Below are 144,179 nucleotides of genomic sequence, written 5' to 3'. Positions count from 1 at the left end.
GACACAATTCATTGAAGAGAACGCCGTCCTCGACCCATCCCAATCCGGATTCTGAAGCAACCACAGCACAGAGACCGCCCTTCTTGCCGTCACAGACAACATCTGCACCCTCCTGGACCAAGGCCACTCCGCAGCCCTAATCCTACTCGACCTATCAGTGGCCTTTGACACCGTCTCCCACCGCACACTAGTCGCCAGACTACACGACGCAGGCATATGAGAAACAGCCCGGGACTGGATCCGATCATTCCTCACAGGAAGAAGAAAAAAGGATCAGACTCCCACCCTTCCTCTCCGACTCCACGAAAATCATCTGTGAAGTCCCACAGGGTTCATCACTGAGCCCCACCCTCTTCAACTTCTACATGGCCCCCCTTGCAGCCATCGTCCAACAACACGGCCTCAAGATCGTATCCTATGCTGACGGCACCCAGCTCATCCTCTCCTTCACCAAAGACCCCACCACTGCCAAACTCAACTTCCAGAAAGGAATGCAAGACATCGCAGTCTGGCTGACCAACAGCTGCCTGCAGGTCAACGCAGAGAAGACAGAAGTCCTTGTCCTCTGTACCACCCCTTCTGCATGGGACAGCACCTGGTGGCCGACCGCTCTCAGAAGCCCACCTACCCCCTTAGACCATGCCAAGAACCTCAGCATCGTACTCGACTCATCACTCACCATGAACCGGCAGGTCAACGCCATCACCTCCAGCTGCTTCAACACCCTCTGCATCCTCCGCAAGACCTTCAAGCGAATCCCCCCGGAGTAAGGGAAGACAGTCATCCACGCACTCATCACCAGAAGACTGGACTATGAAAACGCACTCTATGCCGGAATCAACAAGTCCCTACTCCGCAAACACATCAGCCAACATCTACAAAGTCTCCACTGGCTCCCCGTGGAGAAAAGAGTCACTTTCAAAATCCTCACACCTTCAAATGCCTACACAACAACGGACCCAAATACCTCAACGACAGAATCAACTTCCACGTACCCAAAAGAAACCTCTGATCGTCCTGCTTCGCACTGGCCGAAACCCCATGCATCCACAGAGCCAGAACAGGCAGAAGATCCTTCTCTCACATTGCAGCCAAGACCTGGATCGAGCTACTGGCAGACATCAGATGCACCCCCTCCCTGAACACCTTCAGGAAGACCCTCAAGACCTGGCTCTTTAACTAAACAGATCTGCGGACCCCCCCTCAGCACCCTGAGACCCTCATGGGTGAGTAGCACGCTTACAATTCCCTGATTGATTGATTGATTGATTGAATTCTGATCTTTGATGCATTTGCACTTTATAATTATTAATGACTGACAATTCACCCTGTTTATATTTGTTCTGCTAATTAACCTCTTTTCTTTTTCAGGTTTTATGTTGTATATTGTATTACCATATATTATATTGTTTGATCAAGCTCTGTCATTGATGCGTTTTACTCCCTTGCTGTGCCATCTTCACCCTGTGCTGTCATCAACCCCACCCTAGTGATCGATCTTATAAGGTATGTGTTCTGAGTCTTCATTAGTTGCCATGTACTGTCTCCTTTACTTATACCTCACTCTCTTCCTTCTGCTCTACTTTTTTGTTTTCTCTTCTTTCTTAAAGCTTTTTGTTACTATCCCTTTATCCTTATCTCCTCTATGTTCTCTCGGTTTCTTACTTGTGCTATGTTAACAGATTTTGTTGCCATTGAAGACCATATACACATATATTTGTTCTTCATAACATCAGATTTATTTCCTGAAATGTAAAAGGTTTTGTTAGTCCTATAAAAAGGCAGAGAATGCTATCTGACTTGGTCAACTATGATCCAGATTTAGTGCTTCTCCAAGAAACTCACTTAACCAAAATTGAGCCCTTAAAGCTTAAACGTAGTTGGGTGGGCTCAGTATTTGTATCATCGTCTGATAAAAGAAATGGAGGCATTCTCTTATGTAACGCATCATAGCCCTGCAGCTCCCCGGAATCACCACTGCACAATACATCCTAAACACAGTACCGCGCATTATAGCCCGCAGCTCATCTGAACTGCTGCTGCATGATGCATCCTCAATGCGGGATCTCGCAATGCTTTGCAACCAGGATTTAAGGTACTTTGTTCAGCTGGCCTAACTTGGTCCCTGTATCCGGCCCACGCTCCATCATAGTGACCTGAACATGTGACTTTCTCCCAGCCTGGCGCAACTAGATAACCACAGTAGGCACTTTGTGCTTTTAAGCACTATTTTCATTTAAATCTTTAAAATTGCATATCTCTGGTTTTACTAATTGGATTTTGTCATTTTGGTATCAAATAATGTATTATATTTTTTTATTGTTTCTAAATTGGTGTGGCATTTATCCTGTGTACTGTTTTCACTTTATTATTGTTTGAAATGCTGCATAAATACTTTACCTATTAACTCTAAGTTAAGCCTGCCTGCTTTTGAGCAAAGGTACCAGAGGGTTAAAGACAGGTTAAATTGGGTTTTCCTTGTTTTTACACTAACAAGAATTGTGGTTGCTGCTTGAGTAGGGTTTCGTCCCCTGTCACCCAGTAAGCCAATTTCCTACATTGGTGTTCAGCTGTGAGATCTAGGACTTGTGTTTGTGCGGTGCCATACATTGATTTTTGTAACACTAAAATCCCAGACAAATAATTTGATACCATTTTAACTGTTTTGTACATTCTTCTTGATTCGCTCTTTTTCCGTTTTCAAATTCACCCTTATTCTACCTGACTGTCTGTGTCTATGTGTACACCTGCAATGATGGAGTCTGAGGCTTTATAAATCTGGATAACTACATTGTGGTTGAGCTCAATGAGTCCCTTAAGGGACGGGCACTTTCAGCCAGACAGAACACCGGGAAGATGGAGCTCCAGAAAACCTCAAGTGCCTAGAAGCAGCAGAGGATGACAAGGAGGGGGAAGATGATGCTGAGGAGCAAGTGAAGGACCTAGATACAGGTCTTGAAGTGCAGCACTCAAAGGAGGCGGGTAACTTGTCTCCTGAATTGGGAATCCCTCCCAAAGCAGAAAGAAAGGAATCCTTCCAAGGCTAGTCCCAAGAGAAGCTGGCGGACCGAAAGGAGAATGAGGAGTTTAAGCTGCAGATGACCAAACTCAAGATGAGGGAAAAGAACGCTGAGAGTTAGAGATCCTTGGCTGAAAATAACCTGGCCTTGGAGTAAAGGAGAATGCCCATGAACTAAGTCTCAGAGAGCTGCACATCGTGAGCCAGGCAGGCAGAGTCCAGCAATGATGGTGGCATCATACTTGAGGTGTCCTCTGGGGACTAGATGATCCATATTCCCTAGTATATGGTGGCTAACTTTGCAGTGGGGGGTGACGTTGATAAGTGATTTGAAGCCTATGAGGTTGTTTTTGAGATGCACAGGGTCCCTGAGGAAAATTGGGGACCAGTCTCTGTAGAGACAAACCAAATGAGGGATGCCCTGCTGGCCCTGGGAAAGTGAGGCAGGATGATGTACCCAATGAAGGACAGCCTGATCAGGAAATATGGCCTCATCCTGAAAAATTACAGGAAGATGTTTAGGGGCAGCCAGAAGCTGCCCCATCAGTCCTGGGTGGATTCCTTTTGCAAGGCAATAGGTGGTTGGGTGAAGGGCAGTGAAGTAAACGATTAGCAAGGGCTGTACAGTGTGATGGCAACAAAGGGCATGTTCAGTCTTTGTTTTACAGAGCTGCACCAACAATGATTGATAGTAAGCCCACTGACCCCAGGGAACTTGCTAAGGTGGTGGGTGGTGGACCACTGGCTCAGCATCACATATGTGCCTGGGGTGACCCCCAGAAGGGGTGTTCAGGTCCCCTTAGTAGAGAGAGGAGGAGGTCAACGGTGACCCTGAAAAGTTCCAGACCAAGGTGGGGGAAAGGGTTCACAAGCCCCTTCTGAGAAACATGGGGGTGGTTCTGGCTGTCAGAGGCACAGGGCTCCTCGTATCCAACCCAGCTGCTTTGAGTGTTCTCAGTTAGGGCACAAGCAGGGAGACTGTGTGTTCCAAGAAACCCCTCACTGGTGGGAATTTACCCCCCAGGGGCAGGGCATAGACTATGCCATGATCTCTCTTAATTGGGAGATAGACTAAGATGGTTAGCTTGTGATCCCTGAGGGTGGAAGTCGTCACTTCCGCCAGGTGAAGGTGAATGGGATCCCTGTCACAGTACAGGATTCCAGATGAAGTGGCAGTGTGAAGGAGGACTTTCCCCTGACCCCTGTTCAGACCTAGGGTACAGACTCTGGCCTGAAAAGCTGGCCTCCGTATACCACCCCAGGACTGATGGAAGGTAGAGTAGAAGTAGGGTGCCTAAAACCCTGGGCTGTTGCCCCCACTCTGAGAAACCCCAGAGGTCAGAGAACAAGCAGGAGCCTATATGGAACTCCTTGCCAGCCCAACGCTGGAAGAGAGGGCTACCCAATGGCCCTGCTTTGTGCTTCCACCTGGCAGTGAATGGTCCGAGACCTGGCTCTTTCAGTGGTTTCCGCTGGCTGCTGTTCTTTTGGGAAGGCTTTTTTTTGGGTTGGAAACAGAAGTCTGATCCAAGGAGCGGAATGAGCCACATCACCTTATTGGACATGATGGTACTGTCTCCCTACTGGGAAGCATCTGTGAACAAGTTAAGGATAGGAGCTGCAAAGATAGGGCCCACATGTGAGGAGAAGGGTTGTGCATGGGTCAGTCTAGTGTCTCAGGAGAGTGTAGACAGAGGTATCTAGCTTAATTCAGAGGAGCTGCAACAGACAAGTACCACTCCATAAGAGGGCCTTTGCCAATGTTCTATTGCCTAAGCAGAGAAGCCCATCAAGGTATTAATTAGTCTACCCTGGCATTTGGCTGCAGGGGAGACATGTTAGACTTGGTCATCTCAGCAGGGTCATCCTCAAACTTTTTGCCTTCACCCTCCTGTGTTCCGAACCCGTTTGTGTTGTCTTTTAGGACTCTGCTCACTATAGAGTGTTAATGTGCTTTTGCTCTCTCCTCTAAACATGGTAAGATTGACTTACACCCAATAGTCACATTTAATTTACTTGTACGACCCTAGTAACGTGGTACTAACTGTACCTCGGAGCCTGTAAATTCAATGCGTCTAGTGGGTCTGCAGCACTTATTGTGCCACCCACTTAAGTAACCTTTTAAATGTATTATGGCTGTCATTGCAACCAGTTTAAACTGCCACTTCGAACATTTTGCCAGGCCTAAGCCTTCCTTTTTAATACATATCAATCATCTATTGGTTAGGCTCTACACAGCCCAGAGGGTAAGGTGCAGTGTATTTAAATAGTTGGACATGTGCTTTTAAGCTTTACAAGTCCTAGTATTGAAAACCCCTTATATTTATTGTTCAGATAACTTTTAATTGGAAGTAGGTGAGAATTTTGAATTTGGTGTCTAAAGAATTGTAATTATATACCCTCTTTAATGGTAAAGTTGAATTTTAAGTTACACTTCTGAAAATGCTGCTTTTAGAAAATTGGTATTTTCATGTTCCAACTATTTGGTGCCTACAGTCTGTATCCTGGCCCATATGACTAGGTGTAGCTGGCAGCTCATCTTTGTGTGTTTCTCCTAGACAGTGAAACAGAGGGGAAATAGGTGTTGGCAGGATAGGCCATCTTTGACTTGATAGAGGGGTGGAGCTGTCACCTACCACACTTGAACATCACAAAGGCTCTGATTTAGGAGGCTCATAAAGGGTTTATTTTGTGCTCTCAGGCAAGTTGAGGCCAGGGCAGGGAGGAAGGAAATTTCAAGTACCTCTGGGTGTGAAACTTTCTAGAAACTTCTACTTCAAATCTGGCACCAAGGATAAATAGTCAATAGACAGACCCAACACTTTAATACACAAGACTAATGGAAAACTCAGAAAGAAGGATTGCTGTGCTGTTCTGCTGCAAGAAGGACTGTTACTCTGCTGCCCTGTTACCCTGCTGCCTGAGTGAGAAGAAATGGATCTGCATCTTGAACACAGGACTACTAGATTGACTTCAAGGGCTAGTTGGCTGGCCTCCTGGAGCCTCATGGACAGAGAAGGCACCAAGCACCTTGAATCATGCACCGGGAATCTACCTGCTGTGAATCTTAACCCCCAAGTGGTATCTACCCCAGTCCTGGACTACAGGAAGTGGGCCTGGATGTGCTCTGTTAGCCCAGCTGTGGTTTTTTGGGCAGTGCTGATGCAGTGTGAGGCATCTCCTCGCAGCTTCACATTGGAACTGCTGCTGCGCAACATATCCCCGATTTAGGACTTTGCAGCTCTCATGAACCAATGCTGCACGTTGCCTCCTTGCCGCAACCCCTAGCATCACAGCCCCACAGTTCCTTGGAACCGCTGTTGTGCGATGAATCCTTGACAGAGCACTTGCATCAGAGACCTGCAGCTTCCTGTCCCAGGCTGACATGACCAGATCACCACAGTTAGTGCTGAGTGCTTTTAAGCACTATTTTTACTTAAATCTTTAAAATTGCATATCTCCTGTTTTACTAATTGTATTTTTGTCTTTTTGGTGTCAAATAATTTATTCATTTTACTTTATTTTTCTAAATTGGTGTGGGATTTTTCTTGTGTTGTGTGTTCCCTTCATTATTGTTCGGAGAGCTGCATAAACACTTTACACATTGCCTCTAAGTTAAGCCTGACTGCTTTTGTGCCAAGCTACCAGAGGATAAAGCACTGGTTAAATTGGGGTGTGCTTATTTTTCACCCTGACAAGAATTGTGGTTACTGCTTTAACTCCCCTCAACCAGTAACCCAATTTCCTACACCACCTATCTTACTTCAGATCTAACTCTATTTGTCTTTGGTGCTAGTTTTGCAATTTTCTACCACAAGAAATCATGTAGTTAACATGAGTTGCCTTTTTGTGCATTATTTAGCATACATATTTAAGTGCTATTATCCAGCTATTTACATTATACCCGCACCTAAATCAGGCCCCATAGTGAAAAAAAACATATTTCCTAAAATTCCCCATATGTTAAATTGTAGAGGAAGCCTAACAGCATAATAAACAGGTGTGCATGTATACACTATTACATTTACAATTTTGTTGCCTATTAATTCATCAAGTTTACGGACAGCAATTAAGTTTTGATGTGGTAAACTACACAACAAACACCACACAGGTGCGACAAGATAAAAGTTATTAGTCCTAATACAATTGTTAAACAATTATTAAACTAATGGGAGGCAAATTAAAGAAAATGAACCTATAAATATATGTGTTTTTGAAATTAGTAATTGGATTTTGTGATGATCTTTGGCTTGACATTGATAAGCTGCTTCTCATAACAGTCTAATTAGGCAATATGTAAACTTTGGCATCCAGTTCAGTCCTAGTGGCTTTTTCAAATGATGTTTGTAAAATTTGCAATTTCATATTACAGATTAAAAATTAAAAACTGCAGGAGGCTAACATTAAAATGAGAATTCATTTCAGGGAAAGCCCTGTAGACAAAATTCGCCCTAATAGAATTGTGCATAAGGGGCCGCAAATCATGATCCCTCCTTACACAGGGGAGGACTTGTCAAACCCAGCATTGTTGGCCTGTAGCTCCATTCACAGTATTAAACCCATCAGTGAAGCCACTTCGGGGAAAATGTGAACATTATCAAAGAACAGTAAATTAGCAAGAAATTAAAGCATATACCCTTGCTTTTCCAAAACAAAAGATCCCTTCATTAAAAACCTTTCATCAGTGGTTTAATATTCATAGCAGTAATTTGCATAACGAAATCAGTTTTCACTGATGAGAGACGACCAAAGTTTTTCTTCTTATTTCTTTTTTGAATGAGCCCTCGCTTTTTTGATTACAATTTCACACCAGTAGTTGAATACAATTGAATACACGGCTAACCCATATTTGCAAGAAACATCTTTGCCCATAATTGCTTTAAAAGATTTTTTTTTATCTCCTTTGTTTTGTCTCGACTGGTTGTCATTTCCGTGATTTCTGAAACCGGGATTTATTTTGAGAAAGCATAAACTGCAACGTGTTTCACTTGTCTATCTTACTTTGTAGGTCCACATCCAACCGTGTGCCTAGAAGCCCTACAGCTCCAAAGAGTGCACCTTTGCCGGCGTAGACTTCCTACAATAACCACCTGCGAATTTGCGAACACCCCCTACGTGTTAACATCAGTGAGCTACATTTCATGTCTAGACTTAAATACACACAGAAACAAGTATACTGTCAGTGAAAGTTCAGCTGTTTTTTTCAGCCCTCTGGAGAAATCAATTCCCTGGCGGTTAGTAAATTAGGCGATGTTTGTAAAGCTCTCTGGAGAGGGCAGGCAAATGAGAGAAAAAATGATTGTTTAATGGGTTTGCACTATTTGTATTCCACCCGCTCTTGAGCAGACAATTGCCGCCGATGGGGGCCCTCTTTTCAAGGGATATCGCTTGAAAAGCATCCGTGATGAGTACATGCTTCCTTCGGTAATCTGTCTCAGTGACTGAAGCAGATAAAGCTTTTAACCGGCTTTCTGCAGAGAGCCGCGTTTCTGTGTGTCTGTAATAACCAGATAAATTGAAGCAATTGTAAATACAAATGCCTATTCTCCGACTGATTTAGTGAATGAGAGTCCTGCTTTTATTAAAGGCACGGGGTTCAATGTTTTGCAGTCTTTCCTTGCTGTTTTTTTTAATTAGTAAGCAGTGAAAGACAAAAACTACATATCCCATAATACTTCCTACCTTGTGCAGACGCCAGAAAAACAAATAACGCCTCGTCTTAGTTCATATATAGAGCTCTGCCAAACTTACTGTCTCTTTTTGTGATGCTCGAAATCACAGGATAATAGGAATAACAGACGAAAACCAAACAGAAACTAAAGAAGTTCGACTTTCTCATACCCTTCTACTAGTTCAAAGTCCATATTCTTGGCAACAAGATGAACTTCTCTTGGGTTGTTCTGTGATAATTGAAGGTACTCCTGGTCAGGCGAGACCCAGATTAAGAGAAGAAAAAAAAGGTTTTCGAACCTTCAGTCTGGGAGGGTTTCCCATCAAGTGATGGGACATTTACCTCCATGTCTTTGATAAAATCACGACTCTCCTTCACTAATCAGATAGGAGAATTTGCATTTTGCCAAGACCAGAGGATCTACTATGTATGTTCCATCCGCTATTGACAACGATCAGCTAAGGCAGAGGAGCGTCGCCCCACTGCTGCAAAGCAGTGAAAGAAAGAGCAGATACAATGATAATAACTGGAGGTTATTAATCATTGTGGGGCAGATCAGCAATAGCGCTAGGATAATTATCGCCAGCTAGCGTGGATTTTTATCGCTGAGATAGCGTGCTATTAGCAATGCTTATCTCAAAAGCGATAAAAATACTAGCGCTAACTGCCTAACGTGAGATTATCGTTGAAAAACCAGCGATAATCCCTCGAAGTTTGGCGATAGCTTGCTGATAGTGCCTCACATACTTAGCCATGATATCCACCTTCCATAGGATATCATGGCTACGTCAGTTTCAAAGCAGGCGAAAGGAAAGTAGCGATAACAGAGGTTATCGCTACTTTTCTTGTCGCTATCCTGCTTTGCATGAGGCTTGATAATAGGAGAAATGTCGCTTAGCGACATTTCTCCCGTTATCCTGGGGAGGAACGCCCACTGTGCATCTCATTAGAGATGCAAAGATGGGCGTTGGGAATTCAGCGCTAAGGCAAGGTTTCACGCGATAGCGTGACCTTGCTGATATAGCGATAAAATTATTGCCGCTTTTCGGCCGAAAACGGCCGCAAAAGCGGAGATAATTTTTGATCGCTGCCTTGTAGATATGCCCCTGTGTTTGTTCCTGCTGCGCAGCTTTGCGTGGCCAACGGGTCTACTCTGCTCTCAGAGTAGGAGAGGAGTGGTTTGCCCACTCCAAGGGCCATATTCTTAAGGAGCTATCGCCAAGTTAACGGCACTTTATCGCAGCCAAAGTTGCGATAAATTTATCACCCCATTCACAAGCTCGTGCCAACAGCCCAAAACACCAGTTTACCCGCGATAGCAGCCGCTAAAAACATTGCCACAGATGGCCCCGGCAACTATCGCTCATATGATGCCGAGTAGGGGTACCCGTGCAAAAAGCTGCGACAACACCACTCCTCAACATTCTCAGCGACCAGCCACATCTGCAAAAAGCCCACGAAACATGCGATAAGGCGCGTTAGCAGCAGGAAACTAACACCTGCTCTGACCTGGTGTAAAGTCAGACAGCAACCGGCAGCAGCCAAGGGAGCATAGCCCAAAGCCAAACATGAAGAACAACAAATGCCCCTGAGCAACTGAACATGCAGGCCGGAGCCCCAATAGGGCAACAACAACCACCTCCACCACCCCCAGGACCACAACACCCCCCCCGGAACCCCTCCCCTCTGGACCACCACAGAGGCAGCACGGACAAAGACAGCGGACCAACAGGAAACACACCAGCCTCACAGACTTAACACCAGAGGATGTCATTGCCCACTACAGGCACGAGATCGTCGCACCCCCTCCGTTGACCATGAAGCACATTGTTGCTATTACTAAATTAATTGCGGACGTACATTACGTATGTATCCCATAACGCATGCCTTATAGTTGCGGCATCACACTTATTGCACCTTATTTAGGCTAACTAGGAGTGGCAAGTTTCTCAGGACTGGGCTGATCCCAGTGCAGTCCTGATGAAGAGCTGGGGAAGCTCGAAACTAGTTGACCAGATCATATGCTAGGCACACCTTTCCATTATAGTGAGGTTCTCTAGCATATCACCCCGTTTTAATTTTTCAGCTTAGAGCATCAATAAAGTTTATTTTTGGCCCATTAGCTGATCATTTTAAATCATCCCACTCCACCACTTCCTTCACTTGCACTACACATACCCTATTTTTTCAGTGCTCCTACGTAATCTCGCAAGTTGTAGCACGCCTCAGTCCGTAGAGGACTGGGAGGACCCCTATGATGAAGCATGTCACCGTGGGGAAACCCTGGTGAGTGAGGGGACTCAAGAAAGAGATAATTTCTTCCTTTCTTTTCATTTGGTGTTCCTCAGGATCAAGTTTGGTTTCTGACACCACCTTCTTTACCCTGGTCAGGTTCTTTTTACTTGACGTGTTCAAGTTTTTTGTTTCGAGATATACCAGTGGAGGGTGAACCTGACCGTTAACCTCTTCTTCCCCCTTTTTTTGAAATCGTATGTGAGGTTGTACCCGTGGATATGCATCTCACAGTTCCCTGCTCTGCTATGTGATTGGCCTGTTTCTGTGCATGAGCGGACCTAGTTGTGTCCCCTGTTCTGCAGTGTCGGTGTTGCACTTTGTGCCACATTGACATGGGATGTGCTGTGATTGCTATGTGTGTGTGCTGCAGTGTGCCACGGGGATGAGGGACATGATCCTGGGTCATTGTGGGTGTGCAGTGTGCTATGCTTGATTATGCATGTGTGCCATTGTGCCCATCTCCCCCGTCCCCCCAGTCCCTGGTCGTAACTCACCCTGTTGTTGTTTTGTCAGGTCCTCTCAAGCTGTGTGCGTACTCCTACCTCCTTGCACCGTCTCCACACTGATGACTGGCCTCCATTTCCTCCTGCTTCTCCTGTGGCGCAGGACTCCCACCTCCTGTCGCCGTTGCTGCCTTCCTGTTGGCAGCGAGTTTGTGCCTGGTTTAGGTTTTCAGGTCATGCCTGCGCCTCTTGGTCTCATCCAGTGTCCTCCTCAACACTCCGGCTGAATTCCATGTAGTCTGATTGTGGGACAGTTACTGTAGTGTTCTGTCACCTTTGTGACGCTGTTCTTGTGTTGCTGCGGACTGCACCCCGTCTTCCTCTACCTCTTCTCCCTGGCCTTCCCCGACCCTGTTGTACCTTGCTGGTGGTCTGTGGGGCTTGTGGGGTTCGCGATGGCCTCTGCGCTCGGTCAGGGTGCATCCATGGTGCTACGCACTTTTGATTGTTTCTGGTGTGTTTTACTTGTTCTGCTTTAATAGTGCATTTTCCGGCCAGACACGTGGGATTTGCAGGCCTGTGGCTTGTTTTCGTAGCTTTTTGTATCGTGCTTGGCCTCATCGCAGCTTTTTTTGCGTTCGTGTTTTGCATTTTTGCGTCATGGTGTTGATTTTAATGCGGCCATTTGACGGGTTATCTGATGACTATCGCATGGTACCGCCGTGTTGTGAATACTTGGTTAACAAGGCGTACATTTCCCACAATAGACTGCGATGTTGTAGGTTGCGTTAAGTTACTTTTGCGAAGATTATCACACATTCTTGAGAATATGCCCCCAAGTGTGCAATGACTGTTTGGCTGGACCTCTTGGGCCGTCCAAAACAGTCATGTGCACTTCGCATGTTCTCCATGCAGACTGCACTACAGCCTGCGTGGAGAACATGCCCAGGCCCCGATGCCCTGACTGAGCGCCGATCCATGGCGCTCAGATCAATCATAACACTGCATTGCACCATTGTGATTGGCTTAGGGGAGGGAGCCTGGCTGGTTCCTGTTCTGGCCCCGGAGAGGAGAGACTGAGACGACGTGTGGGAGAGCGGCGAGAAGGTACGTTTTGTAACTTTTTTTTTTACATCGCCCCCTCTCCCCCTGCAATCCCACCACACCGCCCGCCCCGCCCCGCCACTCCTGATCCATGCTGGCCACTACTGACAATGATGCATGTAGTATCAGTTTGCAGTCATACATTTTGAACGTAGAAACCCTGGACCTGCCAACAAAGTGCAAGTGCACCCTATTGTAAATAGTTGTAATTAATTAGTGACTCCATGATTGGCCTATTTGATTTACTTGTCAGACCCTAGTACAGTGCACCATGAGTGCCCAGGGCCTGTAAATCAAATGCTGCAGGTGGGCTTGCAGCACTAATTGTGCTACCCACCCACAGAAGCAGCTTGTAAAGTGTGGCTCATGCCTTCCATTGCAGAGCCTGTGTGCAGTCTGGGACTGCCATGTTGACCTGGCAAGTGCACCCACTTGTCAGTCCCTAAACCTTCCCTTTTCTACATGTTAGTCATCCCTAAGGTAGGCCCAAGGTACACCTATGGGCAGGGTGAATTGTATGTGAAAGGTAGACCGTACCCTGGTGTGTGTGGCATGTCCTGATAGTGAATTACAGACAATTTTGTTTTTCACTATTGCAAGGCTATCTGTTCCCATAGACCAGAATCGACAGTTTGATTATAACATCTGATAATCCTAACTGACCCTAGGAACAAGATAGGAAAATAAAGTTTAGTATGGCTGAACTCAGAATGTTAAAAGACATCTTTTAGTGTGGGTGATTTTTACATTCTGTGTTTGGAAATACCACTTTTAGTAAGTAGGTATTTTCTTGCATAACCATCCAGTATGCCTCTGATAGGTTTGCGTATTCCATGTTTGGTTTGTGATGACAGTAGGCTGGAGAGGGCCTTGGCTCCAGCACTCTGATGAGTCAGGGCTGGGCTGAATAGGACCTGGGTTGAATATGGAGTAGGGGGAGATTTCCTTTCACATGCCTGAGCCTACATAGAATAGAGAGTAGGGGGAGGAGATTTATTTTCAGCTACCTGGGCCAGGTCAGCTTTCAACAATGCTGTCTCCACCTCCTGCCAGGAAGCTGCACCAGGGAGGACAGAACAGGTTTTGGCTGGGCACAGACATTCTCTGCCTTCAGAGAACAAAGCATTTAGTAGTATAAATATTGGGGCCCAGACCCCAGAACTTTAGGTCACTTCTGTGAATCAAGATGAACCTTTGCCAAGGAGAGAAACCAAGAAAGCTGAAGGAGGAGATTACCCCTATGCTGTGTGCTGTTTGGGGTTGGCCTGCAATGGTTACTTATTGCCAAGGAAAGGAGAAAAGGAACTTTGTGTGTACTTCATCTTCTTGAGGAAGATCTCCAAGGGCTTGAAGCTGAGCTTGCCTCCTGTTCTGAAGTCTCAGGGACACAAAGACTTCACCACCAGCTCCCCTGAATTTCCTTGCTGGGAATTCTACCTGCAGAGAGGTGCCTGCTGCTGTTTTTGGGACCTCCAGAGACTGCGTGTCGCTGGGAGCTGGAAGGGCGACGCAACGAGGAAGAAGCGTGTCGCCACCGCAGCTGTTGCCATCGCATCGCCAAAGAAACGTGCCGCAGCTGTTTGTCGATGCATCGCTGAAGAAGTGTGTCGCATCACCGGAGAAGCGTGTCGCCGCCGCAGAGGTTGCAGTCGCATCACCGGAGAAGCCTGTCGCAGGTCCTGTCGCGGCTCAAGAGTTCACTGAGTTCGCCGCACGACCGCCGGGCGTGCACCCATACCATCCAAGTAATTGCATCGCATCAAAGACGCCATTTTGTCGCATCGCACAGGATCGTCGCATCGCGTTGCCATCTTATCGCATCGTAAGCAGAACGCAGTAAGAAACCGATGCATCACCTTCTCTCCGGTAAGGAACCAACGCATCACCTCCCCTGCGCTGCAGTAAGGAACCGTCGCATCACCTCGCCCGAAACAAGAAACTGACGCATCACCTTCCCTGCGTCCCTTTTGTTTAGATTGCGTTATGCATCCAAGGTACTTTAAGAGTAAAGTGTTGCATTTACCATCTACATTGAACTAAGCTAGTTCTACCATTTGAAAGTCATATTCTTGATATTGTATTGTGGATTTTTGTCATTTGGTCTTGTGTTAAGTCTAGTAAAGATCACTTATTTTTCTAAACTGGTATGGTGTCCATTTGTAGTGTTTTCACTGTATTACTGTATGTGTTCACAAATGCTTTACACACTGCCTCTGAGATAAGCCTGTTTGCTCGTGCCAAGCTACCAAGGGGGTGAGCAGGGGTTATTTTAGGAGTGTATCCCCCTTTCCCTAACTAGAAGCAAGGGTCCCTATTTGGACAAAGGTGCAAACCATTGCCAAATAGTGACCCCCATTTCTAACAGACCCCCAGATGGAGAAAAACTGCATTGAAGTAATACCTAAGGATCTAACATCAGACACTCTCCTAACGGATACTAGACATAGTAACATAACCAGGTCTGGGGAGAATTGCAATAACGCCTGAGTAATCAGAGTAATTTAGGCAATTCCACGTAACTCTTTGATGGGGAATGACTGATAATAAAGTCATTACGCCACTTGCGTAATTAAGAGTAATTTGGAGAAAAAAGTCCTACTGCCAGAACACATTTAGCCAGCTTGAATGGCTGCTCGCGCTGGTGTTTATATTCTTTTGCATTAAATGCTATTTTCTTAGTGCAAAATGCATCCTGCCATCCATTTTGTACGTGAGGTTGCATTTTGCATTAAGAAACCAGCACTAAATGCCTGCAGTAAGTTGGGGGAAAATCCTACCCCAAACCCAAAGACACATTTAGAGAGCACACGTGGCATCTCACGATTGCTATTAATGTTCTGTTGCATTTAGCACTATTTTGTAGAGCAAACTGCATCCTTGCGTCAATTTTAGACACAAAGAGGCATTTTTACACTAAGAAAATATTGCTACATGCAGAGTTACTCTTCTTGCATAGTTCTGCGTAATCTTCTCAGAATTTATTGGTAATACTGCATGATTATGCTACACAATTACGTGAGTTATGCCCACCCCTAAACATAGCCAACTAAGCCAACTACATTTTTAATGAAAGAGCATCATTGTGACTATGACTGAAATAATTGAAGCTCCAGAATCACATCCCACAATGAAGAATAACACGGTTTTGGAGGGTTGAATACCTAATACTTTTAACAACCTACATACCTGTGAGCTTTCCCTCACCACTTTATTACCTACCTTTTTGGTGCCCTGCAGATATAGCTGAACTGTATCTATTGACAGTACGATGCGACTTCTGCTGAGCCTCCAAGGAGGCTAGGAAGTTGAAAACAGATGTGACATCTGATGGAATGTGATCGATGCCCCTTCCCAGACAGCTACTGGAGCTAGTACCCAGTAGAATAACCAGTGTGTCAGGGACCCAAGGGCAAGGAAGGAAATGCACTCCTGACTGCTGTTTAAATGATAAATTACAGCAATATTTAGGGTTCAGTGAGTCCCTCAGGCCTATTGGCTATGGTGTCACAGCACCTGCTGCACCAATGGAACCTACATTCCTGCAAGTGCCCCGGGCTAATATATAAGCCTTGGTTGTTTCCTGAGCCCAACAGTCCCTGATGAGGTCAGAATCTAGTTCCTAAAAGCTTGGGATACCCCAGAATCCCAGAAAGGTTCCAAGACACAAGAAAGAGACTACCCTCTAGAAGCAGATCATGGAGGTGCCCCTCGGCCTCATCAATAGATGTGCAAAGCATTGCAAGGGTATAAAAAGATTATCTGATAACTCTAGGATAGAGGGATACCACGTTTGCACCACTCACAGAGGTGTTATTATAACAATTCAAGCTGCCTAAATGCAGATTTCTACAAGACATATAGTTATAATCGCAAAAGGACAGGACTGGTTAAGAAAGCCATGGTTGCTAATCCTTCCGGATATGATTTCAAACTGAAAAATTGATGTACATGAGTTGTTAGGTGGGAGGCATCTACATGATCCAGCTACCAAACGATGTCTTCTTGAAAGCAAAATGAATTCTATTCGAATACCACAGACACCTCTGCAAATGCCTCTTTTTTTAATGTTGAAACGGTCTTTCATTCTCTCAAAAGATAATGTTGAGGTAATGTTCCCCAAGAAACAGAGGGATCTTTGGGCCCAATTGAAAACTATTTCCTGGTCCAATGACTTCCCCAAGCCCCTTGCCTGCTCCACAAAACAGAGCCTTTTTGTCAGAGGCCCAAGGTATCCAGAAGCTTAACTTGGCACAATGCCCAAGCTTTATCATATCCCTTCTGGGATCACCACCCCCCTGCCCAGAAAGGTCACTATCTTTAGGTCTGGAACATGGGTTGAAGCCGTTTTATTAGAAATTAATAGTTGTTGACTGTCTGCCCTCCTCTTAGACCTGGAGGTCAGTCCGGGAAGACATCAAACTGGACCTAATCCTCCACATGGGAGCGGAAAGGACCGCTCAGAAGAGTTGGGCTGCCCAATAAGATCCATATTGAACACGAGCAAACCCCCTGCATCCAGAATAATGGTACTATCTTTTTCAGTTTTTATCTTTTAAGTTGTAGCCTCTTAGAAGCATCATCATTAGCAATATCATCATTGCAATATTCATTATCAGTAGATAGATCGTCCTTGTCTTGAACAAATACATTAACCGTTGCATCAAATTATATTTTATTTCTTCCAGATGTCACCTCCAAGTAGAAGACTTAGATTGAGACCCCGTTTCATCATCAAAGCGCAGATTCGAACCCCCACAGTCAAATACATTATCAATATTTAAAGGTTCATTAAAGGACATCAAATGTTTAGACTTTAATGCTTTTTTCCAAACTTGGTTCTGCACCCCACTACCAGAAATTAAACCAACAGATATTGGCTCTGGTTGTTGGGGTTGCAACCTGCAACCATGAGCGGCTGGGTCAAGTTATCTGTTCGTGCATTGCCAAGATGAAGGGCCTATATTGGACGCCATAAGCATTATGGATGATGATAAGATCTTCTGAATGAAATGAAATACAGAAACATTTTAAAAATCACATAAACCATTTTTGTTTATTCATCCTCACCTCGACTCATGTCATTTACCGCCTTATTCATGATGAAATCTAAATATAAGATATTTATCAGGGAAAAATAATTTTTTCATGAATACATTAACAGGAGAATTGAACCCTCTCCCTCCCTCAGTCAACCCCGCCCCACCTCCAATACGTAAAAGTGCTACATGCTCAGCCAGGAACGTTCAATTTAAAATATCACTAAGAGAAGACGTCACACAGGAAAAGGAAGTTAAGTATTGAGGCTCGCAACAAGCCAAACGGCTGGGGACGCCAGCACAGACACAGGAGCCGAGCCAAGGCTTGCCGAGACGTGCGGAAGCTGGTGTTAAACCAGCAGAATGCTGAGAGTCAGGAAACGCTCCCTCTTTATAAACATTGTATCAGGAAGCTTCCAAATGAAGTGCATGCAGGCTGGAGGGAAACTTAACAAATAAAAAGATAACACTTTTCTTTCTTTTAGCAGCAAGAAAAGAAGCAGCCCTGCCAATTGATTTTGCTAGTGAGAAAGTGTCACTCGTAGACGTTGAAATGTCACACATAGCAATCTGAAACCTTGGCAGCTGTGAAGAAGCGAGATGCTTGAAAGAGTGTCTACTCCTCATGAACTAAGGGTAGCCTTTCTTTGTGGTTCTAGTTTCTGCCAGGTGGCCAGTATAGAGCCTCCAGTCTTGTAATAATAATAGAATCCCTGAAATTTCTCTGCTGGGTTTTCAATCAAGTTATATTTTACAAAGAGAAACACTCTATAGTGAGACACATGACTGCCCAGGACTGTAGACTAGTAGACTAATCTAAACATTAATTCTACTACTAAGGATAAAAAAGTGAGTTTGGAATCATGCATTTTTTTGTATTAATCATTTTCATAGTGCTCAAAATTTCCTGTGTGGCACTGTGTTCAACAGTGCCGGTAGAGTATAGTGCTGTGTATCCATTAGTTTGGTCTCGTAGCTCTGCTCGATTTGGGTACTCTGCACTCGAGGATTCTGTCAGAAACCCTGAGGGGGATATTATCAAGAACATGTGATAACTACCGCAAAAGTAGCTTAACGCAACTACTCACATCGCAGTCCATCGCGGGAAAATAACATCTTGTCAACGTGGTATTCTCAACACTGCGGCACCATGCGATAGGCCCACGATAACGTGTCAAATGTCCGTGATAAAGTCAACGCGACGCTGCAAAAACGTGAAACACCAATGCCAAAAAAGTTGCGATGATGCCAATAGCGACACTAAAACCAGCGAAAAACAGCCACAGGCCTGCAATTCCCACGCCCTATTGGTAGAGATTTTAGAATTAGAGGAAACCCTGAAGAAAGACACTACGATTGCAGATACCAAAGAGCAATTATTACACATCCAAGAAGATCTGGCTGATTATAAACTTTATATGGTAAATCAAAAAATTAAGGGTTTGAAGAGGAATCTCGAGAGATACACTCATGAATGGGCTTTCCCCTATGTAGACGATAAGCACTACCAACAGGGAAGTGAAACAGCACCACAGGCTAGTTACCGTGGGAGGGGTGGTAAACAATATCAGAGAAGGACCCCCCACAATTGGACTTTTGAGAACACCTCTAGTGAAGAGGAATAGAGTGCACCATCATCTAATCAAGGGGGAGTAAGTTTTGATCCACAGATTAAATCCAACGAGGATTTGGGGGCTTTGGTACGTTCTTTTTTAGGACATACCAACAGGGGCAACAGAGGGGGCGGACAGAGAGGCAGAGGCCGTGCAAGGCAGGGTCACAATCGAGGACAGCAATGGCCCGCATTCTCCCCACGGATAACCCGCAGTCGGGGCAGGAACCCGTTGTGAATAACATAGTGATGAACTTATCTAACTGTGTATTAGCACCTAATGAATTTGGAGTCCTTAATAAAGGGCTCGGATATGTTCCCACCTCACGCCATGATGCCTTTAAATGTAGAACAGAGTTCTTTGAGACAATGAGAAAAATCAAACTGAAAAAGTTCTTTGCCAACAGAGAATTAGAACCTCAATCTATGTTCTCTACTAATTTACGACGTCCATCTCATTTTTGCCCTCCTAGCTCGATGGCTGGCCCTGAGGTCTTAGTATTTGAACAAAAGGTATTGGAGGAAATCTCCAACCTGGAACAACTTGAACAGCAAGGACGGGCTTTTAGTAATATGAGCCAGGATGACTGGGAGGCTTTGAGGTCCCTTCAGAATAATGCATCTATAACCATAAAGAGTGCCGACAAGGGTGGGGCGATTGTGGTTATGAACACTTCAGATTACGATCTTGAAGTACGGAGACTGCTGAATGAGCGGAAGAACTATCATCCCCTCTCCAGAGATCCCACTTATGAGTTAAAGAACGTAATCACTAAAATGGTGGCGGATGCCAGGAGTAAGAATTGGATCACGAGCAAAGAGGCTGAATTTCTTGTGAACACCAAACCCAGAATACCGGCTTTCTATATACTCCCGAAAGTGCATAAAGCTCAACGGCCTCCCCCGGGTCGCCCGATAGTTTCGGGTATATCTTCCATTCTTGAGCCACTTTCCCAATTTGAAGACTTTTTCTTACGGGAGTCAGTCCTCAAACAACAATCATACGTGCAGGACACGACAGATATATTGAATATCTTGAGCACTTTGGAATTTGATGCTTCACAACAATTCTTGCTCACTATTGACATCGAGTCTCTGTACACTAACATCCCCCAGGAAGCCACGCTGGTGGCAGCAGCGAGGGCCCTGGGGGAACAGGACTGGTTCTATGACACACCCCAGTCGTTTGTGCTCCAATGTATCGAACTTGCCCTCACTCGCAATTATTTTTGTACAAGGACGAGCTATTTTTACAGGTGTCTGGTACATCTATGGCCCCAACTTTTGCGCCGAGCTTGGCTTGCATTTATGTAGGCCAGTTCGAGGAACATTTCTTGTACCAGTCGTCTAATCCTTTCCAGAGACATATTTGTCTCTGGAAAAGATATATTGACGATGTGATATGCATCTGGGAGGGTACTGAGAAGATCCTTCTGCAATTTTTGAATTGGCTTAAATCAATCAATCAATCAATCATGGAACTTATATCGCGCACTACTCACCCGTAAGGGTCTCAAGGCGCTTGGGGAAGGGGGTCTGCTACTGCTCGAACAGCCAGGTCTTGAGCTGTTTCCTGAAGGCCAGGTGGTCCTGGGTCATCCGCAGGTGGACGGGTAGGGAGTTCCAAGTCTTAGCTGCCAGGTAGGAGAATGACCTTCCTCCAGCGGTGGCTCTCTGGATGCGAGGGACGACGGCGAGGGCGAGGTTAGCGGAACGTAGCCGGCGGGTGGGCGTGTAGAAGGTGAGGCGGCTGTTGAGGTACCCTGGGCCTAGGTCGTGGAGGGACTTGTGTGCGTGGGTGAGGAGTCTGAACGTGATCCTCTTGTTGACCGGGAGCCAGTGCAGGTCTCTCAGGTGGCACGAGATGTGGCTGCGTCGGGGGACGTCCAGGATGAGTCGGGCGGAGGCGTTCTGAATTCGCTGAAGTCTTTTCTGAAGCTTGGCCGTAGTACCGGCGTAGAGGGTGTTTCCGTAGTCTAGTCTGCTGGTGACGAGAGCGTGGGTGACCGTCTTCCTGGTCTCGGTTGGGATCCATCGGAAGATCTTTCGGAGCATGCGGAGGTTGTGGAAGCAGGCTGAGGAGACGGCGTTGACTTGTCTGGTCATCGATAGGGAGGAGTCCAGTATGACGCCCAAGTTGCGTGCGTGGTCCGTCGGTTCAGGTGCGGTGCCTAGTGCCGGAGGCCACCAGGAGTCGTCCCATGCGGAGGGTGATGGTCCCAGGATGAGGACTTCTGTCTTGTCCGTGTTCAGTTTCAGGCGGCTGATGTTCATCCATTCAGCGACGTCTGTCATCCCTTCGTGCAGGCTGGCTTTGGCGGTGTCGGGGTCTCTGGTGAGGGAGAGAATTAGCTGGGTGTCATCGGCGTAGGAAATGATGTTGAGGTTGTGTTGGCGTGCGATGGCAGCGAGGGGTTTCATGTAGATGTTGAAGAGAGTGGGGCTGAGCGACGATCCTTGCGGGACGCCGCAGATGACTTCGGTGGCCTCGGAGCGGAACGGAGGGAGGCGTACTCTCTGTGTTCTGCCTGAGAGGTATGAGATGATCCATTCCAGAGCCTTCCCTTGGATGCCGGTGTCGTTGAGGCGTTGGACTAGTGTGCGGTGGCAGACAGTGTCAAATGCTGCGGAGAGGTCTAGGAGGATGAGTGCCGCTGTTTCGCCGTTGTCGAGCAGGGCTCGGATGTCGTCGGTGGCTGCGATGAGGGCGGTCTCGGTGCTGTGGTTGGCTCTGAATCCGGACTGTGATGGGTCGAGGGATCCGTTCGTCTCGAGGAAGGCGGCCAGTTGCTTGTTGACGACCTTCTCGATGACTTTGGCGGGGAAAGGAAGGAGCGAGATGGGGCGGAAGTTCTTGAGGTCGGTCGGGTCCGCTGTTGGTTTCTTCAGCAAAGCGCTGAGTTCGGCGTGCTTCCAGCTCTCCGGGAAAGTTGCTGTGTTGAAGGAGGTGTTGATGATGTCTCGGAGGTGGGGTGCGATGGTAGAGGCTGCCTTGTTGAAAACATGATGGGGGCACGGGTCGGTCGGAGATCCGGAGTGGATGGTGTTCATCATGCGTGACGTGTCTTCGGGGGTCACCTCGGTCCATGTCTGGAGGGTGGCGGCGGGGTGCGAAGGTACGACCGATGGGTGCGGGGGTGAAATGTCGAAGCTGTTGTGGATGTTGGCGATCTTGCGGTGGAAGTACGAGGCGAGGGAGTCGCAGAGGTCCTGTGAGGGAGTGATGTCGTTGTTGCCGGTGCTGGGGTTGGAGAACTCCTTGACGATGTTGAAGAGCTCCTTGCTGTCATGGGCGTTCTTGTCCAGTCGTTCCCGCAGAGATTTCTTCTTGGTGGTGCGGATGAGCTGGTGATGTCTGCGAGTGGCGAGTTTCAGTGCTGTTCTGTTGTCGGCGGTCTTGTTGAGGAGCCAGGCCTTCTCGAGGGTGCGGCAGGCCTTCTTGGAGTCCTTAAGTTCGTCGGTGAACCAGGGGGCCTTCTTGCTTCTGGGCCTGGTGAGGGGGTTCTTCAGTGGCGCGAGGTCGTCGGCACAGAAGGTCAGCCACTGCGTGAGGTCGAGGGCAGCTGTGTTAGGGTCCGTGGTCCTGACAGGTGGGCTCTGGCTGAGGGAGGTGGCGAGCTGGTCGGCGGTGATCTTGCTCCAGTTTCTGTGGGGAGCCTGCTTCGGGTGATGGTGGACCGTGTTCTTTCTGAAGCTGAAATGGACGCAGCTGTGGTCGGTCCAGTGAAGTCCGGTGGAGTGGCTGAAGGTGACGTGCTTGCTGGACGAGAAGAGTGGGTCGAGCGTGTGGCCGGCGAAGTGGGTGGGGGTGTTGACCAGTTGCTGAAGTCCGAGGTTGGCGAGGTTATCCAGCAGGGCGGTGGTGTTGCGGTCATTGTTGCTCTCCAGGTGGAAGTTGAGGTCCCCGAGGAGGATGTAGTCGGCGGAGGGGAGGGCGTGAGGGCTGATGAAGTCGGCGATGTCTTCGCAGAACTGTGCGCGTGGTCCCGGGGGTCTGTAGATGAGGGTGCCTCTGAGGGTAGTCTTGGGGTCGGTGTGGATCTGGAAGTGCAGGTATTCGGCGGCGTTGAATACGTCGATGGAGTCAGTCGAGATGCGAATGGTGCTCTTGTGTACGATGGCGATGCCTCCTCCGGTCTGGTTGACGCGATCCTTCCTGATGATCTTGTAGCCGTCCGGGATGGCAATGGCGATGTCGGGGGCTGAAGAGTCGTTCATCCAGGTTTCCGTGAGGAAGGCGACGTCTGGAGATGCAGTGTCGAGGAGGTTCCAGAGTTCCACGGCGTGTCTGTGGACGGAGCGGGTGTTGAGCAGGATGCACTTGAGGTGGTTGCTGTTGTCCGTCTTGGTGGGCGTGGTGCTTGTTTGGAGGCAGGAGAAGTTGCAGGATCTGCAGGCGAAGGGTCCATGGGTGCGTTGCGGGGACGCTCGGTAGCATCCGGTGGCTCGGGCGGTTTTGAGTGCGATGAGCGTAGCGAAGTCGTAGGTCCTGCGGGGGGGCTGGCGGGCGCGGGGACCAGGGGGTCTGGCGCTGGGCGCGGTCCAGGCGCGGACGGGCGCAGACGGGCTTACCTTTGGCGCACCTTCTGCGCTCAGTCGGCGCTCCCGCTGCGCGCGTCCGCTGCGCGGTCGCTGAGGGGGCGTCATAAATAAGGAGCCGGGAGGGAGGGTCAGCGGGAGGCGGGAGCGGGGTGGCCAATGGGCAGGGAGGGGGGGCGGGACAGAAGGAGGAGGCGGGAGTGGGAGTGTGCGCCTGGGGCAGCGGCGCCGAGAAAACGGCGGGAAAATCGGCGGGAAGCGACGGAGCCCAAGGAGTGACCAGGTAAGTGGCGGTGGTCAGCGGGCGTGGGGAGTGAAGGTAGCGGCGTGGGTGGCGACCAAGAAGCAGCAGGCGGTACCTGGGAGGCGGCGGAGGCGAGATGCAGGCAGCGGCGTCAGGTAGGTGGTCAGCGGAGGCAGGTAGGTAGCAGCAGTGGGAGGGAGCGTCCGTCTGTGCAGGCACAGGGGGTCGCACTGACCAGCACGCGGGGTCCCCTTAAATAAGGAGCCGGGAGGGAGGGTCAGCGGGAGGCGGGAGCGGGGTGGCCAATGGGCAGGGAGGGGGGGCGGGACAGAAGGAGGAGGCGGGAGTGGGAGTGTGCGCCTGGGGCAGCGGCGCCGAGAAAACGGCGGGAAAATCGGCGGGAAGCGACGGAGCCCAAGGAGTGACCAGGTAAGTGGCGGTGGTCAGCGGGCGTGGGGAGTGAAGGTAGCGGCGTGGGTGGCGACCAGGAAGCAGCAGGCGGTACCTGGGAGGCGGCGGAGGCGAGATGCAGGCAGCGGCGTCAGGAAGGTGGTCAGCGGAGGCAGGTAGGTAGCAGCAGTGGGAGGGAGCGTCCGTCTGTGCAGGCACAGGGGGTCGCACTGGTCGCTTAACAATCTTGACCCCTGTCTTAAATTCACCTGGACAGTGAGTAATGATCATGCGGTGTACCTAGACCTTGACATCAAGGTGCAGGGTAACAAGCTGTTCACGATGGTCCACCAAAAAGGGTCTGATAGGAATTCTCTGTTACACTATCAGTCAAATCACCCCAGGGCTCTACGGGACAATTTGCCGGTAGGCCAATTTTTCAGATATCGCCGCAACTGTTCTACTGTAGAGAGTTTTTCCCAACAGGCAGAGGAACTCTCGGGCAAGTTGATCCAGAGAGCTTACCCCAAGAAGATCGTCAGTAGGGCACGCAAAAGGGCCCTTAATACACCACGGGAGGCTCTTTTAGAAAGGAATAAAAGAGAAACAAGTGACTGCCTTACTGTGGTGATGACGTATGACCTCTTGGCAACCAAGATAAGACAGTTGATCAGGAGGCATTGGCCATTATTGTCCACTGCTAATTTTAAAATGCCCCAACCCAGATTCGCGTTCAAGCGTGCTACCAACTTAAAAGATAAAGTGGTACACTCACGTTCACAGGTGACACAAAGGAGTTCCTCGGTACCGGCCGGACATTACCCTTGTTGGTAGCTGCTCGGTCTGTAACCTGACGGACAAAACTAAGTCTGTAATTCTTAACAGCGGCAAAATTTGGCATTTGAGTACCTTTTCAAACTGTAACACCACAAACGTCATCTACAGACTCACATGTCAGCGTGGGTTACAGTATGTGGGCCTAACAACAAGGAAAATAAAAATCCGGGTCCAGGAACATCTAAGCACTATCAAAGCTGGGAAACTTACCACACGCCTGGTACAACATTTTTGCGAATCCAAACATGATATACAGGCTTTAAAATGGGTGGTCCTGGAAAAGGTAGTGGCCGGTAATGACTGTATTGAGCAAGTCCTAGCAACCAGAGAAGCGCGCGGGATTTTTTCTGAGAAAGTGGACCAAGTGGGGCTAAACGATCACATAGAGTGGAACAAAATCAGTAGGTAATGGAACCCTTGATAGCAATGCGAAGAACTGTGTGGGTTCCATTGCAGGAAATCCCAGGTTGTAGGCACCCCGCTAGTTGGGTTGTAAAGATGGTTGGACTAATTCACTATAACCCCACCGTGCAGTCTCCTGATCTAAGCTGCGTAGAGATGTCTCGATCCCGGGGGCTCTGAGACCCCTGTTTTGATAATGTATGACTACACATTTCAAGATGGCCGCCGCATTGAGTCATCGATTGAGGGCCATACGGCTGGATTGACTGAGGGGTTATATAGTGGTTATGTGGAGAGCTAGCGCATTATCCGTGTCAAACTTGAGTCACTGCGGACTATATATGCTGATATACCGCTGTCCTGTCTCCACTGGGTATCCTTAGATCAGGGTATCTTTAGATCATGTTTAAATCCTGTAAACACTCTAAAATGGCCGCCATGGAAGGGCTACAGATCCAAAGTGTTGTGAGTGTGTCCGTGTCAAACTTGAGCCACTGCGGACTACATACGCTGAGATGATCTGTGTCTAGTTTCTACTGGGTATCTTTAGATCAGGGTATCTTTAGATTAGGTTCAGATGATGTTCCATTGAATCCCGCAGACACTCTAAGATGGCCGCCATGGAAGGGCTACAGATCCAAAGTATTGTGAGCTTGTTCCACGAGATGTGGGTTGGTCATGGAGGGGCGGGGCCCTAGCTCGAAAATATGAGTAGCCGCCGCACACCGGAAAAGTGAAGCGGGGACGAGATACGGCTCTTCCAGATAGCGGTTGCGGTGAGAGAAGTGTGTCAGCGGTTGAGTGCTTCTAGTGATGCTCTGTGCAATGTCGACCTTGCACATGGGTGGGGTCGATATGTGGACATGGTGGACTGGCTTTAGACATAGCTGCCTGGGGTACAACTTGAAATTAGAAACACCCCGTTACTTTTAAATGAATGGCGGATGCACTGAGCGTGTGAGCGTGGAATTACTTGTGGTTCGCGCTACTTGTAATATAATATACATAGTGCTACACCGTGCGACACGTAGCCTGATTGACGCCTTCTTTCCACAGGTGATTAACGAGCTAGCAATAGTGCAGCCATAAAAACCGGGGAAAGAGTATTCAATACAACCCCGTGCGGCATAGTGGAGGCAGGTACGAATGCCCTCCGCCTCTACATGGTAAATACCCCCATTTTTAATAAGAAACTTATGTGTAAAATTATGTGACTACAAACACATTTGGTTGGTGTGTTTCAATTGACAATGGAACAGAAATTGGCTATTCTGTTTTGTCTCCTTTTAAACAGCCCTCCCGCAACATAAAAACATACGTCCAGTGAGGTGCTTGATTGAAACCCTTGCCCTGATGAATTTGCCAGAACAAAGTTGAGTGGCAATGAAACATGTTGGCCTTCTTTACAAAGGTTAGCAACATCGAGTGCTTTTAGTTTGAGTAAGACTCACCGGTTTGAATAAAGAGGGTTATTGCAAGTGAGTCTTTAACTCAATTTTAATATTGCTTGGGACATCTGGTTCTTCGCAATACACGGGTTTCTTTTTCTTTGTTGGGAACAGTAAATATTTCTCTTTCTTGATCTGTTCCCTCTTTTTCTTTACTGGACTCTAATTTCTTGACTCTTGTGAGTGGGTAACCGATGATGAGAAAATGTGGGCATACTGGCGAGAAACGGCTGGTAGCCTCCCTGGTGTTGCGTACGTGAGTACCCACTCACTTTTCACCTTCATTTTTTTTCGAGTATTCTTTATTTCTTTCTGTGAAGGTGTTGGATAACGGTGGGCTGTTATTTAGTTTGTTTTCAACATTTGAGGGGATTAGGACTACATTTATCTGGATACAATACCAGTAGCCGAAGAGGAATAAAAATTTCCATGAGCTGTGCAGGTCCTAAAGCAACAATAAAAGTCATATCCCTCCCTAGTGCTAAGCCTTGTTTGATTTAACTGCAATTCCCACGCGTCATGCGGGAAAATGCACCATAAAAGCCACAGAAATAAAAGGGAGATAAAAAGCGTAGCACCATGGATGCACCCGGACTGAGTGCAGAGGCCAACGCGAACCCCACAAGCCCCACAAGCCACCAGCAAGGAACAACGGGGTCGGGAAGGCCAATGAGAAGAGTGAGAGGAAGATGGGGTGCAGTCCGCAGGAAAAGCAGATCAGCGTCACGGAGGTAACAGAACACTACCATCAACTGACACACAATTATACCACCGTGAATGCAGTCGGAGTGTAGAGGATGGTCAATGGAGGAGGACAAGAGGCGCTGGCACGATGTGAAAAGCCAAACCAAGCACAAACCCGCTGCCAACAGGAAGGCAGCAACGGCGACAGGAGGTTGGAGTCTTGCGCCATAGGAGGAGCTGGAGGAAATGGAGGCCACAGTCATCAGCGTAGAGATGCTGCAAGGAGGTGGGAGTCAGGATGCAGCCCGAGAGGACCTGACACAACATCAACAGGGTGCGTAACAACCAGGGGCTGGGGGAACAGGGTAGATGGGCACAATGGCACACATGCACAACGATGTATAGCACACTGCACACCCACAATGACCCTGGGACATGTCTCTCCTCCCTGTGGCACACAGCAGCACACAAACATAGCAATAACAGCACATCCACATTGACAACAATGTGGCACAAAGTGCAACACCGACACTGCAGAACAGAGGACACTACTGGCTACACCTATGCGCTGAAACAGGCCAACCACATCTAACAGAGCAGGAAACTGTGAGAAGGAAATGTACGCGTACAAACCCACATCCCTCATGTAGTCCAAATGTCTACTGTCCCGCATCAAAATCCAGCACCTCCCAAACAGTCACAATGTACACAGTCATACAGTCTGCATGTAAACAAGGACAATGCGCCAACATACTTGTCAACACAATGACAACATGCATCTCTCCTTCACATTGCAGAGGGACAAACAACACCTCCAGCAGAGCAGACCAGAGTACCCATCAGTGATGCTGGAGAGGACCACCCCACCATCGGCACCGACGCCCTACAACAGCCCATGGACATCTTAGGCAACCCACTCCCAGGAGCAGGGCAGCCAAGCCACACAGAGGAGATCCCACCCCTGCACAGACCACACAGCAGGAAGCACCCGCCACCACGGCTGGCTCCCAGCACGTTATCTAGGCACACATCGCATTCCAATGCCAGGTGTCAGAATGACAAAAAAGGAGGTGGCTAAACAGGTGCGGGTGGGGCCTAAACCCATTGGACACAAACTAGACCACATGCGTGGTTGTCTAATTCCCCTCAGGGACCACCTACACCACACCAAGGAGACCCACACTGCGACAGAGACACATGCATGTGCACATTTACAGTACTGAGCCATGCCCAGAGGCACGCAATTATCATTCACACACCCATGCTGGACCTGCAAACGACGGCCCAGTACACTTCTCTAACGTATTGAGTGTGTGACGATAAAGCTACATGTCCAAGGTCTAACACGCTGCCTGCGGTGACATGTTGGCATCCGCTGTACACAATACAATGTAATGTTGTCGGGCCCGGGGCCCTCATGCATACATTATGAACACAAGGACACACCCAGATAGTTTGTGGAACTGGCCAAGGGCACGTGCGCCCTGCCCCTTTATTGGCAGGGCCACATGTACAGTGACGTCTATGCTGGATGTGTGTGTAGGGTGAGTGTAAGCCAGCCTGCAAGGAGTTGTTGGTGCTGGCAAAAACTTGAACAGTGAACAGCAGTAAAATGGAAACAGAAATCACCAGCATAACAGAGACAACTGCGGAGCATCATGGAGGTAGACCGAGCAAGTACAGAGGTCACCCAATATGCATACAGAAGTGTCCGTGAGTTGCAGTGCACTGAGATTGGGGCACCTGGAGTGCCAAGCAGGGTATCAGGCAGATGATGGCATCCACCATAGGTGTGAGCAACTTAGTTAGTCTGCCAGTACGACTGTTTCGACTCTTGCAGTAGGCAGTTGGAGGTGGACCTGGCAGTGGTGGTGTGTGCCTCCTGCAGTGATGCATCGTCCGGGCCGCTCAGGACTCGATTTGATGTACGAGGCCTGGTGTAATGCAGTTAAGGCTGGAGCCAGGGGACAGCGAAGGGCCACAGACACATGGCGTCGATGATCCCAAGGCCATCGTCTCAGAGGCCATCCAATATCTCAGAAGACAGGGTCCCTGACTTGAGCTGCACAGAGTTAGTGGCCCAGGATGCACTGCAGCCGGCACAGGCACCCCGCCGCAGGACGGTGACTTGCGGTGCAGTGAGATGGGCCATGCGAGCTGAGCGGGTCCTCATCGATGTCCGAGGTGAATGTGGCGGAGGGTTGCGAGGGACAGTGGAAGGTGTTCTCCAGGGCATGATGCATAGGGTGGAAACTGTCCGGAAGCAGCAAATGGAGGAGTGGAATGCCACGGCATCGTTTTTGCTGCAAAGTCAGTATCACCGACATGATGGTGTCGACAACCCCAAGTCCATGGGCTCAGTCGCCACCAAAGTTCAACCAGAAAGTGTCCATGGGTCTCGGGGAACAGACTTAGTGGCACCGGGCCTGAAAGGGAATGCAGTCTGCGATGAGGCCTGTACAATGACATCAAGTCAGCCATACATAAATCAAGACTGAGTTCAAAATGTGTGGCCTACTAGACCGCAGTTTAGGCCTGAGGCAGCGGTCAGCGCGTGCCAGATCTGGTTCAGCAAGCTCCTCCTGGAACATGGCATTTGGGTGTGACTTGTGGTTGACAGAGGCAAAAGCACCAGAGCCAAGCAGGTGTTCAGTCAGCGACGATGACGTGTCCTGCCTGGTACGGACTGGATTGGATTGGCGTGAGGCCTGCTGGTCTGCAGTGGAGGCCGATGGCGTAGTCATCAAGGGCCCACAGACACGTGTGGTTGGGATGCCAGGCTCAGACTTGGTGTCACCACATCGAAGGGAGTACAGTGATGTAAACGCTGCATTAATGTGTGTACTCAGACAATATATGATCAAGACTCAGTCCCAAATGTGTGACCAACTCACCCACAGTGTAGGCCCGAGGCAGCGGTTAGCAAGGGCCCACAGCCACTTGTCGTTGTCTTGCGATGCACAGAGTTAGTGACACCAGGGCAGTTGTCGGTAGTGTTCGATCACCTTCGTAACGATGATCCTTTTTTCCTCCTGACTGACCCGCGTCTTCCTCTCACACCGCACCTTGCGTGCAATTAAATGTACTCTGCCATTGACAAATCAAGACTCAGTCCCACAGGCGTGACCGACTCGAACGCAGCGTGCCCTGAGGGCAGTAGTCCGCGTGGGCCCACGGACATGTGTGGATGGAATGCTATGCACAGACTTTGTGGCACCACATTGAAGGGAGTATAGTGACATAAAATCAGCCATAATTGATGTTCTCTGGCATAGTGTAATCAAGACTCAGTTCCAAATGTGTGACCTACTTGTCCGCTGAGCATGCAGGTGGAGTACGTCAACGAGAAGGGAGTACTGCGGGCCTGTGTCGTGGAGGCCGTGATGGTCTGAAGAGGCTGCCAGGTTCGCGGCACTCGGGCTTGGAGCTTTCACCGGCACTTGGTGTGCCCTCTTCGACACACGCCGGTGTCGACAGGTGTGCATTGAGTCCTGGGTGCGCAGGGCCTGGCAGGACTGGTACGAGGACCTGCGGCCCAGGGTGCAGCAGGCGCACAGGAACGCAGGCAACACCGCTCACGGCGGCAACGTCGGCCTCGTAGCGGGGTGAGGGGTGCCACCCTGGCAGAGACGTTGGGTATTCCGGAAGAGGACCACGCCCAGAGCTACAGGCTTTTTATTCGCACCCCTACACTGGCCTGGCGTGTGCCGGGCCAGCACACTCCGCTCACGCTTGCAGGGGGGGACGTAACAAGCTACATTTCCAATATCTTCCCCACTGGCTGGGGTGACATGGTTGCGTCCACTGTCCACTGCACTCCATACACCAGCGGTGTATGTCGACATGGATATGTGTGTGGTCTGCATACTGCAGTCTGGCCATTTCTTCCACGCCACACTTGGCATTGTGTACATTCTCATTCATCGGTCACTTGCCTCCTTTGCACATGCCTGGTCCCCACCTCTTCCCACAATCTGCTATTGTGTGGCTGAGGTGGCATGCAGTTGATGGCTTATGTGCATGGCTAACCCAGGTTGCCAGAGTAAGTTGTGCTGTCGTGTCTGGTGGGTGGGAATGTTGTTTGGCATGTTTTATGTGAGTTTGTGACGTGTGCATTCCCAGTGTTGTGAGATGCATGATTGTGGAGTTGAGGTGTGTGGTGTGTTTATTTAGTACTTGCCAACGAGCAGAACATTTCCGTAGGTGCCAGCCAGGAAGCGCCGGGTGATGATGGACTGTCGGAAGATGTAGGACTCATGCACTCGGAATGGGTAGTTGGCGTCGACGTTGGTGGAGATTCCCAGGTGGTCCACTATTGCCTGCACATTGATGGTATGCGTGTGCTTTCGGTAGCGGATATTGTGTGCAGAGTCACCAGGGGGCACAAGTAGGACATGTGTGCATTCAATTGCCGCCTGACACGTGAGGGAAGCCAGCTATGGCGTTGACGCCTTGCTTGGTCTCCAGCTGTTCCTGCGCAGTGTGGGGGAAGGATAGGTAGTGTGGTACCAAGCTGATATTTGCATCCAAGACAGTTGTGGGGGGCTTGGATTGGGCTGGCTGTGAGACTCCTCCGACTCTGGCGGTTGTTGGTTGGCAGGTCCCAGAGGACAACAGGTGCAGCACAGCCAGCAGCTTTGTCTGCAGAGGGATGTTAGTTGTCCTCTGTGTTGGTACCGTCGCCCTGTGGGCAATGGTGGTCAGGATGCGTAGAATGGTTGTCCTTTTGAGCCTGTGGTGGGCAATGACATTCCCTGGTGTTGGGTCTATGAGGTTGGTGCGTTTTCAGCAGGTCGATGTCTTTGTCTGCGCTGCCTCAGTGTTGGTCCGAGCGGGGGTCCTGGGGTGGTGGCGGTGGGTGTTGTTGCCCTATTGGGGGTACGGGCTGCACGTTCAGTTGCCCGGGGGCATCTGTTGTTCTTCATGTTTGGCTCTGGGCTGTGGTCCCTTGGCTGCTGCCGGTTGTCGTCCGACTTTGCACCAGGTCAGAGCAGGTGTTAATTTCCTGCGCTAACACGCCTTATCGCATGTTTTGTGATCTTATCGCCAATCTGGCTGGTCGTTGAAAATATTGAGGAGTGGTATTGTCGCGGCTTTCTGCACGGGAACGCCTGCTCTGCATCTCATTAGCAATAGTTGCTGGGGTCATCTGTGGCAATGTTTTTTGAGGATGCTATCGCCAGAAAACTGGTGATATGGGCCGTTAGCTCCGGCTTGTGAATGTGGTGGTAACTTTATCGTGAGTTTGGCTGCGATAAAGTGCCGTTAACTCGTCGATAGCTCCTTGAGAATATGCCCCTGAGTGTTTTTTGGTTGCCTTACTAGGTAGTGAGTAGTGTGGATGCGATAATAGTTCATGTAAAAAATGTTGTTTGGTGTGTGTAGCTGGAGATTTTTCTAGTTTGGATACTTGTTATATATCCAAGGTCCAATTTCTTCTTCTGACAATTCTGTTTTTGATGATTGCCTATGAAGTATGTTGTCTTTACTCACGGTTACTAGTTAAAAGATTTGGTTAAGGACTCAGAAACTTGGTGAGGTTTGGTTATTCTTGGATGAGGAGTGGGGGAAACGTCCAATAAATAGCCTGCACCCTGCTAGCCCTAGTAGTTCACTTTATAAGTTGTAGTTGATAGAGTGCCATGTCATTCTGAAATTTGTAGGGGTGTATTATAATCATTGGTAGTCCACACCCATATACTTAGTGGGAAATTATTAACGTGTGGTTTAGAAATGTAGTACTAAAAGCAGCATATATTAGTGCGAATAGAAATGTAATCAAGTCATTTATGAAGTTCGATGTAATGTCTAATCGAAAATGTATGTTAGATAATGCATAACGAATTAGTTCACGTATATGTGATGCATTAGGTTAAACGTGCACCATATTAAAGTCTGCACGTTTAGATTTGCTTATTCATGTATGCAAATTAATGAATGTCAATGCTTATGGTATGACTTTAGAAATGTGTGTTTAAAATGTGTAAAGGCCTGATCGCATATACGTTTTAGAAGAAGGCCTATTTGTTCTTATGTTAGCTGAATATTGTAGGCCGAAAATTGTTTCCCTTGGAAAGGCTCTGGGTTTTGTGAGAATCAGCAGATCTTAGAGAGTGGAAAGTTTCTCGTTCTGATGTTTCTGTTGCAGGTGCAAGGACACCTAGCTCGTTAGGAAGACTAACCCTTTGTTTTAGGAGTTAGGATGGTAGGAGAAGCCAACATGGAAGTATACTGGAATGCAGGGATGATACTTTCAGCGGAGAAGGTGCCTGGGACCCAAGGTCAAATTAACCGTCTTTGGATGAAGTACGAGTTTCAGTTGAAAAGTACAGGAGGAAGACCTGACTGAAGAGGTGTGACGGAGGGCGTGTTCTACAATTTTGGGATTTTGAATTAGGGACAGTGCCCGTGGGTTGAGCAGTTGAGGATTAGATGGGAAGCTAGAAGGAGCATCTTAGAACGAGCTCTGTAGTTTGGGCTACGGATTGAGCAAAGTGAGTGCACTTCTAATGAAGTCTTCACTTCTGACACCTTTTTACTCTCTTGCCTGAGGGAAAAATGCTAAGTAGGGATGTCACCTTAGAGAAAGAGTGGGGATACACTAATTGATTTTTCTTTTTAGGTTGATGACTTCTAACATAGAGATTGGAGCAGTTATTGGTTGCCTAATACTTCTGGAGCTAACTATTCTTCTTATTCTGAGTCGGATGAGACTCCTGCGTAGGATATTCTTTGTATTATTGCCCATTTATTTCCTTAACCTCGTGATGAGGTGCTTGCATGTGCAATTATTTTTGGCTTTGTAATAAACCCCTAAAATTTTACTTCGGAGTCAGTGATCCTTTAGGGTTTACAATTTGATTAATCTTGATTATGTGATAGAATTGTTTTTTCTCCCTTTTAAACTATTTAGCAGATAGAAAGATCCTGGCAAACTGATAGGATTCTTGATGATGGTAAGATAGATAAGAATCCGGCTTTATCACAGTTATCACCTTGTGTTGTCAAGGGTACATAATGGACTGTATGGTTGATTTTTTTCATGGATGTCTTAGTTAGTTTGACCAAGCATGTTTTCTGAATATTGCCTACTTTTTGGAACTTCATATGTGACTCAGTGTGTGACTGAGGATCAGAGATGTAGGAGCCAAATTCCAGGGCTCCTTATAGCCTTGGCATCAACATTTCAAACCTTGGTTTCAGTGTGGGGAAATATACTCTACCCACATCCCGTTTCTGTGAAGAAATCAGCAAACACCTTGGCCCACATTCCCTGTGGCAGTCTCCTACAGTGTACAGCTTTTGCCGAACCCGTCATTCTCCTACTTGATTTCAAATGACCTTTAAATAGTCAGTCCCAACATGATGTAAGGTGTGGAAAAGAAAACTGAGACCACACTTTTCTGCAGGGCATAGTTATCATTGGTGCAGCAGGTGCAGTAGCAGAGGCACCGAGGCCCAGGGGCATCACGGAGCCCTGTGCCCAAATTATGGCTGTCTTTTGCTCAGTGGTGGCCGGCAAAGGTAAGAGCAGGAAGCCGACAGACAACAGGATAGGTAAAATTAAATAAAAATAACTAAAACAACTTACCTTGCGCTTGCTGCATCGCTGAATCTGCGATGTAGTGAGCACAAGGTAACTGTTTAAAAAAAAAATATATTTTTTTTTTACCTATCCCGTTGTCTGTAGATTCCAATTTCTTTCCTTACATTAGGGTCCCAGGGAACCCTTACTATGCCATTATGTTTCTGTTAATCAGACAAACCCAGTGTATATCAGACTATAATAATTTCAAAAGTTGAGTCATATACACACTAGCGCCTACCATGCACCTGGAAGTTCTATTTGAACCCTTCTCACCGGCATAAACTGTATTGCAGCCATGAAATCTATTAGATTTAAAAAACAAAGTCAGAGCCCCGATAATCCCACAACCATACAACAGTGATAAGGCCACTCTCGGGTTTCTTTGTTCAAATAGTTGAGTAAGGGGGCAAAGAGCCTCCCGAACACCCAGGTTGGAATCAGCAGAGGCATACCCACCTGATCTGTGGCAATTATACCCATGACAGCTAGGGGGCGACCAGATCAGAACATGACTGCAATGCCAAGTTTTTCTTTTAGAGTTTTTCCTCAACAACATATTCCTTGTGCTCTAGTTAACTTTCACTACGGTGATCGGTGGCTAGTTCTCATCATTTGGATTTGAATATAATAAGCTTTAAACATATAATTTGAAAGGCAATTATTGAGAAAACAAATAGTAAGGTGGATGATAGTACCTTATTTGAGCTAGTGGTTCAGGTGTGGCCCAGCAGCTTTCGTTTCTGGGGACTTACACCTATTTGTCTTCATCAGACTTTGACCTTGAGAGATAGAAAGAGAGAGGACAACACAAGAGAGTGAAAAAGGACCAGAAACATGGAATACGGATTACAAAGAAAAATAATAAGGACGAAAAGGAATCTGAGAGAGTGCGATAAAGGAGCAGAAAGTCACTGGTTGTGGATGAAAGAGGCTTGAGGTGGACTCAAGACTACGCTGCCTTTGGTATTCGGCAACTCGACTTTTGATAATGTCAGACAAGGCTCTTGAGCAAAGCTTTGGGCTCTGGCACTTACTCTTTCGTAAATTAAGCAGTGGAGATAGATTAAAAAAGGTTTGGGGTAGAGTTAGTGTGATAGGATTAATGTAAAGGTTACAGCTCCATTTTCCGCTAGGTTTAGAGTTAGGGTGGGGGCCAAGGTGCTAATGATGGTAGTGAAAAATTCAATTCAAACTAAATACAGAATTGAACCACATGAGTCAAACCATTTGTATTCAAACCATTTGATTCCAACTATACAATAGTCAAACTAACTGCTTCAAAAATCCACATAGTATCAAAGTCAAAGAAAGTAGGATGAGTCATACGACAATCACTTGACTAGCAGACAGTGCTTAATTTGTAAAATATGAAGTGCAGGTGCTCAAATCTTTCTCGGAGGCCACACCTACTTTTCTATGGCCCCATCCACTTCCTCCATTGGCCCCACCCACTTCCTCCATTGGCTCCACCCACTTCCTCTATTAGCTCCACCCACTTCCTCAACCGGCACTGCGAAAAGACAGATGAATTTCAGCAAGGGAGCCTTCCTCATAGTAAGGTTTTGATAGGAGTTTCCCCTGCCCTGTGAAAATGTTGCATACAAAACGTAAGCAGTATAGTAAAAAGACCACATCCCTGGACCCAGAGCCGCAGTACACATTTTGTTTTCCAATCCACACTTTGCAGTACCTCCAGGATTGGTGCACTAGTTGCAAGCCCAGGGAAAACAAAGACAAGAAAACAAAAATAGCGCTTCACTGGCAAACTCTGTAAAAGTGGCGCTAATGTGTTTGGGTGTGAATAAAATCAATCCGGCCAGTTTGCTACCACCCTGTCATACTTTAGTTAGTTTTCATACTTGTAACCTTTTATTCCAGATGCTGCACTTTGGAATTAAAAAACGACATTTCCAGCAAAAATGTTGGTTTTTTTGGCTCCATTTCACAGGGGAGCAAAGAAAAGAAAGGAGAGGAAACAGAGAGAGAACCTCGTCTTGAAATCACAGTTTTCAGTAAGAGAAGAACTGCTAGACAGAAAGAGAGGGAAAAGGGAAAAGGGGGGGACAGCTGAAACGGCGGAGCAGAAGTGGTCATTGTATGTTTCTTCTCTGGGCAAGAAAAGACAGAGTCCTGTTACCTCTCTGCCGCCCGTCCTCCAACGAACACCAGGAACGCTGAGGCTGAGCTTTCTTTATAGGCAATGGTGATTTCTTGCGTCCTGGGACGCATTTTCAAAATAAAAAAGTAGGGTAACGGAATCTTTAGAATTAACAAAGTAGGGGCGCGCCGTGCCCTGCTGATCCCGCCCACTTCGACCACTGGTCTTGAACATAACACGCAAGCCAGCCATAGCCAAGTAAACACTAGAGTAAAGCTGAAATAAAGCTGAAATATTGAACAGATCGATTACTGCACCAATAAGAACACCTCAGTTGATTGAAACTTTGCATTAACAAAAATAAGAGGTTAGATAAATAACGGTGACCTGAAAGAAGACATTTACAACTTGGTGCGGATTGGCACGGAAATGGCTTTCAAAATTACCATATTGACTGATGTCACTGTCACATTACTTTGATACCATTTTGATTTTTGTATTGTGCGATGTTATACATGATTCTCAGTTCAGTCGCTTCTGAAGTCTCTAGTCTGGCCCTAGTGCTTGGCAAGGAATCACCGATAACCAGCTCAGCATTTAGAGTTTGCATTTCTCTTTTCAATGTCCTTTTAACGATTCCCATGAGAAAGCCGTTCAGCTGCTGATCGAAATTTGTGTCGGTCACGTGTGCTTGTTCTAAGCAGTGTGGGTAAACATTTGGTAGGGGTTAGCATTATATGGTTACTACTGTGGGGAGGTGAGGTGGGGGGGAATTTTGCTTTGCACAACAATGTACTATTCATACCCAACAGGCTGTGCACTCAGATGTCGACAACAACTAAAACATACCAACAAATATAATACAAGAACAATGAGACCTGAACCCCCGGGAATCACTTTAAAAAGTAATATTATATATTGCATCACTATCCATTGCGACAACGCCACACCACACCCGAGAAAGAAAGTGAAACCATTACCATAGGCATCGGGATCCGCTGCGCGCACCAGCCGCCATCTTTGGACAACAAGTCAGCAAGCGGCTGGGTGGGTAGGCTAGGGCAGCAGGGCCTAGTAGTTTTACTTAAACCCGCAGCCTGCGCAGCGCAGGTCAGTACAGTACTGCGGCGCCAGCACGACTATATGGTATACCGCAATGGCCTGTGAGCCTTTAGTGAATCTGAATTTCAGGCAGCATTTGCATCCTATTTTTATTCCTAATAAATAATCAGTATTATAGAGCTGCCCCTTTCCCCCCCGCCCCACGCTGGTGATCTTACAATGCAACCGGAATCCAGACCCTCACTCACACACTACCCAAAATAAAAATATAGCGTTTTTACACGGTATTCAGTACTGACGCCTGACGGTATTGGAATGGCAATTAACTTCAATCTTATTCTTACCGTTACTCGTGGTACGGTCCGGCTCAGTGAATAACTTTTTACAAGATTAGGCGGCCCAGTGCACTGCTGCTGCTGTTTGCTCTACCCAGTAGTAGTAGCCAACAATGCTACCAGAACCACCAGCAGTAATGTCCTGGTTTAGGTTAGCACTGCAGTGATACTGGCTGCGGTGGTTATGCAGGGGCGTGGCGCGCGCGAGCGAGTGGTCATGTGACTAAAATCCGCGCACGCTGCTGCGCGTACAGCGGTCCCTACCCCCCCCATCAGAACAGTTAGAAGTTAGAGAACCAAAATCCAGCCCGCCCCTGGTGCCCCAATAAATCAGTGTGTGTGCCAGACACACAGTACTACTGCCACCAGTGTGTTTCATCCTGGTCCCGACTCCCGACTCCCGCGCCCGCTCACCTTCAAAGCACAACGCACGCACATTCAACTGTGCAGTGCACGCGTCACGCACGGCCCACTCACTGTGTGAATGTAAGTGACCAAGAAGGGTTGCGGCCGCGGCTTGGCCTCAAGGTCGCCGGGATTGACAGCTGCCATGAAATATATCTATTTCTGCCGCTACCGTCCCTTTATGGTGAAAGCAATTTGCAGTGTTTTGTTTTAGTACCTAAGAACATAAAACAGGGGCTCCTCAACCAGCAGGAACCGCCGTCTATGGACAGGAAGGCTGCGCAGACCAGAGCACTACTTCCGGCCTAGTGGTACTTCCTACACCGTGCAAATCACATGATGTGGTTATGATTTACAGAAATATTATCACATCTTTTTTAATTCCGCTGGCGCTTTGGCTTTTATGATCGATTTAATTTCTTTTGAGCAAGCAGGTCAGAGTCAGACACTTTAGACAGATATGGGTTAAAATAAATTAAGCAAAGGCCATGACCTTCCGGCAGCCTTGGAGCATTGCACTGCACACAGTGCCCCACCCGACTCCGGTGGCATGACTGCTGGGGCCTTATTGCTGGGGCCTCTGAGACTCTGAGTCAGTTCTGGTGACAGTCAACACGCGCCAGTAAAAGCAGCATTTTCTTTTATTACTCACTGCGTGGTGGCACTGCCAGGACTGCAGCCCTGCTGCTGCTTCACATCTTACTAACTGGTGCTGCCCTGATGGTGACTCGTGCTCAAGTGCGTGTGTGTTGGGGATGGGCGTGGTCCACCGTCCCTGGAATCATAGAAGGTTACGCACGGCACGCTGCCGCAGCCCTCTACCCCCCATAGTAGAATCAATTACATCCTAATGTTCGGCCCGCCCACCAGCAACACTGATACCAAATAGATTCGCGGTGGCAGAGATTGATTTATTATCGGGCTTATGGGCTCGCTCTCTGAACACTGCACAAAACACTCTTCTTCACCGACGGACTCGCTCCGGAGACTCTGTCAGAGTGTGAAATGAGCACTGCAGTAAGGCAAATATATTTAATTTACTGTTTGACACGTATAGATTGCAGTGCAGTCGTGCAGTTGTAAATTGTAGACCCAGCCCTGAGAAAAAGGTGTCGGTGCTAAGCACCGGAAAGCTCCGGCCCAAATTAAGCACTGCTAGCATATCACCCTGGCATCCATCTCATGGTTTTTCTCATTTGATGTGGATAGCAGACAGTAATCTGTAATAACTATCTTCAGTTACCAGCTTTACAGGCATTACCTTTATCTGATTATTTAACCTGTATTCTGCGCATACAAACATGCATGGTTAGGGCTGCACCAGGAACGAAAACAATAAATTAAAAGGGGTCAACTTTGCCTGGTGCCATGTCCAATCTTAACAACAAACTGGAGCAGGGTTATGCTGGAGCAGGGTTTTTACTTTAAAACCAAATACCTGTTTCATTTTCGTATGTCATTATTAAAAGTACTACTGATTAATTAGTAATTACTAAAGATTTGTCGAGTCTTGTCTAACCAACCTTATTAACAGAAGAATTACACGTGGGAATGCAATTGCATGGCTAAAATAATAAGTGAATTAAGTTGGTGAGCAAATTGACAGTAATAGATGTTGCTTATGTGATGTTTTTGTGTTTTGCGCTTATAATAAATATGCATTATTGGCTTTTGATGTCGCAAATGGCTAGATAAATACATACACATAAGGGTATTAGCAGGGGAATAACACTGTATAATCATTTCCATGTAGTAATTATGATTTTGTGTTTTCTTCGCTTAAGTTGATCATTGTGGCCTGCTGTAAAATGGCCACCACCCGCAGCCTGCATTCGAGTAGATGAAAAAAAATGAAAAGAGGCTTTTGCGCTGACTGTGACCCTGTCCTCTGATTGAACTGAAAAGCCATGTACATGACGACAGATCTGGGAGTGTTGCCAGATGCCCCTGAACGTGAAGAAATGTTGCAACCCAAAATCCGACCTGATGAACTTATAATGGTCCCATGGATGAGATACATTTTATCCTGAAGAGACATCCGTAGAAGTAACGAATTAGCTATGGACTTCTAATTTCTATTTAGAATTTGAAACTATCAATACATGAGAAAATTTAATGGTGTAGCTTAATGTACCAAGACGACATATTTTCCGCCAATCGAATGTTTTGAAAGTTATATTTGCAACATTTGGAATGTAAATTTTAGTATAAATATTAGTAGACTAGAGAGGTCTAGCGCCACTTCTTCCCGAACCAATGATCAGAGGTCCCGACGCTGACGGAGAGGACGGCGACTCTACATGACGGCTAGAAAACTTAAACTTTTTGCTGAGGACCAGTTCTGACTTAGAAAACGACTTTTAGCCAGAATAGGTAAATATGGAGAAAAATGATCTTGCAATTAATTGGCTTTTCTTACAATTTGATTTTAGATAAACAATATTCTGTTTGAATTACTGTGTCGGGTGGTTATTTTATTGTTATGTTTATTGAATATTTAGAGTGTTAAGTTGTATCACCAAGTCAATAGCAACTAGTTGATCTCATTGACCTCAGGGTACATGCAGATTGGTTGAGTAAAGAAAAGTGTTTCCCTTATACATGGCACGGATAGAGTGGTAGGATGAATGTCGGTGTTATGGGCCCCACCAGCGTGTGATGTGTGTGTGTGCGTGTGACTGAGAAATCACTCCGTCTGTGGAAGTAGAGGGGATTCGGAAGCTCCGATCTGCACCACCATGTCCAATCTTAACAACAAATGAAATCCAGACATTGGTAATGGGGTTGTTCATAGAGCTTTCTCACCCACCCCAGTATAGGGAAAAAGGTCCCAGAGTATATATAATAGAAAGCACAGTGAATAGGCCAAATTAAGAAATTAGAACGACAATATAGGAAGCAAGAGTGTTATTTAATCACACTCCGCAAAAGTATCATCTCATTTTAGATACAACAACACATTCAATTATGCAAAATTAGGTGCAAGAAAGTGCCCAGGGGAGGGGGGATGGGAATCGTGTTGGTAGTGATAATTAGGAGGGGGGAGGCAAGTGACAAAAAAATTCAAACAGTATCACAAATTAATTGTTTTGGCAAAGTATTTCATGCCACATATTCAGACAGACATATATTCATTGAGACATGTAATCATTTGAAAGAACCATGCACATAGAAGAAAACACAGTGTAAATTACACTATTGAGGTACTGGTGTAGATGATAAGTCGACGTTTCGACCCCTTAAACCCAGGTGGGTGGATAGGTATTTTAAGTCCTTATTGCCGGGGTCTTTATCAGGACAGGGTCGCGGGGGTGAGGGGGGGAGGGGCACCCTTGAAAGGAAACCTCGATAAATCCTGGCTCAATCTCAAAAAAGGGGGCGGGGCTGATGGGCTCCCAAGGTGGAGGAGAACAAAGACACTGAATGAAGATATTTCATGAAGGCACAATTGGAACAGAGTCAAAGCCGTGGAAATTAAACCATCGGTGAGAAGCATGAGATAAATCGCAATAGATTGTGCCTTCGAACCACACCAAGGGAGCGTTGCGTCAACCCGAATCCACTTCCTTTCAAGGGTGCCCCTCCCCCCTCACCCCCGCGACCCTGTCCTGATGAAGACCCCGGCAATAAGGACTTAAAATACCTATCCACCCACCTGGGTTTAAGGGGTCGAAACGTCGACTTATCATCTACACCAGTACCTCAATAGTGTAATTTACACTGTGTTTTCTTCTATGTACATGGTTCTTTCAAATGATTACATGTCTCAATGAATATATGTCTGTCTGAATATGTGGCATGAAATACTTTGCCAAAACAATTAATTTGTGATACTGTTTGAATTTTTTTGTCACTTGCCTCCCCCCTCCTAATTATCACTACCAACACGATTCCCATCCCCCCTCCCCTGGGCACTTTCTTGCACCTAATTTTGCATAATTGAATGTGTTGTTGTATCTAAAATGAGATGATACTTTTGCGGAGTGTGATTAAATAACACTCTTGCTTCCTATATTGTCGTTATAATTTCTTAATTTGGCCTATTCACTGTGCTTTCTATTATATGTACTCTGGGACCTTTTTCCCTATACTGTTCTACACCCAGGTCCCAGTGATTTTTGGGTATACCCTTTTTTCTAATTCTCACCCACCCCAGCATATGGTGAAGGATGGCCAGGTGCTCCAGTGTTGAGTACATAAATTCGTGAAACAACTAAATTGCATATTTTTTCAGCATTAATTAATACTCGGAATGGTATAATCACCTGGTGCCGGATTATAAGAACTGCTCATGGGAAGCAAAGGTCATTGTATCTGCTTTTGAAACCCCTGGTGCTAAAAAAAAAAAAATGTGTAATTGCATTTTCGATAATCATGCAGTACCATTGTAAACTATGGGCAATGGTAGTATATCAGCATTACAGTGTTCATCATATAGTTTGTTTAATATCTAGTAGAAGAGTGAACAAATGCCTTCTCATCTGTCTGATGCGGCTTAAGTATAGGCTTGCATACTACCATTTGTGCCTGGCCAACTGGGCTGGATAAGTAAAGGGGAAAAACATGCAAACCCCCAAAATCTAAGAGGAATCTCAATATTGTAACATGAATGACTTCTGTACATGTTCTATCCGCTAAAACCTGGCGCCGCCAAGGATGTAGTCTCGAAAGCGAAGACTTGAAAAGAGACAGGACAAAATACTGGGGACTGGGATATCTCAGCACTGGTGTTTGGAGGGGAAGGGATTCAAGTGTTTGGAGATCCTTTAGATCAGGCGTGCAACACCCATTGGACTCAAAGGGCTTCAACCACTCCCCCCCCCCGGCGTGTGTGGTAGCCCGGGATGAGACAGCTTCCCGGGCACACACACAGCCGCACCCGAGCACTTCACAGGTCGTTAAAAGACCATTTGCATGTTAATGAGGCCTTGCTGTTGTTTCACCCCTTCTAAAAACCCCTGCAGCTCCACTCTGCCAAACAACTAAATTGCATATTTTTTCAGCATTAATTAATACTCGGAATGGTATAATCACCTGGTGCCGGATTTTAAGAACTGCTCATGGGAAGCAAAGGTCATTGTATCTGCTTTTGAAACCCCTGGTGCTAAAAAAAAAAAAAATGTGTAATTGCATTTTCGATAATCATGCAGTACCATTGTAAACTATGGGCAATGGTAGTATATCAGCATTGCAGTGTTCATCATAGAGTTTGTTTAATATCTAGTAGAAGAGTGAACAAATGCCTTCTCATCTGTCTGGTGCGGCTTAAGTATAGGCTTGCATACTACCATTTGTGCCTGGCCAACTGGGCTGGATAAGTAAAGGGGAAAAAGATGCAAACCCCCAAAATCTAAGAGGAATCTCAATATTGTAACATGAATGACTTCTGTACATGTTCTATCCGCTAAAATCTGGCGCCGCCAAGGATGTAGTCTCGAAAGCGAAGACTTGAAAAGAGACAGGACAAAATACTGGGGACTGGGATATCTCAGCACTGGTGTTTGGAGGGGAAGGGATTCAAGTGTTTGGAGATCCTCTAGATCAGGCGTGCAACACCCATTGGACTCAAAGGGCTTCAACCACTCCCCCCCCCCGGCGTGTGTGGCAGCCCGGGATGAGACAGCTTCCCGGGCACACACACAGCCGCACCCGAGCACTTCACAGGTCTTTAAAAGACCATTTGCATGTTAATGAGGCCTTGCTGTTGTTTCACCCCTTCTAAAGACCCCTGCAGCTCCACTCTGCCTATTGCTTAAAGATTCAGCCCCCCCCCCCGAAGTTTTTTCTTAGCCCCCCTCCGAAATTTGGCTCTAGTTGCCCCTCTGCTTTAGATTACCCCCCCTGCACAGGAACGCCTACTTCTGGTGCAGGCCTTTACAACGTGACGCATCTCCCAGATGCGTCACGTTGTAAATACCCCGCAGCATGGCGCTGGTTTTGCGCCGCCGCTGCGTCACAAAAGTGACGCAACGGCGGCGTAAAAGAGGCGCAAGGGGCTTGTAAATCTGCCCCCAGATGTTTACTAATCTGGCGCATGCTTTAAGTGCGTGCTACATGCCTCCGAATAGAGTGGACACTGCCTCATGTCACAGAGCTGTGGTCAGGGAAGAACAGCAGTTTTATACAATTATCAACATTCCCACCAATATTTATGCCGGCAGAGAACATGCCTAGTTTGTCTTCGTATTTTAGCTGCTTGAATGTAAGCAAGTGGGACAGACCAGTGAGACTTGTCTTAGTAAGGGAACAGTGAGCTGGATCCATGATTCTTTCTTGCAGATGAAGTGTCCCGAAGCAAAGTGGGAATGAGGTCATGCCAAAACCACTCCACTGGGGCTGCTCTGAATCCACTGTGAGACTCACGGTCCAGTAGCATGGCTCACAAAACCCATCAGCTCTCATTTTACTTTGTTGTATTTTTTATTTGATTTCTTACAGCAAACATCCTTGTTTCCGCAAGCAAGGTGTCCTCAATAGTTCTTCCACTTTATTCCGCTTCAGTCTCTCTTTCACTAATCCTTTTCGACTCATGACATAGTATATTGATGCTTCTTGCCAAGGCATTGAATAAACAGGCACTCAACTTTTCTGATGTTTTTATGAGGGGCCCTGCTTCTCCTTCGCAGGTTCACCAGGAGTCCCATTGCTGTTCACCAAGTTGTTCAATTTAAGCAGGCTCTCTCGAAAAAATGTTGTGCTTAGTACGTTTGAGCTCATGCTGAAATCCTTTCTTTCTTTCTTTCTTTCTTTCTTTCTTTCTTTCTTTCTTTCTTTCTTTCTTTCTTTCTTTCTCTCTCTTTCTTTCTTTCTTTCTTTCTTTCTCAGAAAACAAGGTTACAGTGGTTCCTTGTTTGGTGGTCAGTGAAGATGGGCTCTTGGACAATCTAGACTGATTGCTGTGGTCATGTTAGCTATGCACTTGCGGTGTCTGTGTGAGCACTCAGTGATTACAGTGGCATTAGCTTCCGGGTGCTCCCAAATGCTGCATGTTCTCTCTGTGGAGCAGTCATTCAAAGTACACCTTTATTCTGTATGCTTTCACTGTGACTAGGTCATTCAAGAAACACTTGCAGTTTATGCAGAACAAAGGTGACCTCATTCAGGAGAAGACTTTAGAATTTACCAAGAAGAGAACAAGGTAAGCGTTAAGTACAGAGGCTCGGAAACCAGGTCTGATACTATGTGCGTTCAAAGCCAGGTGTCCTGAAGTTTCAAATACCGCTGATACAACCCCAACAGCTTGCTGCCTTGGTCTGCCCAATTGGTCAGTAGTTCTGTATTACGGGCCCAAAATCACAGTTAAAGGAAGACCTGAACTCACCATCCTTTCTTTTGCACAGATCTGATATTGACTGGGCCTCTGTGGTTTTGGCAGGTGTAAATGGACAATACTCTGATACCACCAGTCTGACTTGAACTTGCCAATTATTGTTTGGTCGTCATGAACAGCATTGGGTGTTTGCGTCTTGAAGCCATCAGCTTACCTTTGTCAGCTATGGCAGTGTTGGTGCATAGTGTAAATGGGTCTTGTGCTCTTCCAAACTACCTAATTGGCTTTCTAGTGCAATGCTTCTGGTCTCTCTCATGCTTTGTTTCTGATGTCCTTCCGTGCAACATCCCAGTGTTTTTGTGCCCTATGTGTCGCAGTTCCTGCCCCAGAGTTGTCTGTGAGGCTCTCTTTCCTACCGTCAGGACCTTCATGACCAGTTCTCATGTGTTGGGTTGAGTCTCCTGCTCCTGTTAGACAATCACAAACCAGACCCAGAGCCAGGGCACATCATTTGTGGGCCCCTGACCGATGACCCATTGTAGACTTCAGTGACTCTGTCTGATTGGGAAAGAGTCGAAGGTGCATCTCAGCAAAGTTTGAGGACATTGTTCCCTTTTTCCTTGCCAGGTCTGTCATGCCTTGTATGGCGGTCCTTAGTTGGAAAAATGTTTTGGAAGCCCTACCCTAATTATGCTAGTTTTTCTGATGCCTTAAAGACGGTGGCCTTGTAGTGGTCTGCTGCCACAAAGGGGTTTCAGACAAGAGAGTAGTTCATTGCTTTATCATGAAAAATTAATCAGTTGCCCTTGCATCTAAATGTGGTCAGGCAATCATCAGGGTGAAGGCATCAGCTGATTTGTGACAAGACCACCTTTATCCAAGATCGTTTGCACCATTAAAAAGACGTGTTGTACTCAACTTGCTATCAAAAGCTTAACAGGGTGCCCTTGCTGGGGCTTTGCACTAATGGTGATAACATTGCATTAGTGGGTAAAATGTCCCTTATTCAACAATGACATGCGATGAAAATCTTTGTGTTGCTAGTGCACTTGACTATAAGATTTTGAAGAAGCAATGAAAAGTAAGAAAAGTGGTCAACTCTGTCATTCTTGATGCAAAGCTCTAAATGTTAACTTTGGAGGCCCTCCCTATGAAATTACTTTATTGTGGCAGGAGATGCTCGAGAGATCAAGGTCAGCCACCCTTTTCATGTACATTGTTGTCATCAACTATGTCATTTCAGATATCATCAGAGATGTTCTAAATGATGTCAAAGAACACGTCATGAGTGATGTAATATGTGAGGTCATAAGCAGTGCCTGATGAGGACGTGAGTCAAAGTTACCTAAGTTAATTATAAATATGCAAATGTTAGTCTTTTTTTTAAAAAAATGTTACTTTTAAACTGACATTTTCACATAACTGTAACGTCACTTTAACCTTTTTTTACAATGAGATAGATAGATAGATAATGAACTTTATTCGATATGTACAAAAACAATATCATAAAAGTGCATACACTTGAATATAAAAAAACCATTTAAAACAAATTAAAATTTCAGTTATTTTGTAACGTAGTTAAGATCAGATAAAAAGTACAGATACACAATCAAAGCATCAAGATATATATCAACTTAGGTCTGCATTGATGTCCGCTGCCTCAAGGTCATTTTCAGGTAAGATGAAATGGCTGCCAGGGCTAAAGGAGTTTCCAGGGTTTTTAGTTTTTGGTAAGCCATTTGACATGAACGTAATCCCCATGATTTAAGCAACGGTTTTAAAAAAATAGTCCTTGGCAATTGATAAAATCTACAGAATAGAATACAATGAATGTTAGATTGGGTTGAAAGGTCATCGCAAGGACACTTCGGTAAGTCACTGGACCAACAATTTGGATTGGGAAAAGTTAGAAGTCTAAAAAAAGTGTTAGTACGAAAGCGGGTCAGGAGCATACGGGTAAACAGAGATGGTTCTAAGAGTAAATATTGCTGGGTACCACTCATAATGGTCGATTCTTAGTAATCCGCAATAGTGCTCTTTTGTTTTTCTGTGTTTAAAAAAAATGTAAAGTAAGATATTATTACAATACCTAACTGTAGAGTCACTTTAACCTTGTTTTTCTAGAGTTTTTATATAGCGTGAACTAGACCCGAGACATCCGGTATCAGAGTGCTTTACATGAGCACCAGTTTCGTTACAGATGGACACATACATTTTTGTTAGGCACAGGGAGATTAAATGATTTGCCTAGAATCATAAGATGTTCAGCGTCGTTGCCGAAACTCGAATTTCTAGGTTTTTTTAAGCGCAAAGTAAGATTTTATTACCATACGTAACTATGCCAACCCCCTGCTGTGCACGGTCTTTGGCTGTGAGCAGGGTGGGGGTGGCTGCCGGACCTGGCCTGTGGACAGACCCTGCATCCAACCCCCCGAAAGCAGCCAACATTCCCCACAGACACCCTTGCCCCCTATTATTTTTTTTTTTAAATGTTTTTCTGATTCAGCAGGAATTATGCAGGAGTAAACGTGGTCCCAAGTGCTTCTGTGAGATTCTGCCCCCCACAAAGTCCGGGTGGGGCCGGCTATCCATAGCCTGCCCCATTAAACCTTTTTTGATTTTCAGGACAGGGGGACCCAGTCCGCATTTCCTGTAATTGCAGTCATAACGTTTCCCTTGAGGTTGCGGCCAGCCAATTAGAGCACAAGCTCCTGCAGGAATTGCAGGAGTGAGGTGGCTGACGGGAAAAAAAAGTCCACTGGCCAATCAGAACGATCTATTATTTGAAGTTGTGTGCCTGAGGAACTCCCATGAGAGTCCTGAGAACCTAACCATCCAGATATTTATACATTCTACACCCTTAATTTCTCATAAACTACTGGACGGATTTACACTAAACCCAACAAAATATGCTTTCTGGGTAATTATCTAGCTTTCTGCCAACATGGTGTAGTTCCAGTCAGCCGTTTTGGCTGTAGTGGTGGCTAAAATTCCCTATGGAAATTGCATGGGAAATTGAGTTTTGGGACCCCACTTTATGCTCCCGCTTGATGGATCACCCCAAAACTTTCAAGGAAGGAGCTGAGGTGGATGAACAGTTTTTGGGAAAGTTTTGTGATGATGCGTCAAACGGGCTCACAGTTATTAAAACTATAAAATCGATCTCCTATGGTAACTAGGTCCTAACTATAGCTACACAGTGGCAAACACCATTGTGTAATATGTATGTGTGTGTGTGTATGTTCACTGAAAAACAACAAAGGTTAAAGGGATTATATAGTTAAGTGAAAATGTCAGTTAAGACATAACATTTAAGACAAAAAAACATAGAAATTCACCATTTATAGTTTACTGAGCTAGCTAAAATTGTGCCCCCACCATGTCCAGTGTTGTCAACAAAGAGGTCATTTGAGATGTAATCAGTGATGTCATCAATGATACCAATGAACATGTTATTAGAAATGCGATCTGTGAGATTATAAGCGGAGCATGGTGGGGGCGCATGTTCTAGTTAGCTCAGTATTCCATAACTGATGAATTTCAGTGGTTTATAACCTTTGTTATCTTACCTTGCTATAACGTCACTATAACCTTTGGTTATATTAGTGAATTTCTGGTGTTTCTTTAACATAAAATAAGAATGTATTACCATACCCAGGCCCCAGCGGGTGGCTAAAACTCCCACAAACCCCTACCCTACATTTTTTTGCAATTCATTTTCCCACTTCCTTGGGATTCACGAGGGGTATGTGATGCAACCAGGCTCCAGTTGGCTTACCAGGCAGAACTTCAGCCAGCTAAAGCCTGGAAATCCTCTCCTTCCCCCTTACATTATATAATTTCTTTAATGTCCCCCATGATCCACAACATCTCCCCCAATACATTCAAAAAGTCTGTAACCTCCTGCTATGATGCTTTCTGATTCTACTGAGGGAGAATGAAGGCATGCATCAGTTGTGTGGTTGTGGACCCACCTTCATGGTGTGGATGGTGTGGCTCGGGGTGGACATATGTCATTTTTTGCTTTAATGTTAATTAAATAGGTGTCCCAACCAATCTTACCTCTAATTTTCTTTCTCTGTGTGCGGTAATAAAGGTGCTTCGTTCACTGCAGCAAAGGCTGCGTGCACTGAAGATAAGCAACAACTTAATACACAAGCATGTGCGGTGTGCAAGGATCCAAAATCAGTGGCATAGTAAGAGTGCCATGGGCCCTAATGCAAACCTGTAAAAGAAAGAACACCCCCTAAAACTCACACACTCCTCTGGATGGGTATTACAAGACACCCATTGCTGGGGTGCAAAGGGCTCCTTGCACCCCTGGGAATAGGTGCCTCTGCATCTTGAGTCCTAATCATTCTACCTATAAATCCTCTCTATTTGCTATCTCCATGCAACTACTATCTCCTCCTTGCACCCTTTCTTATGTCTGTCCACTTCCACTTGATCTTCTAGCTTGTCCTTATCGTCTTACTCCCTTTTTTAGCTTTTTTTCTCTCCTTGCTCTTCCTTACAATCCCACTTTTCTTTTTCTATTTCTGCTCTGCTCCACTTTTACCTTATTCTTTCTCCTCTCTTCAATCTATGTCTATGTCCTACTCTTCTCTCTCCCATAAAGTCTCGCTAATCTCCCTGTTATCGCTCATTCCACCCTTACTCTGTCAAATCTATATCTTGACTATGCTTCTCTCTCTTCTTGTTCCTCTCCTTGGCTCCGACCTCTTTGTATGCCACCTCTTGGTCTACTGATCCCCTTTAGTTTGTTTTATCCTTTCCACACCATTTTCCGTTCCTTTCTATGATTCACCCCCTTTCTTTCTTTTCCTCTCCCTTTCTTTCTTTCTATCTCAATTCCATATCTCATCCTCTTCATACATGTTTCCTTTTCTCTCTACACTCAAATCTCCCCTCTTCCTCACACTCTCAAATTGTCTTTCCATTCCATCTCTCTATTATTTCTGTCCTTCCTGCTTTTCTTACTTTCCAATCCCCATTCTCTGCCAATCCAAAACCGGTCTATAGAAATTTGCCATGCTCAATGCCAGACGCAAATCATTTTCTCTCATGCCTCAGTGGCCCCTTCTCTGTGGCACCTTCATTGCCTTCTAATTTTGCACAGTAATGCAACATTTGCTCTGCATTGGTCATTTGGTTACCTTATATTAGATTTAGCTTCCAGTAAGAACACAAATCGTCCTCATAATATTGACAAGTACCTGTTTAGAGATTCTGATCCAGATCTATTAACTCTGCGATTTGTTTGCATCACAAAAGTGACACAAATCCAGCACCTAGTGTTGTGGTTGGATTTAGTTTCCAAAGCACATCATGATTTGTGTAGGTAAGTTGCCCACAGTAATGCAAAGTAGCGCTGTGCACTAAATTGTTCTACTTTGCATCGGGGGCATATCATAGGCGCTACATGGGCATTCCCATGCAACCACCCATGGATTTTGAGGCAAATCCCTATTTAATAACATTTATAGATGGGGGAATAGAGCCAAAAAATGATGACCCCTCAAGGCAGGCGTAACAGTGGAGTAACTTTTAAAAGGCTCTATAATTTTCAAACTTTGAAAGTGTGATGCACTTTACAGCACAGATACAGTGAGAGATGTCTTAATGGATATTTTTTGTAATAGAAGGATCCCAATCCCATGATGCGAATACCTCCTTGTGCCTCAGGATCTGATCGATAACAGAGTGATTTATCCAGGTGGCTATTGTTATTTCGGGCCCAGTTTGGTTGGGGTTAGGTTTAAATTCAATTCTTTCCAAGTCCCTAGATGTAATATTTCTCAGGGCAGGAAGAGATTTGAGTAGCCTTATTATGGCGGTTCAATTCAGTATGTCGTGAGCTCCCCTTGATTTATAATGTGGACCAATTCAAGGTGGCCTTGAGCGGTGAACGGTTGTGTGCTTGTGCAGTCATGCGAGATACCTTTTGATGCTTCTATTGGGTCTTGATGATATGTTTTGACGTGATGGATGTGTTTGGCTTGGTCTTGTTGTATACTTTCGATGAGCTCCCTCGACCTCCGGAACTGTGGGTTAATTTTGAATTCGTTATTGACAGTACGCACCTGCATAGATCCTTTCCCACTTGGTGCTGCATCCTGCGTACTTGTCTTTATCTTTAAATCCTGTGGTATTTGGATTGTGTCTGTTTTTACCGTTTCTTTGCTTATTACTATATTTTGTTCCTTCTTGATCGAAGGTTTAAATATATCATATAGTTTGCTTATTGACGAGTTTTCCTTTTTTTGAACTTCGTGGTTTGTTGAGGTGTCAGCCTCTTTTATTGTCAGGTTATTGTGGTCCAGTGTGCTAACTATGTAGCTGTTGCTTTCATCGTCTTTGTCTTGTGTTATCTGAATGGGTATCAGCAATGCATGTGGTGTGGCTTTGTTTGATTTACTTTTCCTTGCTTTCCTCATGCGTTTCCGTTCCTGCTTTGTAAGGGATGTTTTCGAGCTTATTTGTGCCTTAATTTCTACTACTTCCTTTGATAAATTGCTTAGATTGAGTGTTGGTGGTGGACTTGCTAAAGGTGGCTGTTCTTCTGGTTGTTCGGACCTTAAAGCGTCGAGTAGATTACTGCATTCGCCTTTTTGGTTATTCATTTCTTCTTTATTTGGTAATTTGTTGTTAGTATTGGGTGTGTTCCCACTAATTCTGTCTGCTTCCTGGGGATCTCTTTCCATGGGTGTTATGAAATTGGGTTGTGTTCCTCTGACTACTCCCAGTAGCTTTGACATTATATTTGGGACAGTTGCAAGCTTATCAATTATTTGGGGACAATGGCATGTGTGGTATGCGATATTCTCTGCATGTTGAACCTTTGTTATCATGGCATTTAAATCTTGCAGTTTTTGTTCCATCCCCTGAACGTATAATGCTAAGACGTTTAATAGCTCAACTTGAGTATCCAGCTTGTCGGCGTGATAAGTCATAGCTGATCCAATCGTTTTCATGATGCCTAATAACTGATTCCAAAATGGTCCTATTGGTGTCCCTTCTTGTTGTTCCGTTGAGTGTTGTCCATCTTGGTTATTAATGCTTCGTTGTTGCGCGAATTCGTTTTGTGTTTCTAGATGACTAAGTAGGTTGAATTGTTGGGCCTCGTAAGAGTCGTAGGTCACTAGTCCCTTTTCCTTTTGTTGAGGTGGTCCCTGCTCCGACTGACGCGCAATTTGAAATTGGTTGATTGGTGTTTTCAGATTGATGGAGGGTTGATCGTGCCCGTGGGCTGTTTGTCTCCCGAACTGGTCAGAAAGTTCAGGGTCTGCCGATGAGTATGGTGATGCGCTGGAGCTTTCGATGCTGTCCTGCCAGAGTGCAAAATAGTCCTCCGGGCTCCTCACTTCGGGGCACTGCTGGGCAATTTGTGGTTGCTGATGTCGTTGAACCTGGCATTGTTTCGAGGTGGTCTCCCGGATTAATCCCGGGTCGTTGTGGACTTCTTCCTGAACAGTCTGTAGATGAGGTCCTTGATGGGCTGTGAGCAGGTCCTGTATAGGACTAGCACAGCTTAAATCTTCTTGTGAGGTAAAATTGAGGTCTATTTGCTCTTTACCTTCCTTGTTTGCTGTTTTACTGATGCGGTCTTTATGTATCTCATTACCTGTGGTGCCTAGACTACCCCCCTTGATCTTCTTAGCTTCTGTTCCTTCCTTGAGTGCTTTATGAGCCTTTAGCTTCCCCGGGGATAAACTCCGACATACTTTTGAGAAGTCTGTTATAAGAGCCCGCTTCTTGGTTTTGTTGCTATGTTTGATAGGGGAGCAAGTGGCAATAACAGGGGTGTGATTGTTTCCTTGGGTGTTATCTATTTTACTCTCCCTGACTATTTCTTGAGCTTTTTCTTGAACTTGCTTAGCTTCCAAGTCCGCCTCCGATTCCAATGCCTGTTCCTTTTCCTGTGAGTTGCTGATGTTTTCCATTACTGTTTGGTCCTCTCCCTCCTTTTGGGATTTCAGTTGCTGGGTGCCTATCGCCCCCCTGGCTTTTCCAGATCTCATGGTGGGTTATTAGCACAGGTTTTTTTATTTTTTTTATTTTTTTTTAATTTCCGGTTGAGGCTCACCAATGCAACTTATTTGAACGTAGCTGCCCTGCACGTGTTGGTTTACTTATGGGTTTGCTTGGTACCACCTTGCGCCTCTATGTCCTGAGGTGTGGCGATCTTGAAGTTTTTGCTTTAATTGCTTAAGTTAGTTTGGTCTTGATTTTGAGCTCCCCCTGGGGGTCTTGTCGTCATGCTAGACTTTTACTCTGTCTTGCTTTACCTTTTGCCTTTTAGTAGTTGAGTGATTGAGTGTTTGGGTGGTTGGGTGATCTGCTTTTCCTCTGTCTTACTTTGACTTTTGATGGTTGTCTTTTAATAGTTGAATTGTCTGGTATTTGTTTTTGCAGTCAGAGCACCAGGAGGGGGAGCAAAGGAATAGGACTGAGTGGAGCAGGAGTGAAAGCGAGGCACACAGCGGAGGACACAGAGCACGCTGAGCACACACAGCAAAACTGCTGGCAATACCACGAGCTGATAGCGCTGAGCGCGCCGCCCCTGCCGAAGGCTCACTCTCACTGCGGCCGCCTTGCTAATGGCGGCCGCGCTTGCCACTTACCGCGGACGCCCCTCTAATCTCTTCCGCCCTTTGTCCTCTGCCGGTTGTAACGGCTGCGTCGGGTACTGCTGCTGCCGCGGCCGCTGCCGCTTGCTCACCGCGGGAACCACAGAGCCCCAGAGCTGCGTTTGTGGACGCTGCAGCGTGCTGCTCACGACTCGCGGTTAGCGGCTCAGACAACAACGGGACTTGCGGAGCAATGGAGAGGCAGGTAAGGCTGGGCGCAGTGGAGGGGTGATAATGCTGTTTCTTTCTTTCTCCCCCCAGCTGTATCGCATCAATGAAGGCTGGGCACTGGGGCTAGGAGCTGGGGCCTCGCTAGACAACTGACTCGCTCGCTCGCTACCAATCAGGATCCGAATGCAGTACAAAACCTATGCTTGACAGAATGCTCACATCCTTGTTCTAAAGTCAGGGACTGGAATTATAATATTTTGCGTTCGTGGTCTTTTCTGCATGAGAATGAATTTGCTACATGTACCACATAATCCATCATCTGCTGTATAGTGTGCAGATTTTAACCCCCAAAAATTGTTTCTAGCTTGAATGGATACAAAGTTACTAAAACCGGGTCTGCTTGTATTGCTGTGAAGTGGAAGACCCTTCGCAAAGGTTGACTGGTCACCTTTCTGTTTGTTATTGTTATATTTGGATGTTAAATTGGTACTAATAAGGTGAAACATTTGCCCAGTTAGTGTTAGCATGTGATAAATGTCGAAAAAATAAAGTAATGCTATCACAAAATGTGCACCATTACGCTTCACAACTTTCCTTTTCTTGCAGCATAATTCAACACTGCTGCATAATTTGGTCCCCTCCTGATGCATAATTCCAGTGGCCCGGACAATGGCAAAAGGCAAAGGTGGGTGAGACCACAAATTAACAGGAACAGCTGAGCCAATGGTCTGCTCTGGCTCTTAAGAACCCATACACAAGCGAAGCCTTGAAAATATGTGTTGTGTCAATCATGCAGCACAGATTATGTTAGACTATGGTAAACTATCGTAAGCACCTCATCTTAGTTTATCAGATTATGTGCAAAGAATTTATTAAACATGAACTGAGCATCATTCCTTCTCCCCACCACCTCCCCCCATAAGACAGTGCTATTAGTGAACTAAAAGACAAGTCAGGGGTCATGTGTACCCATATGTAGCCTACGTTAAAATTATAGATGGAGCAACTTTCTTTCGTACAGTGCAAAGCCTGAATTCAAGTATTTGACGGTGCATTCTTTGTGATGATGAATACAAAAGTGGATCCGTTTATAAAGTATTGGCTATTCTTTAAGATTAAAGTTTAATGGTTTTTTTTTTTACAGTTTTTTGAGGAACCAGGACTGGAAATTATTGGAGCTCTTTGCTTGAGCATCAAGACTGGAACCTGTTTCCAGGGCCGGCTATAGCGTAAGTGGCGCCCAGTGTGACACTCTTTGTGGCGCCCCCCAATGACCACCTCCACCACAGATTCCCTCCCTACCACCCTTTAACAGTGCTCCTCAAGTCTCCATAACCACCCACTCTCTGATGCATTTGATAGTTTTATAGCGCCACTCATATCAGTGAAGGGTGGCAGAGCACTTTACATAACACACACATTGCACAGAGACAAACAATCATACTTGTGTATATCAGTGTATAGGAAATGTTACATAAGGCAGAAGATTACGAGGTGTACCAGTTACAAGTCATCCATACTGGAAGGCAGCATAATATAAGAGTGCTTGGTGTGGAGAAGTGCAAATTCAGGATTTGAAACGTAACACCATGGTTGGGGTTCTCTTAAATAATTACAGTTGTTTTCTACCCAAACAAATCTTTTTACAACATTACAAAAATGAATGACTGGGGAAAAAATCATAACTCCCTTAAATATATCTTGCAGTTTGCATGCAGATCTTTGCTAACAGTTAATAGCACGCTGTTCTATTTTAGGATTTTAACTTATAAACTGCAAGTAACTAAAGGTCTCTCCAACAAAAGCAGTAACTCACTGAGCTATCTTCAAAAATACCGTTCTGTGATTTGCATGGTACATGTCTTTCGCATCAGGCATATTGACCCTCTGGGCTGCCCTACAATGAGTTACAACTTCCACTAGACAAAACTCCGATCTCACTCTAGGAAGAACATTAATCACTGGAGATATCTTAACATTTTAATTGTGGCCAGGAATGAGGGAGCAGGTGCTCTTTAACCTTTAATATACTTGCCCTAGAGCCGGCCCTGCAATCTTCCCCCAGTTCCAATGTCAGCAGCACTGGCGTAATGACACATCCTCACCCTCTCATTGCAGTGTGAAACACATCCACATATGTTTTGTTTCATACTGCCTGCGAGAGGCCTCTTTGAACACTGGAAGCAGCCCCTTCGTCATTTAATTGATTTACTTGGCTTCCTGGTGCGCCGCCTGCCTTGAAAAGGGACGTTCTCATGCTGCCCTTTTTAGGTCTCGCCTGGCGTAGGCTGCGCGCATGTGCAGTCTCGCTGGCGAGATTTAATGAGATGTGGGTATTTTCTGTAAGGGGCATTAAGCCCCGCCCCTCTTTTCCATTGGCTGGCGTCACCGTTTATGCTAAACGGTGGCCAGCCATTGGAAAAGAGGTGTTGGTGACGTCTTTGCTTGGCTTTCTGATCCGTCCCATTTGGACGGCCTGGTCTGCTTTGCGTTCGTCGCAAAAGGTTTCTTATCTTTATGGGGCCAAACACATGGCCCCATAAAGACAAGAAACCCTTTAACAGGCGAGGCCGTCCAAGTGGCTCGGCAGAAAAAGCCGAGCAAATACGTCATGGCGATCTGCTCCGTGCTCGCGGTCGACACCCACCACTGCACTGTATGGCCATTTGAACACCTTTACTACTACCCATATGGGACAATTTACTGGCGTTCTGATTACCCAGGACCCATTCTAACCCCTAGTTTCCCACACATCTCTTGCACCTGAGCTAATGAAGCATCATGCGCTTCAGTTCGCAACAGAGGATTGTTTTTCTTCCAGACCAGGTACTCGTACATAAAGTGAGCTAGAGTTTTTTTTAATCAAGAGAGACTGCCACGTAGATAAGGATGGGGTAGCGGATAACTGCCAAACATGGTGGCCGCAAACTGACGGAGCTCCCATGCAGGACTCAAATATCCTTTAATTAACTGCTGAAAGCTGGGGCCATCCACTTATAATCTGTCCCCCTGCCCATGCAGGACTCCAGCGATGATACGCAGCTGCAAGGGTGACCTCGAAGAAACTACCCTGCGAAGAAACCATACACGAAAAGACGGCACCATACTGCGGACACTCTGCGAAGCTGGTGGGCGCGGCCTTGCCTGAAGAGTTCGGCAGAGGTCTTGTACCGGCTGGCCCTGGGGTCCTACCCGCGTTGTCTCGGAGGGGGTCCTCCCAAGATCACCAGCCTTTCTGTCGCTGATGACGGAATAGGGCCGCGATCGACGGCCTCATTGAAGGGGCCCGCTGAGACCCAGGGCTTGTGCCCTGATTAGACTGGTGACGCAAACCGACTGAGGCTGGCCCTGCCCAGAGGCTCTGTTGGAAGCGAGCTAGAGACAACCCGGAGCCCTAACGGGGGTATCCTCATGTGCCGGAGACCCCTCCCAAGCCTACTGGATGACGCTGTCACTGATGTTGGCCTCTGGTTGTTCGCTGGCGTTCTGCCGCAGCCTTGCTGAGACTTGGAACATCGCCTCCACTGCCAATCACCGGAACACCCGACCCACGGCCTTCGCGGTGCTGCTGCAGTCTGCGGCCATGAACTCCGGTGGCCCTACTGACGTGGCTGCCACACAGCGCTGTTGCTGTTGCTGACTGTGGCCCCCGGCTGAATGCCAGTGATCTGTCGTGACCGGACTGCGGCCGGAAGAGCTGCCTACAGTGGAGTGCATTGGAGCACCCTACTCGAGGCCGTTTGTTTTGTCTTACTGGCTTTACACTTTTAAGACCAAGGCGCTTCTTTCTCCTTTCCAACTAACTTTCTCTCTCCATCTCCAGAAATGCATATTCAGCTGTGTCACTGTTGTTTCCACTGGCTGGCCCTACTATCCCTCGTGCTAAATTCATCAGAAAATGGAGAGAGTGTAATTTCCTTCTTTATCAGCACCGAAGCCTCTACTAGATTCAATCCATTTACTTCTTAACTGATCATCCCACCCCTGCCAGAAATCTTGGAAATCTCTTTAACCCATTCATGACTCTTTCAACACCATCATTCATAGCCACTGCAGCACATTAGATCGACCAAAGACCCGTCACTACATTCCATTCCACACTGGGCCAGCGTAGTAATCAACAGTCCGTAAATTGGTCTCCTGCAATAGCCTACTGTGTTCTGCAGTACAGGAACACTGTTGCACATGAGGTGGGTATATGAAAAATCCAGAGACTGCTGTCCCCAGCCCTCGTGGAATTGGGACAAGAATCCTTGTTTCTGTTGTGTTCCATTGTCTCTCCTATTATTCATGATCCCTCACACATACAGGCTTCTTGCCCCCGTCCTGTCACTATTCACCCCTTTCTCTCTTCTTGTGACCCTCTCTTCATTCGCTCCCCATTTCAGACTGCTCTTTTTATCCCATTATATAACTGTTTTGTCCTCATTCTTCTTCTCCCACTCCCTTCCCCACTTTCTTCCCCTTCCTTCATTGCTGTCTTCCTCTCTCCTTGTCTCTCTTTCCCTATTATCTCCCCACTTGGCGTTTCTCTATCTGCCTGCCGTCTCCCCGCCCCCGCCTTTCCTATTCTCTCATTTTCCCTCTCTTTCTCCCTCTATCCTATTCACAACACCCTGTCATCTATGTGTCTCTCTTACCGCCTCTTCTCGTTTCTTTTTCATTCTCTGGTTTCACTTATTTCTCTGTTTATTTTCTTCTCACTATCTCCTCTCTCCTTTCTACTCTCACTCCACCTCTCTTTCATACTCTTTGTTTGCCTCACACATTCTCTTCTCCCCCCTCCCACGGCTCCCTCTTAGTTCCTCTTCTCTTTCCTTTCTTGCATTTCTCATTCTCCCCCTCCTCTCTCAGTAGTTAACCTTGTTTTGCGCCTTATCTCTCGCAGTTTTCTCTCTTGTCTCTGTTAATCCCCTCCTTTATCACTTTGCAACCCCTCCCTACCGCTTTAATTTGTTTCCCCTCTCACACTGTCCTTTCTCCGTATCCGTCACTCACATTGGCGAGAGTTGCAGCTATTATTGTAAATGACAGTGCCTTTTATTTATGTTTTAAAAACCTGCAAGTGGTGCCTATGTACTATAAGTACAAAGTGCGTGTTTACGCACCACTTGTTGGTTTTCAAAACACATATATAAAAGACATTGTCATTTACAATGCCAATAGCTCAAACTCTCGCAAATGCGAGACCTATTGCATTGCAAATGCTTGTTTTAGGTCTCGCCTGGCGTAGGCTGCGCGTATGCGCAGACTCGCTTGCGAGATTTAATGAGATGTGGGTATTTTCTGTAAGGGGCATTAAGCCCCGCCCCTCTTTTCCATTGGCTGGCGTCACCGTTTATGCTAAACGGTGGTCAGCCATTGGAAAAGAGGTGTCGGTGACGTATTTGCTTGGCTTTCTGAGCCGTCCCATTTGGACGGCCTGGCCTGCTTTGCGTTCGTCGCAAAAGGTTTCTTATCTTTATGGGGCCAAACACATGGCCCCATAAAGATAAGAAACCTTTTAGCAGGCGAGGCCGTCCAAGTGGTTCGGCAGAAAAAGCCGAGCAAATACGTCATGGTGTCATGACGTGACGGCTTCGAAAGCAGGTTGAGCTCTGCCTTTCGGGAAATGCAGTTCTATATCCACCTAGCTTAGCCTTTACAATTGATACAAGTGGACTAAGTATCCCATCTCACCATGCGATGGCTGGCTTCCAATCAGAGCTTTGTTTACAAACTGGGATACGTAGTCCCACCTCCGCCATGCTCAATTGCATCTTACATCTGCAGGACTCGTTTGCCCATAAGGCCGTGCGATAGAGCGGTGTGCGGCCTAGCGGTAGAGCTGGCAGGATGCGCTGTGTTTGGAGGAGTGCGCAAGGGGCTGGCCGGGGCGGAGTGGCTGTCGGAGAGTGAGGCTCGGTGCGCGGCCTGTGCTGGAGACCGGGATGTGGCGCGCCCGCTGAGCCCCCGCCATGCTCAAGTGCATGCCCCTGTGGCACTGTAGCCGGCAGCTGGAGGCCGTGAACCGGCGGCACTGCTCTCTACAGGCTGTGCCCGAGGAGCTGTACCGGCACTGCCGGAGCTTGGAGGAGCTGCTGCTGGGCGCCAACCAGCTGCGAGAGCTGCCCAAGGTAAGGGGTGGGTGCACAATCCCAGCACAAAGTACCGGGGCACATGGAGCCCTGATGAAACAAGTGTAATGACTGCTCATGGTGAGGAGGAGCCGAGGCTGTCCATATGGGATGTGGAGAGAGAGGAACAGCTGGGAGGATGTGGGGTAGGGGACCCTAATAGGTACCAGGGGAATGGGGCCCGAAGCCCGTTGCAGCAGCTGCTCACGGCCAGAGAAGCTGCTGACATTTGGTAGAGGGTTGAGGGGAAGACAGCTCTTGGAATCTGTGGCTTTCAGGAGAGTAGCAATTGCCAGAAGGTATGAGGGCATTTGGAAACAATTATTGGTGCTACCAATGAAGTGTGAGAGGGCTGAGGACCAGTATGGAGGCTATTGGCCCTTCTGACCAGTTTACATGAGTTACCATCGGTGAGAGCTGGACGGCACCTGCTTTTCTCTGCCCAGGATTAGGGGTCAGCTGCATGATGAGTCTTGAAGGGGGCAAAGGAGGAAGCATCACTCCTACGTAGAAAGGTTCATTTGATGCGGTTGTAGGAGCTACACCCTGTGGTGGTGTCAAGTGGGTGGCAACTACTGGGGATTTGGAGGACAGAAGGGTGGACTGCACTACCGCAGGATAAGGAGGCAGCCTTCAAACTGGTTAAAGAAGTTACTAATGGTGTGGGGTTTAGCTTTTGGGGACTGCCCAAGGTTAGAGTTCAGCTTCGTGCGTGACAGTCGGCTAAAGTGGCTGTTCTTAACATGGTGTCTGCAATGCCTACTCTGGTGGTCCTCGGCTATTTAGAAAAGTAAATAATGCTTGCAGATTGATAGTGTATATATACATGAAAAGCAGTTTTAAGAAAAAATCTCTGTAAATATGAAGGAATTTGAAATTGGTAATGGACAATTTAATTGATATTTTTAGCTTGGTTTGTGAGTACAGTAAACAGTCTGGAATGGGCGAACCATTTCCAGTCTTCATTCAAGTTTCGTTTTTAAATTTGTTTTGTTTGTGAATGAAGCATTTCATAATTTGTGTATGTGTTTGAGTGCCACTTCTGTCTTTATTTCTAGGCATTGTTTTGTGGATCGAATTGTAGAAATAGCTTAGGCTGTGGTCTCAGGTTTCCAGTAGTGATTCAGTGAGAGGCCCACAGAAGTCACAAGATTAAGAGCTGCAGGGCTAAAGCATCCGCTACTGTGATCTGTGTTTGACTGTATGGTTATAGGTTTCAATCACAGTGGCTCCACTTGGTCTTTCATCTTCCGTGGGCAATAAAATGAGTATCATTGAGTCGGGCATTAATATACATATGTGGTTCTGCTCCAAGGTACTTTTCTAGGTGAGCATGCACTGGGTCTGTGTGGGTGAAATCGAAGGACCATTAGAAGGTTTTGGCTTTGGCATAGTCCCGTAGAACAAGTTATAGATGCTATCCACTGAGAGGTGAGAACAGTTTGGGGAGGGGGGCATGGTCTGGGGGCTCTAAGGGGAGGGAACAAGCACCATTGTGTATCGAAGCCTGAGGACCAGCTGGAGGAGCTCTTGATGGTGAGTGAAGGGCATCTAATGTTTATACAATGATGGCAACTCTATGGAAAGGGTGGCATGGGCATGGTACTGTAACCTAGGCAATTAGAACAGTTGTAGTAGTTTCCCATTGCATGAGGCAAGCAGATGCGTGGGGCAGTGGTACTGCTACCAACACAAGGAAGGTGCGTATGTGGCACTGTAAAGAGCTGGCCATCGGTTTTAAAATCATTTAAACTCCATTTTATGCCTGGTAAGGGGTAGATTTTATCTGCCTGCTTCCGGTTTGGCCGCACACGAGACTCGAGAGGCGAATGCAGTTATTTAAACGTTGTTTCCTGTATCTTTAAAGTCATTCCTTTAAGTGTGTGTGTGTGTGTCTGTCTGTCTGTCTGTCTTGTTTGTTCTCCGTTCTCCCCCATTCTTTCACAACCTTTCCTGATGGCCCCAATTAGGTTAGTGGAGTGTGATGTCCTACCATAGGCAGTTGCGCTTCCTGTACGTCGTTCATGACATATGGCACACACATGTGCCCCAATGCGCACTCTTGCACGCTCCAGTTATTTTAATGGCGTGTGGAACACACTTTTCAATATCTGTTCAGTGAACATGCTTTCCTTAGTGTAATATGGCTGTATAATAATAAGTTATTCTATGTAAAAAAAAAAACCTTGAAAAAAATCCAGTTTAAGGCGGATCCGTACGTGCCTGAACTGCAAGAGAGGATTACATTCCCCAGATATGATGAGCAGCTCAATCATAATGTCCTTACAGTGCACTGCTTAGACCCTCATAGACAATATCCTAAGCGACCTGGTGACTAGAACCAGAAAGCTCTTCTGTTTGCTAGTGATAATCACTTATGACCAGTGCAGGGCAGTGCCATTACAGATGCTACAGCTGGTTCAATAACAAAACAAGCATTGCCACAGCCAATAGGTCTCGCTTTTAGGACCTTTTAAGTGTTTAGTCATGCAGCACATTATCCTGAATGGTTCAATCATAGCATAATTCAGGAATATGGTTTAGGTTATATCAAGCCCAAATTGCATCCATTAAAAAAACAAGCATTTGCAATGCAAGAGGTCTCACATTTGTGAGAGTTTGAGCTATTGGCATTGAAAATGACAATGCCTTTTAAAAACTTGCAAGTGGTCGTAAACACGCACTTTTCTACTTATAGTTGTTGCTTAGGAGAACCAAGGCTGGCAGTAGCTGCGCCTCGTTTACTGCCAGACTTGCTTGTCGTAAGCAAGGACTACAAGTACAAAGTGCTTATTTACGCACCACTTTCAGGTTTTCAAAACACATAAATAAAAGATATTGTCATTTACAATGCCAATAGCTCAAACTCTCGCAAATGCGAGACCTATTGCATTGCAAATGCTTGTTATGTATTGTGCTCCTCGAGGGGACAGTGCGCTCCAACAGAGTGTCTGGGCGCTGTAAGAAGCATGGCTGCGCATGCACCAACATGCTTAGCCTAGAGGGAACATAGCTCCCAACACTCACCATCGGTTCATGAGTCCCCCCTCACACGGAGCAGCTTAAGAGTATTAGCTTACGCCAGTGTCCATGTCAGCAGTGTGGCCAACCAATGATGAAGATCAGGGGGGGCAGGCGCCTTCCACGCCATCACTACCTGCCTCTTTTAAAAAGAACAAATGTGAGGTCAATGAACGTATGGAGGTGTCTCTCGTCCTTCCCTCTGGGGTATAGCCCCAACAGAAAGAATTTGGGTGTGGGTGCAAGGGTGTGGTCTGCGAGTTCAGCAACTGTGACAGTCACTGCTTGCCAGATAAGGTACAGAATCGGGCAGTCCCATACCATATGATAAAACCCAGCGTCCAGCAGCTTACATCAAGGGCAGTCAGGGGCCAGAGTCTGGAAAATGTGCCTAATGCTCTGAGGGGAAAGGTAAGCATGATGTACGTAATTGAACTGTGTGAAAAGAAATCTAGGGTTGCGGGAGACGTCCTTCACCAGTTGAAGCGCTTGGGATGAAGAGCTATTGGACAATGGCTGCAACAACTCTCATTCCCATCTGGGGCGAGATCCCGCTGCGTAGTCCGGCAGAGCAGAATTGAGGGACCTGTAGAGGTTAGTCATAGCATGACACGTACTATCATATGTCAAGGGAACGTGTAAAGTGGGAAATTCCGGAGGTTTCCCTTCCTCAGCTTTCCAAGTGGCACACAATGCGTGTTGTGGGGTGTGAAATGTTAAAAGCTGACCAGCTCCAATGACATAAGTGTCCACGATGTCTTGAAAAGACATGAGGGTGCCCTTATGGTAGAGTTCCCCCAATTATTCAACCCCCCACTTCCCTCCATGGTCCCATGTCACATTGGCGTGTCGCGTGATTGAGGCGTGGTAAGTCCCAAATCACAATGGATGAAGAGCATGGGAGGTGAGGCCCCCTTGCCATGGACAAATCTACACCAATTGATGCCAGCCACAGTCTTCTGGCACATCTCTTGTAGGGGTCGGAAGTTTAGATAGGACAACCACTTGTAGATGCTCATGTTATCTAAGATATCAAGGATGGGCTCCTAAGATCGCAAGGATGGATGCTACCTCGGGGCATGTGGGTATTCGCAGCCAGGCCATTGGCTTTTGCAGCTACGCTGTCACATAATACAGCTCAAAATTGGGTGCATCTGTTAAATGACCTTGTAGGGTGATAAGTGCAACCCTCCCGTGACCCCTGCCCCATATCAGTTCAGGCAATAGACTATGCAGCTCTCAAAATAAACTTCTAGGGCGCACTATTGGGAGTGCCACCAAAAAATAAAGGAGTCGGTCAGCACCAGCATTTTGGAGATCGCCACTCGACCCTGCGGAGACAGAGGCAGTGATCGCCAGAAGGGCAAAGGCCAGAAGATTGAACCCTGTCTTGTCTACATTGTCCTCCCTGAGGTCCTGCTCCGAATGGTAGATCTGGACACCCATGTACTTGAAGGTGTCATAACACCACTGGAGAGGAGGAGTCCTATGCAGGTCGGGGCACGGCGCCAGTGGGAACAAACATGACTTAGGCCAATTCACCTGGCGCTTCGAAATGTTTCCAAAACCGTCCAACAGACGCATGACACTTAGCAGCGCGGCCTTTGCATCACAAAGATCTACCAGGATGTCATCTGCGTACAGTGAGATGGTATGATGGATACCCAACTCGTGAATTCCCCCATGTTCCAAAATCGTACAACAAACGCAAAAGGCCTAGCAGGGCGGGCTCTACATCACAATGATATACCTGGGCATCGTCCGCGTACAATGAGGTGACGTGATGTATACCCAGCTCTCGAATCCCCCCCAATGTTGCACCCATTGTCAGAAATGATAAGCCAGCGGCTCCATGGCAAGGACAAATATTAGCGTAGAGAGTGTGCACCCCTGTCTGGTGCCGCTCTGAATAGCAAAGCGGTTGGAGATCAGCTGTCCAGTTTGAACCCAAGTGTTCGGGCTATTATACAGAGTACAGATCCATCCCAGAAAACCAGGGCTGAACCCCCATGCATTCAAGGGTAAGAAGGGGAAAATCCCAGCTCAGGGTATTAAACCCCATCTCAATATCTAACGACACAGACACCTGTCCGAAGGCTCCGCCAGGAGTGGGGTGTATGAGGCGCAACAAGTGGCAGATGTTGGTGAAACTGCTATGCCTCGGTATAAATCCAGACTGATCCACATGAACAAGAGTGTTGATTATAGGGAGTAGTCAGTTCGACAGCACTCTACATAAAAACGTACAGCGGAGATTCAGTAATGAATGAGTACGATAAGAGTGAATGTCCAATGGGCCAGATTTAGGTAGAACTATAATCAGGGCCTCTCAGAGCGAGTCCAGGAGGGGTCCTGTCGTTTTGGCTTCATTGAACATCTCCATCAGATGTTGAGTGGTTTGGGTGGAGAGAGTAGTATAGCATGCAATCGGCAGCCCGTCAGGGCCTGGCATCTTATTCCGGGCGATTTGGGAAATAGCTGCCTGTATCTCCTCCGAGTGCACGGACTCATCTAGCACGGCCCACTGCAGCAGGCTCAATTTGGCCAGTGCCAGGTTGTGGAAAAACTTCTGCATGTGACCTGGTGTTGGGGGATCTGCTGCTGTGTACAGACCCCGGTATTATTCCCGAAAGGCACCTTTGATGGCCGTCCATGATATAATTGTGGAGCTGTCCTCTAATCGGAGCGCCCCGATCAGAGTATGTTCCTGGTCTTCCTGTACTAGCCAAGCCAGCAGTTTCCCTGAGTGATTCCCCTCAGCATGCAACAGGGCTGGTTATACGCTGCCAGTTACCATGTTTCCCCTGGAGCTCTTCTGCCTCAGCCCGCCAATTAGACAGTTGCTGGAGTTGTTCAGCCATCCCAGTACAATTAGCTACCCGCACCTCGAGAGGCCACATCTCCCGCTCAATGGCTACTAAATCCCCTTGCAAGGGTTGACGTATCCCCCATTAGGCCGTCAGGCAGTTGCCATGTGCAACAACCTTGTGCGCGTCCCACTACAGCACCTGGGATGAAGCAGAGCCCTTGTTTAGCTCAAAGTAGCGTGTGATGCACTGTGCCAGATCCTCTCGGAACGGGAAGTCAGATAGAGCCTCCATTTGCAGCCGCCTGGTGGTTTTGGTGGGGTCTTGTCTGCCCCAACGCAGGGCGACCAGCAGGGGGCAATGGTCTGAGAAGGCACGCACCAAGCACTCTACCCGGGTAATTAGTGTGCCCTACAAAAAAAAGATCTATCCTATTTCGCATGTCATGAACTGGAGAGTAAAAGTATTCCTGTTCAAGTGGGTGTCCAAGTTGCCATGCATCATGTAAGCATTGGTGTGTGATCCAGTTGTGAAAGTTTTGTGTGATGTGAACACATGTGGCAGCACGCGATGGAGGGGTAGAGCGGTCAAAATGAACTTCGGCACACAGTAAAAATCACCCCCCCCCCACAAAACCACCGGGTGCTGTTGGTCTTGAAAAAGCGCAGGCGTAAGTGTGTGGAAGAATCCCGACTGGTTAGCATTGGGGGCATCAGTGTAAGGGGAGCTCCGTCAACGTGACCTGATATCAAAAAATGCCCCTCAGTGTCCTCCCTGTGAGTATCCACAACAAATGGAACCTCTGGCTTAATCCAGATAAGCACCCCCCTGGGCGCAAGCCGACATGGATATGCCATACACCTGCCCACTCCACTACGAGGGGACCTTTTGCAGCTCTGTTGATGTGAGTTTCCTGAAGCATGGCAATTTGCACGTGAAGGCGTTTTAGATATGCTTAAATGCAGTACCTTTTAGCAGGAGTGGCCATACCTTGCACTTTCTCCTTGAGGACACGATAATCCAGGAAGTGACTATGAGCTGTTGTCACCATTATGTGAACCAGCAGTAGGAGTCACACTGAAGGATATGGTGCCCTGCGGCATCCTGTGCCGACAGCGACCCACTACAGAAAAGGCCACCCCACCATGCAGGTTGCTCCCTGAAAGCTTGTGTGTAATTGTCAGACCCACTAATAAACTCCGACACAACAACGAGAACCTGGACAGCAGCAAGCCAAACCGACTGCATACTCCCAAGACAGTGGGCATGTGCGTCCCTGTCCAAAGTTCCCCAACTTGTAAGCAAAAACAGAGAAAAAAAGAAAAACAAACAAATCCTCATTGGAGCACTGGCGGGATGTGGTTCAGCTGCTGGACTCAATCTCTGCCATCTGGGCCCATCTCAAAGATACCGGTATCCGACGGCCCGACTCTGACATGAGTCCCTGCAACGCAGAAGAGCAGAAGTGCACCTCGTGTGCATGATGGTGAAGGCTCCAGCATTAAGAGCAAGGTCACAGTACATCATCAGCTGATATCGGCGTGATTTTAGGATCAGGGGCGCTGCATGTGGTGGAAGTCTCTTAGACGCCCGTGTCAGAGATAGAGCCATAGATTAGCTTGGAGCGCAGTACTGTGGAAGAGTTCAAGCTGTGAAGGGGCACTGTCTATACCGCCCGGGCCTGCTCCGCAGCTACTTTGTCCTGGGTAGGCCGCGTCCGAGCTGCCCTGCACATCCTGCGTTTAGGTCTTGGAATCACCCAGTCTTCCTCCACCTGATACTTCTTGGTTGTGTGCATGAGGCCTTTCGCATGGGGCCAGGTCCAGACATCCTCTGCGGTGGAGAAGATGTGTGAGGTCTCGCCATCCATGACCTTGAGTTTCACTGGGAACAGTAGCGCATGGCGAAGCTGCAGCTCTCGCAAGCCCTGTTTCACCTTCACTTTGAAGCCCCCTAGTTGGTGCACCTCGGTTGTGAAATCCGGATATTCTGCTATTTCCATATTCTCATATCGCCGGGGGCCCTTCATGCAAAATGCTGGAATATGAAGTCTTGATCAGGATAGTTACGGAATCAAGCAATAAGTGTTCTTGATGACGCTCCAGGTGGAGGTGGACGTCAAATTACGTGGTGCGTCTGTGATGGAGCAAGGACTCGTAGAAAGGAGACTTGCTCGAAGGCAATCCTCTCATAATAACTCATAACGCCATACTAATTAATGGATTGTGTAATTAATATGCACTACATTTCAAATATCAAGAATAAGAGAAGCTTGCATGTGTCTTATTAACAAGTAACTCGAGTGAAATCTAAAATGGCCACTAACGCGGGAAATTGTATTGCGCATGCGTCAACTAAGTCTACGTAGTTATGACGAGTTTTTGCTTGGAGGGAAATTTCTGCACTTGCGCAGACACCTCCAAAATGGCCGCTTTGAAACTCACATGCTAAGCATCTGCTTTGCTGAAACTAAATGACACTATTTTACTAATTGCTAATGCGGGGAGAGCATTTAAAAGTAAATGAGATAAGAGTAGAAATAGGTGGTATACAGTGAAATCATTTTATTTTGGAATTAATATATTTCTTTCTGACTTTCGTATTAGTTCGTGTTCGGGCCTTTGTCGAAGTCCAAAGTCTATACCCCATGTGATCGTTACACATGCACAGTCTAAGTGAGCCAGAAACCGCACTGACATCCTTGAATGCCATCCAAGAAAAGAAACAGCAACATACCCTGAGAACCAACATGAAGCTCTGTGAAAGGAAGAAAAATAATACCGAATGTATACTTTGTGATGATAAAAAGTGTGAATACGGGTGGGAATAAAGAATTTTGAATAAAGATTAAGGGGAGGGATCACTAGACAATGAACTAAAGAAAGTTGACTTAAACCTGACATGGTGATGATCATCCCTTTTGCCTGGCCAACCAGAATTGGGAGTTCTATGAGATTGAAACATTAAGGGGTGGTACATGACATTAGAAGGGTATAATTGAGGTAGTTTAGTTAATTAGTAAGGGGAGAGAGACCGAAATGCTGCAGAGCACGAGATGCTGTCGGAGTATCGAGCGAATACTGAAGAAGAATCTTATTGCAGACTTAGAATTTAAGCCAAATAATTAGAAGAAGATCGCGGAAGAATCGAGGAGGAAGATAGTGTCAGAGAGGGGTGTGACGCAGGCGTCGGATCTAGAAGAGGTCACCTTATCCTGTCCTGAATCCTGTCCTGAATCCTGAAGCTTTTGTCTCCTGTCCTTTCCCGGGGGACCTTTCCCAACTCCTTGGCTAAGGGATCGGTTTTCACACCATGCAAGGTAACTATAATGTTCTGTAGTTTTATTTGTACTGCTCTCTCTATCCTCTCTTTTCCAAGTACCGTCATTGAAAGTCTTATTAATTTCAATCTTTTTCCCTTCCATGGGTGACGGAGACTGTTCTGTACTTTGAATTTGGCTCATATGAATTTTATTTAGATAAACATTTACCATTTTTCTGAGTCTGTATTTATTTCATTACAGAGAAAGTAGATAAGATTAATATCATTTCACCATCAACTAGTTCAACAAATGGTCCATTGACCAGAGGAAAGAACTTTTGATTCCGTGAAAAATTGGTTAACAATGTCAGATAATTAATCTGAGAAAGATAAATATAAAAATGTACTCCAGTGGATTTAACTGGCCTATGTTTGTAAGTGTGTGTTTATGGGCCCAAGGAGAGTATGAGGTATTAGAGCATCTGAGGCTGGTTTACCGCTGCATCACCTACTCCACAGTGAACAGCTTGGGGACCTTGCTTTCCAGCACGGTGGCCATCAGCCAGTCCTCAAGGAAGAGCTCGACGCTGGGGTGTTCGGACCACTCCGGAAACCCAAGGAAACTAATATTAGTGCGCCATGAGCACCCTTCGCCCAACGCTGCAAGGAGGCCACCTCCTCCTGCATAATGTCCAGCTTGGCTTGTAGCTCATGCATTGAGGGACCCATAGAGGTCAGCGTAGATTCCACGTCATCAACACGGTCCACCAGTTTGCAGTGATCCCCCCTCAGCACGGTTTGGCCAATGGAGGTCGAGGGCAGCGCCAGGGTGCCAGGTTCAGAGGTCAGAGTCCTGTTTGTTCTGATATCCCCCATCATGGAAACGTGGAGTTGGGAGACAGCAAGTATATCCTGCAGGGTGCTTACGGAACAGGAGCTCTTGGGTCCTCCAGCTTGTCACACGTGGTCAGTGTGCAACAGTGAGGAGGTGCCTCAACCTCGACCCTCCAAGGGACCTGACCCACCCACACTCAGTCCAGGCAGGCAGATGCGCAGGAGAAACAGAACCTCCCACAGATTGGTGTTCCTCAGCATGAGTCCTTCAGTGGTCTCCCCCGCAGCCGGCAGAAAGAGGAAGAAGAACCATGCTAGGAGTCACTCACAACAGGTCTGGTGGACATCTCACCATGGGGGCGAGTAGCACTGATAGTTGGGGGTCGCCCCCTCCGTTCAGTAACTCTGTTCCAAAGGACCACCTGCAATGAGGCTCCCACTGGTCACGGGTCCGCTGGTACAAGGCCAGATATGGAGTGAAAGCAGTAGCCAGCAAAATGGGAGTCTAAATATCCCTTTTGTGATGCCCTTCCACAGGGACTGGCAGTGAGTTAGCTACAGTGGACCTCATTGGCCCTCAATTTCCGGGCGCTTCCAATTCCCAAAATAGTCTGCATGATGCAGGGTCACAAGTTGAACCAAACCTTTGGCTACTGGCCGAATCTATGGTTAATACTTTTGTTTACCATTGGTGTCTGACGGCCTAAGATACTATTTCATTCTACCAGTCTTATTCTTTTTGTACACTTAAGTCTTCATTTGGGACTTAGTGCATAAGGAACGTCACTCAATTCGTGAAGTTAGACCAAGTCTAATACCATGTGGAGACATCTACTGTTTCCCAGTTAAGGATTTCACCCACGTTTATTGTCTGAAGCTGTGCCTCCTTATATTGTGCAGTCAGACATTTTTGATCCCTTACCCCCAATATAATCTTTAGAAAATGCACTTTAATTTCAAGTGATCTCACTAAATTGGGAGAATTGTATTGCCACATCAATACCTCCAGTATAGCAAAGGGTTTGACTTTAACAGAGTAGGCGATAAGTACTGTATTATCTAGCATTGCTTCATAACCTTAATAATTCTCCCAAAAGTGATTTCTGCGTGGTTGAATAACTTAGTAGTGACGTTTAATTGGTAGAGTGTTAGTTTATAGTGTAGCGTATGTGTAGTGTGTTTAATGTTGTGCATGGGATTTGAAGGTGTGCTCCAATCGCTTTGGAGTTACCATTTAGTAGTGCATTGGTGAAAGTGAATGTGAACAAAATATAGGATCTCAGTTTGCATATATGCCCCTTTACATCTTATAACCTGCACCTAATCACGTGTTAGGTAGCAGACAGGCTTTATTGTGCACGGGGTTCTAAATGGCTATCGTCTATCTTTATTATGCTGGAGTCTAAATGGGATTGTCAGCAGCCCCAATCTGACACTTTCAACACCATAGTTCTCCTGATCATATTGCTGTAGATGAACACTGCCACTATAGCCTGGAGTTGGCTCTATGGTCGAACAGACTCAACAACTTCCTGGAAGTAGCATATTCATGTAAGTAGAGTGCACTCAAGCTTTAATTTCTGGACCGATAAAGCTTCCACCAATGTGGAATTGTCTGAACTTTTGGAAGTAATGTGGTTAGAACTTTTCTTCCATAGATTTTACACTGCTGGACCTGAATGTTTCCACTGTTCAAGTCTAGAGACCACTAGGGCTGACAGAGCAGCTAGCAAGTGAATGTAAAGGGGTGTGCCTTGTTATTGACACCGAGATGGCAATGTGAATCAAAAGGTCTCATTTTAGGATTTGGTAACGTATGCGTTGAACTCACTTGCAAAGTGACTTGATGCATGTCTTTCGTGCATGCAGCTTCGGCTGTAGTGCACGGAGATCATTCATTGATGCATAGGGAAGAACACAATTAGAAGGAACATTGGGGGTAAGCTATACGTTTTCCACACCCTACCATCCCTAAACTAATGAGCTTATTGAGAGCTTCAACAAGCCACTGAAGCGCATGATTATGGACCTATCAGAGCCCTTGAGGTAGAAGTGAGACGTCCTCTTGACATGCCTGTTGTTTTCATACAGGGAGGTACCACAGGAGAGGCTGCATTCAGCCCCTTTGAACTTCTGTACTGGCACCCTGTGCAAAGGCCTATCAGTCTGGTGAAGAAGGGTTGAGAGCAAGCTCCCAGGAAAGCCCCCCAGGCTGTGGTCAGTTATGTGCTTGCACTATTTATGCAAATGCAGCACTTCTGGAAGAAGGCCAAGGAAAGTCTACAAGCCAGCCAGGAGGTCATGAAACAGTACTATGAACAGAAGGTCACTCTGGTTGAGTTTCAGGGTGGCCAACAAGTAGAGGAGCTTGTGGAGGCACGGGCCCTATAAGACCACTGGTCTGGGCCCTAAGAGGTGAAAGAATGCAAGAGTGAGGTCACCTACTTGATGCACCTCAAGACCACCAGGAACCCTTTAAGGGTTTTGCATGTCATTAGGCTCAAATGCCACTTTGAGAGGTCTGAGGTAACCATGCGCCAGGTCACGGATGATGGAGTGGAGGAGGAGAGTGAACCTCTCCCCGATATCCTTTCTTCCAATGAGTAAGATGGGTCAGTGCAGGGTGTCAGCCTTTCCCTTACCCTGACCTTAGAGCAGAACAGAGGGAATGCAGCCAATTGTTGTGGCCGTTTGCCTCTGTTTTCTCCAAACCAGAATCAACGCATCTCCTCTACGTCACTGCGCATCTCCAGCAGAACCGGCGCATCGCCTCTGCTCTCCGATGTGACACTGTTTGGAAAGTGTCTCCTCTACCCATGATTCCTGCCCTGAGCAAGACCTTCACCTAAATCACACAGGCCCCACAAGAATGTCGAAACACATCGGCGTACACATTGCAGTGATCAGGATACCGCAATTTATAAATAAAGAAAAAAGTAATACATACATGAAAGCGAATAGGGTAAGGACAGCTCTATGAGCTCCCGAGCTACCTCCGACCACTACAAAGCCATAGCGTATCTTTTGAACCCCTTTCTTCTGAGGGCTAGACTATGTCCCCAGCTAAAAGCAACATATAACCTTGATTGGTTTGAAATACCAGACACTTACTTATGAATTTGTGAACATATGTGTTCTATAATTGTAATGTCATCACATTAGATTATGTATGTTGTGTCTCTATTATGTTTAATGTGATATGTATGTAATTGATTACTTCTATTTGTGATATATATGTTATTGCACAAAGCCTAAGATTTTACAGATGTTGTTTTCAAGTAAAATCACTCAAATCAGAAAAAAACATTTTCTTTTTTGCTTATGCCATGTTTTTGAACTCATGTACAATGATGGTGCAGAGATCCAGATGAAAAAGGGATGTGTGGAAACCCAGTGGTCCAAGAATAGTTCAATTTTTATAAAAAACATGAAGTCTTAATTGACAATCACGGATACGATTGATAGGCGTATCATGTTAATAACTACATTGAGATTTAGGGTATGGGGGTACACTTTCTTTCAGTACAACGTTTTAAAAGTGACATTTTCAGAATTGTGATTAAAAATCCGATTTTACCATTAAGGAGATCTTTATTATAATTCTTTAGATACCAAACTCGATATGTCTACCTGCTCTAAATCATAAATTGCAGCTTGCTAATTGTAATAAGGTAACTCCAATGTTATCCTATGGGAGAGATACGCCTTGCAGTAGTATAAAAATGACTTTAGGAATTTTTCACTACCGGATCATGTAAAACTTAAAAGTACGTATCCTACTTTTTAAACACACTACGCCCTGCCCCCTCTGCCCCCGGGCTGCTCGGGTGACCTATATGAATTAAAAAGGAAGGTTTGGGCATGGCAAGAGGTTTATTTTGTCATATCGAAAGGGCAGTTTAAAACTGCACACACATACTTCAATGGCAAGTGGGTGGCACAATCAGTGCTGCAGGCCCACTAGTAGCATTTAATTCACAAGCCCTATGTACATGTAGTACCTCTTTACTAGGGACTTAGAAGTAAATTAAATATGCCAATTGGGTGCCAGCCAATTTTACCATGTTTAAAGGAAAGAGCATAAGCACTTTAGCACTGGTTAGCAGTGGTAAAGGGCACAGAGTTCTATAAGCCAACAGAAATGGGTTCAGAAAGCAGGAGTGTGAAGGCATAACGTTTGGGAATAACCCTGCATAAAGGACCAAGTCCAACACTGTAGATGAAGTTAAACTCATTGGGGCAGATTTACCAGCCCCTTGCGTGACTTTTGCGCTGCAGTTGCGTCACTTTTTGGACGCAACAGTGGCACAGACAATGCGGCCTATTTACAACGTGACGCATCTAGGGAGATGCGTCACGTTGTAAAGCCCTGCGTCACATTATACCTGCGTCAGGTATAATGTATGCAGGGTGGGCGTTCCCACGCAGGAAGGCCTCGTAAAAGTGACTCAGTGAAATCTACAAGATTTCTCCGTGCCACTTTTAGGACGCCACTGCGTCAAAACCTTATGCCTGCTTCAAGCAGGCGTAAGTAGTGACGTAGTGTAGTGGGAATAGGCCTCAACACGCATTGCTGGAGTTGCGCCGTGCTTGCAACACGACTCCAGCAATGTGTGACTTTTCCGCCAACAGATGCGTCAGAATTCCTGACGCATTTCTCAATCCTTGCGCCATAGTGCGGCGTATTGTAAATACAGCTCATTTATGGTGGCGTAAGGGTTTCTAAGGGTGTCGCAGGGAAGGTGACGCATCTGTACAGATGCGTCACTTTCTTGTAAATCTGCCTCAACATCAGTAATGGGTTTGGAACCTGGCTACTAAATCTTTGAATCAGTACCACTAAATCCTGCTTTTGACAAGGACAGAATCCTGATGTAACCCTTACCAGCACAGTGTTACGTCCTCAATCTTGTCCAGCATCAAAAGAGCCCACTAGAATAACGCATATTCCTATAAATATATCACGTTGACACTGGCTGGCTCCCTTTTAATGTTTTCCATTTTTTAAAATATGACTACACATACCTGTGTCAAGAGATTTGCACTGCTGTAGCCTAAGCCAGATTTCATTCCCCGCCTTGAGAGTTTATATAAAGTGTGTCAGCTCTGGGAGGTAGGACTTGAGATGTAACTCCAAGGAATCACCTGGCGTGCTGTAGGTTGCTCATCTCTTAGAACTGACGAGCTCTCCCAGTTAATTGGAAATCTTGGTGATTTGCTATGTATTCCTTTGGTCGCAAATGAGACATGATGGATGGATTCTCCTGCACATTTTGTGCTAGGATTTGGAAAACATTTTGCTCGTCATTATACAGCAGAAGGTCCAAAATCTAGAGTTATATAAAGCCACAGTGTCTCATGCTAATAGACCTCTGTAAACATTTTATAACTCCCAGGCGGGCGTGGAGGGAGCGATTTCTGCATTTAGATCATAAATAAAACGATTCTGAAGGAAGCCCTCATCTAATGCTTCCTGGCAACATACTAACAGCGCTTTGCTCCTGAAATAGCAAAAGCACTGAAAAACATGCTTTTTGTTTCTTTTGTATTTAAATATTTAATTCAAATTAACCAGTATAATTTTTACGATTTTACATTGATGTATGTGACAAGCCAAATAATCATATAACTATGCTATGAACAATTACACACACTGAACACAAAATACAAACCTCATTGGCAAATTCTGTGACAAAGTACATAAATGTGTTCCATACCACAGGTTTTTAACTAACTTGATGGAAAAATAGCAGTTGCTATTAAGAAATGTCGGCTGAGTGACATTTAGATGACAATTCTAAAAGTTGCATATAGAATTGCAGGTATACATAGTCTAATTTGGCTGGCTGCAACCAAACTTACCTAGAACGTATGTGTTTGGTTTTCACTCTCCCTGGTCCTAATGACATCGTCTTAGATGTCATTTGTTGATAACCCCAAGGGGGCCGATTCACAGAACTAACTTAAGACAAAATCCTAAACTTACTACTTTTGGTATTCACAGAAGTTAGGATTTTGTCTTAAGTTTGTCTTAAGACAAATTTAAGACAGACTTAAGACAGACTTAAGACAGACTTAAGTCTGTCTTAAGTCTGTCTTAAGACAAACTTAAGACAAACTTAAGACAAAATCCTGACTTCTGTGAATACCAAAAGTAGTAAGTTTAGGATTTTGTCGTAAGTTAGTTCTGTGAATCGGGGCCAAGGATCCCGTACAATGCATATTGCTCTACCAGTCTTTGCACGCCATTAGCAGTTTTGGAAACCAGGAATGCATCACGAGCACAGAGATGAAGAGGTGCTTTAATTCGTATTGTGGGATGTCCTGGCGCTCACTCCGTAGTTCTTTTTCTAAAGTCCTTTTGCAGAAGTTATAAAAGAGGGGCAACAGGACACAACCTTGCAGTGCCACTTTTATAGCTAGTCCAGCTCTGCACACTCCTCATTTGGGTCCTATTTTACCACTCCCTGCAGATGTCAATGTATTTTGATTAGCAGGCTTATGGGGGATTTGTTCTTTACCCATACATTTAAGCATACACCATACAGTTTTAGAATTGACGTGATTGAAAGCATATGTTAAGTACAAAAATACGAAATTATATTTTGGACGTTGCGTAGGGGCCACATATTAGGAGTTTTAATGAGTGGTAAAAAGTGCTCAACCCTTTTTAAGAACCATGTTGGATTGTCAAGAATATTGCTTTCTCTTCTACCAAATGTTGAACTCTGCTCATTAGAACATGCCCCAGTCATCTCGCCTTTGTATCAGTAAAATGTATGAGACGTTCGATCGTAAGTTTTTTCAATCACGCGTCTTAGAAATTGATTCTCATAGAGTGATCCCATGTCTCTTGCACAGCTACCTAATTACATGCTGCCATTTAATATTTTAGCAAGCAAATGTCGGGAGTCATAGTAAAATGATTCAAGTGGGACGTAATCTAGGCCTGCATTATATTTTAATTTTCAGTTCATATTACTTGAGTGACTAAAATTGAGATCCTCTCAGCATCTTTCAATAGAGACTTGAATGGTGTCTTGCTGATCGCGCCGTAGGCAACACCCCCCCCCTCCACTTCCAAGACGTCGGAGACGCGGTAATGCTGTTTGCTCTGCGGGATTGGCCGTAGCGGGTTTTGTGAGCGGGAGGAGGAGCCAGTAATCCGAGCATCATTGCGGGGCTAATTTTCCTTCCCTGGACAGCAGAAAGCAGCAGAAAGCGGCTGCATAAGGATTAATGATTGAAGGAAAAGAGAAAAACGGCAAGTCCAGGCATAAAGTATAAAGCCTGGTGAACTCTAAAAGCGGCGTTTAAAAAAACCAAAAAAACAGCTGGTGGAAGCCTCAACACCAACTAAGCTCCTGGTTTCTATTGAATCCTGCTGGGCGGCTCTGGGACAAAAAGGAGGATATAAAGAACATTAAGGATACAGGATACAGGCTTTCTACCTCGGAGGGTCGCTTGTTTTGGCACCATCAGTGAACACCAGGATTCTCTCCAAGGGGTAAGTGCATGTGCTCTGCTGCCTGTATGTGCATGGGGCTTTTGTGCTACTTGGTAGAGGGCCGCTGGAGAATTTCTATGCGCTAAAGCCTTTTTTTTCTCCTTTTCTGGTATTTGCGGGTAATTCATCTCGAGATAGCAGTGGAAAACTTATGGAACTCGCAATATGTGAAATTTCTCCAGAAATACAGCCGCATCCCATCTTGATTCTCCAGTTCTGGTTCAGAGGGTCAAAAAGCGTGCTGGACAAGCAGCAGCCTGGACTAAATGCGCAGCCACTCTGAGGAAAGATCTGGGACTGCCTACAGAAAACTTTGAGATGGCAACCGCAGAGCTTTCTCAGAAACACTATCCTGGGGGGGCCTCCGCTGAGCTGGACACAAGTACCAGCCCGTCCCTGTTGTTTCTCCTGGGGCTGGTCCCTTAATCTTGCAAAGCTTGCAGGATCCAGACATGATGACTCTTGGGGTGGACGCAGTGGCCGAGTAATCTAAAGAATTTAAAAAATACCCTCTATTTTCCAAAGCTAAATCTGGGTTAACATCTGCCATAGAGGGTGCGGGGAGTGCTCTATTAACAGCTGATCAACCTGCAGACTCCATTGAGGAGGCGTCTCTTAGCAGCAATAATGCTGTTTTTCTACAACCTCAAGTTTCAACCACCCCTGGATGATGCTCATCAGATTTACCCGCTTTTGAAGATGAAGGGCAGGCAGTTCCTGATGGTTCTGTATCTTCCTTAACATCTGCTGTAACACCTGCAGCACAATCTAAAGCCGGGACTGAATCAATCCAGGAAAATTCTTTACAGGAGGATAGATATTTTTCCTTGCGATGGGACGCTAAGAGCCTGCTTAACTTAATTCTGGAGGAGATTAGAAAGCTCAAAACCTCTCAATCCAAGAAAATTGCTGCCATCCATGTCCGCCTCTCTAAAATCGAAGATAACATGGCTCGGGTTCCTGAGCGACATCAAGAGGCGGAGACTAGAATTTCGCAGTTGGAGGATCAGGTCTCTACTATGAACGACAAAGTTGCTGCTTATCAGAGCCAAAAATCCGCAATGGAGTACAAATTGGAGGAATTGGAGAATCACTCTAGGCGCTCTAATCTTAGTATACTCGGCATTCCAGAAGGCCCCGAGGGGCAGCAGACATTACGATGGGTAGATACGTTCATTTGAAAAAATGTCCTCCAGGAATTTAATGGAGACCTGACTATTATGAGGGCCCATAGGGTGCCCGTGCACCTCCCCCTAACGCTAAATTCCCACGGACAATCCTAGTTAACTTTGGAGATTACAGGGTCAAGGAACAAATTCTATCTAAGGCCATAAAGCAACAACAGATTACCTCTTCGGATGTCTGATTATGTCGTATTCTCTCCGACATGTCTGCCTCCGCAACTAAACGGCGGAAAGAGTTTGGTAAAATGTTGCATTTATTTAAAGAACAGGGGGCACAGGCAATAATTGCACGACAAAGCAAATGAAAAGTGCTTGTTAAAAGTAGATTTCATGTATTTTGCATTATTCCCGAAGCACAGTTATTATTGCAATAAATCTCTTCAGGTAAGTCTTAGATCTTCTAGTGGAAGGCCTTTATAGCTGCTGTTACAATCAGCTGTGAATTTGCTCTTTTGTATGCTTTTCTTCCCTTTTTCAGTTTGGTTCTCTAATTTCCTATTTTGGAATATTTGTTTTTTCTCTCTCTGAGTCTCACTTTTTTTTTTGTCTCTGTATGTCTTTAAATGGGAGGGGAGGGGTATGTAGGCCAGTAGCGCCTGGCACAAGGTTGAGGTGTTATTTTTGGGGAATTGCGTAAGCCTGTCAGGCGTGAGCAGGTATGGTGTACTGCTCACCATGGCTTTTCAGGGGATTCACAGGGGTGGAATGGGCAGCAAGAGGAAAAAAGAGATCCATTTGTAAATTCTAGATTCATCCAAATTGTACCTATACATCTATATCCCATTAAGGCGAGTAGGGAAGTAATGACAGATTTTGTGTTCCTCCAGCATAATTTAGCCCATCTTGTATCCCCTTTAGCATCTTAATGGAGAAAAAGGAAATCCTTAAGGTGGTCTCTTTTAATGTAAACGGACTCCTCCTCCTCCGCATCACATCGCAGCACGGTGATTTTTTAGGCCAAAAACTTCAAGCTGAAGTGGTTAATTTTGTAAGTGATCAGAGAGGTAGGTGGTGTTGGGTGACTTGTAAATTGGGGAATAGATTTGTAACCTTTGCTAGCATTTATGCTCCAGTAGAGGATAATCCGGCACCATATGAAGAGTTTTCCCAATCCCTAATTTTAATTTCCTAGCGAATCCAAAAATCAATTCCTCAGCCATTTCTAAAAAACAATTAAAACCTAAAACCTGTAGAATTATTCAAAATTATAGGAAAAGTCTAGATATTATTGACCACTGGAGGGCAGTATTCCCGACTAAGATTGCATAACCTGCTTTTCAGCCAGATTTCGCACATCCTCACGTATCAATTTCTTTCTTATGCCTAGATCCTTGATTTTTAGTCAGCCGAACAGATTTTCAGATCATGCAATGCTCATTTTAGAGCTCAAGGTAGGTAAATTCATTGCTCCTCCTAAAATATGTACCTTAAACAGGCAATATCTTTCGGAAGAAAGTTGGGTACTACTCTGTAAAACAGAGATAGAGGAGTTTCTCACAAGAAATCACGGGACGGCTCCTCCGCACATTGTCTGGGGCGCTCTGAAGGCTTATATTCGGGGCCTAGCTATTGGGAAGGATGCTGAAAGTTTTAGAAAAATGAAGCAAGAAAAGCGAATACAGGACTATTCGTAAATTATTTTATGAATTTAATCTGTAAAGAGCATCAGATACACTGTCCATTAACATTTTTGAAATCCCTTAAATTGGTGTGTTATAAGTGAATGCAGTTGTTCTTCTATAAACGTCAGGACTTTTATAGAAGATATACAATTCCAGTTATTAACTCTTCAACCCCGTTATCTTAACTCACCTCAGTATTTCGAGCTAGAAAACCGACTAAAAGTATTAAAAAATTGTCTAAGGCTGGTTTCCGCAAGATCTCAGATTTGATAAGGATCGATAGGTGGCTTAACATTCCCGAAATGTACGATCTAATTCCGAATGATTTCCTTCTTCTAGGGTCATTTATTATTCTTATTAGGTTCCTTAACAATCTGGATCTGATACAGATTAAGAAATGTAAAAATCTGGCATATGCCCTTTTTGAAGAAATTACAGTCAGGAAACCAGGGGAGTGGAAGTGTTTTTTAGCCCCTATCAGTAGTTCGGATCTCTCTGAGAAGGCACTATCAAAATGGGAAAAACGCGAAGGTTTGGAGGTTACAGCGAGTATGTGGTCCGAATTAAATAAACTTAACTTTACAACATTAAGGGGTGCGAATTGGCGCCAGATGCTATTCTTCAGCAAATGGCTTCTATATAGAACTCCATATTTTTTATCTAAGGTTTACCCCAGCCAATCCGGTCAGTTTTTCACTGTTTAAATCATCCGATAGCCAATTGGACGCATATTATATCACAGTGCCCTTCAATTCAGGAGTTTTCAGCATCTGGGGGCTGAATGTTTCATCATAATCAACTCAAATAATTGGCTAAAAGTCGTTGGCTACAACCCTTCATTACATCTCTTGATTACATTATTATATATTGCAATGGCGGTTGCCAGGTCCCTCTTGCTTAAGAGATGGCGATCAGACATGGTGCCAACAAAATGTGAATGGATCTGGAAAATGAAATAGGTCAGGATCAGTGAGCGCTTGTAGGCAATAAGAATTGGAGGGATTAAGAAGTTTGAAAAAGTCTGGGCGGCCCATTTAGACTGCATTTTAAATAAGAACCTAAATTCTTAGAGGTTGTCTCAATACACTGAAACTGTAACTATTACTGTATGTGTTGACATATTTGTATACTCGTTTGCACTTTATTGCACTATAGACACCTATTTTACAGCACTTTATTGCACTATAGAAACGCTAGCTTCTCTTTAAAAAAATGGTTTTTAGACATCAGGACAAAAAATATTAATTATGACCTGTATATTGATATTTTTGTATAATTTATTGAACGTAATGCACTAAAGACACCTTAGCTCGTTTTAGATACGGTAGGCGACATTGGATTTGATCTTTAGTATGCCAAATCACTATTAGTAGCCTTATTTTTGGCAATACTTTCAGCTTTATCCGGACTTATATTTTGGTGCTTTATAGACACTCTAGTGATTATCTAGTTATTGATGAAAGAATACTGGATCTGATCTCTAATGTTTTGTCTAATCTAAGGTTATTTTTTTGTTGTTGTTATGTTTCCAACTGACTTTTTATGATCAATATGGCTATTGTGAAAGGTTTTATTATTGGATATTTGTATTGTGGTATTTGGATGAATTTGTAAACTCTTGATGGATCTCATTAAAAAAATTAAAATAAAATAAATCTTTCAATAGAGCCTTGAGTATTGCAGCATGTATCTCTAGGACATATGGACTGCATTTGAGGTACATAGGGTATATCTATGGCCCCCAACGTGGTCCTAGTGTTAATAGAGCCCAAGGCTGTATGCCAAGGGGTATATGATCACTGAAACACCCCAGAGGTCATATGGTGTCATGATCCTGAATATAATCATGACATCAAGACAGATGTGAGGTACGTATGGTCCCTTCCTGGCACTGTCTGTGCCTATTGTGGGAGAGAATCAGGGGCGGCTCCTCTGTAATGGCAGAGGAGCATCACCCCACAGCTGGAACCAGAAGAAGCATGTAAAATAAAATGATTATAAAGCAGTTAATAAAACTGCTTTAATATCATTTTAGCTTACTCTTGAGCCAAGCCACATCCTAGTCTTGCGGGTGGGGCCAGCAGGAGGAGCCCACGGCCGGCCAAACTGACATGGGCACTTGGATATCTCCAGGTGGTTGCGTGAAGGTATCAGCAGGGCTAAGGAGCACAGGCTCCCAGTCCAGGCTGGTGTGTGGACGCAGCCCGCTCTGCCCAATGCCTACGCTTCTCTCATGCTGGGTAATACCAGCAGCATCTGGATTGGCACAGGGGACTCTGGGGGCCTGTGTAAACATCGCCGGAGCAGAAGAGGCAGCGAGGTGGAGGATGTCAGGCTGCAGGTAGGTTTTGTTTACCTTTATTTTTCACTTAAGTTGATTAATGCTGAGGGGTTGTAGGTGTCAATTCTCCACCTTCATTTAGAACCGACTTGTGGGGAACTGTCAACTGCCAACTGAGCACACAAGGTGAAGAAATTGGCCGCCATGATGTATGGGTCTTTGTACTTTATCAATGTGTCCAAGATCTAATGGATACATACATAAAGCAAGCATTCTATGGGCACTGACTTTGTTGCAAATTATTACCCACCAGTTCTATGAAAATGGAGCAAACAATTGAAGGGCATCAAATGCAAAGAAATACCACAAGACTATTCAGAATTCTGTACTTTCTTTCTGACCCTTGTCTGCTTTTTGTGTAGAAAAGTGCCAACAGAGATTTCCATGTAAACCACTAATATTCAGATATGTTGGTAACTCATTTATAACCTTGACAGCCACCTTTCTTTGACCTATCACCACCAAATTTGGTAGAGCAATATTGAGTTTACAGTCCTTGTTATTTCCAAATTTCTTGTTTGTTGTTCAAGGGAGTGCAAGTTTATTAGTAATGCAAAAATTACTTTTTCTATATGGAGTGTTATGTCAGCCTTAACTACAGAGATGTTGATTTTGCCACCGTACATAAAAATATAATGGTTGAAGAAGGGATGTTATAGTTATGAAAAAAAAACTAAAAATCACTGCAATTCACTCGTTAAAGAGAGTAACGCAACCATACCTTCCAACCAACTTCACTTCGCATGATCTCACTCTGATTGTGCAAAATATCAAATGCCTAGCCCAATATGGTGGTAACCAAGGTGTATGGATGCATGTCCTGCTTTCAGCCAGTTCATGCGATCAACATGCCTAGATGTCTAGGCATAAACTTTATCCAAACGACGTGTTCATTACCTGTGCTCAGTCTGGCCCTGCACCTATACCAACTGCAGTTTTTCTAAATGTGTAACGTCATGATTAGTGCACTGTGAGGGAGCTGTGTTATCATTACTTAATATAAATGAAGAATTTGAGTTTTTTTTGTACGGTTTTTGTCTGAACCATGAAATCTACTCAACATAATTTATCTTCTGATTACCGAATAAAAAAGAATTAGCGAGAAATGGGGTTTCAGCATTGAAGAAAGGCATGAAGACACCAGGTTAAAACTAAACAACTGCCTCTCTGAGATGGCGACCTGGATGTCACAACTTTGCCTAAAGCTGAACGCAGAAAAATCAGAAACCCTGCTCTTTGGTGGAGCCAATTTAATCTGGGATGCATCATGGTGGCCCCAATCATTGGGAGATGCCCCGGCATCCAAGAAATGCGCAAAAAACGTGGGCGTCCTTATTGATAACAACTTATCCATGCAGGACCATGTGTGGACCCTGTGCGGAAGAAGCTTTGCCACTCTGAAGCTTCTAAAATGGCTCTTCCCCTGGATTCCATTGAAATGCAGAAGAACAATCACACAAGCCCTACTTATCAGTAAGTTAGATTATGGAAATGCACTGTTCGTGGGCATGGCGGACTACATCTGCGCATGCCTGCAGGTGATACAAAATGCAGCGGCCAAACTGGTGTGCAATAAAGGCATATACAGTTCAGCATCTGAATGCATGAGACAACCCCACTGGCTGCCCAAACGTCAAAGAGCGAGATTTAAGCTTCTTAGCCATGCACACAAGGCACTACACCAATGCGGTCCCATGATCCTTCAAAACAAAATTAAATTCTATGCCCCAACCAGGTGCCCGAGGTCACGTTATCAGGCGCAAGCTGAGACAAAAAGTATAAAAAGGGCAAGGGCAGATGGTCGCACTTTTTTATATCTGGCTGCTACACATTGGAAAAAACTTCCACAGGATCTACGTCTCACTGCTGACTACATTGCATTTAGAAAGAGGCTTAAAACCCACCTGTTACCCAAAGCCTGATGTCGGACACTCCAGCAGCACCCTGTGCCCCACTTCATCTCTACCATCAATCAATCAATCAATCAATCAGGACATTTGTAAAGCGCACTACTTACCCGTGAGGGTCTCAAGGCGCTGGGGGGGAGGGGATGCTGCTAATACTCAAATAGCCAGGTCTTAAGGAGTCTTCTGAAGGTTAGCAGGTCCTGGGTCTGCCGTAGGAGGATGGGGAGGGTGTTCCAGGTCTTGGCAGCGAGGTAGGAGAACGATCTGCTGCCGGAGGTTGCTCTTTGGATGCGGGGGACTGTGGCGAGGGCGAGGTCGGCGGAGTGGAGCTGGCGGTTGGGGGTGTCGAACCATGAGATCCTGCTCTCCTAGCGCCGTGATATCCTGTTAGGGTGAATGTTGCATTCGATAAATAAATAAGTGAATAAATAAATAAATACATAAATAAATAAATCATAACTTAACCTTAGAATAATTTAGGATATATTTGTAGGCAGGAGATAAAGCAACATTTTGTTGGTGAAAATTCTATCCTCAGGTATGGTAGATGTACATACCACACTGGTCATTCTGGAACTCTATGCCCTGTGGCCTTCTCCGTCATGGGAGGATCAACTTTTTTGGTTAAAACAATAGCAACAATTTCAGGAAAGTCTGTTGCGGATTGTGAAATGTATGTCATCTTTAATGGACGGTTTTATGTCAAAATATCGATAATGAGACTTTAGATCGGGACACACATCAGCTGAATAATATTGACTTCCAAGATATCATCAAGGTCAGCATACACTGGGGAGCATAGATGTACTATTCAACTTTGCTTGAATATATATTGCTAGTCGATATTGTGCAGTCAATATAAGTGTATTTCAATATAAAAGTCTCATTATTTTGCTAGAACACCATGGTCGGCATTTGGCATATACCTAAAGTGGGGGATACATTGTCAGTAGCTACATATTTAAATCATCCAACATGCTGGGGATGGTGGGTACCATCTGTTAGGCATCACACCATCCCATCAAGCTTTCAGAAAGAGGCTCAATACCTAGCTCTTTGGATGAGATGGAGCTACACATACCCCCCCCACGCCTTAAGACCCTCACGGGTGAGTAGCGCACTTCACAAATCCCTGATCGATTGATTGATCGATGGTGTTTCATGCACTTCAATCTTCAAACATAGTTGCAGACCCATTCGCCTAGACTGGGCGCCTGAAGACCCAACATGGGTGAGAAGCGCTCTTTACAAATCCCTGATCGATTGATTGATTGATGGTGTTTTGTGCACGTCAATCTTCAAACGTAGTTGCAGACCCATTTGTCTCGACTGGGTGGCTGTATGACGGCCTTTTGGGTGGAGTTTCTAACACATCTTGGTATACCCGTTGGTGGACCTGCCAGAGGATTTGATTGGTCAGAGATCCACCATCAAAGGAGCTCCAAACTGGGCGGTTCGACTGCCACAGCAGAAGACTTAGATTTGGCCATTTCTTTCCAGAATCACCATATTTGCCCTACTCTACCACAAACCCTTAATTGCTGTTTCAGAAAAATACCTAAAAAAGTACAGCTTTTTAGTAGTGAATGTGTAGTATTCATCATAGCAGTTGAATCAATATTATTAACGGTAGCATATTTCTAATTAAAATACCAATATAGGCAAACGTTTTCTCATGCGTATACATATGTAGCACGTAGTGACAATTTTTTGTAAATTTTAATGCAGATTTTATACATGCATTTAATACAAAATATTAATTTAGAATAAGCGTGGCAGAACTGTGTGAAACAAACTGAAGTATTTTGTAAACACATTTTAAGAGAGCATTTTTTAATCTTAATGGTGTATTTAAAGAAATATAGCTAACAAGAGTAATCCAGGGGAAAAATGAACAAAGAGCAGCAGGATAAAGCGGTTTATTTTGCATAGATGGCAAGGAATGTATTTAAATAAATGCTAATGTGAGTTCTCTTATGTAAAGCAGGCCTACTTTTCAATGGGCGGAGGGTCTTCATGTTACTACAAAGCACAGTACCTGGGAGTTTAGTGATTTATGAGCCACGAGGAGCCCTGGAGTGAAATGCAAGTTTGCATTACACATGACAGACCTTGCATTTCTCTATTTATAGAAAGTAAATCCGTTTTCAAGCTGACATTTTCTTGTCTCTAATTGTTATTGTAAATACACTTATTTCCTTCTGTTAAGCGATCAAAATGGTCTTTAGAGGACGAGGCCTTCTTTAAATTCCCGAAATACGTACAAACATTATAACACATAAATCATAAGAGTGTCACAATTATATAACCCACAATATGACAGATTTGCAGCTTAAAAGTGTTGTCAACATCAGGTGTTAGTCTAGTCCTCGCTATCACTGCTCTCTTCATCGACCTGTGAAGGATGAAGTGCTGAGAGAAAGTATAAGGTTTGAACATGTGATTGTAGGTTATACAGTGGTGCCAACACCCGAGGTGACCCACTGCCTCTTCCAGCTGCAGCGGTAAGGTAGCTCATTGTATTGGGCTCCCTGTATTCGAACCCTGAACGCTTTGGCTCAGTGGGGACGATAAAATGAGTTACACTGAGCTGTGCTATGACCATACTTGTGTGTGGTGTCATCAGGAGACTTTAGAGAGAAGAATCATTTTGAAAATTGATTATCCATTACTCTTACGTCCTAGCAGCATGATAGTGTGCTCTAATGCTCTGGTGAGAGGTGATATGTCGCCTCAAAGGGCCACCTGGATGGCAGTGGGGGATTATGGGTGGCATACTTACACCACCAGCCACAATCTCCCCTGTAAGCTGCTGGTCTGAAGACACTTACACTGACAGAGAAAGGCAGGCCACACTGATGAGAATCTCTCACAGACCGTGACGCTGGCTTCCCATCACGTTTGGAGGAGAGTGAAGTGTTTTTTGGTAAGAATCGTGTGTGGGAGGGTGGTACTGGAGCCGTGCATTCATTATGTATTAATGAAAGGTGAGGAGAAGCTACTTCTGCAGAGTGGAAGCATGGTGAGACTTTATTATTAATCCACACAGAAGATCAAAAGGAGAAACTCCAAAAGAGAGCGTACTACTCCCTATCTCAATTATAACTCACAAAAAAGTAAGTTCTCAAAAAAAAGTGACATAATTAATGTCATAGAGAAAGCTATTGCAGGAAGGATCCTGTAACTATTGTCAGAATTAGGAAGTTACGTGTCCTGTGGAGGAAAAGGGAAATTCTGTTTTAAGGATGAGAGCCCTCACTCACCTAAAGGTGACATGCTTCATTATGGAGTTCCCTCCTCACACTGGGGGGCCGCAATTTCCCTTGTGTGGGCTTCAGCTCTCCAAAAAATGGAAGAGGAGCTGAGGTGTTTTGTATAGAAGGGACCGAAGGTCTCGGTGGGTGAGGGGCAGAATGCAAAATAAAGAGATTGTTGTGTACAAATGTTAAAACTGTCTCCAGGGAACCCTATAACTTTACTGTGCGGTGTTCTGGGACAGGATTAAAAGCAAAGAGGACTAGGGGTTCTCAACAAATATATCCCCTGGTAGAGGTCAACATGTTTTTGCCCTTGATCGACTCCAACCAGGGTTCATAGGCATTCTCCAGGACCAAAAAACAAACTAGTCACTCTGCATATAATTCATACAAAATGTGTTTAGACATGAACAGATGTTTATACTGGCCGTCAAGGATCAGTAGCCTGTATATATAACTAGTGAAGAGTACATCGTCTCATCTGTAAAAAAGAAAAAACATAAACCAGAAATATTCTGGTCATCATGTATACGTATAATTTATAAAGGAAAATATCCCCAACAAAACAGTGTATCCAGTTGTCAAAATACATTAAAGCTACCTGGTCAAAAGCATTAGGTTACCACTCTTCAGCAAAAGGGTACCCCACTTGAAACTCGGCTAAAGGAGAAAGCCCAGAGAAACATGGCAGTGATAATGTGGCTTAGAATTAGTCCATTGTAGTTCAGTTCAATGTACGAGACCACAATTTATTATGAAATTCAGGTAAATCTTTCAAAAGGTAAGACAAGCAAAGAAACAATGCTCGCCTAACAAATATGTTGCTGCACTGCATCTTGATACTCATTAATGGGTGCTTAGCTAATTCAAAATGTGAAAGTTCACGGTGCTCAAGACGTGAACATTAATATCGCATCCAGCCTGGTCTGCTCAAAGGCTGGACTCCAGTGCTAGAATGCCAGTCAGTACAGAGTCAGTACATATGCACCCTCTACTCTGTGTGTTCTCAGGTGTGCTGTAATCACAGGTGAAACAAACTGGATTATTATTTGGAGGGTTGACTGCCCACTTCAAGGAGTAATCACAACACGTGTCACGGAGAACCCTTAGAGTCACTAAATTAACATGAACTCAACTAACTGGTAGCTGTGGCACAAAGCAGACAGGCTTAATTTAGGACAATGTGTAAATTATTTATGTCATATCAAAACAGTAATAAAGTCAAAATACAAACAATAAAAATCTCAAACTGAATTAGAAAAAATTTAATAAAATCTAATCAACAAACTGAAACCAAAATGACAACAATTTAGTAAGATGAACCGAGATATGAATTTTTAAATTTTGAAGTAGCAATAACACCAAGAAGAGAGTCAATAGCCAAGGTAGACTGGGACCAAAGTGCAATATCAGGCCGACCGCTAAGGAACCTGGGTCAGATGAACCAAGGTGATTGGTCCTGGTGAAAGTCAGGAAGTCAGAAAGTTAAACAAAATTCAAATGGTCTGGAGGAAAAGTTTTCAATAGTTTCTAAACTTTTTTTCTGGTTGCTGAAAAACCACAGGAGTACATTTTGAAACCTCAAAGGAGGCACTTAGAGCCACACAGAGTGTCAGACAGAACCAAAAACAGGGTGTGGTCCAGGGGCCGTATTGCAGAACTTGCCCCAGGGGATTAACGGGCATATGCCCCCGCTTTGCACGTCCCCGGAGCTTGTTAGTATTACAGAAGGGGCAGCAGACGCTTGTGCGGCCCCATCTGTAATACTGAAAGAGCTGGTGCACATACAGCATCAGTGCTTTCTCAAGAAAGCATTCCTTCATTTGCATGGGGGCATGGCCACATGCAAATGAGGGAATCACTTTGCCTCTGTGCCAGCACTGTATTACAAATGCGAGCGCAGAGGCAAAGAAGCTGTCAGGAGGGGCACATTCAGTGTGCCCCCTAATGGCAGCCCTGTGGAAAGTGAAAAAGGGGGTCCTTTGGACCCCCAGACCCCCGTGGCAGGCAGGTGCAGTCACTCACTGCACCCACCTGCAAGGAGTTCTCAAATCCCTCGTTAAAGTGCAGGCGGGTTGCCGCCTGCACAGAGGAACATGGAGCAGCCTCTTCATATTTCTCTTGAATGCGCTGCCGCAAGGGCTGTACGAGTTCATGGCTGCCCCAAAAGCAGGGCATTCTACATGATAGGGCACACTTTTTAATTTAAGTCAGCCAACTGAGACTTAGAGTCCACTTTTTGGCCATGAGTATAGGATGGAACAAGTCAAGTCTTTCAGGCCTTCTTTCAGGTCACAGACAACAGATACAGTCATCTTATGATCTCTCCCCGGTCCAGAAAGTATTCTAAAGTGGGACCCTGGAGGTGCCACATTTATACCTGCCCACTTTTTGAATAGTTGTTCCTGTTTGCCTTACTGCATATAGGCCCAAAATGCCTTGTGCCAGGGCAATTTCCAGATGGCGAAAAACTATGGCCACACTAAACTTATGCGGAGGGAATGTCATAGAGAAATCACCAGTGTCCTCCTACATCTAATACTAAAATCCAGTTCGAACAGGCACTGTACCCGCAACATACCCAGAGGCAGCAGAGTGGTAAGACAAAAGCAGGGTCTGTAAGCAACCAGGCAGGATGCCAAGAAATTTCTTGGCATCCTGTTCTCTGCCTTTCTATTGGTACCAAGTGTTACATGTGTCTCAACAGACCTGTCAAGCAGTATTTAACAATCTGGTGTCACAGGATTCCCACAGCCTCCACTCTGAATATTCTGTGGAGTGCAGAGAAGTTATCTCTGCCCATTCAGGTCAGCCTATTGTTTGCTCCTGCGAGGAATTTCACGCCTCTTTCATTTATTCAGACCACATACAGCAAGTACAGGCTGGTAGAAGCTGGAGAGCTAATAGAAACTAGCCTCCAGGAACTTCAGATATGAGAAAATGTTACTTTTTTAAAAGTTACTTTTTCTGACCATTTATTAAAAGTCGGAATTCACAATTGAATTAGATTTTTAATAACTATTAAAAATAGTTGTTTGATTATTTTTCCAGTAGGTCCCATTCCCATAATATAGTTAGTATTTTATTCTGTACTTAGTTTTTCTACATTTGACAGCTATGCCTGCCACCATGAAACTAGGTTTTTGGGCCATGTCATTTTAGGGACATGGTAAAATTAATTTTCTACCTATTCCACTTTTAAATGGAATGCTCCCCACCCTGTGAACCACTATTTAAAAGGGAGGTATTTAACTGTCAAAATGGGTTATTTTAACAGGTTGCACTTAAGGTTTTACACTGCAGCTGTCAGACTTCAGTTGTAGGCCTAAAGCCATGTTTTCATGTGTTACTCTAGTGGATGGCACAATAAGTGCTGCAGTCCACAGGTAACAGTTAACATTTCATGCCATGGGTGTATTTCTGTACCATACAGTATGGCCTGATTCCTCCCTTCCTTCATTTTCTGCAGCCTGTGACAAGAGGATGCAACTCTCTGAATGCACCAGTCAAAATCTCCTCATGCATGTATGCAGTCTGAATGGTCTCAAGCCACCCACGTGAACTCCAGTGATGCAAAGGACAAGAACGCAAAAGTGCATGCAGGGAATGGTCATTAATGCGACACAATTCTAAGTTCTTGAATAAAATATAAAACTATAACCTCTCCTAGCTTTACTTTCAAATTAGATAGTTTAATTTTGTATACTTATTTGGAGTATTACTCAAAAAGATTATAATGCTTCTGGGGTTAATCTCAAGAGTTTCGACTAATAAAAAGGATGCAGAATTGGAAATACTAGCTTATGAGTGGCTGAGGTTGTGCTTTGTAGACCCACTCTTGTCCGCCAGTGATGACTGGAACAAAAGAAAAACATTGTCTATGCAAAACGCTTTGCTCATGAAAGGATTTTCTCCAAATGGAGTGACACAGTGAGGTGGAAAGTGTGGTGACATTAGCAAATACTTAATTCCCTCACAAAGGAAAAGGTGCACTGCAGCTGCACATATTCAGTGCTTAATATGAGCCGGTGGTTTCCGGTGCTCAGTACCGGCACTTAATCATCAACACCTTGCTTTTCATGAACACCAGTTAAGGGTACATTAATTTACGGGGTGATTAAGTGAATTTTTCCAGAATCACAGGATTTTGAGCCAACGCCAAGACTCGAACCTAGTTCCCCAGTTCCAAAGTTGGCCGCTTTGGACATTACACCACATCTTCTCCCAACTTTCATGGTTAGTAGTTGGTTCTGTTTTAAGCTACGCTAACAAAAGAAATGGGCTGATGCAAGCTGCCTCCTGACGATATCCCTGGCACTTATGTTTTTGCAAATTAACCACTCCACATATTGTACCAGTTCCACACGTCTGATAAAGTATATACTGCTGATATACTTCTTTGCCCTATATTTTCACTTGTCATAGTGGGATGCATGCACTATTGCTGTCCATGCTGTTGATGTCCTTGAAGATTAATATTTCACACTAGAAAAGCCTAAATGAATATCGGTATCAAGACAACACGGAGCTCAGGTAGCATGGTGGGAGAAGGGACCAAGAGTCTGGGTAGGAAAGCAAGGTGCTCATTCTGAATAGGGTCAGCACTTGTAGCAGTGGTGCATATGTCTCCACAACAGGCTCATAGAACAGGTACAACAGAGGCATCAGTACTACTATACTCTCTCACACAATCAGAATAGGTAAAGCGAAAGGAGAAGCAGTGGCTTCTACACACACACACAGAGACTGACAGACAGGCAGACACACACACACACACATGCACACACACAGAAAGTACAACATGAGTCTTAGGAGCACAAGTCTCCTCCCAGAAAATCAGTGCTAAGGGGGTAGTTTACTAAAATGTGAAGCAGCACAACACAGCATCCAAAGTTGCTGCACCAAAGGGAGAGTGTAAAACAATGTTATATTTACTAAGATATAACACTTTTTCTCTGCCTCTGCGCTGGCGCACTTTAGGCTGCCATGCACCAACACGCCCTTGCAAGATAGTGCAGTGGTGTGTGAGTTCTGTAAAGCATAGGTTTTGTATTGAAAGGAAAGGAGGTGTAAGGCTCTGGATCAAACCTCTGTCTTCCAATTTTAGTAGATAGGGATTTGCATAAAAGCTCATGGATGGTTGCATGGAAACACCCATGTACCACCCTTGGAACACCCCCTCGATGAGAAGTAGGGCAGAGCACTACATTTCACATCTTAAAGTAAAATCTGGAAGATCTGCTTTGTGTCTGGTCAGCCTCTTGATAAAAGGCATTAAACTGGCTGAGAATGAAAAGTAATTTTTGAATTTAGGTTCTTAGCAGTTTGAGATCCCATCAAAGGTAAACACTCCAGATGATTAACAAGGAAAATATCAGGGTTTACACCAACAGCAGAGGCGATGTCTTATATTCTTCCAGTCTAAATTAAGGGTGGTAATATTAGCAAATCCCATTGGTGAGCTCCTTACTACATTGGCATGGTAACTCCAGGTTTTTGTTCCAATAGGAAATCCAAATTCATACTAGATCAGGTGTTAACAACATACAGATGAGGATTTTCTCCAATAATAATCAAGAGCCAATCTAGAAACATTGTGATCAGTTTAAACTTTAAGTGGGTCCCACACTGCTAATGTCTCGTTCACTTCAAAGCACACAACTGTGAAAGCTTTGTTCAATACGTGATAACTTTCTTCAATGAAGGATTCCCATTGTCAATCGTTTGTGCCACACTGCTCCAATTTCATGGTTGGATGAATTTGTTCTAACAATTAACCTCTTATTGTTGAGAGGGGCTTTCATCACAGAGGCAGGAGACAGGACACATTAAGAGTAAGTAAGGCCTTCTAGCATTTTGGGATCCAACTGAATGCATTGGGTTTTTTTTTTACCAATCTGCTCAAAAGTGCTAAAATGCCTCCATACCCTTTCATAATCTTTCTTTAGTAGGAGCAAGACCATGGAAGGCCATAGTCTTTGTCTGGGTCCTAAGAGACACCCAGTTGACATCTTGATCCTTTAACTGTAGAGACTGTATAGAGACTGCACTTTACCATTGTAAAACTAGTGACCTGCCTATTTACCTAGGTAAACTACAGATCATTGACCTGCCTGGTGCTTACAAGCCTGGATAATCAGTATGTCTTTTCCAGAGTCTAAAGTTTGCTCTATATGCGAATCAAGTAGTCCGGCCGACTGGAGATGAAAAATGCAATGAGTCCAAATGGATGACACAGAAACAAGAGCACCGCAGCCCAGCCACAACTGTATTTAGTCTTATTGACAAAGACAAGGAATGTTGTATGACCAGTCTATAATATAAAGGGCATCACTATGAACCGAAATTAGCCCTCAGAATTCAGCAATGCTCAACTCATCTATGGTTATATCAGACTGTGGGAGTTTGGTGTCAGCTGCCACACTCATAATTCAGGTATGTGCAGTAACAGTGATTACTGCACATGCCAGACTATGAGGACAATCATAATGATTGTCTTAGTTGAGGGATGCTCATTAAACAGGGAACATATGTATAAGGCATCAATACTTCTCAGCACTTTTGAGGCAGGGACACTGACAAGAGTTAGTCTTAAGACCAGTCATGTTTCGCATGTCTCGCAGGTGGGGGTGCAGGGGGGAGGTCGGAGTATTAAAAAATGTTTTTTTTAAACATACCTGACCGGGTCTCGCGCCGTCTCCGCTCATGGCCGGGTCCTGCGTTTGGCGTTTTCCTGCTGCGTTCCAGGAACAGGCATCCTCCCTCCTCTCCCCTAAGCCAATCACAATGCTGCAATGGCAGCGTTGTGATTGGTGCAGACAGCGCTCAGCCGGGGGCCTGTAGGGAGGCCATTTTGTCTATGTAGGCTGAATGCAGCCTACATAGAGAAAATGTAGAGTGCACATGACTGGTTTGGTCGGCCCTGGAGGGCCGACCAAACAGTCAGTGCCCACAACAGTGGGGAAGCCAATCCTCCCCGCCCCGCCCACCTGCCCGCCCACCCCCAGCCATGCATACCCTCCCACCTTCCCCCAACCAGGCATACCCTGGCTTTTGCTTTCTCGCAGCGCAAGAAGCAGAAATATAAAATGGTATTTAAAATACCATTTTATGTTTCTGCTTCTCTCACTGCGAAAAAGAAGTGGGGTGACACTCCTCAGCCCTAATGGAGGACCCGCCCCTGCTTAAGACATGGGTAGAATTATAGGATCACTCTAGGCTATTGATACAGATCAGGGTATCAAAAATATGCCCACTACCACAGATAGAGTAATCTCACAGTTACACGCACATACATTCATCATACGCTAGGGCCCATTTCACTAACATACACTCAAATACTCTACCAGCAGCAAACCTGTGGGAAGAAAACTCCTAAAGCACCCTGCATCTATATCTAGGCGATAGGACCAGTTTAGTGGCTGTCTAACATAATATAAACAATCTATAAACAGTAATCAATAAGTCTTCAATAAACGACAAAGAAAGAAATAACCAACACCATGTTTAAAAGTTATATTGCTTTATCTAAAATTAGTCGGAATTAAATCAGAATAAATCATTTCTCATAATTACCTATTCTAACTAGTGTCAGAACGGGTCAGTACCAGTCTCTCGTAAAGTCTTTTCAGGATAAGGTCCTCAGCATCAGTCCTCAGCAACGCAAGTTCACGCAGCAAGGCGACAAAAGAAAGTGCGGGGAGAGCCCTCCCTAAGCTAACATTTTATAATGCAAAATACAATGAAAACCCACATAAACTAATTGTATCACTGAGCAGAATGAGAAGGAAGGGATGTATCTTAGCAACATCCTGAAATCTCAGCTCAAGAGAAGTCATAATACGCAATCCTCGGAAAAGGAATCAAGTTTTGTAACTGTTGAAGTTCACTTCCCTCGGCAAATCAGCCTTTGCACAGAGTTCTTTCTAAGGCTCCATTGTTCATCAAGGACGAACATTTCTTTTGGAGATCCTCCAAACTTGCCGATGTCCTCCCGGAAACTTCCATATAAGGACTACCGTCAGTTTCTCTGTTAACTGAACTCCAGCAGGGGTCTCCCTTGCAACATCATAGATCTCGCCTGCACCACAGCTCAGCCAGGCTTCAAATTATTCTCAGTTATTTTCATAAAGGCCTCCATAGGCCACAATAGACCATCCTTAATTAAAGAGACAAAATAAAGATTACTACATCATAATGATTAAACAGTGTTAACCCCACTAACACCCTTATGTGTATGCATTTATCTAGCTTTGCGACATATAGAGCTTTAATTCAGACAGCGTTTTGTGCTCAAAATAAATAGCACACAGCAACGTTTAAACATGAAAACTTACACGTTATTGTGAATACATAAACAGCACATACATGCTAACCCTCGTGTAACCTTTTCTTGTGTTAGGACAAACAGGTTGATTAATAAAATACACTTACACAAGACAAATAATTAGTTGTTAATTATTAATAAATTAATAAAACGCATAGACATGCCAGAGCTCCAAAAGCCCCAGAATTTTCTAACAGAAAACTCTGCTCCAGCAATCCCCCCTTTGGTGATTTTATCACCAAATAAACCCAAAAAAAAAAAATTAGTGAAAATTTTAGTCCCATTTTAGGAGAAATCAGAAATGTCTTTTTCCCCTTACACAACATTAAACACCAGTCACTCTTTCATCATCTCTCTTAGTCTCTAAATAAACACTCTCCCTTAATTCTTCTAATTCAATCTCTTCTGGTTCTCTTTTCAAATTTCCCGAATTCTTATTTTTCTTTTCATTTTTCAATTCCCCTTTCCCTCTCCTGTTTTTACAACACACACACACTAATCTTAGAATCAGCACAGCAACAATTATACAAGACAAGGGAAACAGTATTCTACCTACAATAGTACTACCTATTTTTGCAATAAAATCCTTAACAGCTATCATCTTATTAGCTAGTTTAGTCCATAAACTCCCAGTTTCAAGTGGTACTAAATCTTCATACAAATCAGTAATATTTTTGATATAGACCTTCAGGTCTTTACTTTCATCAGGAATATAAGTGCAACAATGTTGAACTTTCAAAATTCCACAGACTCCACCCTCCTTGGCCAAAAGAATATCAAGGGCAAGTCGATTTTGCATTGACATGGCACGTACGGCACTTAATTCCGTATTTACCAAAAGAAATCCTCCTGCGGTATTTGTCGATAAACGATCAACCACTGTGGACAATTTCCGAATTCCATAAGCATTTAACCCCTTCGCTGCTAGGCCTTTTCCCCTCCTGTGCTAAGCCCTTTTTGGGCTATTTGAGGTAGTGCGCGCTTAGGCCCCTGTAACTTTTTGACCACATTAGGTATCCACGCCAAATTTGCGTCCTTTTCTTCCAACATCTTGGGGATTCTAAAGGTACCCAGGGTTTGTGGATTCTCCTAGAGGGTTCCCAGAAATTAGTCAAAATACAGCAATTTGTTTTTTTTTTTTGTGAAAAATGTGAAAAACGGGCTGCAAATGAAAGCTTCTGGGTTTTTCTCTGCAAATGGTATCAAAAAAGGGTTTGTGGGGCTGAAATCACAATTTCTCCAGCTTTTAGGGAATGACAGACTTTTGTTAGAAAACCAACATTTTTTACACAGTTTTGGCATTTTTCTGGGACATACCCTATTTTTGCTATTTTTTGTGCTTTCAACCTCCTTCCAGTTAACGGTAGAAAAGGGTAACAAAACAATAATGGATCCTGGAAAGCTATACATTTTTGAAAAGTAGACAAAATTCTGAATTCAGCAAGGGGTCATTTGCGTAGATCCATCAAGGTTTCTTTATAGAAATTTACAGGCAAATATAGGAAAAATTAAAAATTTGTTGAAAAAAGCAGCCTCTTGAGTCAACGTTTTTACCTGTAACTTCTTCGAATTATGACATCTCTTTGAAAGCAATGTACCGTTACATCCGGTAGACCTTCCTGGTTGTGGGGACATATAGGACTTGTAGGTTCATCAAGAGCCCAACGAACCCAGAGTAGAAAAATGAGCAGCATTTTGTAATGTTTTTTTTTTTTGGTCCGGGTATATAGCAATTATTGTGGGAAAATGTGTACTTGGAAAAATCGGTATGAAAGTCACCTATGTATTTCTGAAATGGGAACAAATTACAGAGTTCAGAAACAGTGCATATTTGCACATTTTCGAAATTGGGAATACTCATATTTGCATGACAATTATTGGTCATTTTTCAAAATGACTTTTTTTTTACACAATGTCTTTCATTTGGAAGGGAGAAATGCATCAAAAATCAATAGGTAATAACAGTTGCTTTACAAATTTGAACTACCCTAAGTCTCCCGAGAAAAATGGTACCTCACTTGTGTGGGTAGGCATAGTGCCCACGACAGGAAGTGGCTCAAAACCTAAGGTGAACACACCACATTTTCACACTGAAAATTTACACTTTTTTTGCAAAGAGTCTAGCTGTAGTTTTTGAACCCTAGCCCTGCCGGCACCTAGGGAAACCTAGCAAACCTATACATTTTTGAAAACTAGACACCCAGGGGAATCCAGGATGGGGTGACTTGACTGCCTCCCACCATGGTCTGTTACCCAGAATCCCTTGCAAACGTAAAAAATTGACAAAAAAAACACATTTTCCCCACATTTCTGTGATGGAAAGTTCTGGAATCTGCGTGGATCCACAAATTTCCACCCACCCCGCGTTCCCCAAAGTCCTACGAGACAAATGGTACCTCACTTGTGCGGGTCGGCCTAGTGCCCGCGGCAGGAAACGGCGCAAAACGCAACGTGGTTTTGCAGTGAAAAATGACCCTTTTTTTGGCAAAGTGACTAGCTGTAGATTTTGTACCCTAGCCCTGCCGGCACCTAGGGAAACCTAGCAAACCTATACATTTCTGAAAACTAGACACCCAGGGGAATCCAGGATGGGGTGACTTGACTGCCTCCCACCATGGTCTGTTACCCAGAATCCCTTGCAAACGTAAAAAATTGACAAAAAAAACACATTTTCCCCACATTTCTGTGATGGAAAGTTCTGGAATCTGCGTGGATCCACAAATTTCCACCCACCCCGCGTTCCCCAAAGTCCTACGAGAAAAATGGTACCTCACTTGTGCGGGTCGGCCTAGTGCCCGCGACAGGAAACGGCGCAAAACGCAACGTGGTTTTGGAGTGAAAAATGACCCTTTTTTTGGCAAAGTGACTAGCTGTAGATTTTGTACCCTAGCCCTGCCGGCACCTAGGGAAACCTAGCAAACCTATACATTTCTGAAAACTAGACACCCAGGGGAATCCAGGATGGGGTGACTTGACTGCCTCCCACCATGGTCTGTTACCCAGAATCCCTTGCAAACGAAAAAAATTTACAAAAAAAACACATTTTCCCCACATTTCTGTGATGGAAAGTTCTGGAATCTGCGTGGATCCACAAATTTCCACCCACCCCGCGTTCCCCAAAGTCCTACGAGAAAAATGGTACCTCACTTGTGCGGGTCGGCCTAGTGCCCGCGACAGGAAACGGCGCAAAACGCAACGTGGTTTTGGAGTGAAAAATGACCCTTTTTTTGGCAAAGTGACTAGCTGTAGATTTTGTACCCTAGCCCTGCCGGCAACTAGGGAAACCTAGCAAACCTATACATTTTTGAAAACTAGACAGCCAGGGGAATCCAGGATGGGGTGACTTGACTGCCTCCCACCATGGTCTGTTACCCAGAATCCTTTGTAAACATAAAAAATTGACAAAAAAAACACATTTTCCCCACATTTCTGTGATGGAAAGTTCTGGAACCTGCGTGGATCCACAAATTTCCACCCACCCCGCGATCCCCAAAGTCCTACGAGAAAAATGGTACCTCACTTGTGCGGGTCGGCCTAGTGCCCGCGACAGGAAACGGCGCAAAACGCAACGTGGTTTTGGAGTGAAAAATGACCCTTTTTTTGGCAAAGTGACTAGCTGTAGATTTTGTACCCTAGCCCTGCCGGCACCTAGGGAAACCTAGCAAACCTATACATTTCTGAAAACTAGACACCCAGGGGAATCCAGGATGGGGTGACTTGACTGCCTCCCACCATGGTCTGTTACCCAGAATCCCTAGCAAACGTAAAAAATTGACAAAAAAACACACATTTTCCCCACATTTCTGTGATGGAAAGTTCTGGAATCTGCGTGGATCCACAAATTTCCACCCACCCCGCGTTCCCCAAAGTCCTACGAGAAAAATGGTACCTCACTTGTGCGGGTCGGCCTAGTGCCCGCGACAGGAAACGGCGCAAAACGCAACGTGGTTTTGGAGTGAAAAATGACCCTTTTTTTGGCAAAGTGACTAGCTGTAGATTTTGTACCCTAGCCCTGCCGGCACCTAGGGAAACCTAGCAAACCTATACATTTTTGAAAACTAGACACCCAGGGGAATCCAGGATGGGGTGACTTGACTGCCTCCCACCATGGTCTGTTACCCAGAATCCCTTGCAAACGTAAAAAATTTACAAAAAAAAACACATTTTCCCCACATTTCTGTGATGGAAAGTTCTGGAATCTGCGTGGATCCACAAATTTCCACCCACCCCGCGTTCCCCAAAGTCCTACGAGAAAAATGGTACCTCACTTGTGCGGGTCGGCCTAGTGCCCGCGACAGGAAACGGCGCAAAACGCAACGTGGTTTTGGAGTGAAAAATGACCCTTTTTTTGGAAAAGTGACTAGCTGTAGATTTTGTACCCTAGCCCTGCCAGCAGCTAGGGAAACCTAGCAAACCTATACATTTCTGAAAACTAGACACCCAGGGGAATCCAGGATGGGGTGACTTGACTGCCTCCCACCATGGTCTGTTACCCAGAATCCCTAGCAAACGTAAAAAATTGACAAAAAAAACACATTTTCCCCACATTTCTGTGATGGAAAGTTCTGGAATCTGCGTGGATCCACAAATTTCCACCCACCCCGCGTTCCCCAAAGTCCTACGAGAAAAATGGTACCTCACTTGTGCGGGTCGGCCTAGTGCCCGCGACAGGAAACGGCGCAAAACGCAACGTGGTTTTGGAGTGAAAAATGACCCTTTTTTTGGCAAAGTGACTAGCTGTAGATTTTGTACCCTAGCCCTGCCGGCACCTAGGGAAACCTAGCAAACCTATACATTTTTGAAAACTAGACACCCAGGGGAATCCAGGATGGGGTGACTTGACTGCCTCCCACCATGGTCTGTTACCCAGAATCCCTTGCAAACGTAAAAAATTGACAAAAAAAACACATTTTCCCCACATTTCTGTGATGGAAAGTTCTGGAATCTGCGTGGATCCACAAATTTCCACCCACCCCGCGTTCCCCAAAGTCCTACGAGAAAAATGGTACCTCACTTGTGCGGGTCGGCCTAGTGCCCGCGACAGGAAACGGCGCAAAACGCAACGTGGTTTTGGAGTGAAAAATGACCCTTTTTTTGGCAAAGTGACTAGCTGTAGATTTTGTACTCTAGCCCTGCCAGCAGCTAGGGAAACCTAGCAAACCTATACATTTCTGAAAACTAGACACCCAGGGGAATCCAGGATGGGGTGACTTGACTGCCTCCCACCATGGTCTGTTACCCAGAATCCCTTGCAAACGTAAAAAATTGACAAAAAAAACACATTTTCCCCACATTTCTGTGATGGAAAGTTCTGGAATCTGCGTGGATCCACAAATTTCCACCCACCCCGCGTTCCCCAAAGTCCTACGAGAAAAATGGTACCTCACTTGTGCGGGTTGGCCTAGTGCCCGCGACAGGAAATGGCGCAAAACGCAACGTGGTTTTGGAGTGAAAAATGACCCTTTTTTTGGCAAAGTGACTAGCTGTAGATTTTGTACCCTAGCCCTGCCGGCACCTAGGGAAACCTAGCAAACCTATACATTTTTGAAAACTAGACACCCAGGGGAATCCAGGATGGGGTGACTTGACTGCCTCCCACCATGGTCTGTTACCCAGAATCCCTCGCAAACGTAAAAAATTGACAAAAAAAACACATTTTCCCCACATTTCTGTGATGGAAAGTTCTGGAATCTGCGTGGATCCACAAATTTCCACCCACCCCGCGTTCCCCAAAGTCCTACGAGAAAAATGGTACCTCACTTGTGCGGGTCGGCCTAGTGCCCGCGACAGGAAACGGCGCAAAACGCAACGTGGTTTTGGAGTGAAAAATGACCCTTTTTTTGGCAAAGTGACTAGCTGTAGATTTTGTACCCTAGCCCTGCCGGCACCTAGGGAAACCTAGCAAACCTATACATTTCTGAAAACTAGACACCCAGGGGAATCCAGGATGGGGTGACTTGACTGCCTCCCACCATGGTCTGTTACCCAGAATCCCTTGCAAACGTAAAAAATTTACAAAAAAAACACATTTTCCCCACATTTCTGTGATGGAAAGTTCTGGAATCTGCGTGGATCCACAAATTTCCACCAACCCCGCGTTCCCCAAAGTCCTACGAGAAAAATGGTACCTCACTTGTGCGGGTCGGCCTAGTGCCCGCGACAGGAAACGGCGCAAAACGCAACGTGGTTTTGGAGTGAAAAATGACCCTTTTTTTGGCAAAGTGACTAGCTGTAGATTTTGTACCCTAGCCCTGCCGGCACCTAGGGAAACCTAGCAAACCTATACATTTTTGAAAACTAGACACCCAGGGGAATCCAGGATGGGGTGACTTGACTGCCTCCCACCATGGTCTGTTACCCAGAATCCCTTGCAAACGTAAAAAATTGACAAAAAAAACACATTTTCCCCACATTTCTGTGATGGAAAGTTCTGGAATCTGCGTGGATCCACAAATTTCCACCCACCCCGCGTTCCCCAAAGTCCTACGAGAAAAATGGTACCTCACTTGTGCGGGTCGGCCTAGTGCCCGCGACAGGAAACGGCGCAAAACGCAACGTGGTTTTGGAGTGAAAAATGACCCTTTTTTTGGCAAAGTGACTAGCTGTAGATTTTGTACCCTAGCCCTGCCGGCACCTAGGGAAACCTAGCAAACCTATACATTTCTGAAAACTAGACACCCCGGGGAATCCAGGATGGGGTGACTTGACTGCCTCCCACCATGGTCTGTTACCCAGAATCCCTTGCAAACGTAAAAAATTGACAAAAAAAACACATTTTCCCCACATTTCTGTGATGGAAAGTTCTGGAATCTGCGTGGATCCACAAATTTCCACCCACCCCGCGTTCCCCAAAGTCCTACGAGAAAAATGGTACCTCACTTGTGCGGGTCGGCCTAGTGCCCGCGACAGGAAACGGCGCAAAACGCAACGTGGTTTTGGAGTGAAAAATGACCCTTTTTTTGGCAAAGTGACTAGCTGTAGATTTTGTACCCTAGCCCTGCCGGCACCTAGGGAAACCTAGCAAACCTATACATTTCTGAAAACTAGACACCCAGGGGAATCCAGGATGGGGTGACTTGACTGCCTCCCACCATGGTCTGTTACCCAGAATCCCTTGCAAACGTAAAAAATTTACAAAAAAAACACATTTTCCCCACATTTCTGTGATGGAAAGTTCTGGAATCTGCGTGGATCCACAAATTTCCACCCACCCCGCGTTCCCCAAAGTCCTACGAGAAAAATGGTACCTCACTTGTGCGGGTCGGCCTAGTGCCCGCGACAGGAAATGGCGCAAAACGCAAAGTGGTTTTGGAGTGATAAATGACCCTTTTTTTGGCAAAGTGACTAGCTGTAGATTTTGTACCCTAGCCCTGCCGGCACCTAGGGAAACCTAGCAAACCTATACATTTCTGAAAACTAGACACCCGGCGGTTTCCAGGGAGGTAAGGCTTGCGTGGATCCCCCAACGTTTCCTTACCCAGAATCCCCTGCAAACCTCAATTTTTGCTCAAAAAATCACTTTTTTCACACATTTTGGGGTGGGAAAGTAGTGGCATCACCGGGCTCACACAAATTTACCACCACCCAGCGTTCCCCCAGGTCTCCCGGTAAAAATGGTGCCTCACTTGTGTGGGAGGCCCAAGTACCCGCGGCAGGCAAGGGCCCCAAACGTAGTGAGGCGACCTCAAGATGGCCTATCGCCAAACCACCTGGTTTTGCAAGGGGGGTCACTTTGGTTTTTGGCCCGGTGCGCGGCGGCCATCTAGGGAAACCTACCAAACCCAGGCATTTTTGAAAACTAGACACCCGGCGGCTTCCAGGGAGGTATGGCTTGCGTGGATCCCCCAACGTTTCCTTACCCAGAATCCCCTGCAAACCTCAATTTTTGCTCAAAAAATCACTTTTTTCACACATTTTGGGGTGGGAAAGTAGTGGCATCACCGGGCTCACACAAATTTACCACCACCCAGCGTTCCCCCAGGTCTCCCGGTAAAAATGGTGCCTCACTTGTGTGGGAGGCCCAAGTACCCGCGGCAGGCAAGGGCCCCAAACGTAGTGAGGCGACCTCAAGATGGCCTATCGCCAAACCACCTGGTTTTGCAAGGGGGGTCACTTTGGTTTTTGGCCCGGTGCGCGGCGGCCATCTAGGGAAACCTACCAAACCCAGGCATTTTTGAAATCTAGACACCCGGCGGCTTCCAGGGAGGTATGGTTTGCGTGGATCCCCCAACGTTTCCTTACCCAGAATCCCCTGCAAACCTCAAATTTTGCCCAAAAAATCACTTTTTTCACACATTTTGGGGTGGGAAAGTAGTGGCATCACCGGGCTCACACAAATTTACCACCACCCAGCGTTCCCCCAGGTCTCCCGGTAAAAATGGTGCCTCACTTGTGTGGGAGGCCCAAGTACCCGCGGCAGGCAAGGGCCCCAAACGTAGTGAGGCGACCTCAAGATGGCCTATCGCCAAACCACCTGGTTTTGCAAGGGGGGTCACTTTGGTTTTTGGCCCGGTGCGCGGCGGCCATCTAGGGAAACCTACCAAACCCAGGCATTTTTGAAAACTAGACACCCGGCGGCTTCCAGGGAGGTATGGTTTGCGTGGATCCCCCAACGTTTCCTTACCCAGAATCCCCTGCAAACCTCAAATTTTGCCCAAAAAATCACTTTTTTCACACATTTTGGGGTGGGAAAGTAGTGGCATCACCGGGCTCACACAAATTTACCACCACCCAGCGTTCCCCCAGGTCTCCCGGTAAAAATGGTGCCTCACTTGTGTGGGAGGCCCAAGTACCCGCGGCAGGCAAGGGCCCCAAACGTAGTGAGGCGACCTCAAGATGGCCTATCGCCAAACCACCTGGTTTTGCAAGGGGGGTCACTTTGGTTTTTGGCCCGGTGCGCGGCGGCCATCTAGGGAAACCTACCAAACCCAGGCATTTTTGAAAACTAGACACCCGGCGGCTTCCAGGGAGGTATGGCTTGCGTGGATCCCCCAACGTTTCCTTACCCAGAATCCCCTGCAAACCTCAATTTTTGCTCAAAAAATCACTTTTTTCACACATTTTGGGGTGGGAAAGTAGTGGCATCACCGGGCTCACACAAATTTACCACCACCCAGCGTTCCCCCAGGTCTCCCGGTAAAAATGGTGCCTCACTTGTGTGGGAGGCCCAAGTACCCGCGGCAGGCAAGGGCCCCAAACGTAGTGAGGCGACCTCAAGATGGCCTATCGCCAAACCACCTGGTTTTGCAAGGGGGGTCACTTTGGTTTTTGGCCCGGTGCGCGGCGGCCATCTAGGGAAACCTACCAAACCCAGGCATTTTTGAAAACTAGACACCCGGAGGCTTCCAGGGAGGTATGGTTTGCGTGGATCCCCCAACGTTTCCTTACCCAGAATCCCCTGCAAACCTCAAATTTTGCCCAAAAAATCACTTTTTTCACACATTTTGGGGTGGGAAAGTAGTGGCATCACCGGGCTCACACAAATTTACCACCACCCAGCGTTCCCCCAGGTCTCCCGGTAAAAATGGTGCCTCACTTGTGTGGGAGGCCCAAGTACCCGCGGCAGGCAAGGGCCCCAAACGTAGTGAGGCGACCTCAAGATGGCCTATCGCCAAACCACCTGGTTTTGCAAGGGGGGTCACTTTGGTTTTTGGCCCGGTGCGCGGCGGCCATCTAGGGAAACCTACCAAACCCAGGCATTTTTGAAAACTAGACACCCGGCGGCTTCCAGGGAGGTATGGCTTGCGTGGATCCCCCAACGTTTCCTTACCCAGAATCCCCTGCAAACCTCAATTTTTGCTCAAAAAATCACTTTTTTCACACATTTTGGGGTGGGAAAGTAGTGGCATCACCGGGCTCACACAAATTTACCACCACCCAGCGTTCCCCCAGGTCTCCCGGTAAAAATGGTGCCTCACTTGTGTGGGAGGCCCAAGTACCCGCGGCAGGCAAGGGCCCCAAACGTAGTGAGGCGACCTCAAGATGGCCTATCGCCAAACCACCTGGTTTTGCAAGGGGGGTCACTTTGGTTTTTGGCCCGGTGCGCGGCGGCCATCTAGGGAAACCTACCAAACCCAGGCATTTTTGAAAACTAGACACCCGGCGGCTTCCAGGGAGGTATGGCTTGCGTGGATCCCCCAACGTTTCCTTACCCAGAATCCCCTGCAAACCTCAATTTTTGCTCAAAAAATCACTTTTTTCACACATTTTGGGGTGGGAAAGTAGTGGCATCACCGGGCTCACACAAATTTACCACCACCCAGCGTTCCCCCAGGTCTCCCGGTAAAAATGGTGCCTCACTTGTGTGGGAGGCCCAAGTACCCGCGGCAGGCAAGGGCCCCAAACGTAGTGAGGCGACCTCAAGATGGCCTATCGCCAAACCACCTGGTTTTGCAAGGGGGGTCACTTTGGTTTTTGGCCCGGTGCGCGGCGGCCATCTAGGGAAACCTACCAAACCCAGGCATTTTTGAAATCTAGACACCCGGCGGCTTCCAGGGAGGTATGGTTTGCGTGGATCCCCCAACGTTTCCTTACCCAGAATCCCCTGCAAACCTCAAATTTTGCCCAAAAAATCACTTTTTTCACACATTTTGGGGTGGGAAAGTAGTGGCATCACCGGGCTCACACAAATTTACCACCACCCAGCGTTCCCCCAGGTCTCCCGGTAAAAATGGTGCCTCACTTGTGTGGGAGGCCCAAGTACCCGCGGCAGGCAAGGGCCCCAAACGTAGTGAGGCGACCTCAAGATGGCCTATCGCCAAACCACCTGGTTTTGCAAGGGGGGTCACTTTGGTTTTTGGCCCGGTGCGCGGCGGCCATCTAGGGAAACCTACCAAACCCAGGCATTTTTGAAAACTAGACACCCGGCGGCTTCCAGGGAGGTATGGTTTGCGTGGATCCCCCAACGTTTCCTTACCCAGAATCCCCTGCAAACCTCAAATTTTGCCCAAAAAATCACTTTTTTCACACATTTTGGGGTGGGAAAGTAGTGGCATCACCGGGCTCACACAAATTTACCACCACCCAGCGTTCCCCCAGGTCTCCCGGTAAAAATGGTGCCTCACTTGTGTGGGAGGCCCAAGTACCCGCGGCAGGCAAGGGCCCCAAACGTAGTGAGGCGACCTCAAGATGGCCTATCGCCAAACCACCTGGTTTTGCAAGGGGGGTCACTTTGGTTTTTGGCCCGGTGCGCGGCGGCCATCTAGGGAAACCTACCAAACCCAGGCATTTTTGAAAACTAGACACCCGGCGGCTTCCAGGGAGGTATGGCTTGCGTGGATCCCCCAACGTTTCCTTACCCAGAATCCCCTGCAAACCTCAATTTTTGCTCAAAAAATCACTTTTTTCCCACATTTTGGGGTGGGAAAGTAGTGGCATCACCGGGCTCACACAAATTTACCACCACCCAGCGTTCCCCCAGGTCTCCCGGTAAAAATGGTGCCTCACTTGTGTGGGAGGCCCAAGTACCCGCGGCAGGCAAGGGCCCCAAACGTAGTGAGGCGACCTCAAGATGGCCTATCGCCAAACCACCTGGTTTTGCAAGGGGGGTCACTTTGGTTTTTGGCCCGGTGCGCGGCGGCCATCTAGGGAAACCTACCAAACCCAGGCATTTTTGAAAACTAGACACCCGGCGGCTTCCAGGGAGGTATGGCTTGCGTGGATCCCCCAACGTTTCCTTACCCAGAATCCCCTGCAAACCTCAAATTTTGCCCAAAAAATCACTTTTTTCACACATTTTGGGGTGGGAAAGTAGTGGCATCACCGGGCTCACACAAATTTACCACCACCCAGCGTTCCCCCAGGTCTCCCGGTAAAAATGGTGCCTCACTTGTGTGGGAGGCCCAAGTACCCGCGGCAGGCAAGGGCCCCAAACGTAGTGAGGCGACATCAAGATGGCCTATCGCCAAACCACCTGGTTTTGCAAGGGGGGTCACTTTGGTTTTTGGCCCGGTGCACGGCGGCCATCTAGGGAAACCTACCAAACCCAGGCATTTTTGAAAACTAGACACCCGGCGGCTTCCAGGGAGGTATGGCTTGCGTGGATCCCCCAACGTTTCCTTACCCAGAATCCCCTGCAAACCTCAATTTTTGCTCAAAAAATCACTTTTTTCACACATTTTGGGGTGGGAAAGTAGTGGCATCACCGGGCTCACACAAATTTACCACCACCCAGCGTTCCCCCAGGTTTCCCGGTAAAAATGGTGCCTCACTTGTGTGGGAGGCCCAAGTACCCGCGGCAGGCAAGGGCCCCAAACGTAGTGAGGCGACCTCAAGATGGCCTATCGCCAAACCACCTGGTTTTGCAAGGGGGGTCACTTTGGTTTTTGGCCCGGTGCGCGGCGGCCATCTAGGGAAACCTACCAAACCCAGGCATTTTTGAAAACTAGACACCCGGCGGCTTCCAGGGAGGTATGGCTTGCGTGGATCCCCCAACGTTTCCTTACCCAGAATCCCCTGCAAACCTCAATTTTTGCTCAAAAAATCACTTTTTTCACACATTTTGGGGTGGGAAAGTAGTGGCATCACCGGGCTCACACAAATTTACCACCACCCAGCGTTCCCCCAGGTCTCCCGGTAAAAATGGTGCCTCACTTGTGTGGGAGGCCCAAGTACCCGCGGCAGGCAAGGGCCCCAAACGTAGTGAGGCGACCTCAAGATGGCCTATCGCCAAACCACCTGGTTTTGCAAGGGGGGTCACTTTGGTTTTTGGCCCGGTGCGCGGCGGCCATCTAGGGAAACCTACCAAACCCAGGCATTTTTGAAAACTAGACACCCGGCGGCTTCCAGGGAGGTATGGCTTGCGTGGATCCCCCAACGTTTCCTTACCCAGAATCCCCTGCAAACCTCAAATTTTGTCCAAAAAATCACTTTTTTCACACATTTTGGGGTGGGAAAGTAGTGGCATCACCGGGCTCACACAAATTTACCACCACCCAGCGTTCCCCCAGGTCTCCCGGTAAAAATGGTGCCTCACTTGTGTGGGAGGCCCAAGTACCCGCGGCAGGCAAGGGCCCCAAACGTAGTGAGGCGACATCAAGATGGCCTATCGCCAAACCACCTGGTTTTGCAAGGGGGGTCACTTTGGTTTTTGGCCCGGTGCACGGCGGCCATCTAGGGAAACCTACCAAACCCAGGCATTTTTGAAAACTAGACACCCGGCGGCTTCCAGGGAGGTATGGCTTGCATGGATCCCCCAAAGTTTCCTTACCCAGAATCCCCTGCAAACCTCAATTTTTGCTCAAAAAATCACTTTTTTCACACATTTTGGGGTGGGAAAGTAGTGGCATCACCGGGCTCACACAAATTTACCACCACCCAGCGTTCCCCCAGGTCTCCCGCTAAAAATGGTGCCTCACTTGTGTGGGAGGCCCAAGTACCCGCGGCAGGCAAGGACAACAAACGTAGTGAGGCAACATCAACATTGCCTATCCTAAATGTCGCCTCACTACGTTTGTTGTCCTTGCCTGCCGCGGGTACTTGGGCCTCCCACACAAGTGAGGCACCATTTTTACCGGGAGACCTGGGGGAACGCTGGGTGGTGGTAAATTTGTGTGAGCCCGGTGATGCCACTACTTTCCCACCCCAAAATGTGTGAAAAAAGTGATTTTTTGAGCAAAAATTGAGGTTTGCAGGGGATTCTGGGTAAGGAAACGTTGGGGGATCCACGCAAGCCATACCTCCCTGGAAGCCGCCGGGTGTCTAGTTTTCAAAAATGCCTGGGTTTGGTAGGTTTCCCTAGATGGCCGCCGTGCACCGGGCCAAAAACCAAAGTGACCCCCCTTGCAAAACCAGGTGGTTTGGCGATAGGCCATCTTGATGTCGCCTCACTACGTTTGGGGCCCTTGCCTGCCGCGGGTACTTGGGCCTCCCACACAAGTGAGGCACCATTTTTACCGGGAGACCTGGGGGAACGCTGGGTGGTGGTAAATTTGTGTGAGCCCGGTGATGCCACTACTTTCCCACCCCAAAATGTGTGAAAAAAGTGATTTTTTGGGCAAAATTTGAGGTTTGCAGGGGATTCTGGGTAAGGAAACGTTGGGGGATCCACGCAAGCCATACCTCCCTGGAAGCCGCCGGGTGTCTAGTTTTCAAAAATGCCTGGGTTTGGTAGGTTTCCCTAGATGGCCGCCGCGCACCGGGCCAAAAACCAAAGTGACCCCCCTTGCAAAACCAGGTGGTTTGGCCATAGGCCATCTTGAGGTCGCCTCACTACGTTTGGGGCCCTTGCCTGCCGCGGGTACTTGGGCCTCCCACACAAGTGAGGCACCATTTTTACCGGGAGACCTGGGGGAACGCTGGGTGGTGGTAAATTTGTGTGAGCCCGGTGATGCCACTACTTTCCCACCCCAAAATGTGTGAAAAAAGTGATTTTTTGAGCAAAAATTGAGGTTTGCAGGGGATTCTAGGTAAGGAAACGTTGGGGGATCCACGCAAGCCATACCTCCCTGGAAGCCGCCGGGTGTCTAGTTTTCAAAAATGCCTGGGTTTGGTAGGTTTCCCTAGATGGCCGCCGTGCACCGGGCCAAAAACCAAAGTGACCCCCCTTGCAAAACCAGGTGGTTTGGCGATAGGCCATCTTGATGTCGCCTCACTACGTTTGGGGCCCTTGCCTGCCGCGGGTACTTGGGCCTCCCACACAAGTGAGGCACCATTTTTACCGGGAGACCTGGGGGAACGCTGGGTGGTGGTAAATTTGTGTGAGCCCGGTGATGCCACTACTTTCCCACCCCAAAATGTGTGAAAAAAGTGCTTTTTTGAGCAAAAATTGAGGTTTGCAGGGGATTCTGGGTAAGGAAACGTTGGGGGATCCACGCAAGCCATACCTCCCTGGAAGCCGCCGGGTGTCTAGTTTTTAAAAATGCCTGGGTTTGGTAGGTTTCCCTAGATGGCCGCCGTGCACCGGGCCAAAAACCAAAGTGACCCCCCTTGCAAAACCAGGTGGTTTGGCGATAGGCCATCTTGATGTCGCCTCACTACGTTTGGGGCCCTTGCCTGCCGCGGGTACTTGGGCCTCCCACACAAGTGAGGCACCATTTTTACCGGGAGACCTGGGGGAACGCTGGGTGGTGGTAAATTTGTGTGAGCCCGGTGATGCCACTACTTTCCCACCCCAAAATGTGGGAAAAAAGTGATTTTTTGGACAAAATTTGAGGTTTGCAGGGGATTCTGGGTAAGGAAACGTTGGGGGATCCACGCAAGCCATACCTCCTTGGAAGCCGCCGGGTGTCTAGTTTTCAAAAATGCCTGGGTTTGGTAGGTTTCCCTAGATGGCCGCCGCGCACCGGGCCAAAAACCAAAGTGACCCCCCCTTGCAAAACCAGGTGGTTTGGCGATAGGCCATCTTGAGGTCGCCTCACTACGTTTGGGGCCCTTGCCTGCCGCGGGTACTTGGGCCTCCCACACAAGTGAGGCACCATTTTTACCGGGAGACCTGGGGGAACGCTGGGTGGTGGTAAATTTGTGTGAGCCCGGTGATGCCACTACTTTCCCACCCCAAAATGTGTGAAAAAAGTGATTTTTTGAGCAAAAATTGAGGTTTGCAGGGGATTCTGGGTAAGGAAACGTTGGGGGATCCACGCAAGCCATACCTCCCTGGAAGCCGCCGGGTGTCTAGTTTTCAAAAATGCCTGGGTTTGGTAGGTTTCCCTAGATGGCCGCCGCGCACCGGGCCAAAAACCAAAGTGACCCCCCTTGCAAAACCAGGTGGTTTGGCGATAGGCCATCTTGAGGTCGCCTCACTACGTTTGGGGCCCTTGCCTGCCGCGGGTACTTGGGCCTCCCACACAAGTGAGGCACCATTTTTACCGGGAGACCTGGGGGAACGCTGGGTGGTGGTAAATTTGTGTGAGCCCGGTGATGCCACTACTTTCCCACCCCAAAATGTGTGAAAAAAGTGATTTTTTGAGCAAAAATTGAGGTTTGCAGGGGATTCTGGGTAAGGAAACGTTGGGGGATCCATGCAAGCCATACCTCCCTGGAAGCCGCCGGGTGTCTAGTTTTCAAAAATGCCTGGGTTTGGTAGGTTTCCCTAGATGGCCGCCGTGCACCGGGCCAAAAACCAAAGTGACCCCCCTTGCAAAACCAGGTGGTTTGGCGATAGGCCATCTTGATGTCGCCTCACTACGTTTGGGGCCCTTGCCTGCCGCGGGTACTTGGGCCTCCCACACAAGTGAGGCACCATTTTTACCGGGAGACCTGGGGGAACGCTGGGTGGTGGTAAATTTGTGTGAGCCCGGTGATGCCACTACTTTCCCACCCCAAAATGTGTGAAAAAAGTGCTTTTTTGAGCAAAAATTGAGGTTTGCAGGGGATTCTGGGTAAGGAAACGTTGGGGGATCCACGCAAGCCATACCTCCCTGGAAGCCGCCGGGTGTCTAGTTTTCAAAAATGCCTGGGTTTGGTAGGTTTCCCTAGATGGCCGCCGTGCACCGGGCCAAAAACCAAAGTGACCCCCCTTGCAAAACCAGGTGGTTTGGCGATAGGCCATCTTGATGTCGCCTCACTACGTTTGGGGCCCTTGCCTGCCGCGGGTACTTGGGCCTCCCACACAAGTGAGGCACCATTTTTACCGGGAGACCTGGGGGAACGCTGGGTGGTGGTAAATTTGTGTGAGCCCGGTGATGCCACTACTTTCCCACCCCAAAATGTGTGAAAAAAGTGATTTTTTGGGCAAAATTTGAGGTTTGCAGGGGATTCTGGGTAAGGAAACGTTGGGGGATCCACGCAAACCATACCTCCCTGGAAGCCGCCGGGTGTCTAGTTTTCAAAAATGCCTGGGTTTGGTAGGTTTCCCTAGATGGCCGCCGCGCACCGGGCCAAAAACCAAAGTGACCCCCCTTGCAAAACCAGGTGGTTTGGCGATAGGCCATCTTGAGGTCGCCTCACTACGTTTGGGGCCCTTGCCTGCCGCGGGTACTTGGGCCTCCCACACAAGTGAGGCACCATTTTTACCGGGAGACCTGGGGGAACGCTGGGTGGTGGTAAATTTGTGTGAGCCCGGTGATGCCACTACTTTCCCACCCCAAAATGTGTGAAAAAAGTGATTTTTTGAGCAAAAATTGAGGTTTGCAGGGGATTCTGGGTAAGGAAACGTTGGGGGATCCACGCAAGCCATACCTCCCTGGAAGCCGCCGGGTGTCTAGTTTTCAAAAATGCCTGGGTTTGGTAGGATTCCCTAGATGGCCGCCGCGCACCGGGCCAAAAACCAAAGTGACCCCCCTTGCAAAACCAGGTGGTTTGGCGATAGGCCATCTTGAGGTCGCATCACTACATTTGGGGCCCTTGCCTGCCGCGGGTACTTGGGCCTCCCACACAAGTGAGGCACCATTTTTACCGGGAGACCTGGGGGAACGCTGGGTGGTGGTAAATTTGTGTGAGCCCGGTGATGCCACTACTTTCCCACCCCAAAATGTGTGAAATAAGTGATTTTTTGAGCAAAAATTGAGGTTTGCAGGGGATTCTGGGTAAGGAAACGTTGGGGGATCCACGCAAGCCATACCTCCCTGGAAGCCGCCGGGTGTCTAGTTTTCAAAAATGCCTGGGTTTGGTAGGTTTCCCTAGATGGCCGCCGCGCACCGGGCCAAAAACCAAAGTGACCCCCCTTGCAAAACCAGGTGGTTTGGCGATAGGCCATCTTGAGGTCGCCTCACTACGTTTGGGGCCCTTGCCTGCCGCGGGTACTTGGGCCTCCCACACAAGTGAGGCACCATTTTTACCGGGAGACCTGGGGGAACGCTGGGTGGTGGTAAATTTGTGTGAGCCCGGTGATGCCACTACTTTCCCACCCCAAAATGTGTGAAAAAAGTGATTTTTTGGGCAAAAATTGAGGTTTGCAGGGGATTCTAGGTAAGGAAACGTTGGGGGATCCACGCAAGCCATACCTCCCTGGAAGCCGCCGGGTGTCTAGTTTTCAGAAATGCGTGGGTTGGAAAGGTTTCCCTAGATGGCCGCCGAGCCCTGGGCAAAAAACCAAAGTAACCCCCCTTGCAAAACCAGATTACCTATTGTTACTACAGCGTGAGAATTTAGGAACAATACTGCAAAGAAAATGTGGCAGACAATTTGAGGTTTACAGGACAATGGGGATAAAAAATATTTTTCAAATCACTAGAGAGACATCACCATGAACTCCCAAAGGTTTTCGACAATATCTACAGTTGGTGGGTTATTCTTACATGGAAAGTGTACCTTGGCAGAGAAACAAAAAACAAAGATTCCTGCACAACCATCTATTCCTCAAACACACACACATACTGGTTGGATTTGGCACGAGGGCAAGTCATGGTTCAGTGTATTAAATTTTATTAACAAGAGATTTCACAAAAATGAAATGCACTGTCAATAATTAAATTCACAAAAAACCAAACCAATGACTTGCAGCTCGTGAGCTGTAAAGCCACGTCAAGGCACCAACCGCTTTACAGGCCATTCACACACCTTTCATACGTGATACAAACAAGACCATTCGCACCACCAGGTACAAAAGCAACACAGTACAAAAATCACCAAAAAGGGACAAGGTACACCCTGCTTCAGAAAGACAAATATTACTGCACAGTCATCGAACCCGCAAGCACACACACATACTGGTTGGATTTGGCACGAGGGTGAGTGATGGTTCAGTAGATAAAATTGTATTACCAAGTGATTTCACAAAACATGAAATGCACTGGTAATAATTGAAAGGGCAAGAAACTGAACCATTGACTCACAGCTCGTGAGCTGTAAAGCCACGACAAGGCACCAACCTCTTTACAGGCCATTCATACACCTTTCATACGTGTGAGACATACAAAACCATTCACACCGCCAGCCGCGGGCCCATCACATAACAAAACTCACACCAGCACACAGCGCCATTCAAGGGCCCATCACTTTCACACGCCCACAATCCAGACACAGCAACTACACAGGCTGAAGGATTGCGTGGAGTGGCACTCAGCTAGCAGTGTGTGTAGTGACCAGCAGAAAGTCACTACTCACACACAGCCAGCCAAGCACCAGTCGACACACACCGCTAGCCAAACGCCAGTCCACGCACACCGCTAGCCAAGCGCCAGTCCAGGCACACCGCCATCCAATCGCCAGTCCAGGCACACCGGCAGCCAATCGCCAATCCACCTACACCGCCAGCCAAGCTCCAGTCCACGGACACCACCAGACAAGCACCATTCCACGCACACCGCCAGCCAAGCTCCAGTCCACACACACCACCAGACAAGCTCCAGTCCACGGACACCACCAGCCAAGCTCCAGTCCACGGACACCACCAGCCAAACACCAGTCCGCACACACCACCAGTCCACACACACTGCCAGCCAAGTACCAGTCCACGCACAGCGCCAGCCAAGCACCATTCCACGCACACCACCAGCCAAGCACCATTCCACGCACACCGCCAGCCAAGCACCATTCCACGCACAGCACCAGCCACGCACCAGTCCACGCACACCGCCAGCCAAGCACCATTCCACGCACACCACCAGCCACGCACCAGTCCACGCACACCGCCAGTCCATGCACACCGCCAGTCCACGCACACCGTCAGCCAAGCACCATTCCACGCACACCGCCAGCCAAGCTCCAGTCCACACACACCACCAGACAAGCTCCAGTCCACGGACACCACCAGCCAAGCTCCAGTCCACGGACACCACCAGCCAAACACCAGTCCGCACACACCACCAGTCCACACACACTGCCAGCCAAGTACCAGTCCACGCACAGCGCCAGCCAAGCACCATTCCACGCACACCACCAGCCAAGCACCATTCCACGCACACCGCCAGCCAAGCACCATTCCACGCACAGCACCAGCCACGCACCAGTCCACGCACACCGCCAGCCAAGCACCATTCCACGCACACCACCAGCCACGCACCAGTCCACGCACACCGCCAGTCCATGCACACCGCCAGTCCACGCACACCGTCAGCCAAGCACCATTCCACGCACACCACCAACCAAGTGCCAGTCCACACACACCAACAGCCAAGCGCAAGCCTACACACACCGCCATCACATTTTGGATTTTTTTAGAAAAAAATAAAAACACAAACAAATTGCAAATAGATACAAATCTTCTAACAGAAAATCAGCAACTAAATACATTGCACTAACACCAACATTGAAACAGAATCAAATTATCCAAAGAATACAGACCAGGCAGTTCACTTTACCACTCAAGAATCCTCCCAAAAATTCTTTCGCGTGTGGTACGCTCTAAAACAAGCAGAGAGACACAGTGCAGGATGAGAGGGACAATCGGGACAGTACATACGACTCTCCTTCCGCAAACCTCTTCGCCAACAGACTCTACATCTCCTACTGGGAAAATCTTTTGCGGGTGTGGGAGGAATGTGATCTGGAAAGTGGCGTTCTTTCAATCTAGCAACATCCTCCACCAGTCCAACTCTAGGAACACTTGCCTGTTCCACTACAACAAGGCTGCCTATTACAGACTCCTGAAACTTAGCAAAAGTCATCTTTGACTCAGGGCAAGAATCCTGGAACACAACAAAAGTATTAAACATTGCCAAGTGGAAAAGATGGATAGCCAACTTCTTGTACCAAATGTAAGCCTTACGAAGAGCAGTGTAAGGTTCCAACCTCTGATCTACTCTGTCAACACCACCCATGTACCTATTATAGTCTAAAACACATACAGGTTTGCGCGCTTCAGCGACCTGACCCCAAACAGTCACAGGTGCAGTGCTTTCATCATGGATGGAAGTCAGCATGTAGACATCTCTCCTGTCTGTAAACTTCACAGCAAGAAGCTCCTGGCAACGCAACGCACTGCACTGTCCCCGCACAAGCTTTTGACAAACAAGTTCTTTCGGAAAACCTTTACGGTTACAGCGGACTGTGCCACAAGCAAAAGTGTCCACTTTGGCCAATTCCCTGAACAACCGTACACCAGTGTAGAAGTTATCTACATATAAATGGTGGCCTTTGTTAAAAAATCCTCTTCCAAGTTCCCAAACAATTTTCTCAGTCACTCCAAAAGTGGACGGACAACCAGGGAGGTTAAACCTAGATTCCTTACCGGTGTACACCCTGAAATTAGAGACATATCCAGTCCTACTGTCACACAGCATATACAGCTTTATTCCATAGCGTGCCCTCTTACTAGGAATGTACGCGCTGACGTCATCAGAAAGCGTGGGGGGGCTCGGGGGGGGTCGGGGGTGGCAGCGGAAGCTCTTCCGCTGCCCCCCCTGTAAAGGGGGGCAAGATCGAGGCACAAGGGGGGGAGCGCCAGCGCTTCCCCCGGGGGCTGTCCTCATGACGGAACGGTTCCGTCATGAGCACAGCCCAACCGATGCTCATGACGGAACCGTTCCGTCATGAGCATCGAAGGGGTTAAAGAAATTCCCACTGCTGGAATCAAAACCCCAAAAATATCACCCACAATTTCAGACCAAGTTTCTCTCTTAAAACGTTTTAATAGGTTAATATCTTCTACATCACTTATTTTATCTGTATGAAAAATCTTAGGAAAAACCAAACCCACATAACATGTGCCATACCAATGGTCAGGCAACCTGTAATAAGCCTTGTTCCCACACACATAGTACACTCCTGGAAAAATAGTATCTTCTCCACCTCTGAAACCCCAACCAGTCGCAACAAAGTATGTATCATGACACTCACTAGTCCCCACAAAATATGTATCATATTGGGATCTCCTTCTGGTAATGCATAGTTTACCCTTCTGCGGTGCATCTAGAGCCAAAGTTGGACTAGCCCCATTTCTCAACTCTTTTCCCATTTCAATGTCCCAAATTGTCTCACTTATTTCATATTTCCCTGCTTTCTCATGCATGTTCACTCTCCTTTCCTCTACCATATCTAAGAAAGCTTTCTCCTCTTCTTTCAAACTGCAAGTTAAATTATTCTTAAAAATGTAATCTAATGTTAGTCCTTTCTCTTCAATAAAAATTTCACCAAAAGTGTTAGCTTCTTTAGCCGGATTCAGCTCTTTGTTCATTGGCAAATGCCCAAAAATACTATCTCTGTTAGACATCTTATAATCTATTTTCCCTAACAAATAAAAAACACTACTTAAAATACTACAAGAAATACCATATGTAGCTGGTAAATGATGATAAGTAACACCCTCTGAAACGGATGCAGGTAACTGCATGCAGACATAGCAATCCCTCACTTCCATTGTCTTCACATATTCATATAACAATTTAGAAAAAACATTACTAGAAAAATTGTTAATTGACCTGTCTTTGTGTATGTAACTATTTCTAATTGGAACTACTTTTTGTGAATTCTTCTCTATATTAGTCATGTTCTCTGTATCCATCCCAAATTCAACCTTAAAAGTAACTAATAAAACTAAAACACCCCATAGAAGCATTAATATTCCAGTACAACAGCAGCACATCTTGCACCATCTTCTAAAGAAGGCACATCTATTTTGATTATTCTCTATGTTAGCCATTCTGCTTTAACTTCTACTACTCCACTACTGTAATTAGATCTTTTCAATTCTTCAACGTTGGTTCCAAACTTTTCAACTTTTCAAATGAATCTTCCTGTTCACTCAGACCAAGTGAATCCTTCTTTTACTCAGTTTGGATACTCATCATTTTTCACTCCAATTTCTTCAACATCAAATTGTATCAGATCTCCAACACTCGAATCCTCAGTATCTGACTCTTCTCTGATGTCAGTCAAGAGTACTTTCAGAATTTCACCAGTATCTTCCTCAACCACTTCTCTCAAGACCACTTCCGGATTATCTTGAGTCACTGTTTCTTCTTTTCCTTCTTCAGACAGTGTCACATAAGACCATTCCGGTGATCTGTACTTTTGGTTGGGTTTTTTAACTCTTTTTATTTCTACTGGTTCTTTTGTTCTCTTTGATTCTTCTTCTTCAGCCTTTGAAGTTTGACTGGATACCTCATTCACTTGTTCAGCTTCCGATGTATTTGCTTTTATTATCCTGTATCTCAGTCTCTTCACTCTGTTGTTAGGCCAACGATCTCCTTTCACAACCCTTTTCGGCTTTTCTTTAACACTCCTTTCTCCAATCGAAGTTCTCTTTCTCAGAACTCGACCTTCTGTTTGTTCATTTTCATCATCCGATTCTGTTTCAATTGCCTCTTGCTTTCGTTTCTTAGCAGTTTTCTTTTCTTCCACAGATTCTTTCACCACTGTTTGAGACTTCCCTACTTCTGTCCCTCCTCGGGTCTCCGACACGCAATTTTCTTGCTGTCTACTTATCCCTTCACCTAGCTCCTCATCAATGTCCCCTACACCTCCTCGGGGGTCTTCCGCAATCTGTCCCTCTCTATCTTTTTCTGGCCCTGTTTCTTCAAGAATAATCTCAAGTGGTTCTTCAACCTCCTCCTCTTCTGATTCAGGAGTAGTCTCAATGTGTTTTCTCTTTTCTTTTCTTTTTCCTCCACTGCTACCCGAAACTTCAGGCTCTTTCACAGAATCTGATCTTCCCTCTGATACTCGCAGTGAATCTCTTGAAGCTCTCTCTGCTTCTTTTCTCACTGATTCTGTATCTTCAGGATCTTCACCATCACTGGAATCTGACTCTTCATAATACTCTTCACCAGTTCCCTCTCTTGGGCTTGGAATTCTCAGAGTATGACTTGCATGTACCCAGTGTCTTACTCCAGCACACTTTACTGCAGTCGTTGTAGTCAGAATAACTTGTCTTGGCCTTCCCCACCTTGGAATCAAGCAATTTCTTCTTCTGTGCACCTTAATCCTCACCCAGTCACCTGGACTCAGATCATGGGCTTGCTTCTTCTCAAGTGTGGTAGCTTCTTCTCCAACCTGGTGAAACACAGAATGAACTGCGTCAGCCAGGCCTTTACAGTAATCCAAAATCATGTCATCAGTTATTGTCATTAATTTATTCACAGGCACGAATGCATGGCGCATTGCACGTCCCATAATGATTTCATGCGGACTCAAACCTGTAGTCCTGTCTGGAGTAGATCTCATAGTCATTAAGACTAGAGGCAGAACATCTGGCCATTTCATGCCAGTGGCTAAGCACATTTTTCCAATTCTGTTTTTGATTGTGCCATTAATCTGCTCAACCACACCAGAAGCCTCTGGTCGGTATGCACAATGTAGCTTCTGCTGTATTTTTAATGCTTCACAAATCAAACCAATGAGTTCATTTTGAAAGTGTCTACCTCTGTCAGATTCAACTGTAACTGGAAACCCAAACCTAGGAATCAACTCCCTCAACAGTAATTTTGCCACTGTTAATCCATCATTCCTCCTTGTCGGGTAAGCTTCCACCCACCTTGAAAACAAACAGACTACCACTAGGACATACCTCAGTCTGTTCACTTGGGGCATTTCAATGAAATCAATTTGCATCCTGGTGAAAGGACCTCCTTCTCTGCCAATTGTCCCTAAACTCACCACTGTCTTTTTCCCAGTGTTAAACTGTTGACAAATTAAACACCTTTGACAGATGCTTTCCGCAATAGTCCTAAACTTTGCATTGTACCAGGTCTGTTTAAAGGACCTAATCATCGCGTCCCTCCCCAGATGTCCCTGGCCATGACACATCCTTGCCATTGACGACAAAATTGAGTTTGGCATCACTGGTCTGCCATCTCTGTAGACCCAAACATGGTCTGTTTCTCTTGGAGCACATCCTGCCTTAACCCAATCTCGTTTCTCTTCTTCTCCTGCCTCATATTGTAACTGTTTCACTTCATCCCACGTTTCTAGGACATTAGTAAACATCACAGAAGGGAAAGACATTTCTTTTTTTTCTCTTTCCCTGTTAATTGACTGATTTAGCTTCGCACAATACTGTGCCACATCGTTAGCATATCTATTGCCAACAGTGATAAAATCTTCTCCTGAAACATGTGCAGCACATTTCACAACTGCTAACTCCTTAGGCAGCTGTATCGCCTCAAGCAATTTTCCAATCAACTCAGCATTCTTTATCGGAGTTCCACCCGATGTCAAGAAACCTCTTTGTAGCCACAATTGGCCAAAATCATGCACCACTCCAAACCCATACTGACTATCAGTCAACACAGTTGTTCTCAAATCTTTCCCAATCTCACAAGCTCTTGTCAATGCCACTAATTCAGCAACCTGTGCAGATTTTACTCCTTTCAATGGTGATGCTTCCATAACTTCTGAAACTTTGCACACTGCATATGCTGCACATAGCACACCATTATCATTTCTCAGGCATGATCCATCCACAAACAACACATGATCATTCTCAGGCAAGGGAACATCCTTGATATCTGTTCTTGGTTTCGTACAGTACTCAAGCACATCCAAACAATCATGATCATCTTCCATTTTTATACCCACATTCTCAATATCCGGCAAAAGTGTCGCTGGATTCACATTCGTACATCTTTCAAGAGTCACATTTGATGCTCCCAAAATCACTTTCTCATACTTAGTCAACCGACTATTTGACATATGCTGAGTTCTGCTTCTTGTCAAAAGAATTGCCACATTGTGAGGTACGAATACCCTTACAGGATACCCCATTATGATTCCCTCACTCTGTTCCAGGCTTCTGCATGTTGCAGCCACAGATTTTAGACAACCTGGTAAACCCACAGCTACAGGGTCAAGTGTCGATGAGAAGTACGCAATAGGCCTTCTCAATTGTCCATGTTTCTGGATTAACACTGAAAGTGCACATCCATTTCTCTCACTACAGTACAGTTCAAATTCTTTTTCATAGTCTGGCATACCCAGAGCTGGAGCTTCACACATTTTTGTTTTGAGCTCTTCAAATGCTGCCAATTGTTCTGCATCTAGATCCAATGGATCTATCATGTCACTTTTTGTCAATTTAATCAATGGCTTTGCTATCAGGGAAAAATTAATTATCCACTGACGACAATATCCCACCATACCCAGGAACATTCTCACTTCTCTCTGAGTTTTTGGAGCTTTCATTTCTCTGATTATTTTGATCCTGTCAGTAGTCACTTTTCTCAGACCCTTCTCAATATTATGTCCAAGATAATGCACCTCTTTCTTGCAAAACTGTAATTTGGCTGGGGATACTTTTAACCCTCCATCTGCCAGATGATTCAGTAAAGCTATGGTATCCACTTCACAAGCTTCACGTGTCTTTGATGCCACAAGTAGGTCATCAATGTATTGCACTAGCACTGAGCTTTCAGGCATGATCAGACTTTCCAACGATCTTTTCAATAACTGATTGAATATCGAAGGACTCTCCGTATACCCCTGTGGGATACGACACCATGCTAAAATACGCTGGCCAAACCTAAATGCAAAAATCGGCTGGCTGTCATGATGCAATGGAATTGAAAAGAACGCATGACACAAATCAATCACTGTGTACCACTCAGCATCATGTGGAATTTGATACAGAATTACTGATGGATTTGGCACGATGGGACAACATGCCACTACAATCTGATTAACCTTTCTTAGATCCTGCACGATCCTGAACTTACCATTAGGCTTTTTCAGTCCCATTATCGGTGAATTACACGGGCTACTCAATAGTTCTCTCAGGACTCCTTGCTGAATCATTTTCTCAATTATAGGAGTTATCCCTTCAATTATCTCTGGTGTCATTTTGTACTGAGGAATGTTAGGATATGTAATTCCCTCTTTCACTGCAATTTTCACTGGATCTACATTATTCATCAATCCCACATCTTCTCCTGTAAAATCCCAAACTGCTCTTTTCACTGTGTCTCTCAGCACCTGGGGCAGATCCTCCGGATTGAACACTGGAAATGCACCAATTAATTCACTTTCTCTATTTTCTAGAGTCATGCGGTAGAAAACATCATCATCTGGTGTCTCAAAAGCTATTCCATCTGGTGTACAGAAAATTGTGCAGTTCATCTTGCATAATAAGTCCCTACCTAACAGGTTCACTGGACTCGTGTCACAGACAATAAATCTGTGCATGTCTGAAAATTTCCCTATCTGTACTTTCACTGGTTCAGTAAGACGTGTTCTGATTTGTGTATTGGCTACACCAACTACTTGGATTGCTTCATCCGAGAGAGGAAGATTTCTAACATCTGTTGACCTGACAGTTGATCTTGTCGCACCTGTGTCTACTAAAAAAGTAACACCCTCTTCATTAATTTTCCCATCCACAAATGGTCCTGCCTGGTCTATTTCTAGAGTTGCACCAAGTATGCACTCTTCTTCCTCTCCTCGGCACCGTCAATAATCACCCTCAGACTCACTCCCTTCACTCTTTAACAAGTACTGTTGTACTTTGTTAGTACATCTCGGTTTGTTTACCTGCTCATCATTGAAGAATCCTGAATCCTGACTGTACTTTTGTACCCCTCTATTCTGCGGTAAAGGTGGTTTTGGCTCTTGACTCTGCTGCTGTCTCACAACTTTCTGCTGTTGTTGCTGTTGCTGCTGGTTATTCCCTTCATTCTGCACCTGTTGATTTAAGGATTTACCCTCATTTAATGGTGGATTAGGACATTCAGACCTCCAGTGTCCCAGTTGGCCACAGTTGTGACACGGGAACTTTTTCTTTGCTTCCTCAAGACTTCCCCTTCCTTTTCCTGCAAACCTTGGTCTATTTCCTGTATTATTTCCTGGATTATTTGCCTGTTCCACCAACTGTGCTTCCTGTCTTTCTGCAACTTTCACCTGTGCCCACATTGCTTTTTCTTTCAGCTTTCTTTGTTTTGCTTCAATTTCATCACTGAAATATTTTGCATGTCTCAGAATCTCATCTACTTTCTTACTCTGCCAATCCACTGTGTGCTCACGAATTCTCTCACCAATTTCAGGTCTTAGACCATATACAAATCTGTATACAAAATGACTCAAATCCTTGTCACCCAGGTGTTCATCTCCACTGAATTGTTTAAAAGCCAATATCAGCCTTTCGTAAAAAGCATGAACTGAGTCTTTTGCTTCCTGTTGTGTCCGATCTATTTTAACCCAGTCTGTCTCTTTCGGAGGAACTTTACTCTTCAGGTATACCATCACCTGATCGTACTTCCTCATCACTTCTGGATCTGGTGCCCCTGTTCTCGGATCTCTTGGATATTCCTCACTAGGCCAACTCACAACTATTTTACACTCAGTCCATAAGTCTGCTGGAACAATTATATCAAACAGACTATTCAGGTCAACCCACAGCACTTTTGACAATTTCACAAACCTGTCTACCTGCCTATACCACTCAACGGGCTTTTCTCTCAATCGAGGGAAATCATTCGTAAATGATAAAATATCCTGTCTGGTCCATGGAACATGTACATATCCTCCTCCAGGTATTTCTCTCATGGGAAACTGCTCCACTGGTTTCTCTTTTTCTCTCACTGGAAATGCTGAGTAAGTTGTTCTATCTTCAGATTCATCTCTCTTCTTATACCACCTATCCTTCCACCTATCCTTCCACTTTTCCACATCACCCCATCTACGCAATAATGCCACCATTTCTTTAATCTGTCCTGTTCTACCAGAATTATTCAAATTTTCTATGTCCTTCTCAGTGAAATCCATCCTGTACGTTTTCTGTAAAGCCTTTACTTTATCAATGTCAACTCCTTGCTCATTTGCTATCGCTCTCAGTCTATCATGTGTATTTCTTGCCCTCCATGTTATGCTCTTGCACATGAACAATAATTCACCATCATGATGACTTTTCAGGATTTCCGTCGGAACTGTTCCTGTCACAAGCTCTTCTAATTCTATACGTAATTTAACCACATCAACAACTTGTGAATCTTTATCCTTTTTCTGAAGAACCTTCATCCAGTCATTTAGATCGTCAACTGTTATTTCCGCAGTTTTTCTCGCTGAAACTATTTTTTTCTGCGGTTCTAAAATTGGCATCCCTGAACTACTAGAATCACTAACATCCATTAATTCACTACCTGTGTCATGTCTTGTTTGTCTCAGGTCATTTCTCCCTGTTCTTTTTCCTGAATCTCCTGAAGGACCAGCTGAATTATTTGCAATATATGGAACTACCAGCCCATTTTCACTTGCTCTCTGTCCGTCAAACATAGGAATTACCGGACCTATAGTAACAGGCACTGTAACAGCTTCCATATTCATCGTTAACTCTCTAATTTTCTCAGTCAGTTCTGTTGTCGTCTTTGCTAATTGTCTGGCATTTCTGGCATTTTCCTCTCTGAAAGAACTATTATTTCTTGATTCAGGTGTCATTTTTTCTTTCTCAACTGTATCTCTTATCGGAGAAACAACTGGTGTACTCTCTCCCGATTCTGATCTATATGGAGGTGGTCTCTTGTATATCATATCATTCAAGACCTCATCCTCATACTCTCCATATCTTCTCCTATCTGACTCAGAAACCCTTTCTTCTGAAGGAGCCGAAGCTTCAACTGTTCTCATAGGATATAATCCATCTGACATGGTAGCATCTCGCCATCTTTTCATTCGATCCTGATGTGTCTCACGATCATGTCTCCTCCCAAACAAATACCTGTACTGACCTCCAGTTCTCTGTCTTTCTCGATTTAATACTTCTTCTTCCCATTCCACTAAAGCCTCGAACTGTGTAGGTCTCGGCTTCGGGTCCAGATGTGCCATCTTTTCCCGTAAATTTCTCAACACGGCCAGATTAAATGAACCATGTTCTGGAAATGCTAGAACACCATCTTCTTTAGTATAGCCAACCCAATTCTGCAACCATATACAGGTATGTAATCCATATTTCGCAACCATGAAGGATGCAGGTGTTTTCGCTGGAGGTAGCAACTCACCCTCTCTTGTCTTAACCTCTTTATCCTTACTAAACCACTTTTTAACTTTTCCAAAGAAGGTTTTCTTCTTTTTCTCTTCTTGGTAATACATCTTAGCTAATACTTATTAAACTCTCTACTTTTAAGTCAAAACTCAATTCTCGTTAACGCACCAGTCCTGGAGCGTCTACGTCACTAAGCAGCTCTTCCAATCCTTGCGCGACTCACACTAACGCACCAATCCTAGCGCGAACCCTATTCTCAGTCACTATCCAATCAGTGCGCGAACCTTCTGACGTCAGTAACCGCTGCAGTCTCTGTCTCCTGTCTCTGTCACTCGTCTACCCCTCCTTTACAAAAACTCTCAATAGACTTCGTGTGTCACAATTTCTACAAAATCTATTAGTTACAACATGAAAACATCTCCATTGTCTGCTTCGCTAACCACAGAATAGTAAAAGAGTGTCTATTTCTCAAGAGTTAACAACTTTACATACATCTCATAACTGTTTCCTCTAGGACGTATCCAAAGAGTCTTACAATCAATAAATGTATATGCATTCACGCACATTCATACGAGAAAAATATAGTACATACACACAGAATCCTGCTTCTCGAGAACAGCGCACAATCTGCCTCTGTACAGAATTATAACTCACAACAACTAAGCAGCTTACCTCTGCCCAGTTCTGCAAACAAGCTCAGAGAATACCTATTACTCCTCCCGCAATAAGCTTTAACGGCAATCCTTACGGATCCCTGGGACTTAAGACCAGAGTTTCACAGATAACCTTCACTACGATACACACTCCTTATATACCAGAAATGTCTAAATAGTAACATACAATGTCACTGATTCCGAACCCAGACAATGTGAACGCGCAACTTCAATTGTCACACGTAATTCCTTACAATCCCGTCTTTCCCGAGAGCAGCATATACACCTTCCTCTGCCCTACTACGGAACTGCTTCCAGCTTCCAAGTTCCAGAAGCACTACATATAACTCAACATTACGACTCCGACATATAGTATTAGTACATATACCAAAAACATCAAAATAAATCAATAATCAATAAGCTAATTTACAAGCAATCTTATCTTATCAGATCAAGACAACCATCTAAACCATCCTCTGCTACCAGAGAAATTGATACAGATCAGGGTATCAAAAATATGCCCACTACCACAGATAGAGTAATCTCACAGTTACACGCACATACATTCATCATACGCTAGGGCCCATTTCACTAACATACACTCAAATACTCTACCAGCAGCAAACCTGTGGGAAGAAAACTCCTAAAGCACCCTGCATCTATATCTAGGCGATAGGACCAGTTTAGTGGCTGTCTAACATAATATAAACAATCTATAAACAGTAATCAATAAGTCTTCAATAAACGACAAAGAAAGAAATAACCAACACCATGTTTAAAAGTTATATTGCTTTATCTAAAATTAGTCGGAATTAAATCAGAATAAATCATTTCTCATAATTACCTATTCTAACTAGTGTCAGAACGGGTCAGGACCAGTCTCTCGTAAAGTCTTTTCAGGATAAGGTCCTCAGCATCAGTCCTCAGCAACGCAAGTTCACGCAGCAAGGCGACAAAAGAAAGTGCGGGGAGAGCCCTCCCATAGCTAACATTTTATAATGCAAAATACAATGAAAACCCACATAAACTAATTGTATCACTGAGCAGAATGAGAAGGAAGGGATGTATCTTAGCAACATCCTGAAATCTCCGCTCAAGAGAAGTCATAATACGCAATCCTCGGAAAAGGAATCAAGTTTTGTAACTGTTGAAGTTCACTTCCCTCGGCAAATCAGCCTTTGCACAGAGTTCTTTCTAAGGCTCCATTGTTCATCAAGGACGAACATTTCTTTTGGAGATCCTCCAAACTTGCCGATGTCCTCCCGGAAACTTCCATATAAGGACTACCGTCAGTTTCTCTGTTAACTGAACTCCAGCAGGGGTCTCCCTTGCAACATCATAGATCTCGCCTGCACCACAGCTCAGCCAGGCTTCAAATTATTCTCAGTTATTTTCATAAAGGCCTCCATAGGCCACAATAGACCATCCTTAATTAAAGAGACAAAATAAAGATTACTACATCATAATGATTAAACAGTGTTAACCCCACTAACACCCTTATGTGTATGCATTTATCTAGCTTTGCGACATATAGAGCTTTAATTCAGACAGCGTTTTGTGCTCAAAATAAATAGCACACAGCAACGTTTAAACATGAAAACTTGCACGTTATTGTGAATACATAAACAGCACATACATGCTAACCCTCGTGTAACCTTTTCTTGTGTTAGGACAAACAGGTTGATTAATAAAATACACTTACACAAGACAAATAATTAGTTGTTAATTATTAATAAATTAATAAAACGCATAGACATGCCAGAGCTCCAAAAGCCCCAGAATTTTCTAACAGAAAACTCTGCTCCAGCACTATATAAGTCTGATTTTTGGTAATGAGCTTTACACCAATGATGAGAAGTCTGGGGTGCTATTTTCATGTAACAACCTTCTATCTGATCTTTTCTGTGGCATTCATGTTTTTTAATAGGAAATGGCGATAGTAGTTGGTCTGTACTTTCACGTTATTTATTCTTACAACATTGTGTTTTCTTTTGAAACAATTTCCCCTTGTTAAATAGTGTAACATCAAACTATAGAGATCATAGGGAACTTTGCAAGAGTATAGCAGTTCAATATTGGATGGAGTCTATCATACTTCTTGTTAGAAATCGGATTCCTGGTTGGTTAAGGTATACACCCAGACCAGGCAGAACCCACCACTCTAGTCAGAATAAGCTAGATATCTACCTGAGATAACCTGTGCTGGGCCGGGAGGAGTGAGGCTCAGCATCGTTAGGGAAACTTGTAGGTGAAGGGGTTTAGATGCAACGTTGCTGGCGAGTCCGGGGGTTGTCAAGGCAATGCCTCATCAGATCCCATAGAGAATAAGCGTAGAAGTGCAGTGTCTCATGAGGATGTAGGGCTCTTGGGTGTAAACAGAGGAAAGTGCTTTATCTTGATCCCGGCAGTCAAGAGGGGCCATGCTTGAAGGGCTTCCTTTAGCGTTGTGGCGTTGGTGATAGAACCAAGGCACTCAGTTGCTCTCAAGTGAAGTGCTTGTTCTCTTCACAAGAGATGCTGTTGATCAGGTACGCACTGATAGTCTGTTAAAGGTACCACTGTCGGACTTATGAGTGACAGAGTCCCACGGCAACGGCAAACAAGTGAAATCTTTAATGGCCCTGAGATTTCTTGAACAGGGGGCAAGCCAGGAAGCCCTTGGAGAACACTTGTAAGTTCCAAACACCAAGGGTAGCAGGCAACAGGACAGCACAACAAGGCTGGTAGCAAAGTGGCATTCTCTCCTGCAGCACATCTATCAGCAAGCAGCAGGCCCATACAGCAGAGCAGTTATCGAAGCGGTAGTCCCTCCTGGCAGCCCAGCAGTCCTTCTGGCAATGTGAAAATGTAGATCCAGTAGTGTTTGGCTACAGGTTCAAAATGTGTCCGATTAGATGGGGGTCAGAGACTCAGTACTTATACCTCAAAAGTGCCTCTGAAGTGGAGGAACATCAAAGGCTGTCCTTTGAATTGTGTTGGTCCCCTTTCAGCCCAGTCCTGTCTGTCAGGCTAACCCTGGGGGTTGATCCGGGCTTTGTGCGAGGGCAGGACACAGCCTATTGAAGTGTAAGTGGCAGTCCCTTCGCTTTCCTTATGCCCAAGAAGAATGCAGATGGATGCAGATGCAGCTGAGTGTCCTGTTTTTGTGGCTGTCTAGAGAGAATGCACAAGGTGTAGCTGTCACACAGACATGGATAGGAGACAGGCTGGAAGGCACACAAAGAGCTAACAGCAGAGAAATGCCCACTTTCAAAAAGCGGCACTCCTAAATTAGTAATGCCAAAACCATCTTTACCAGTAAAGAGGGTCTGCCATTACCAGTCCAAAGATATGAAACATAAAGCAGCTACTCCTTTGTAATCAGGAATTAAGCTTGAAAGTGCATTCAATGAACCCCCCGTGAGAAATGCATGCATCACAGTAGTGAAAAACGAATTTGGGTATTTGTGACTACCAGGACATGTAAAATCTACAGGTGCATGTCCTACCTTTTACTTACATAACACCCTGCCTTTAGGGTCAGAGTTTAGGGCTTGGCAAGAAATTTTAAATGCCAAGTCGAAGTGGCAGTAAACTGTACTCACAGGCCATGCAATGGTAGGCATGGGACAGCTTTGAAAGGCTACTGCTATGGGTGATACAATCAATGCTGCAGCCCAAGAGTAGAATTTAATTTACAGGCCCTAAGTATATGGTATACCACTTTACAAGGGACTTATAAGTAAACTAAATATGGCAATCATGTATATACCAATTATGCACATGTTTAGGAGAGAAGCACATGCACTTTAGCACTGGTCATCAGTGGTGTTGTAGGGATTCTGCGTATGCACAGAACTATGCGCAGGAAACCAGAACCTTAGAGAATTGTGGTGTACCAGAAACTCCCCTCAGAACTAAGAACCCCTTATCCGACTAGCTTAGTGTCACATTCGTTATCCGAGATTTAGCTCGGCGGTCCCAATGTATAGACAACCCAGAACATGCGACTTAGTTATTCTCAGGAATGGTGGGAACCCGAAATACCCGTTTGCACTTATATATCAGTCCACAACAGAATAACTAAGACACAGTAAAGTTTAAAGAATTTATTCATAAACCTCGAGTCCTGTTATACAGTACTTTGGCTAACATAAGCAGACAAATGGTTAAGATCATTACCATTAGCATTGTTACAATACCATAGAAAATGAAAGGAGCGATCATATTAATAATGACAGTGGAAATCAACCACCCTCCTTTCTCTAGCAACTAATAAAATATTATTAGACTATTAGAAGGTCTCATAGGCTTGCATAGGGGACCCCATACTGTATAGATCAGCTTAGGTGTATCACATCACAGGATCAGCTCAGTGTTCTCTGCTTCAGCTCTTCTATCGAATGTGACACTAAGCTAGTCGGATAAGGGGTTCTTAGTTCTGAGGGGAGTTTCTGGTACACCACAATTCTCTAAGGTTCTGGATTCCTGCGCATAGTTCTGTGCATACGCAGAATCCCTACAACAGTGGTAAAATGCTCAGAAGCCTAGAGCCAATAAAAACAAGGTCAGAAAAAGAGGAGGAGGAAGGCAAAAGGTTTGGTGTACCCCTGCAAAAAGTGCCATTTCGAACACTTCCATAAAGCAGTTATCAATTGCTGTGCAAGAAATCAAGTCTGATCAGAAAAACACACTCCCAGTTTCCTGCAATGTCCCACCACCCCTCCTTAAATCTTGTAGTGTCCTGCCATCTTGCTGACTGCCTTTTATAGCAGGCTTCTCCAGACTAACTCTGCCCCACCTACCTCCGCTAGTCTATGATTGACCGAGGTGCAAAGGTGTTGTTCTGGTTTAGGAGTGACCTATTTCTGATTGAAGAAATGGGTTGTCAGGCAACCTGCAGTCCCCCCCATCTACAAAACTGACCACACTTTCTTGCTGCCGCACTGTTCTTTGTGTGTGGGGAGGCAGGGGGGGGGTGTCTCCATGTGGCTCTGGTGGTTTTAGTGGTGTTCTGGGCTAACTGCATTCTGATAAGTGATGCAGTGTAAACCTAATGGTCCTGGCACATCCTGCTCACCTGAGGCGTGTGTCCCAGAACACTCTTCTCCTAGCAAGCCCTCTAGCTCTTTTCAGCATCTGATCTCTTCAAAAGACCTCTTGCCTGTTGAGGTATACAGTTCTTATGTGAGGGCCTTTAATTAAAAGTTTGTATCCCTATACAGAGATATGTAATCCCAGAGATTTACCACACACCCGTGAAGATTTTTCCCATTTATACATGTGCCTTTTTGAGTCATTTTCTCAAAAAACCCTATGTTTTTTAACATAATATGAGCAACATCACACTATGAATAACAAGTAAACATACCACTGTCCCTCATCTTAAATTCAGATTATTACTAGAGGGATAGGTGGCTTAACATTGAGTGACAAAGTTTCCTGTAGTTGTTCTCTGCAGAATTTACATTTTTGTACTTCATTCCCTGTAATCCTGGACCCTTGCTTCCTGTTTGTCATGGATGTACTGAGTACCCGCATATTTCAACCACCATTAGCTGGTATTGAGGTCTAGGCTCCAACAGTTTTGGTACCACTGTAGAACTCAGCGTAATCATCCCTCTTCCATCACCAGCGGCTACCTGAAGCATTGGCTTTCTACAAATTTTGAACTAAGATAGGTCTCTCTAAATTGTGACCACACTCCTTCTACAGAACCTAGGTGCTCTGTGGCCAAATACCTAAATGCGACATCTGATGTGTTGCCTTCTTTATACTAAAAGGTAGCATCACTATCTGTGTGGATTGGAATTACCTTCACTTTTGGGTGGTTAATTCATGGTTCTGGAACATTATCTTTGCAGCACTAGTTCAGACCAACTGCTGTACCCTGCTAGAAGCCAGATCCCCAGAATTACCTTGGACACCGGTACACACATATCACGACCCAAAAGTTACTCTGTAGGAATCCATTGGTTGAGCATTGTTTGGGATAAATCAGCCATAGACACAGTCAGTGCTAAACGTGATATCACTTTTAGTATTAATTTCAAGCCTCACAGTTAAGTTTTCTCAGAGCTCGAGCCGTTTTTGACCACAAATCTCAGCCCCTGCGGGTGCTAATAGCTTTCGTTTTCTTGGGTGTGCAATTTTGAAACTATTGTGCAATTGCTACTTGTCAATAAAGACATATTGTAGTTCTGACTGGGCACTGATTTGTGAGTGATTCTTGTGGTGTTCCAAATTTACCACCAAGCGATGGAGTTAGTATTAGCTGATCTATCCTTGGAGAGCCATGAGCACAAAGGGAGGACGGGAGTGTAGAACTGGAAGGTAATATTACCAAAAACTCTGAGACACCAGTGGCAGGTGAGAGTTTTTACTGTGTGCACTGCTCAGCTACCACTGACCATAGACTCGCACGGCTCAAGTGCACTTAAACTTATCAAATACACACACTTTCTGAACTGTAGCCATTCCTCAGTAATAAAAAGAAACAAAACTTGGGGGCATATTATCAAGGGCTGGCGATAACATTATCGACGGTTTAGCGTCCGTTTTCGAGCTAAAAGCGGCGATAATTTTATCGCTTTATTAACAAGGACACACTAGCGCGTGTTTCCTTGCCTTAGCACCCGGTTTTCTATCACCTCGCCTCGCATCGCTAATGAGATGCAAGGTACGCGTGCCCCTTACAACTACATTATAAAATATCGCTAACGGTGCTTCGCTGTATTTACAACAAAGCCCCGTCCGGTTTGGTGCTGCTTTTTTCGCTCTAACTGGGCCTTAACGCTGGAATTTAACATCTGTTAAATTCTAGACTAAGGCATTCCTAACATGGGAGGTGGATTGTGTGGATAAGATCACAGGCCCTCTCATCAAGGATATCGCCGTTTTCCATGGAACATCGCTGGAAAACCAGCGTTGTTCCATGGAAAACGGTGATATCCCCTCTATCGCTGGAATATTTATCACCATATAATAATAATGTGATGCCTCAGAAAAAAAGTCCATGTATATACTAAAAGCATCCTAGTCGAAGTGCAGGGTTTTAACTAAAAAAATAAATTAAAAAAAATACGTTCTATAAAAAGAAAGCAAACTTCGTGGGTCAAAGGTGCTGAATGGCCGCCCCTGCCCTTGCAGACGCAGAGGAGCATCTTGCTGTGAGAGAGACGCACACGATAAAGGTAATGGATGGAACACGTCATTTCATCTTGGACCATTCAGGAGAAGGCGGTTATTTGTGGTCTGCCAGTACTGAAAAATAGGAAGCTTGCTGGGTTGTTTCGTCCCCAGTGGACGCCTTAGGTTGTTACTCTTGATCTCCAAGAGTTCACACATCAGACTTTATAAATTCAGGAATGAATATCTGTTAGTGGGACCTCTTGTAGTTAGAGCTCCGTCAACCTGCAGTGCTTGAGCTGTGCAGACCTGCACTGCATAAAGTTGGCTAAGTTTGTGAGTCCCTATCAGCAAGCTAACGTGAGATTATCACTGGGTTTCCAGCGATAATCTCACGTTAGGCAGTTAGCGTGAGGATTTTTATCGCTGAGGAGATAAGCATTGCTAATAGCACGCTATCTCAGCGATAAAAATCCACGTTACCCAGCGATAATTATCCTCACGCTAAGAGCGCTGAGTGATAATTATCGCCGGGTGTTGCTGATATGCCCCTAGGTCTGGTTTGTGAGTGACAGGGGGCTGGAGAGGGCTTTTTGCTCCAGAAGTCGGATGAGTTAGGGCTGGGCTGAATAGGACCTGGGTTGAATAGAGAGTAGGAGGATGAGATTTCCTTTCACTTGCCTGAGCCTACATAGAATAGAGAGTAGGGGGAGCAGATTTCTTTTCAGCTACCTGGGCCCGGTCTGCTTTCAACAATGATGTGTCCACCTCCTTCCAGGAAGCTGCACCAGGGAGGAAAGAACTGGTTTTGACTAGGTACAGACACTCTCTGCCTTAAGAGAACAAAGGATTTAGTAGTATAAATATTGGGGCCCCACCCCAGAACTTTAGATCACTTCTGGGAATCAGGATGAACCTTTGCCAAGGAGAGAAACTAAGAAAGCTGAAGGAGGAGACTGCCCGTGTTCTGAGTGCTGTTTGGGGTTGGCCTGCAGTGGTTACTTATTGCCAAGGAAAGGAGAAAAGGAACTTTGTGTGTACTTTGTCATCTTGAGGAAGATCTCCAAGGGCTTGAAGCTGAGCTTGCCTCCTGTTCTGAAGTCTCAGGGACACAAAGACTTCACCACCAGTTCCCCTGAATTTCCTTGCTGGGAATTCTACCTGCAGAGAGGTGCCTGCTGCTGTTTTTGGGACCTCTAGAGACTGCGTGTCACTGGGAGCGCAATGTAACGAGGAAGAAGCGTGTCGCCGCTGCAGCTGTTGCCGTCGCATCGCCAAAGAAGTGTGCCGCTGCCGCAGCTGTTTGCCTATGCATCGCCAAAGAAGTGTGTCGCATCGGCGGAGAAACGTGTCACCGCCATAGAGGTTGCCGTCGCATTACTGGAGAAGAGTGTCGCAGGGCCTGTCGCGGCTCAAGAGTTCACCGAGTTCGCCGCACGGCCGCCGGGCGTGCACGCATCGCATCCAAGTTGTCGCATCTCATCAAAGACCCCATTTTGACGCATTGAACCGAATCGTCGCATAGCGGCGCCATCTTGTCGCATCGTAACCGGAATGCAGTAAGAAACTGACGCATCACCTCCTCTACGGTAAGGAACCGATGCATCACCTCCCCTGCGCTGCAGTAAGGAACCGACGCATCACCTCCCCTGAAGCAAGGAACCGACGCATCACCTTCCCTGCGACGCTTTTGTTTGTTTTGCGTTACGCATCCACGGTACTTTGAGAGTAAAGTGTCGTATTTACCATCTACATTGAACTAAGCTATTTCTACCATTTAAAGTCATATTCTTGATACTGTTTTGTGGATTTGTTGTCGTTTGGTCTTGTGTTAAGTCAAGTAAAGATTACTTATTTTTAGGTCCCGCCTGAGCCAGCGTATGTGCTGCTCTGGCGAGACTTTTAGTAAGTGGGCTTTAGAAAATGCTACCACACGCTTTTGCTTGTGGCCTAGAGCTTGCGGTTACGCCCGCGGGTGGGCGCTTACCAGCAGATGCTGCATCTGCTTTCACTTTTGCCGGGTTTAAAGTGTTGCACTCACCGCTGTCGGAGATGCGGAATAAATCCTATGGCTTCAACTCTGAATGTGTGTAATCTACCTACCGATTAAGGGGAGGGCGAACTGCTTCCCGTTTGTATTCAACTGCACCTTTGGAATACATGGGTTCACCAGCAACTCTTCATTTGGACGTTCATGCATGATGCACCCCAGGGATTTATACTTGGTAACAGGCTCTTCACTGAGAAACGGCGCCCATTAAAGTGCAACACGCACTCTTAGTATGAAAGCTTCTAGATTCGGCCCTGCAGTGGAGCTTCTTATTGTTGTATATCTATTTGGATGTTGCAAGCAGTCCGTGGTCCTCCGCATTGATTTCTAGCTTCTTCTAGCGGGTTGCGATGTCTAAGTTAAGAACAAAGACTTCCCACCGGCAGTAAAGCACTTTAGTCAACGTGGCGTTTTTCAGAACGCTACTGTGTATTATATTTGTTTTCTAACAGCAACATTAAAGGTTTCAGAAACGCCAACCTTTTCAATACAATGTACTGCATAATGTTTCCTCTTGGGATGCATTGCATAGGCATCGCTAAGGTTTATGGTGTGTGTTTTCGTGAGGACCCCTATACAAACTACGTAGGAGTAGAATAACCGCAGCTATAAACTCGTGGCCCCTGATTAAGAACACACTTCCGTGGAGGCGGCAAGGCCATCTGCTTGTCTCTGGAGGAAGTAGTGTGTGCAGCTCGGCCGGGTGCCAGCGGCATTCTTTATATTCCTGGAAGTGTGCGCGCGCATCACTCGTTTCTATAATCCCTGCACCCATATTTTTCCTGACCCATATACTTATAACTTCCAGACTCCCCCGTCCATTCACACATTTACTTCTTTTTATCTCGACTTACTCTTCATCCCAATCTCACTCATTGCCTCTTAGTCTTTTGTTTATCTTCTTCTTCCCCCAAACGCTTTTTCTTTTCATCGTTGCCGGCTTTGTACATCTCTGCCCCTAGCTGTCACGTCTGTATCTTTCTCTCCTTCTACTTATGTACTTTAAAATCTGGCCTGCTATCCTCTCCACGTTGTTATCTATTCTCCCTCCTAGTCCCCTTCCCCCTTCCTCCCTTTCCATTATCGTTTTCTTTCATTCTTCCCTGCCTCTTTTTCTCACCCTCCTTCCGCCTTCCCTCATCATTATTCCTCGTCCCTCTGTTCTCTCCCTCCCTCCGTCCTGCCCCTTGTTGGTTTTCTCACTTTATACACATGTACTTGTTGGGAGTCTTGAAATAAGTGAGGAGGTGGGTTGTTGTCTTTTGGAGAGGGCGTGCCGTGGTGTCCTCGGAGTTGGATGTTAGGTGGTGTTTTGGCATGGGAGGGAAGGAACCACATTTTGATGCCCTAGGAGGTGAAGTGCTTCTGTGTGCAGGGTGGGGGGCCGGTGGCGGCGATGATAAGAAGTTGTTTAGCAGCGTGCTTCGTTTTGTCACTGTTCCTATTAGAAGCTTAGGGTTGGGTAGTTTAGTTCACCCCACCCCTTCCCACATGCTCTGCCTGCCATTGGTTAGGATCCTTCAAAGCAGGCTTCTTATTGCCTGGCTGGGCCATCAGCTCCCGGCAGGAGCTATCAGTAACAGCAGATGTCAATGTTGGGAGCCAGGCTTTGAAAGAAGTCCAAAACAAGCAGCTTTTTTCCGGATAAACCAAATAAGCATTTGCAATGCAATAGGTCTCGCATTTACGTACGTTTTAGCTATTGGCATTGCAAATGACAATGACTTTTATTTATGTTTTTGTTTTTAAAATGTAAATTAAAGGCATTGTCATTTACAAAGCCAAAAGCTTAAACTCGCGTAAATGTGCGACCTATTGCATTGCAAATGCTTGTTCTAAACTGGTGTGGTGTCCATTTGTAGTGTTTTTACTGTATTACTGTATGTGTTCACAAATGCTTTACACACTGCCTCTGAGATAAGCCTGTCTGCTTGTGCCAAGCTACCAAGGGGTTGAGCAGGGGTTATTTTAGGAGTGTATCCCCTTTCCCTGACTAGAAGCAAGGGTCTCTATTTGAACAAAGGTGCAAGCCATTGCCATCTAGAGACCCACATTTCTAACAGTGCCCATCCTCTGCTCCCAACGTGATTGAGGTACTATTTTGTTCTGTTTAACTTTTAGTGACCTGCAAACAGAAGGCGCGTGACTGGCAAAAATGTGCCCAGCAGGACAAACAAAATTACCAAGATTTATTTTCTGTAGTTAACTTTCTTTTATTTTGCCAATTCTTCTTTTCTCACTATACACACATGTTTTCACCCGTGGGTGCTTTTTTCAAAAGATGAGAATTATTGTATTACAAAGTGACATTGTTTCTTTCTTGTGTGTAATCTTTAACACATAACCGTGCAGTGCACCCCAATGCACCCCACTCCATTCCACACCAATCCACAGCACCTAACCCCACACTAATCCACCCCACTCAATCCAATCCGCCTCACTCCAATCCAAACCACTCACCCCAATCCAATCCACTCCAATCCACCATACTCCAATCCTCCCAATCCTCCCCACTCCAATTCGCCCCACTCCAATCCCAAACAGTCTGCCCAACTCCAAACTTCCGCACTCAAATTTGCTGCATCACTCCAATCCAAAACAATTTGCCCCACTCCAACCTGGCCCACTGCAGTCCAAAACAATCTTCCCCACTCCAATCCAAAACAATCTGGCCCTCTTCAGTCTGCCCCACTCCAGCCTATCCCAATCCAATCCAAAACAATATGCCCCACTCCAATCTGACTCACTCAAATCCAAAACAACCTGCCCAACTCCAATCCATCCCACTCCAATCTGTCCCACTCCAGACCAAAACAATCTGCCCCACTCCAATCTGCCCACTGCAGTCTGCCCAACTCAAATCCACCCCACTCCAATTCAAAACAGTCTGCCCCACTCTAATCCACCACATTCAAATCTTTCCCACGCCGATCCAAAACAATTTGCCCACTCCAGTCTGCCCCACTCCAATGCAAAACAATCTTCCCCACTCCAAACCACCCCACTCCAATTCAAAACAATCTTCCCCAGTCCAATCCTCCCCACTCCAATCCGCCACACTCCAATCTGCCCACTCCAATCTGCCCACTCCAATCTGCCCCACATCAGTCTGCCTCACTCCAATCCAAAACAGTTTGGCCCACTCCAATCCAAAACAACTGCCCACTCAAATCCAGCCCACTCAAATCCAAAACAACCTGCCCCGCTCCAATCCATCCCACTCCAATACATGACAATCTGCCCACTCCAATCTGCCCCTCTCCAATCCAAAACAATTGGCCCCACTCCAATCCATCCTACTTCAATCAAAAATATTCTGTCCCACTCCAACCCAAAACAATCTGCCCCACTCCACTCCAATCCGCCCCACCCCAATGTGCTCCCCTCCAATCTACCCCGCTCCAAAATGCCCCATTTTAATCCGCCACACTCCAATTCACCCCACTCTAATCCAATCTACCTCACCCCAATCCACCCACTCCATCTCAATTTACCCACTCCTATCCACCACAATCCACTCCACTCCAATTCAATCCACCCTAAACCAATCCAATCCAATCCCACTCCCTCCTGAAATCACCCCACTCCAATCCATCCTACTTCAATCAAAAATATTCTGTCCCACTCCAACCCAAAACAATCTGCCCCACTCCAGTCTGCCCCACACCAATACACCCCACTTCAATCCAAATCAATCTGCCCCACTCAATCCAAAACAATCTGCCCCACTCCAATCCAAAATAATCCACCCCACTCCCATCTGCCCCACTTCAATCCAAAATAATCTGCCCCACTCCAATCTACCCCATTTCAATCCAAAACAATGTGCCCCACTCCAATCAGCCCCACTCTAATTCAAAACAATCTGTCCCACTCCAATCTGCCCCACTCCAATCCATTCCACTCCAATCTTGTCCTCTCCAATCCAAAACAATCTGTTCCACTTCATTCCAAAACAATCTGACCCACTCAAATCTGCCCCACACCAATCCACCCCACTCCAATCCAAAACAATCTGCCCCAATCAGTTCAAAACCATCTGCCCTACTTAATCTTAAATAATCTGCCCCACTCCAATCACAAAAAATCCACCCACTCCAATCTGCATCACTCCAATCCAAAACAATCTGCCCCACTCCAATCTGCCCTACTCCAACCCAAAACAATCGGCCCCACTCCAATCCAAACAATCTGCCCCTCTTCAATATGCCCCACTTCAATCCAAAACAATCCACCCACTCCGATATGCCCCTCTCCACTCCAATACAACCCACCTCACCCAATCCAATCCAATCCACCCACCCCACTCCAATTCAATCCAACCTACCCCAATGTAAACCATCCCAATACAGCCAAACCCAATCCACCCCACCCACCCCACTCCAATCCACCCCATCCCAATCCAATTCACCTCAATCCAATCCACTCCACCCCACCCCAATCCAATCCACCTCAAACCAATGCAATCCAATTCACCCCACTGCAATTCAATCTACTCTACTCCAATCCACCCCACCCCAATCCAATCCACCTCAATCCAATCCACTCCAATCCTATCCAATTCACCCCACTGCAATCCAATGTACCCACTCTAATTCACCCCACTCCATTCCACCCCAATCCGCCCCACCCAACGCATTTAAATCCACCCACTCCAATCTAATCCACCCAATCCAATCCACCCCACTACAATGCAATCCACCCCACTCCAATGCAATGCTCCCACTCAAATCCACCCCTCCAGTCCAGTCCAATCCACCCCCTTTACTCCACTCTAATTCACCCCACTACAAACCACCCTACTGTAATCCAATCCAATCCACCCCACCCCAATTCAATCCAATCCACCCCACCCCAACCCAATTTTATCCACCCCACTCCAATAAAATCCACTGCAATCCAAGTGACCTCACTCAATTTCAATCCACCCCACTCCACTCTCCAATCCAATCCACCTCACCCAATTTCAATCTACCCCACCCCACCCCACTCAACTCTCCAATCCAATCCACCTCACCCAATTTCAATCCACCCCACCCCACTTCACTCTCCAATCCAATCCACTCCATCCAATCTACCAACTCCAATCCACCCCACTCCACTCAATGCAAACCATTTAACCCCAATCCAATCCACTGTGATCTACTCCAATCTAATCCACCCTAATACCGCAATCCACTCCAACCCACTCTACACTATTCCACCCTACTCTACTCTACAACACTCTACGCCATTCCACGACACTGAACTTCGATGTTTACTCCCCTCTACTGAACTCTACGACACTCTACTCCCTCTACTCCGCTATACAACACTCTACTCCAACAAACCCAGTCTACAACATTTTTTTTTTCTCCCCTCACTCCACTCTAGGACACTACACGCCACTAACTTGTAGCGATGCCGACCAGCAGCCACACTGGTGTACAACAAGGCAAAACCATATTGCCAAGTCAATAGATCTTGCGTAGGTGAGACCTATTGGCTTTGCCAATGCTTGTTTTATTTTCATCTGAATAGGTGTGAACTCGATGATGTGTTCAGACACCAGCTTCAGGTAATAATTTCCAAAGGAAACATCGTGGACATGAACCTTGCTTTATTATCGGTACAAAGAGTCACTAATTGCTTTCATTAGGTACATCATGCCAAAGCACAATCATTTATATATACTTCTGTGATGGTGGATGAATGTGTAGCTAATTATATTTTCACCTTGCTAAGCAATGGTAGGGAAAATACAACATGCTAGGCAACATGCATGTAGTTCTCGGAAAGGTAGAAATTCCACCCCACTCCAGTCAAAGTAATGTGTGGGTTTTGTCTGGAAATATAGAAGCTTTGGTTGTCATCTCTAAAGTAATTACAGAGCACACCAGAACGCAACACAATACAGAACACAAAGCAAATTAACGACACAATGAAAACATAAGAGACAACACAACAAAAAAAGCAACACAGAAACCACAGTACAACACAATAATGACGCAGTGCAATGATTCAGTACAAAAACACAATAGTACAAAGAACAACACATCACCAACAACACTCAACATAACAAATATGCACAAATATACCTGTTGCACATTACTACCTGCACTTATCGTGGTGGTAAATAGGGTTATTACCAAGCACCGCGTTACCAAAAAGGCAATACTATAGCACCAATCAAAAATATTTTGTGATCTGACCCACAGGATTTTAAAGCATTTTCTAGTCTGATGATGTTTATAATTGAGATGTAAGGTTGTAGCAAAGCTGAGGTTACCAACAAAAGACACAGGTTACCTTCCTTTCCCTGATTTTACACATTGATATCACATGAAAGCTGTCACATTTGACTCACTTGGGCTCTAAGGTGCTCATTTGGAACAGAGTTAGATCAGTAAATATGTGTGTTAAGTCGATGATCTAAGATGCATTTGTTTACTCGTTGAGTATGAACACCACACACGAAAAGAGTCAAAAAGACCATTTTCGCAGGTCTTTCTCTATCTAAAAAGCACAAAAGTAATAAACAGACACAAACACTGACCCATTTCTGTTTTCAAACTGTATTTCACGCTGTGTGTGTTGCACCTGCCTCTACTACAGCACTCTTAAGCCCTGATTCTGAGCTAGGTGAAATTGGGTGTTATTTACTAAAGCTGTAAACACTGATACCTTGGTGTGAGAGTATTTACTGGATGCAGTAAAACACCTACTATTCCAAGTTTCTATCTAGAGAATGTCTGCCGTAGACATCCAAAGCCTCAGACACTATCTGCATATCATTCATACCTGGATGTCCATCACCTACCTGAAGCTTAACTCAACCAAGACAGAATTCCTGTTATTTTCCAAGACCAACATACAAGAAACAGTACACACCTGGTTCAATGACATGAACCTTGAAGGCCTTGGACCCCACCTTTAGCTGAATGGCAAGTCACTTGGATTCACCTTGGACACCAACCTCACCCTTAAGGGACACATTTCCAAAACAACAAAGACAGCCTGGTATTAGCTCTCTCTTCTAAAGAGCGTGAAACCATTTCTACTGGAAACAGAGTTCGGAACTGCTTTTCAAGCCCTCTTACTCTCTCATCCAGATGATGATGATGATGGTAACACCCTTTTCCATGGCCTAGCAGACTATACATTGGCACCCCCTTAAGGGCATCCTCTATGCTGCAGCATGTCTC

Source organism: Triturus cristatus, chromosome 1_2 (genome assembly GCF_964204655.1).
Source record: "Triturus cristatus chromosome 1_2, aTriCri1.1, whole genome shotgun sequence".
Classification (NCBI taxonomy): domain Eukaryota; kingdom Metazoa; phylum Chordata; class Amphibia; order Caudata; family Salamandridae; genus Triturus; species Triturus cristatus.
Note: the sequence above shows the minus strand (reverse complement) of the source record.